This window comes from Balaenoptera acutorostrata, chromosome X (assembly GCF_949987535.1).
Source record: "Balaenoptera acutorostrata chromosome X, mBalAcu1.1, whole genome shotgun sequence".
In the NCBI taxonomy this organism is placed as follows: domain Eukaryota; kingdom Metazoa; phylum Chordata; class Mammalia; order Artiodactyla; family Balaenopteridae; genus Balaenoptera; species Balaenoptera acutorostrata.
In genome coordinates this window covers 131,483,342-131,620,941 of record NC_080085.1, presented here as the reverse complement: position 1 = coordinate 131,620,941, position 137,600 = coordinate 131,483,342, and the positions used below count along the sequence as shown (strand labels likewise).

The 137,600-nt window shown below is 56.0% G+C and overlaps 4 protein-coding genes across 22 annotated transcripts; 2 read left to right on the top strand and 2 right to left on the bottom strand.

The window, feature by feature from the left end:
- Window positions 1–4,025: 4,025 nt before the first annotated feature.
- On the top strand, window positions 4,026–7,766 carry PNCK (pregnancy up-regulated nonubiquitous CaM kinase). Of its 5 annotated transcripts, XM_057538207.1 has the most exons (12): window positions 4,200–4,327; window positions 4,827–4,896; window positions 5,109–5,240; window positions 5,436–5,510; window positions 5,586–5,724; window positions 5,864–5,987; window positions 6,173–6,248; window positions 6,344–6,456; window positions 6,547–6,625; window positions 6,717–6,804; window positions 6,959–7,103; window positions 7,456–7,553. In XM_057538207.1, exons 2-11 carry the CDS (start codon window positions 4,829–4,831, stop codon window positions 7,094–7,096), a joined length of 1,032 nt encoding a protein of 343 aa, XP_057394190.1. In that variant the 5' UTR covers window positions 4,200–4,327; window positions 4,827–4,828; the 3' UTR covers window positions 7,097–7,103; window positions 7,456–7,553. The 5 variants fall into 5 exon arrangements, with proteins under 5 accessions (XP_057394187.1, XP_057394190.1, XP_057394186.1 ...); XM_057538204.1 differs by lacking the exons at window positions 4,200–4,327; window positions 6,959–7,103 and adding an exon at window positions 4,026–4,079 and having other exon boundaries at window positions 7,456–7,766; XM_057538203.1 differs by lacking the exon at window positions 6,959–7,103 and having other exon boundaries at window positions 7,456–7,766.
- Window positions 7,767–26,558: 18,792 nt separating this feature from the next.
- DUSP9 (dual specificity phosphatase 9) lies at window positions 26,559–35,812 on the bottom strand. 2 transcript variants are annotated; one of them, XM_057538415.1, is made up of 4 exons: window positions 35,771–35,812; window positions 29,978–30,385; window positions 28,258–28,707; window positions 26,559–28,013 (listed from the first exon to the last, which is right to left on the bottom strand). In XM_057538415.1, exons 2-4 carry the CDS (start codon window positions 30,348–30,350, stop codon window positions 27,688–27,690), a joined length of 1,149 nt encoding a protein of 382 aa, XP_057394398.1. In that variant the 5' UTR covers window positions 30,351–30,385; window positions 35,771–35,812; the 3' UTR covers window positions 26,559–27,687. The 2 variants fall into 2 exon arrangements, with proteins under 2 accessions (XP_057394398.1, XP_057394397.1); XM_057538414.1 differs by lacking the exon at window positions 35,771–35,812 and adding an exon at window positions 30,987–31,200.
- Window positions 35,813–75,876: 40,064 nt separating this feature from the next.
- On the top strand, window positions 75,877–86,776 carry CCNQ (cyclin Q). Of its 5 annotated transcripts, XM_057538853.1 has the most exons (6): window positions 76,796–77,293; window positions 77,394–78,868; window positions 79,834–80,017; window positions 81,139–81,271; window positions 82,478–82,705; window positions 86,282–86,776. In XM_057538853.1, exons 3-6 carry the CDS (start codon window positions 79,848–79,850, stop codon window positions 86,369–86,371), a joined length of 621 nt encoding a protein of 206 aa, XP_057394836.1. In that variant the 5' UTR covers window positions 76,796–77,293; window positions 77,394–78,868; window positions 79,834–79,847; the 3' UTR covers window positions 86,372–86,776. The 5 variants fall into 5 exon arrangements, with proteins under 5 accessions (XP_057394838.1, XP_057394835.1, XP_057394834.1 ...); XM_057538855.1 differs by lacking the exons at window positions 76,796–77,293; window positions 77,394–78,868 and adding an exon at window positions 75,877–75,986; XM_057538852.1 differs by lacking the exons at window positions 76,796–77,293; window positions 77,394–78,868 and adding an exon at window positions 76,513–76,788 and having other exon boundaries at window positions 86,342–86,776.
- Window positions 86,777–90,968: 4,192 nt separating this feature from the next.
- On the bottom strand, window positions 90,969–135,202 carry ATP2B3 (ATPase plasma membrane Ca2+ transporting 3). 10 transcript variants are annotated; one of them, XM_057538779.1, is made up of 21 exons: window positions 134,898–135,202; window positions 130,865–131,062; window positions 130,425–130,682; window positions 129,864–129,989; window positions 129,614–129,739; window positions 126,462–126,503; window positions 124,791–124,955; window positions 124,212–124,426; window positions 123,311–123,553; window positions 122,697–122,938; window positions 120,197–120,431; window positions 115,433–115,612; window positions 115,211–115,298; window positions 114,483–114,589; window positions 113,994–114,185; window positions 112,258–112,471; window positions 111,335–111,546; window positions 110,345–110,452; window positions 109,049–109,231; window positions 104,076–104,189; window positions 90,969–93,910 (listed from the first exon to the last, which is right to left on the bottom strand). In XM_057538779.1, the coding sequence occupies exons 1-21, from the start codon at window positions 135,103–135,105 to the stop codon at window positions 93,590–93,592; spliced, it is 3,777 nt and encodes a 1,258-aa protein (XP_057394762.1). In that variant the 5' UTR covers window positions 135,106–135,202; the 3' UTR covers window positions 90,969–93,589. The 10 variants fall into 10 exon arrangements, with proteins under 10 accessions (XP_057394762.1, XP_057394763.1, XP_057394766.1 ...); XM_057538780.1 differs by having other exon boundaries at window positions 104,103–104,189; XM_057538787.1 differs by having other exon boundaries at window positions 93,776–93,910; window positions 104,036–104,189.
- Between the last annotated feature and the right edge of the window lie 2,398 nt (window positions 135,203–137,600).

The following is a 137,600-nucleotide window of genomic DNA, read 5'->3' as shown; positions in this document are numbered from 1 at the left end:
GAACATTGGGGTGCGTGTGTCTTTTTGAATTATGGTTTTCTCTGGGTATATGCCCAGTAGTGGGATTGCTGGGTCATATGGTAATCCTACTTTTTAGTTTTTTAAGGAACCTTCATACTGTTCTCCATAGTGGCTGTATCAATTTACATATCCACCAACAGTGCAAGAGGGTTCCCTTTTCTCCACACCCTCTCCAGCATTTGTTGTTTGTAGATTTTCTGATGATGCCCATTCTAACTGGTGTGAGGCGATACCTCATTGTAGGTTTTTTTTTTTTTTAACATCTTTATTGGATCATTGTAGTTTTGATTTGCATTTCCCTAATAATTAGTGATGTTGGGCAGCTTTTCATGTGCTTCTTTGCCATCTGTAAGTCTTCTTTGGAGAAATGTCTATTTAGGTCTTCTGCCCATTTTTGGATTGGGTTGTTTGTTTTTTTAATATTGAGCTGCATGAGCTGTTTTTATAATTTGGAGATTAATCCTTTGTCAGTTGATTCATTTGCAAATATTTTCTCCCATTCTGAGGGTTGTCTTTTCGTCTTGCTTGGAGTTTCCTTTGCTTTGCAAAAGCTTTTAAGTTTCATTAGGTCCCATTTGTTTATTTTTGTTTTTATTTCCATTACTCTAGGACGTGGATCAAAAAAGATCTTGCTGTGATTTATGTCATAGAGTGTTCTGCCCGTGTTTTCCTCTAAGAGTTTTATAGTGTCGTGTCTTACATTTAGGTCTTTAATCCATTTTGAGTTTATTTTTGTTCATGGTGTTTAGGGAGTGTTCTAATTTCATTCTTTTACATGTAGCTGTCCAGTTTTCCCAGCACCACTTATTGAAGAGGCTGTCTTTTCTCCATTGTATATTCTTGCCTCCTTTATCAAAGGTAAGGTGACCATATGTGCATGGGTTTATCTCTGGGCTTTCTATCCTGTTCCATTGATCTATATTTCTGTGTTTGTGCCAGTACCATATTGTCCTGATGACTGTAGCTTTGCAGTATAGTCTGAAGTCAGGGAGTCTGATTCCTCCAGCTCCGTTTTTTTCCCTCAAGACTGCTTTGGCTATTCGGGGTCTTTTGTGTCTCCATACAAATTTTAAGATTTTTTGTTCTAGTTCCGTAAAAAATGCCATTGGTAATTTGATAGGGATTGCATTAAATCTGTAGATTGCTTTGGGTAGTATAGTCATTTTCACAATATTGATTCTTCCAATCCAAGAACATGGAATATCTCTCCAGCTGTTTGCATCATCTTTGATTTCTTTCATCAGTGTCTTATAGTTTTCTGAGTACAGGTCTTTTACCTCCTTAGGTAAGTTTATTCCTAGGTATTTTATTCTTTTTGTTGCAATGGTGAATGGGATTGTTTCCTTAATTTCTCTTTCTGATCTTTTGTTGTTAGTGTATAGGAATGCAAGAGATTTCTGTGCATTAATTTTGTATCCTGCAACTTTACCAAATTCATTGATTAGCTCTAGTAGTTTTCTGGTGGCATCTTTAGGATTCTCTATGTATAGTATCATGTCATCTGCAAACAGTGACAGTTTTACTTCTTCTTTTCCAATTTGTTTTCCTTTTATTTCTTTTTCTTCTCTGATTGCTTTGGCCCATTTTTAAATTGGGTTGTTTGTGTTCTTATTGAGTTTTAGGAATTCCTTATATATTTTAGATGCCAGTCCTATATCAGATATGTGTTTTGCAAAGGTTTTCCCCCAAGCTGTGGCTTGTCTTCTCATTCTCTCTTTTTTTTTCTCATTCTCTTAACAGTGTTGTTTACAGAGCAAACATGTCACATTGTGATACAGTCCAATTTATCATTTCTTCTTTCATGAACCATGCTTTTCATATTGCATCCCCAAACTCATCACCAAGCCCAAGGTAAGACAGATTTTCTCCTATGTTTTCTTCTAGAAGTTTGGCATTTTACATTTAGGTCTGTGATCCACTTTGCGTTCATTTTTCTGTAAGGCATCCCCTGAAAGGATTTTCAAAAGCTCTGTATCCACCACCATCTAACACACACACATGTGTTTTTTGAAGTTGACATCTACAGTCTTTCAACGGATGTTTCAACAGTCGTGAAGGGTGTCATTTCCAGTGTATTGTAAATACTGATTTAAAACAAAAACTGTGAGATCACTTTTTACACTTCCACTTCCTGATTTTGATGCCACAGGCTCACTTTGGAAGTGGGTCCTTTTCTTCCTGCCTCCACTTTCCATCTGCTGCCCCCCAGAGCAGTCTCCTTTGCTGTCCTTCTCCACGTGGGAAGCCTTTTATTACTCATGCATCATCGTACTTCTCCAAAACACCAATTACATTTCTTGTTAGGACCTGTGACCACAGGGCAGTGGATTAGACATGTGGATGCATAATTATGAAACAAGCAAGTAAGATGGGGCTTTGGTTTGTGTCAATTTGTCCAAGTGTCCATAACAAATAGGACTTACCGCCAGTATGAGATGGGGTTCACTGTCGGTTCCATTCCTATTTTTTTTCTCTTTTAGATGTAAAATCTAGGAAATCCTGTTCACAGATTTGAGCAGTTGGGAGTGGGGCCCATGCTTCCGAGTGCTGAGGCCGCTGGAGCCTTCTCGAGGGAACTGGGAGGGGCGGTTGGGAAAGGGAAACTGAGGGGGCTTTCTCAGACCCGCAATTTTGAACAGAGGACATGTAGGAGCTGAGGTCTGTTTAAAAACCTTTGCCTGCCCCGTGGACCCTCTTGAAGACTTTGTGTCAGGCCGGGGGCCTATAGACCCCTGCAAAGAGAGATTCAGCAGGTTACTCCCGGGCCCTGAGATTCCATGGAGCCCCTGCAACAATGGCCTGTGTGGATGTGCTCTTGGCAACAGCCAGGACACCTGTTACCCCCATCCTTGGTGGGACCTGGACCCCCTGGGAGGGGCGCCAGAACCGAGATGAGACTGGATGGGACAAATCCACTAATTGTTGGATGAAGGATTGCATTCATTCACCAAGCACTTATTTCCTGAGTGATTCTCCTGGGCCAAGTCGACAGAGACACCCTCTGGGAGTGGATGCTTTGCTGAGGAAGACAAGCCAAAGGAGGTGATTTTGCAGAGATGCATGCTCTTCAGACAGGGCAGGCGGGGTGATTACTATATAGAATGTGTTGGAGGGGGACAGCTGAGGCCTCTTTGAGGAGGTGACATTTGAGCTGAGTCCTGATGGAATGAGGGAGCAAGCCAAACAGATACCTGAGTGAAGAGTGTTCCAGGCAGAGAGGCAGCGAGTGCAAAGGCCCTGGGGCGGGTGCATGTGTGGCATGCTTGAGGACCAGTTAAGAAGCCAGTGTGGCTGGAGCTGCTTGAGCAAGGCGGGGGGTGGGGAGTGGGTGGAGAGGGGCCAAAGCAGTGATGGGGAAGAGGGGCCAATCATGCAGAGCTCTTAGGCCCCTGTAAGGACTCATGCTTTGGTTTGGAGTGACATGAAGAGCCGTGGGAGGGTTTGGAGCTCAGGGGTGACATGATCTCAATAAAAGGAATGCTCTGGCTGCTCAGTGGGGAAGAAACTGCCGGTTGGAGAGGTTAAGGGTGCAGGCAGAGGGCAGGGGGAGCCCAGCGACGAGGCTGTTGCTGTCCTCCACCTGAGTGCTGATGCGGGCTCAGGCCAAGGTGGCAGAAGCAGCAGTGGCAGGGCTGGGGCTAGGGAAGGAGGCTGTTTTAGGTCAAGTGGCCTGGATGCCCTGTCTGCGGAGAGGACATTAGAGCAGAGACCCGAAGGCACCCAGAGAGCCAGGTCAACATGTGGGTGAAGAGACTTCTGTGTGGAGGACACCGGTGGTGCAAAGGCCCTGGGGCCGGCCCAGTCTGGCCGCCGGGGGGAGCTGGAGCCGGCGGGAACCCGCACGAATGACAAAGGAGGGAGGCGGGGGCGGCCGGCGCCGGCCGATTGCCTTACAAGGCGCCCTGCAGTGCCGCGGCCGCGCTCGGCCACCGCGTGCTCGGCCGCCAGCGGGCGGCGGGGGCGCGCGCGGAGGGGGGCGGGGCCGCCTGGGCGCGGGCGGGGGGCTCGGCGCGGTGGCTACTGCGCTAGGCGACGCTGCGGCTTCGCTTCGGCTCCAGGTCCGCACCCGGCGCTCCGGGGCGCGGGCGCGCGCTGGCGGGGGCGTGCAGTGTCCCGGGCCATGGCAGGCCCCGCGCACACCTGTCACGCCCGGCGCGCCCCCGGCCGGCACGCGCGCGGCCCACGCAGCTCGGGACGCGGGAGGCCCGGGCTGCCGAGTCCCTCCCGCCGCGAGGCGCCGAGGGCTGGGCCGAGCCGGGCGGCCGCGTGGGTGGCCGTGGCGGGCGGCTGTGTGCTGGGGTCGCAGGTGCATCTCGGGCGGGTCGGTGGCCTGGGGCGCGCGTGCCTGTGGGCACTGGGCCGTGGGTGGCAGGTCTAGGCCTGGGGGCGGCCGGGGGCGCCTCTGGGCGCTGCGGATGGGGGTGAGCCTGGAGGGGCCCGGGGTGGGGGCACGGAGCCTTCTGGAAGGCGGCCAGTCGCGGCTGACTAGGTTGCGTGGGGGCGGAGAGGGGGTCTCTGGGCGCTGATCGCCGTCGGGGTGCCAGGTCTCGGGGCGTCGGATCGTGGCTGTATCTGGGAGGGGGAGGAGTGTATGCGGGGGCCTCGCTGGAGGCGTCCACCTTGGAGTGCGGACCTGGACGGTGGGGGAGGGGCGAGGTGTATCGGGCTGGGGGTGGTGTGTGGGACCTGTGTTCCTGAGTGGGGCTGTGGCTGAGGGTGGCTGAGGCACTGCCGGATCTGGGGCTTGGGGGACGGGGCTGCCCCTCGCCCAGGGAGCTTCCCTCCACCTCTCCCTGCACCCCCAGACATGCTGCTGCTCAAGAAACAGACGGAGGACATCAGCAGCGTCTATGAGATCCGGGAGAAGCTCGGCTCGTGAGTGTGTGTGTGTGGTGTGTGTGTGTGTGTGCGCGCGTGTGAGTGACAGTGAGTGAGTGTGTATCTGTGTGGGGGGATGGGTGGCATGGGACGGGGAGGGCTTCCCCATCTCCTTCGGCTAAGGGGGCCCTTCTCCCTCCCCGCCTCTGCTCTCGCCCCGCCCTCCTCCTCGCCTTTCCCCTCCCTTCCTGCCTCCCCCTCTGCCGCAGGGGCGCTTTCTCTGAGGTGGTGCTGGCCCAGGAGCGGGGCTCCTCACACCTTGTCGCCCTCAAGTGCATCCCCAAGAAGGCCCTTCGAGGCAAGGAGGCCCTGGTGGAGAACGAGATCGCGGTGCTCCGCAGGTGTGCGCCCCGCGGTGGCTGGGAGCCTCCTGGGGTGGAGCGCCCTGCCTCCTCCGTGTCCCCAGAAAGGCCTGGCCGGGGGCTCTGCCTTGCTGGACCGGCAGGGGCGGGAGGAAGCGAAGAGGGCGATGGGCTTCGCTGGGGGTCCAGAGGGGGCCGTGGCGGCCCGTAAGGGGCCTTTTCTTGCCGTTGCAGGGTCAGCCACCCCAACATCGTGGCTCTGGAGGACGTCCACGAGAGCCCTTCCCACCTCTATCTGGCCATGGAGCTGTGAGGAGGGCGGGGTCAGGCGGGGGTGGGCTGGGGCCGGGGGGCCCAGGTCAGCTGAGCCCCTGCTCCCCCCAGGGTGACGGGGGGCGAGCTGTTCGATCGCATCATGGAGCGCGGCTCCTACACGGAGAAGGACGCCAGCCACCTGGTGGGCCAGGTCCTTGGTGCCGTCTCCTACCTGCACAGCCTGGGCATCGTGCACCGAGACCTCAAGGTGCCTGCCCTCCTGCCCGCCCATCCAGGCCTCGCCCCGAGTCCCTGTGCACCACGGGTCTGGGGGACTTGAGCGCGCCCAGCCCCGGGGACCACGCCGGGGCTGACCCGGTGTCCTCTCTGGCATCTGTGTGTCGCAGCCTGAAAACCTCCTCTATGCCACGCCCTTCGAGGACTCCAAGATCATGGTCTCTGACTTTGGCCTCTCCAAAATCCAGGCTGGCAACATGCTAGGCACCGCCTGTGGGACCCCGGGCTATGTGGGTAAGTGAGGGGGGCGCCCCGAGGCTCGCCGGGGGCCTGGGGGCCGGGGGACCCTGTGGGAGCCATGGTGCCAGGGGCAGGGCAGGCGGTGGGCCACTCCTGGGGTGAACTAGGCTGAGCCGGGCAGCACTGAAGGCGTGGTGTGCGTGTGCGCGGGTGTGCGTCTGTCTGTCTCTGGCCCCCAGCCCCGGAGCTCTTGGAGCAGAAACCCTACGGGAAGGCCGTAGATGTGTGGGCCCTGGGTGTCATCTCCTACATCCTGTGAGTGACCACTGGGAAGGCTCTTCTTCTGCCTGCCTGCCCCCTGCTGGGTTGGGGAGGTTTGGACATCCGGGTGATTCATCTGTGGGTGCCAGGCTGTGTGGGTACCCCCCCTTCTACGATGAGAGCGACCCCGAACTCTTCAGCCAGATCCTGAGGGCCAGCTACGAGTTTGACTCTCCCTTTTGGGATGACATCTCAGAATCAGGTGAACTTGAGGCTGACCCCAAGCCCAGGGAGTGGGGAGGGACGAGGGGCCGTGGGGACGGGGTGGGCTGATCTGGTTTCCCTGTTCCAGCCAAAGACTTCATCCGGCACCTTCTGGAGCGAGATCCCCAGAAAAGGTTCACCTGCCAGCAGGCCTTACAGCATCTTTGGTGAGCGGGGCCCCTGCTGAGCTGTCCTGGGACCAGAGGGTCCACACCCTCAGAGACCCCCACCCCTCATTGACCTTTGACCTCACCCTAGGATCTCCGGGGATACAGCCTTTGACAAGGACATCCTGGGCTCAGTCAGTGAGCAGATCCAGAAGAATTTTGCCCGGACCCACTGGAAGGTCAGTGTGGGGAGGGGCCTTGGGACCCGGCTCAAGGCTGCCCGCCCCGTCCGTCAGCCTCAGGAGGATGGTCTGGGCCGCCGGTGGTCTCTACGGTCCTCGAAGTCTTGGGACCAGGACCGGGACATGGCCTGACACCCCTCTCTCCCTGCAGCGAGCGTTCAATGCCACCTCCTTCCTGCGCCACATTCGCAAGCTAGGGCAGAGCCCAGAGGGTGAGGAGGCCTCGGGACGGAGGGTGATGAGCCACAGCCACCCGGGCCTCCACACTGGCCAGCCCCCCAAGTGGTGACCCCCAGGTGCGTGGGGGTGAGCCCTGCACCCGCTGGGAGCTGGCTCCTCGCTGAGCTTACGGGGTGGCAGGCCCCACGTGGCCAAGAGCTCTGCAGGGTGGACCTCACAGAGTAGCAGGCTGAGGGCAGAGAGCACAGACAGGGGAGGAGCCGGGGTCCCCAAGAAGTGGATGGAGAGAGAGGTGGGGGGCAGGCCATGCCGCTGGCGGGGACCGTGAGGGTTCTCGAGGGGCCCAGTGCCAAGACCCAGTGAGTGCCTCTGCTGAGAGCCTGGGCTGGGAGCAGGGGGCACAGGGCAGGCCAGGGGTGCCTCCTGACTGTCCCCTTCCCTGTGCTTCTCTCTTCTTCTCCACCCCAGGCTGAGCGCACGGACCCCCAGATTCCCTTCCAATGGACCCTTTCAGTCCCCCCCACCTCCCCCTCCCACCCCGGGGCACCTCTGCGGGAGAGCTTGAGCCCTGTGGGTGTGGTGTGGGGCGCTGGGGTGGGCGCTGGTGGGGCGCGTCCACAGACTTCCCTCCCCTGTCGCTGCCACACCCCCTCTAGAAACCAAGAGGCCCGGGGGCTGTCCTTCCAATGCCGTTCTGTGCTTTGCTGACTGTGGGTGGTCCTGCTTGTGTCGTGGCCCTCCAGCCTCCCTCCGGTCTTCCCCAAATCAATAAAGACAGACAGAGCTACGGGCAGTGGTGAGCCGCGGGGAGGGATGAGGGCTGGGAAGGAAACCAAGGAGGCAGGCCACCTTGCCCGTCACCACCCGAACTTCTGCTGCCTCCCATCACGGCAGACAAGCTCCGGGTCGTCCAAGAACTTCCTCTCCCCATTCCCGGCGTGCCGGCCAGCTCTGCCACTCTCGAGGTTGGCCTGCGTGTGGCTCTGGGGCCCTGGGCCGGGCTCAGGGGCGAGTGAAGGCACGGGTGCTGTAGCTGGGAGGGCAACCAGAGTCCCGGACTGTCTCCTACCCACCCCGCCGCCCCCGCGCCCCCCGCCCCCTCCCCCCCATCTCCCTTTCTTCCCCTGCTTCCCATGGCCGTGGCCAGACAGAGCATTCCCAGGGCACGCCTTGCACCGAAACGCTCTGCAGCCCCTGTCTCTGAGGCTGGAGGAGGGGCCCCTTGGCCAGGAGAGGGCGCTGCTGGGGCCTCAACCCCTGTGCTGGGTCGTGGCTTTGGCACCGCTGGGCTCCAGGCCCTGGGGAACCGGGCTGGGTGGGTCGTGGCTTCCGGTGTGAAGAACGGTGGCAGGTCTTCTGGTCTGTGCAGCCCCTGCCCCTCACACCCCCATTCTGGATCGGGTCGGGCTCCAGAGCCCGGCCTTGCTGGGCCCCAGGCCTTTACTGGCTCCGCTCGGCCTTTGTCCCGCGCCCGTGAGGGGAAGGCTCCTAGGGCCTCTCCTCGGCCCCGGTCAGGGCAGAAGGAGCACCCTCGGGGTTCTGGCTGAGCTGGCCACCCCTTTGTCCCACCGTCACCCCTGCCCACTGGCCCCTGCCAGCCTGCATCACAGAGCCTGCTGGAGAAGACACTTCTCCATGTCGACCTTTGGGACCTGAAGGGAGACAGTGAGGCCCAGAGCAGGGCTGGCCTGGGTCTCGGGGGTGGGGCTGGGGCAGGGGCCGGGCTTCCACCGAGGAGGGTAGCCATGCACACCGGCACAGGCCCCTGAGCCCGGGGCAAGTCCCGAGGGGGTAAGCAGCTTCCCCCTCTGTCCCCACGGCCAGTTCTAGGCCATCCTTTGCTCTAGGCTTTGGTGTCACACAATGCGGTCCCACCACGCCAGCTCCCCTTTCTCTGTCCATAGCCCGGGGGACCTCAGGCTGCCATAACCTTGGCCGGGTCTCTACAGCTTGGCCTCTTCACCTCCAACGACCTGTCCTGCCTCCCCTTAGCCCCCCACTTGGGGCCTTGTCATGTCCTGTCCTGCCACCTCAGACGTCCCCTTCGCTGGCTCTCCTCCCCTCTTTTGGTTGTTCACGTTGGCCTCCCAGCACACTCACGTTTTCTCGCTTTGCCATCAAGATTGATTGGGCCTCTACTTTGTGCCAGGCACCGAGCCCACCGGCCAAGGTGCCCACCGTCATGCAGGAGGTCCTGCAGTGGAGGGGGTGGGCTTACTCGGGCGGTGGGAATGATCCGCCCAGGGAAGGTAGCAGCTGGTGCTCAGGGAGGCCTCAGCAGGAGCACCAGAACCAGCCTTCCAGAAGGAATCACACTCCTTCGGAGACAGCCAGCTCTTCCAGCCCAGGCTGCAGCCCCCTCCTCGCTGCGGAGTCAGGGTCGGGGCCCAGCTCCGGCCGCAGTGACACAGGGTGCAATTTGACCTTCTGCCAGCAGGAGGCGCCACAGTCACAGTTTTCCACGTTCATCAGCCACCTGTTGCTCCTTCAGCACCTGGGGCAGCTGCTCAAAACCATTTCTCCTCCATCCCACCCCCAACCCCCAAATGCTGCCCCAGGGACGTCCTCGCCTGGGGAAGAGGCCTACCCTGCCCATCTGGGAGCAGGGAGACGGGGGACCCCCAGGTCGGGCAGTGGCGTCACCATTCATCCCTCTGAGCCCTTCCCATGGGGGGGGCAGTTTGCGAGAAGAAAGCTTTGGGGGACCCAGGCCGTGGGAGCATTTCGGGCTCAGGGAAGAGCAGGTGTTCAGGTACTGAGGCTGTGCCGGAGGGACGGGTCAGACTGGAGCCCGGTGAGGTGAGAGCCGGGCCTTAGTCTCTGAGCTGCGATGAGCCGCTGGCGGGGTGGGAGCCCGAGAGCGCCCTTGTCCGGGCTGGGGAGGCGCTGAGCTGCTGTGAGTCTGGAGCCGGGGCCAGAGGACTGGCCTTCCCAGGAGTCAGGGAACAGCTGGATTTGAGGGGGGAGCCCCTGTGGGTGTCACGAGACGAAGCTGTCTCCCTCATTCTGGGCCACACAGGGTGGGTCACACGCTCTGTCCTGGAGCGAATCTGTGGGTGTCAGAAGGGTTAGCTCAGTGGTGAGTCTTTTTTTTTTTTTTGTACAAAAACCACATATTATTCCCCCCCTCACAAAATCGGGTGGCTGTATTACAGGAATGAAACCAGATCAGACATAAAGAGAAAATGTCACCACTTATACTGAAACATAGCAGTGTTAAGAATTCAGGTATTCTGTAGATTATCAGCATAGTAAAAATACTTCCAGTGGTGAGTCTTTTTAAAAATGTTTTGGCTGCGCCGCCTGGCATGCAGAATCTCAGTTCCCAGACCAGGGATTGAAACCCTGCCCCCTGCAGTGGAAGCGGGGAGTCTTAACCACTGCACCACCAGGGAAGGCCCAGTGGTGAGTCTTTATTGAGCACTTACTGTGTGCCAGGCACCCGTATTAACTCCAACCTCGACTATGAGGTAGCGGCTCTCATGATCATCACCCCCACTTTGGATACTGGGAGACGGGGGCATAGAGGCCGCATAACTGAGCCAAGGCCACGCAGCCTTGGGCTCTACCTCCTGCCGGTCTCTGTGTAAGTGAGGAGGGCTCGCTGGGAACGTGAAGGTCGTGTGGGGGCTTGGGGAGAAGGCAGGGGAGCTCTTCTCCACCCTTCTCTTGGTGAGTGCAAACTGGGCTGGGTGGGGGGCACCCTGGATTTGAGTTTCAGCCTTGCAGGTGGTTTTGTCGCCTTTAACACTCCCTGTGCCTCTAGCTCGTTGAGTCAATTCCCTGTGAAATGGGAGTCTGGGTGATGGGGCGAACCCCTCTGGGGTTCAGTGTGAGGGACTGGGCTGACGGCAGGGACACGTCTGGGGGCCATGTCAGAGGGCAAGGTGAGAGAGATGTGCTGACGGAGGGAGATGAAGAGGGACTGGGAAGATGGACGTTGGTCGTGGCGGACTGAACAGGGGGGCTGCGAGGGGGTCTAGGAGAGAAGCAGGCCTATTCAGGGCCCATGGCAGCCATGTTCTCCGCCCAACCCCACCTCTGCCCAGGCACCCCTGTCTCCATCCCTGTCTCTTCAGGTGGGCAAGACACGAAGTACGGAGTGTTTGGGAAAAAACCGAATAACCCGATTTGGTTGATTGAAGGGTGTTGGGACAAGTGGTTAGAGATTGCCCAGAAAAGTGAACTTTCTCAAGAGGGCACTGGGGAGCCACTGGAGGGCTGTAGGGAGGATGGTGACAAGATGAGATTTTTGCTTTAAGACAGTTTTCAGGTATTTTTCAACCCTATCTGGCCCCTCTTGATGAATATAAAAATCTCATCTCTAGATGCTGCCCCACCCAAGCCCCATGGAGATTTCAATAGTTCCCCTCATGCCAGAGAGCCCAGCCTGCCTCAAGTGATGTCCCGAGTAGAGGCCCAGTTGTTTTTTCTCAGTTTATCCTTCTAGTTCTTTCAATTATTGCCTTATGTATTTCTTTTTTTTTTTTTTTTTTTTCCACACACACACACTGTATTTTATTTTTACAAGAGATAAATAGACTGACACCAAGCATTGTACATGGATGACCACAACAAAAGCAACAATGATTGCAATTACCAAACATGAAACACAGTTATACTATGTCATAATATTGACATTCAGTCCAGTAATCCTCCACTGTAACAGCTCCTTTACTTTGCAGTGAAAATTGATTTGTATATTCTTTTCCTCTGAGTCCTTGTGGGATTTTTTTTTTTTTAATTCAGACAGAAAGTCACAAAAATTATACTCATCCTCATCAGTTCACTCAGTCCCATGTAATTAATTTCTTTTTTTTTTCATCTTGATCTTTTGTTAGCACTTTTATGAGTTCATCAGTTTTTCATTAGAGTTCTGAAAATGCTTATTCATTCAGTTCAGCAGTACAGTCAGTTACCAGAAACCTGTACTTGTCAGAGTCTTTTCCATGAATTTCTTGAAGATGAAACCCTTTTATAGGAACATATTTGCAAAATCATCAGAGTACACCCAGAACTGTCTGTAAATGACAAAAGACTTAAAAATGACCATGGTTAAAGATTTGATGAAAGTTCATAATAATGCAGTTGACAAGAAAATTAGTTATTTCTGAGATATACATTTTAAAGTAATAACTAGGATTATTACTTATAACATTATACCAGAACATATAAGATTTTTAGACGTTTCCTGTAATGTCTGAAACATTTATATTAACATATTTCCATACATATTTCCATACAAATACAAATATAAGATTTTTAGAAATTTCATGTAATGTCTGAAACATTTATATTAACATATTTCCATACATATTTCCATACAACTACAAATATAAGATTTTTAGAAATTTCATGTAATGTCTGAAACATTTATATTAACATATTTCCATACATATTTCCATACAACTACAAATATAAGATTTTTAGAAATTTCATGTAATGTCTGAAACATTTATATTAACATATTTCCATACATATTTCCATACAAATACAAATATAAGATTTTTAGAAATTTCATGTAATGTCTGAAACATTTATATTAACATATTTCCATACACATTTCCATACAAATACAAATATAAGATTTTTAGAAATTTCATGTAATGTCTGAAACATTTATATTAACATATTTCCATACAAATAACCCAATGAAAGTTTAGTATTAGTTGTTTTGTTTGTTTTTTTATACTGCAGGTTCTTATTAGGCATCAGTTTTATACACATCAGTGTATACATGTCAATCCCAATCGCCCAATTCAGCACACCACCATCCCCACCTCATCGCAGTTTTCCCCCCTTGGTGTCCATATGTCCATTCTCTACATCTGTGTCTCAACTTCTGCCCTGCAATCTGGCTCATCTGTACCATTTTTCTAGGTTCCACATACATGCATTAATATACGATATTTGTTTTTCTCTTTCTGACTTACTTCACTCTGTATGACAGTCTCTAGATCCATCCACTTCTCAACAAATGGCTCAATTTCGTTCCTTTTTATGGCTGAGTAATATTCCATTGTATATATGTACCACAACTTCTTTATCCATTCGTCTGTTGATGGGCATTTAGGTTGCTTCCATGACCTGGCTATTGTAAATAGTGCTGCAATGAACATTCGGGTGCACGTGTCTTTTTGAATTACGGTTTTCTCTGGGTATATGCCCAGTAGTGGGATTGCTGGGTCATATGGTAATTCTATTTTTAGTTTTTTAAGGAACCTCCATATTGTTCTCCATAGTGGCTGTATCAATTTACATTCCCACCAACAGTGCAAGAGGGTTCCCTTTTCTCCACACCCTCTCCAGCATTTGTTGTTTGTAGATTTTCTGATGATGCCCATTCTAACAGGAGTGAGGTGATACCTCATTGTAGTTTTGATTTGCATTTCTCTAATAATTAGTGATGTTGAGCATCTTTTCATGTGCTTCGTGGCCGTCTGTATGTCTTCTTTGGAGAAATGTCTATTTAGGTCTTCTGCCCATTTTTGGATTGGGGTGTTTGTTTCTTTGATATTGAGCTGAATGAGCTGTTTATATATTTTGGAGATTAATCCTTTGTCCGTTGATTCATTTGCAAATATTTTCTCCCATTCTGAGGGTTGTCTTTTCGTCTTGTTTATGGTTTCCTTTGCTGTGCAAAAGCTTTGAAGTTTCATTAGGTCCCACTTGTTTATTTCTGTTTTTATTTCCATTACTCTAGGAGGTGGATCGAAAAAGATCTTGCTGTGATTTATGTCAAAGAGTGTTCTTCCTATGTTTTCCTCTAAGAGTTTTATAGTGTCCAGTCTTACATTTAGGTCTCTAATCCATTTTGAGTTTATTTTTGTGTATGGTGTTAGGGAGTATTCTAATTTCATTCTTTTACATGTGGCTGTCCAGTTTTCCCAGCACCACTTATTGAAGAGACTGTCTTTTCTCCATTGTATATCTTTGCCTCCTTTGTCATAGATTAGTTGACCATAGGTGCGTGGGTTAATCTCTGGGCTTTCTATCTTGTTCCATTGATCTATGTTTCTGTTTTTGTGCCAGTACCATATTGTCTTGATTACTGTAGCTTTGTAGTATAGTCTGAAGTCAGGGAGTCTGATTCCTCCAGCTCCATTTTTTTGCCTCAAGACTGCTTTGGCTATTCGGGGTCTTTTGTGTCTCCATACAAATTTTAAGATGATTTGTTCTAGCTCCGTAAAAAATGCCATTGGTAATTTGATAGGGATTGCATTGAATCTGTAGATTGCTTTGGGTAGTATACTCATTTTCACAATGTTGATTCTTCCAATCCAAGAACATGGTATATCTCTCCATCTGTTGGTATCATCTTTAATTTCTTTCATCAGTGTCTTATAGTTTTCTGCATACAGGTCTTTTGTCTCCCTAGGTAGGTTTATTCCTAGATATTTTATTCTTTTTGTTGCAATGGTAAATGGGAGTGTTTCCATAATTTCTCTTTCAGATTTTTCATCATTAGTGTATAGGAATGCAAGAGATTTCTGTGCATTAATTTTGTAACCTGCAACTTTACCATATTCATTAATTAGCTCTAGCAGTTTTCTGGTGGCAGTTTTAGGATTCTCTATGTATAGTATCATGTCATCCGCAAACAGTGACAGTTTTACTTCTTCTTTTCCAATTTGTATTCCTTTTATTTCTTTTTCTTCTCTGATTGCCGTGGCTAGGACTTCCAGAACTATGTTGAATAATAGTGGTGAGAGTGGACATCCTTGTCTCGTTCCTGATCTTAGAGGAAATGCTTTCAGTTTTTCACCATTGAGAATGATGTTTGCTGTGGGTTTGTCATATATGGCCTTTATTATGTTGAGGTAGGTTCCCTCTATGCCCACTTTCTGGAGAGTTTTTATCAGAAATGGGTGTTGAATTTTGTCAAAAGCTTTTTCTGCATCTATTGAGATGATCATATGGTTTTTCTTCTTCAATTTGTTAATATGGTGTATCACATTGATTGATTTGCGTATATTGAAGAATCCTTGCATCCCTGGGATAAATCCCACTTGATCGTGGTGTATGATCCTTTTAATGTGTTGTTGGATTCTGTTTGCTAGTATTTTGTTGAGGATTTTTGCATCTATATTCATCAGTGATATTGGTCTGTAATTTTCTTTTTTTGTAGTGTCTTTGTCTGGTTTTGGTATCAGGGTGATGGTGGCCTCATAGAATGAGTTTGGGAGTGTTCCTTCTTCTGCAATTTTTTGGAAGAGTTTGAGAAGGATGGGTGTTAGCTCTTCTCTAAATGTTTGATAGAATTCACCTGTGAAGCCATCTGGTCCTGGACTTTTGTTTGTTGGAAGATTTTTAATCACAGTTTCAATTTCATTACTTGTGATTGGTCTGTTGATATTTTCTGTTTCTTCCTTATTCAGTCTTGGAAGTTTATACCTTTCTAAGAATTTGTCCATTTCTTCCAGGTTGTCCATTTTATTGGCATAAAGTTGCTTGTAGTAGTCTCTTAGGATGTTTTGTATTTCTGCGGTGTCTGTTGTAACTTCTCCTTTTTCGTTTCTGATTTTATTGATTTGAGTCCTCTCCCTCTTTTTCTTGATGAGTCTGGCTAATGGCTTATCAATTTTGTTTATCTTCTCAAAGAACCAACTTTTAGTTTTATTGATCTTTGCTATTGTTTTCTTTGTTTCTATTTCATTTATTTCTGCTCTGATCTTTATGATTTCTTTCCTTCTGCTAACTTTGGGTTTTGTTTGTTCTTCTTTCTCTAGTTTCTTTAGGTGTAAGGTTAGATTGTTTACTTGAGATTTTTCTTGTTTCTTTAGGTAGGCTTGTATAGCTATAAACTTCCCTCTTAGAACCGCTTTTGCTGCATCCCATAGGTTTTGGGTCGTCGTGTTTTCATTGTCATTTGTCTCTAGGTATTTTTTTATTTCCTGTTTGATTTCTTCAGTGATCTCTTGGTTATTTAGTAACGTATTGTTTAGCCTCCATGTGTTTGTCTTTTTTACGTTTTTTTCCCTGTAATTCATTTCTAATCTCATAGCGTTGTGGTCAGAAAAGATGCTTGATATGATTTCAATTTTCTTAAATTTACTGAGGCTTGATTTGTGACCCAAGATGTGATCTATCCTGGAGAATGTTCCGTGTGCACTTGAGAAGAACGTGTAATCTGCCGTTTTTGGATGGAATGTCCTATATATATCAATTAAATCTATCTGGTCTATTGTGTCATTTAAAGCTTCCGTTTCCTTATTTATTTTCATTTTGGATGATCTGTCCATTGGCGTAAGTGAGGTGTTAAAGTCCCCCACTATTATTGTGTTACTGTCGATTTCCTCTTTTATAGCTGTTAGCAGTTGCCTTATGTATTGAGGTGCTCCTATGTTGGGTGCATATATATTTATAATTGTTATATCTTCTTCTTGGATTGATCCCTGGATCATTATGTAGTGTCCTTCCTTGTCTCTTGTAACATTCTTTATTTTAAAGTCTATTTTATCTGATATGAGTATAGCTACTCCAGCTTTCTTTTGATTTCCATTTGCATGGAATATCTTTTTCCATCCCCTCACTTTCAGTCTGTATGTGTCCCTAGGTCTGAAGTGGGTCTCTTGTAGACAGCATATATATGGGTCTTGTTTTTGTATCCATTCAGCCAGTCTATGTCTTTTGGTTGGGGCATTTAATCCATTCACATTTAAGGTAATTATCGATATGTATGTTCCTATGACCATTTTCTTAATTGTTTTGGGTTTGTTTTTGTAGGTCCTTTTCTTCTCTTGTGTTTCCCACTTAGAGAAGTTCCTTTAGCATTTGTTGTAGAGCTGGTTTGGTGGTGCTGAATTCTCTTAGCTTTTGCTTGTCTGTAAAGCTTTTGATTTCTCCATCGAATCTGAATGAGATCCTTGCCGGGTAGAGTAATCTTGGTTGTAGGTTCTTCCCTTTCATCACTTTAAGTATATCATGCCACTCCCTTCTGGCTTGCAGAGTTTCTGCTGAGAAATCAGCTGTTAACCTTATGGGAGTTCCCTTGTATGTTATTTGTCGTTTTTCCCTTGCTGCTTTCAGTAATTTTTCTTTGTCTTTAATTTTTGCCACTTTGATTACTATGTGTCTCGGCGTGTTTCTCCTTGGGTTTATTCTGTATGGGACTCTCTGCGCTTCCTGGACTTGGGTGGCTATTTCCTTTCCCATGTTAGGGAAGTTTTCGACTATAATCTCTTCAAATATTTTCTCTGGTCCTTTCTCTCTCTCTTCTCCTTCTGGGACCCCTATAATGCGAATGTTGTTGCGTTTAATGTTGTCCCAGAGGTCTCTTAGGCTGTCTTCATTTCTTTTCATTCTTTTTTCTTTAGTCTGTTCTGCAGCAGTGAATTCCACCATTCTGTCTTCCAGGTCACTTATCCGTTCTTCTGCCTCAGTTATTCTGCTATTGATTCCTTCTAGTGTAGTTTTCATTTCAGTTATTGTATTGGTCATCTCTGTTTGTTTGTTCTTTAATTCTTCTAGGTCTTTGTTAATCATTTCTTGCATCTTCTCAATCTTTGCCTCCATTCTTATTCCGAGGTCCTGGATCATCTTCACTATCATTATTCTGAATTCTTTTTCTGGAAGGTTGCCTATCTCCACTTCATTTAGTTGTTTTTCTGGGGTTTTTTCTTGTTCCTTCATCTGGTACATAGCCCTCTGCCTTTTCATCTTCTCTGTCTTTCTGTAACTGTGGTTTTTGGACCACAGGCTGCAGGATTGTAGTTTTTCTTGCTTCTGTTGTCTGCCCTCTGGTGGTTGAGGCTATCTAAGAGGCTTGATGGGAGGCTCTGGTGGTGGGTAGAGCTGACTGTTGCTGTGGCGGTCAGAGCTCATTAAAACCTTAATCCACTTGACTGTTGATGGGTGGGGCTGGGTTCCCTCCCTGTTGCTGTGGCGGTCAGAGCTCAGTAAAACCTTAATCCACTTGACTGTTGATGGGTGGGGCTGGGTTCCCTCCCTGTTGGTTGTTTTGCCTGAGGCAACCCAACACTGGAGCCTACCCGTGCTCCTTGGTGGGGTTAATGGCAGACTCTGGGAGGGCTCACGCCAAGGAGAACTTCCCAGGACCTCTGCTGCCAGTGTCCTTATCCCCACGGTGAAACAGAGCCACCACTTGCCTCGGCAGGAGACCCCCCAACACCAGCAGGTACGTCTGGTTCAGTCTCCCCCAGGGTCACTGCTCCTTCCCCTGGGTCCCGATGCACACATTACTTTGTGTGTGCCCTCCAAGAGTGGGGTCTCTGTTTCCCCCAGTCCTGCCACAGTCCTGCAATCAATTCCCACTAGACTTCAAAGTCTGATTCTCTAGGAATTCCTCCTCCTGTTGCCGGACCCCCAGGTTGGGAAGCCTGACGTGGGGCTCAGAACCTTCACTCCAGTGGGTGGACTTCTGTGGTATAAGTGTTCGCCAGTCTGTGAGTCACCCACCCAGCAGTTATGGGATTTGATTTTACTCTGATTGCGCCCCTCCTACCGTCTCACTGTGGCTTCTCCTCTGTCCTTGGACATGGGGTATCCTCCTTGGTGAAGTCCAGGGTCTTCCTGTCAATGATTGTCCAGCAGCCAGTTGTGATTCTGGAGCTCTCGCAAGAGGGAGTGAGTGCACGTCCTTCTACTCTGCCATCTTGGTTAATCTCTGCCTTATGTATTTCTAAGTTAGGTTATTAAGTGCAGATGACTTTAGGATTGCTACGTATTTCGTAAGTTACACATTTGGTCAAAATGGAGCAACATGCATTAATACTAGTAATGCTTTTGCCTTATAGTCGACTTATACAGTGATAGTAGCATAGCAACTATATCTTTCTTTTGGTGAATACTTGCCTGGCATATCTTGTTCAATTCTTTTTCTCTCAAACTTAATTTTTTTTTTACTGAGATATAATTCACACGCCATAAACCTCACCCTTTAAAATGTACAATTTATTGTTGTTTTGGTACACAGATGTCCCTGACTTACAATGGTTTGACTTACGATTTTTTGACTTTTATGATGGTGCGAAAGCAATACGCATTCAGTAGAAACTGTGCTTCAGATTTTGGATTTTGATCTTTTTCCGGGTCAGCGATATGTGGTGCAGTCCTCTCTCGTGATGCTGGGCAGAGGCAACCATCCGAAGCTCCCACTCAGCCACTTGATCACGCGGGTAAACAATGGATACACTTATGACCATTCTATACCCAGACAGCCATTCTGTTTTTCACTTTCAGTACAGTATTCAAGTACATGACATATTCAACACTTTATTATAAAATAGGCTTTGTGTTAGATGATTTTGTCAAACTGTAGGCTAATATGACTGTTCTGAGCATGCTGAAGGTAGGCTAGGCTAAGCTACGATGTTTGGTAAGTTAAGTGTATTACATGCATTTTCGACTTAGGATATTTTCAACTTATGATGGGTTTAATGGCATGTAACCCCATCAGAAGTTGAGGAAGATCTGTGTTTACAGTTTACGTCATCACGATCTAATTACAGAATATTTTCATCACCCCAAAGGAAAACCCTGTACCCGTTAGTGGTAACTCCCCATCCGGCCCCCACCCCCCAGCCCCTGGCAACCACTAATCTACCTTCTGTCTCTGTGGACTTCCTTATTCTGCTATTTTACATAAATGGAATCACAATATGTGACTCTTTGTGTCTGGCTTATTTCATTAAGCATAATGAACGTTCATCCATGTTGTAGCATGTATCAGTACTTCATTTTATAGCTGAACAATGTTCCATTGTATGGATAGACCATGTTCTATCTATCCATGCATCCCTTGATGGACATTTGGGTTGTTACCACCTTTTGGCTATTGTGAATAATGCTGCTATGATCATTTCTGTGCAAGTGTTTGTGTGGACATACCTTTTCAGTTGCATTATTTGATAGAATTCACCAGTGAAGACTTCTGGGTTTGGATTTTCTTTGTGGGAAGATTTTCAATTACTAATTCAACTTATTTGCTTGTTATAAGTCTATTCAGATTTTCTATTTCTTTTAAAGTCAATTGTGGTCATTTTTGTCTTTCCAGGAGTTTGTCCATTTCATCTGAATTGTCTAATTTGTTGGCATAAACTTGTTCAAAACATTGCCTTATAACCCTTAACATTTTTATAGGTCAGTAGTAATGTCCCTCTTTTCATTCTTTTTTTAAAAAAATAAATTTATTTATTTATGGCTGTGTTGGGTCTTTGTTGCTGTGCGCGGGCTTCCTCTAGTTGTGGCAAGAGGAGGCTACTCTTCGTTGCGGTGCGCGGGCTTCTCTTGTTGTGGAGCATGTGCTCTAGGCTCACGGGCTTCAGTAGTTGTGGCACAGGGGCTCAGTAGTTGTGGCTTGCGGGCTCTAGAGTGCAGGTTCAGTAGTTGTGGTGCACGGGCTTAGTTGCTCTGCAGCATGTGGGATCTTCCCGGCCCAGGGCTCCAACCCGTGTCCCCTGCATTGGCAGGCGGATTCTTAACCATTGCACCACCAGGAAAGTCCCCTCATTTCATTCTTGATCTTGGTAATCTTTTGGTTTTTTTTTTTTTTGACTGTGCTGTGCAGCTTGCGGGGTCTTAGTTCCCTGACCAGGGATTGAACCCGGGCCCACGGCAGTGAAAGCACTGAGTCCTAACCACTGGACCGCCAGAGAATTAACAGGTAATCTTTTTTTCTTTCTTTCTTTTTTTTTTTTTTACAGTATTATTATTTTTAAATTTATTTATTTTATTTATTTCTATTTGGCTGCATTGGGTCTTCGTTGCTGCGCGCGGGCTTTCTCTAGGTGCGGCGAGTGGGGGCTACTCTTCGTTGTGGTGCGTGGGCTTCCCATTGCGGTGGCTTCTCTTGTTGCGGAGCATGGGCTCTAGGCGTGCAGGCTTCAGTAGTTGTGACATGCGGGCTCAGTAGTTGTGGCTTGTGGGCTCTAGAGCACAGGCTCAGTAGTTATAGCGCACGGGCTTAGTTGCTCCACGGCATGTGGGATCTTCCTGGACCAGGGCTCGAACCCGTGTCCCTTACATTGGCAGGCGGATTCTTTTTTTTTTTAAACTTTGGGTTTTTATTTGTTTACTTATTTATTTATTTATGGCTGTGTTGGGTCTTCGTTCCTGTGCGAGGGCTTTCTCTAGTTGCGGCAAGTGGGGGCCACTCTTCATCGCGGTGCGCGGGCCTCTCACTATCGCGGCCTCTCCTATTGTGGAGCACAGGCTCCAGACGCGCAGGCTCAGTAATTGTGGCGCACGGGCTTAGTTGCTCTGCAGCATGTGGGATCTTCCCAGACCAGGGCTCGAACCCGTGTCCCCTGCATTGGCAGGCAGACTCTCAACCACTGTGCCACCAGGGAAGCCCAAGGCAGGCGGATTCTTAATCACTGCAGAGCCACCAGGAAAGTCCCCTCTTTTCATTCTTGATCTTGGTAATTTTTTTTTTTTTTGGCCGTGTTGTGCAGCTTGTGGGGTCTTAATTCCCCTACAAGGGATTGAGCCCTGGCCCATGGCAGTGAAAGCACTGAGTCCTAACCACTGGACCGCTAGAGAAAAGAACAGGTAATCTTTTTTTCTTGATCAGTCTAAGTAAGATCAAATTTGCTGGTCTTTTCAAAGAACCAACTTTTCACTGATCTGTATTGTTTTCCTGTTTTCTATTTCATTCATTTCTGCACTAATCTTCCATCTGCTTGCTTTGCATTTAGTTTGCTTTTCTTTTTCTAGTTTATTAAGGTATATCATTTGGCCATTGATTTGAGACCTTTTCTTGTTGTTGTTGATATAGGCATTTAAAGATAAATTTCTCTTGTAAACAATATATAGTTAGCTGAATCTCGCTTTTTTGAATCTCTGATTTTTGATTGGGGTGTTTAGACCCTGCATATTTAATGTAGTGATTGATATGGTTGGATTTACATTTGCCATTTTGCTATTGGTTTCTCTATATTGCCTGTCTTTTCGTTCCTCTCTTCCTCCTTGACTGTCTTCTCTTGTGTTAAATATTTTTTAGTGTACCATTTTATTTCTGCTGCTGATTTTTTAACTATATATTTTTGAATTACAGTTGCATTACAGGGACCCCCCTGGTGGCCTAGTGGTAAAGAATCCTCCTTCCAATGCAGGGGACGTGGGTTCAATCTCTGGTTGGGGAGCTAAGATCCCACATGCCGTGGGGCAACTAAGCCCACACACCACAACTACTGAGCTCACACGCCTCAACAAGAGAGCCCACGTGCTGCAAACTACAGGGCCCATGTGCTCTGGAGCCCACGTGCCACAACTACAGAGCCCATGCGCCCTGGAGCCCATGCACCACAACTAGAGAGAGAAAACCCACAGGCCACAACTAGAGAGAAGCCCGAGCAGACTGTATGCTGTAATGAAAAGATCTCGCATGCCTCAACAAAGATCCTGTGTGCAGCAACTAAGACCTGATGCAGCCAAAAAAAAAAAATAAGGAAAATAAATAAATAAAATAAATATTTAAAAAACCCACAAGGAACAATTGCATTACAATATGGATCTTAACTAATCACAATCTACTTCATATTAATACTCATTTAATTTTTGGTAAAATGTAGAGACTTTGCTCCAGTATAGCTCCATTCCTTCCTTCCTCTTTTGTGCTATTAATGTCATGTATATTACATCTATATCTGTTATAATATAAACTCAACCGTACAGTGTTATAACTATTGCTTTATACAATCTTATGTCTTCTAAAGAAGTTAAGAGAAGAAATAAAGAAAAATATATTAAGAGAGACATTTTTATTAACCCAGATATTAATCATTTTTGCTGCTCTTCATTTCTTCTTGTGAATTCAAGTTACTAACTGGTGTCAGCCTGAAGGACTTCTTTTAGTATTTCTTGTAAAGAAGTATACTAGCAATGAATTCTCCTAGTCTTTGTTTATCTGGAAATATCTTTTTTAAACCTTCAGTTTTTTTAAAGGATAGTTTTGCTAGATATAGAATTTTTGATGGACAGTGTTTTTTTCTTTCAGCTCTTTGATTATGTCATTTCACTGTCTTTTGGCCTTCATTGTTTCTGATGTTAATTTTATTGTGGTTTTCTTCTACATGGGTCAATTTTCTCCTATTGCTTTCAAAATTTTCTATCTTTGGCTTTCAACAATTTGACTGTGAAGTGTCTATGACTAACTCTCTTTGTTTTTATCTTATTTGGGGTTCAGTGAACTTCTTGGACCTGATTAATGTTTCTCATAAAATTTTGGACATTTCTGTCATTGTTTCTTCTAATATTTATTCTGAGCCTTTCTGTCCTCTTCTTCAAAACCTCCCATTACACGTATTTTAGAATGTTTGATGTTGTGCCACAGGTCTCTGAAGCTCGATCACTTTTCTCTCTTTTCTCCAATTGGATAATTTATATTATTGATCTATCTTCAAGTTCAGTAATAATTTCTCATGACATCTTGAACCTACTCTTTAATACTTCTAGAGGAGTTTTCATTTCAGTTATTGTACTCTTTAAATCCATTGTTTCCCTTTAGTTATCGTTTCATAATTTCTGTATCCCTCTTGAGAATCTCTATTTGTTGATTCTTTGTTGTCCTACTTTCCTTTAACTCTTTAAAAAATATTTATTTATTTTCTTTATTTTTTTGGCTGCATCGGGTCTTAGTTGCGGCATGTGGGATCTTTGTTGAGGCATGCGGGATCTTTCACTGTGGCACGGGCTCTGCATTGTGGTGTGCGGGCTTCTCTCTAGTTGTGGCGTGCGGGTTTTCTCTCTCTAGTTGTGGCGCATGGGCTCCAGGGTGTGTGGGCTCTGTAGTTTGCGGCATGCGGGCTCTCTTGTTGAGGCGCACTAGCTCAGTAGTTGTGGCACGAGGGCTTAGTTCCCCTGTGGCATGTGGGATCTTAGTTCCCTGACCAGGGATCAAGCTCGTGTCCCCTGCATTGGAAGGCAGATTCTTTACCACTGGACCACCAGGGAAATCCCATTTTCCTTTAACTCTTTAAACATGGTTTCTGTTAGTACTTTGAACGTATTTATAATAAGCGCTTTGAAGTTTTCATCTGTTAATTCCAACATCTGGGAACACTCAGAGACAGTTTCTTTTCTTTCTTTCTTTTTTAAAAAAATATTTATTTATTTATATATTTGGCTGCGCCGGGTCTTAGTTGTGGCACGTGGGATCTTCGTTGCTACGTGCAGGATCTTCTTTGCAGCATGCAGGATCTTTAGTTGCAGCATGTGGGATCTAGTTCCCTGACCAGGGATTGAACCCGGGCCCCTTGTATTGGGAGCGTGGAGTCTTAGCCACTGGACCACCAAGGAAGTCCCCAGAGACAAACAGTTTCTATTGACTGTTTTCCCTACTGTGGGTCACACTTTGCTGTTTCTTTGCATGTCTTGTAATTTTTTTTGCTGAAACCTGAACATTTTATTTTATTTTATTTTTTATTTTTTTAAAAATCATTTCATAGTTTTTAAAAATTAATTAATGAATTAATTTAGTTTTGGCTGCGTTGGGTCTTTGTTGCTGTGCGCGGGCTTACTCTAGCTGTGGCGAGCGGGGGCTACTCTTCGTTGTGGTGTGCGGGCTTCTCATTGCGGTGGCTTCTCTTGTTGCAGAGGATGGGCTGTAGGTGCGGGGGCTTCAGTAGTTGTGGCTCGTGGACTCTAGAGCGCAAGCTCAGTAGCTGTGGCGCACGGGCTTAGTAGCTCTGCGGCCTGTGGGATTTTCCCAAACCAGGGCTCGAACCCGTGTCCCCTGTGTTGGCAGGTGGATTCTTAACCACTGCGCCACCAGGGAAGTCTGAAAATTGAACATTTTAGATAATATTTTTCATCAACTCTGGATTCTGATATTCCCTTTTCCCCTAGAAGTAGTTGTTTTGGCGTGTGTGTATGTGTGTGTGTGTGTGTGTGTGTGTGTGTGTAACTTGTTTGTTTCTTTGTTGTGTGACTTTTCTGGACTAAGTCTGTGAAATCTGTCCCCTCCCTGCCCCACAGTGGGCAGTCAGTGGTGTCTCCGCTGAGTTAAAAAAAAATAGTCCAGTTTAAAATTTAAGCCTGGTTTTCTAGGGGCTGCCCCTGTATCTGCCTAGCTTAGTGGCCGGACAACGATTGGACGGAAACCGTGCTCAAACATCTCAAGCCACTAAGGCTTGTGCGCTCCACTGATGGATCTGTGTGTGGGAAAGGCAGTTCTTTCAATGTTCAGGCTATTTTCGGGCCTTCCCAGGGTTTTTTTTCCACTGACCCTTTTGAGTCTCCTACATACATGTGCACAGCCTCAAGGTGGTCAGGAGAGCGTGGATGGCTTGGGACCTCTCCTTTCTCCAGCTAGGCAGGAATATGCTTGCCCCAGCGAACCATTTTCACAACCTGTCTAGTAGAACTGAGCTGTTGGCCCTTCCCTGTTGTCTGCCCCTGAGAAGTTACTTCAATTGACAATGCCCCTTGGTGTGGATATTGCCCACCACTCCAAATTGACTTAGCCACCTGCAAACCTAGGCAGAGAAGCTGCTGGCCTTCATGAGCTGCCCTGTCCTGGCAGAACCTCCACGCAGTGTAGTATCTTCAAATCTCTCTGGCTCCGACCCCTGTGTCCATTACCACATCTCATCTCACTCTCCCGCCTCTCTCTTTCCCTTATAAAGATGCATATGATGGCATTTAGGGCCCACCTGGAGAATCCAGGACTATTTCCCCATCTCGAGTATCCTCATTGTCTCTGACATTGGAGACTTTCTCTTATTTTCCCATGAGCTCAGCCATTCATTCAAACATGTTTTTAGACTTCATCCTACGTTTTAGAGGTTCTGGACCAGGAGGGTTGCTCTGGACACGTGGTCCACATTGCTCACAAAGCCTTCACTGCCTTCTCACACTGCGCTTGTTTCCACCCACCCTCCAGCTTCCTGTCACTTCCTGCCGTGTCTCCATCACCGGGAATCATGGCTTTAGAACGACCGCTCCGGCTACGGTGTGCAGAAGGCACTGGAGGCGGCCAGAGCTGAGGCTGGGAGGCCAGGAAGGAGCAAGTCCCTGCTGTCACTTCAGGTGGCCCAGTGGCCTCCGCAGGCTCTCCCTGCCCCCAAGCCAGGCCTTCGGAGGCCAAATTCCACGCTGTGTCAGCCAGAGGGACACATGCTTGGATGTGCAGTTTTCCTGTGTCCCTCGCCAGCTCGGGTCCTTCTGCAGCTCCATCTCCTCATACTGGGGCTTGGGTTGGACTCTGCGCTGAGTCTCAGGGCTCAGCTACCAACCCCCCATGGTCACTTCTGGGTCCCTGCTCCCCTCTCTGCCACACCGGATACCCGGCGTCATTTTCCGCTTCACAGGGTCCTAGTCCTGAGCCATGGGGCACAGAGTAGGAGCTCAATGGGTGCTGAGTGAATGGGCGGCTCAGCCAGAGGTTGGGCCGACAGGCAGTGTGGATGCCAGATGGGAAGTGACATGGGGGCGGGGTGGTGCGCGAGTCCCCGAGCAGCCCAGCACACCCCCTCCCCAGGTCTCCCTCCCTGCCTTCTCCCCCAAACTCTCCAAGGTGCTCAGGAAGCTGCTTCCCTCTGTTTAGGATCTTACAGAAACCATTTATTCGGGAACAGTTAAAGAAAGAACCGTGGTGTGGATTCCCAAGGGTGAGATGGCCCTGCTGCGGGGACTGCCGGCCCTGGGCCGGGTCCGTAAGCGGGCTGGTGTGTGTGTGAGTGTTGACACATAGACACACACACACGCACACACGCCGCCCATGAGGGGTATGTACTGCAATGAATGACCGTGTGTGTGTGCGGCTCGGCCCCTTCCCCGCCCCCCAAACCAACCACGGCTGTGTGGGACCCACAGCAGCAAAATCCAGGCCTTCTTCTTCCCCTCCCCCACCCCCAGCTCTTGCTTTGAGACCCCATCTCCTCCGGCGGCAGTTTGACCACCCTCAGTCACAAAGAGCCCCAGTGATCCTGTCAAGACATCTGGGGGAAGAGGAAAAAAAGCATCTTTTCAAATGTCAAGTGGATAAACAGTCAGGGCGCCAGATGTGTGGCCGGGAACCGCCCAGCGGCTCCCAGGCCGGCGCCCTCCCCTCTAGCGCTGCCCAGCAAGGAGCCAGCCAGAAAGGGGCTGTCCCTGCAGACGCTGGGTGGCGGCTGCGCCTCCAAGGCCATGTCCCCGGGGAGGCCCCCAGTCCCAGGAGGCCAAGCCCTCTGCGGAGGAGCAGGGGGTGACTACGCTGGTGGCGGCGGTGCACCCCTCCCCATAAGTAGCCATTTGGGAAGAGGGGTGGGACTGGGAGTCGGTCCCTGGGGCAAACGAGGTGGCCGGAACAGGCCCACGGCCCCCCTGAAAGGGGAAACCACAGGGGGCTCGGGGCCTGGCCGAGCGCACACGGCCTGGGTCCTGGGAACCGGCAGCCACCTGGAAGGGTCCCCGGGGATGGGAATCCCCACCCCCGCCCCCCGAAGGAAAAAGTAACAGTCGCAGAAGAGGCAGGTTCTGGAGCGGGGTTCCGCCCACAAGCAGCGCGGGTCAGGCCGGCGGCCCCAGGCCCGGCCCATAGGCACGTTTAATAGGATTCCCATGGATGTTTCAAGTGGGTAGGACAGGTCTGTCCCCACCGCCACCCCGGAGGGGCTCCCGGCTCCTGCCTCGTCCCACAGCTCCACATGAGGTATTGTGCTCTCCCTCGCCCCCCCAGGCCGAGCCCCCTCCCGCCTCTTCCCCAGCACGCGGGTGGCTGGGCTGGGCGCACCCGCTGGGGGGTGGCCCGGGGCCCTATGTGGCGTCCAGCTCAAAGACGCCATCGCTGGTCGGCGTGGTGAAGAAGGAGGGCGGGTCAGAGGCGGCCGACTCCTGCCCGCCGCTGCCCCCATCCCGGGCGCGCCGCTCCTCCAGCCGCAGGCTGCGCTCAAAGTCCAGCAGCTGCCCCATGAAGTTGAAATTGGGCGAGATGTTGGACTTCTTCCGCTTGACCAGGTCGTAGGCGTCGTTGAGCGAGAGGTGGAGCTTCTGCATGAGGTAGGCCACGGTGACGGTGACGGAGCGGCTGACGCCCGCCAGGCAGTGAACGAGCACCCCGCAGTTCTGGGACAAGGCCTCATCTAGGTAGGGGCAGAGGGGGCCCGCGTGAGGTGCGGGTGGTGGCCTTCCGGGGGGTCCTCCGAGCTGGGGAGCTGCCCCAGCGCTGCCCGGCCCCCGCAGGGCCGTCCCGGCTCGGCTCGGGGGCTCTGGGGAGGCAGCTGAGCCTGGAGGAGGAGCCCAGGTGAGGGAGAGGGAAGACGTGGGAGAGGCCAGCAGCCAGGCCCGGGGGTGGGGAGGGAGGGGGGGAGTGCAGAGTGGACTCACCGATGAACGCGATGGCCTCCGGAAAGAACTGGGACAAGTTCTGGCTCCAGTGGTCCGAGATGGGGATCTGCTTGTAGTGAAAGTCGCCGTTCTTCTCGAAGAGGTTAGGCAGGTTTGGGGTGACATTGAGGATGTAGCGGATGCCCAGCTTGGCCAAGCTCTCCACGTTGGCCGAATCCCGGGCACTGCCCAGGTAGAGGTTGGGCAGGATCTGGACGGGGAAGGACGGCAGCAGCCCCGCTGGGGGGGGCGTGGCACCGTCCGAATCCAGGCCACAGCTCATGGAGTCACGGTCGGGCTCGGATTCCGCGTCGGAGCAGTCGGAGCCCAGGCACAGGCCGCCCAGCCCCACCACTGGGCTGGGCACCGGGGCTGTGCTTGGGCCCCCACGGCTGTCAAGGCTGGTCTCACATAGGTGAGGGCACTCGGCCTGGAATCTGCTGAAGCCACCTGGGAGGGGACAAGGGGAGGATCCCATTGATCTGGCCTCCTGGGTAGCCGAGTGCCCTGGCTGGGGATAGGGACCCCGACCCTGGACAATCCCGATGCTTGAGGGGGCCGGCAGATGTCTCCAAAGGGAACTCGAAAGCCAGCAGTCTGACCTATACTGGCCTCCCGTGTGGCGTGCTCAGCACTGGTGGCTGCTCCTCCGGACGGCACGTGCCCGCTGCAGCTGCAAGACGCCAGGCTGGGGCAGAGCCACCCAAAGAGGATCTTACATCCCCCAGGGCCAAGCCAAGGCAGGCATGAGGGCTCAACAGAGTTTAGACGTATTGCCAGCCTTGGGGAGGACAGCGGCCATCAGTTAAAGGAGAGGAAAGGTTCAGATGTGAGTTCTCTGCCTGGGTGTCTCCCGATCCAGGTCGACCAGGAGCACCCCGAGGTCAGGGGCCAGGTCACAGCCATGTCTGTGCTCTCTTCAGGGATGAGGTGGACCCCAAGAGGCAGAGAGCCTGGGAGAGAGTGCAGCATTCCACCTGGATGGTCCCAAAGTCCCAAGAAGTGAACATCTCCATCTACAAACAGCTACTATTTCCCTGGGGATGGGGGTGGGGGCCTGGAAATTTGACATTTTATGTATTTCTATGTCCCTGTACATTCAGAATGGAGCAAGGGACGACAGGCCAATGACCCTCCTGGATGGGGAGGTGGGGACAGCTGGCTCTGTAGGTTCATGGGAATCTCGTCCCTACCCTGGATCTCTGGGGGTGTTTGGCTTGGCAAGGAGCCAACATGCCTGTATCAGCCCATCTCCCCTCCACCCCCAAGCCCTGCCATGACCATGGCAGGCGGGGGAGGGGGGGAGGTCTCTGCCTCCTCCTGCCTTCACTGCTTCTCTCCCTCTCTCTTCCCCTCCCCCTTCCAGACCCTTTGCTGAGCGGGATTTGTCCTCTTGTGGCTGAGCAGCTGGGGGAGGGGGTGATATGATGGGATGGGGGCTGGGAGCCCGAACTGGGTGTTCCATTCTTGAGCATCCAGGGAGCCAGGTCAGGGCAGATTCTCCCCATTTTCCAGACTCAGAAACTGGGGCTCCCAAGAGTGAAGGACTTCCCCAAGGTCATGCTCAGGGGAGGGGAATCTCACCTCCACTTTAGACAAAATGAGGCCGGGCTTGCCCAAGGTCAAATGAATCATGAGTGTCCTCAGAAGGTGGGGCCCGGCCCTCCCTGGGCTGGGGTCCTCCCCAGGCTGCTGCCCGCGGGCCACCACCCGCACCTACCCTGTAGGTAGTAGGCCAGGTAGCCTTCCTCCCGCAGCTTCTGGAGCAGGGTGCCCAGCACCGACTCGGCCTCCCACTCCTCGGCCTCGGCCTCGGCCTCCCCGCGCCGGTGCCGGCCCCCGCCCTGGTCGTACAGGAGCACCGGGGCGGGCGGGGGCGGCTGCAGCGGCGGCCCAGGCAGGAGCGCGCGCACCGACAGGCTCCCCCGCCGCAGGCGGCGCAGCAGCAGCGCGGGCAGGGCCACGCTCAGCGCCCCGCCGATGCGCGCCGACTCGTACAGCTCGCGGCTGCGGCAGTCCAGGAGCAGCAGCCGCGGCCGCGGGGGCGACAGCTCCCGGCGCAGCCACAGGCACGAGCGGCCCAGACCCTCCATGGGCTCGCGGCTCCTGGCACGTCGGGCCCCGAGAGCTGCAGAGAGAGGGAAGGCGCGCGACGTGAGCCCGCGTCCTTCGCGCCCGGCCGCCAACGGGCGCGGGTCCGGGGGCCAAGCGGGAAGCCAGGCCCGGGTCCTGAAGGCGGGCGCCGAGGGTCCCGCAGGGACGCCCCTCTACTGCCTGATTCTCTTCTCATACCCCTCCTACAGTAAGGATGTGCAGAAAGGCGCCCCCTGCGCCCCAAGAAAAACGCCCCTGGCAGCCACTCGGCGTTGCTTCCCGTCCCGGGAAGGGAAGTGTGAGAGGTCCCCCAGAACAGGAAGGCTGGGCGTCCAGCGGCCCCTTCGAGAGCCGCCGCGGGTCCCTTCCTGGCCCCTCCTGGGGGCCCAAGGCCGCGGCCATCTCCCCCCACACCCCGTTTCTGCGTCTCTCTCACTCTGCCTGCCCGCAGTCACTCCCCACGTTCGAGCTTCCGACTTGGGGGGCGTGTGCGCGTGAGAGGGGGTCCAGGCCGAGATCGCCCCCGTGGCCAGGCGGGCCCGGGTAATAGAGGTGGTGCCGAGGTGCTGGACCTCGGCCGGCCGGACCTCTCAGAGCTGCCCTCCTCCCCCCGTAGAAAACAAAAGGAGAGAAACCTGGAGCGTGATCCCGCGGCGAGCGGCCGCGCGCGGACGTCCCAGCCACGGCCACCGCGGGACGAGGGGCGCCGTCCGCGGGCAGGGAGTCCCCGAGCCCGGCCACCGGGAAGAGGGCGGGGCAGCGGGGCAGGCGCGCACGTGGAGGCCGAGTCCACTGCCGCCCGGGCACCGGCCGCTTCCTGGCAGTGGGACCCAGCTTCCACCTTGGAAGCTGCTGCCTTTGGACGTGGAGTTGCCGTTTGGAGGGGCGGGGCGGCGGGGGCGGGCTCAGGGGGGCCAGCGAGCCAACGGGTGCCCTCGAAAGCAGTTGAGTGGGCCCTGCAAGTGGCGCGCTGAGCCGGGGCTTCCACCGAAGCGGGACTGGGCCAGGGCAGAGGCCAAGGGCAGGTCAGGGGCCCAGCAGGGGACCAGCTGCAGCTCCCCTGGCCGGCGCCAGTCAGGCCCCTGGAGGCAGGGGGAGGGGTGGGGACAAGAGCCCAGTGGCCCTGCCCCAGAGGCTGCCTCCAGCCCTACTCATTTGGGGTGACCATCGCGTCCCCTGACTGGACTTCAGCGGCCCCATCTATATGACAGGCTCCTGATAGGCACCGCCTTGGGCTACCATGGGATGCTGGTGAAATCACAGAGGGGAGGGGGAAGCGGGACCAGAAACCCGCTGCTGCCTTCTGGCCAGAACTCTGCCCAAGGCTAGCTGGAGGGCTGGGCAGGCAGAGGGCAGCTTCTGGGCACCACAATGGCTTCCTTCGTACAGGGCAGGCCAAAGGCCCCAGGAGCCCTGTGCTCTCAGCCCTGAAGCGGGGTGCTCTGCTCTTACCACGTTATTGATCCTGGGAGTCACCCCTGGCTCCTTGTTTTGTCAAGAGCCAAGTCATTTCCACTTAAATGTCTCTCACATCTGGACATTCCCCTCCGCCCCCTGCACCGGCCTGGGTCACCATCATAGCTTCCAAAGGCCTCTCCCTACCTCCAGGCCTGTCTGCCTCAACCCCCCTCAGCCCTGCCCTGCAGCAAAGGCCCACAGTGGCCTCCATACCTTCCATGGACACAGGATGGTGAACAGGCAGGACACACCGGGCCCCTGCTTGCACGGCACTCCCAGGCCTGCAGGACAGGTCAGTAATAAACCGAGGGACCGAACAAGATAATACCAGGTGTGATAAGTGCTGAGACAATGAAATGATGTGGGGGAGGTTTCTGAAAAGTCTGGTCTGTGTCCCTTCTCTGCTTAAAGCCCATCTAAAGCAAATAGCAGAGTTGAAGGAAAATGTACAGCAGATAAGATAAAGCTCATACAGCTTCATCAAAAGGTTAAGACTCCTATAGATAAATGGGCAAGGAACCAGAAAAGACTGCATGAAGGAGGAAATGCAATCGGTCCAAGGCGTTTGGGGGAAGGTTCAACCTCAGGCATGGAAGGAAAGCAAATTAAAAAAACAAGGTATCAACGACAGAAAACAAGGTAACACTTCCCACCTGTCACATTAGTAAAATGTTCTCAAAATGAGAGCTCCCAGTGCTGGCAAGGGTGCTGTGAAACTGGCTTGCTGCTCTATTGCTGGTTGCTAGAGGGTTCTCTGTTGGTATGGCCCTTTTGGAAATTAACTTGGTAATATGCATCCAAAGCTGGGAAGAACACCACACCCTCTGGCCGCTTTTGGGAATCTACCCCAAGGAGCTAAGTAAAAGAAGGCAGAGCTGTAACTAAGGAGTGAAGGGTGCAAAGCCACCGGAGGGCCACTGTTTAGGACGGTTCAGTCCAGTGTGACTGCCAAAGACTCCTCTCACGGACCACAAAGTAAGATGAGAAAACTTGGGAGGTAATGCTGGGGAGAGGGCAGCTTACAGAGAGCCAGTTTGCCTCGAAGGGGCCTCCAGTTGCCCCCTTCCTCCCTCCCTCCTTCTCTCCCTCCCTTCCGGGCCCAGTGGGCCGCCAGCCTGGGGCATGTCTAGGTCTCTGGGCTGAGTCCCACCACATGCATCCAGGGGCCTCAGGCAGCTGGGCTGGGTCCCCTTGCCCCTAGTCCCGGCCTCCTCCTCTGCAGCCTGTCCTGATTCTGTTCCTTCTTCAGCCCCCCCCGCCCCCCCCCCCACCAAGGTTTCTGTCTCCCTCCTCTGTGCTCCAGGGCTCAGTTCCCCGACGTTGCCAGCTGGGCCGGAGTGGATCGGGGGGCATTTCCTTTCCCTCACTTCCTAGCTCCCAGAGACAGAGGTTGGCTGCCACCTGCCCATGGGCCCCAAGCCTGGGGGCTCCCTCCAGGCTTGCCGCAGCTGTGCGCAGGAGCCTGGGGTGGGCAGGGGTTGAAGGCACCAAGGGGTTCTGCAATGTGCCAGCCTGGGGTGTCTGGCTTGGCAGAGTTGTGGGCAGTGGGGATGGCAGCACCCGACAGGGAGGTGGAGAGATACGTGTCCCCACCCGCCCTGTCATGAGGGCTCAGTGTAGTTGGAGAGACGGTCGCCAACCCCGCTGGAGGTAGGAGCTCCTGAGGTGCCTAGGCCTGCTTTCTGGAGAGGGCTCCCTGGGGGAGGTGACCGGAGCCGGGCTGGGAAGCTGAGGATGAGAAGGGAGGCAACTTCTGCAAGGGTGAGGGGAGAGGAAGCTAGGCTCCAAGAAACCCTAACCCCAGCCCCCGGGCTGGGGTTCTGCGGGGCCTGCGCCTCGCAACGCCCGAGGAGGGGCTCCCCTGCGCCTCGCTCCGGACCCCTGCCGGCCAGCCCTCCCGCCGGGAGAGAGCGCTCAGGAGGGGGATTCAATCTCGAAAGTGAGCGCTCGCTGCCCGGCGCCAGCAGCGCCCGCTGCGCCAGCAGCAGGACAGACTGGAACCTGTTGCCACCTCCGCACTGCAGGGCTGAGCGCAGCCAAGCCCCCCTCCCCCGACCCTCGCCCGGCCCGCCCGCCCTCGGGCCCCCGCAGCGCCGGCCCCGCCCCGCACCCGCTCCCCGGGAGCGCCGGGGCCTCGGCAGGCCCCCTCCGGCGGGCGGAGCCAGGCCGCGCGCTTCCCGTAGGGTGGACGCTGCGCCCGCCGCCCCAGCTCCCGCCGGGCGCCCCCGGCCCCCGCCCGGCCCAGCCAGTGCCCCTCGGAGGCCGCGGAAACGCTGCTGCCCGTAGGCCTCGCGCGCGCCGCGTGCGCCTTCTGGTCCCTGGAGCCTCCCGAGAGCGGCGCCCCGCCTCCCCCTCCATCCACACCCCCCCACCCCGCCTCCCCGAAACACACGGTTCCCGCCGGGCCGAGTGGCAGAATTTCGGCTGTCGCGGCCGGGTCACATGGCCAGGAGCAGAACTCCCAGCGACAGCGTTCCTGCCAAATCCACTGTCTTTTCCACCAAATCCACTTTCCACTGGGGATGGCTTTCTGCTTTTCCCGGTCGGTCTCCTCGCGGGACTGGGAGTTCCTCCAAGGCAGGAGCGGGTGTGTGCCCGGCCCCAAGCTGGCCCCAGCCCCCAGTGAAGGGCCTGGCACGCGGCGCTCACGGAAGAAATGCTCGTTAACAAAAGAAGGCATGAATGAATGAAACCAATTGTTGCGTGAGGGAGCCCAGGAGGGGACCGCTCCTGCTTTTTTCCTCAGCGGGTCACACACTCGTCCCCACCAGACACGCACAAGCACACGTGCGCACACGGCCCTCCCCCCACCGCACAGGCAGACGGGCACACGCGGCACTCCGACTCCTGCCCCCAGGAAACCCACCTACTACGTGCGTGCCAGCAACTGGGGGCCCTTTGGTTCCAGCTGGGCCGCCTCCATTTCAGTGCCTGCCTCTCCCTTCCTCTTCCCCGCCCCCCTCCCCCCCATCTAAGTACGGTACCTTGCACCCCAAGTGCCTTCCTTATCTCTTAGGGAAGAGGCCAAGCCAGTCGCTGGGGAGCCTCAAGGTCTGTTTAGGGAGGCACCTGGGGGGGGGTCTCAGGATGGTGAGCCGCTGCTGCGAAGGCGAGCCAGAGGCGCCTGGCAGAGATGCCACCAAATGCTGCAGCCTCTAGAGCCCGCGTGCCAGGTGTTGGGGGGTGGTGGTGGGAGGGACTCGGGATGTGCTGGGGGATGTTGAGGGCTATTTGCGATGGGGGCGGGGCAGGGTGCTGGAGAGCATGAATCCAGCAGGTGTGCATACATGTCGGGGTGTATGGGAGTGCGTGCCGGGGATGCTAGAGGTGTGTGCCTGGGGAGCGGGCCTGCCTTCGGGGAGTGGGGAGGGTCGGCCTCTGAGGTGGGGGTGAGTGTTGGGGTTTGTTCAGGGCTGGGCGGATTGCAGTGTCTCTGGGCTGGAACGTGGGTGGGGTGTCTGTAATGAGCATATGGGGAGTTGGAGATGGTGGGGCACGGTGAGGAGAGCTATGTTAGTGCAGACATCGCAGGGATGTGTTTGGCGTGTGTGCGTGTGTGTGTGTGAACGCGCGCGCGCGCTCGCGCGCCTGGGTGTGTACTGAGGCGTGGCAGCGTCTGGGATGGGTGCTGGTCTGAGTTGGGGACAGTAGTGGATGGTGACTTAGCGGCTGCTGGTGTGTGCACTGCAGGGACCTGGGTCCGCGGTGCATGGTTTGTGCACGCGCGTGTGTCAGGGGGTGTGCGTGGCCATGGACACGGGAGGTGCACGGGCGGGATGCGGGGGGTGTGCGGTGGTAGCACTGAGTGGGTCTCCCAGGGGCGCGTGCGTTGGCTCTGTGGGGTGCGCTCTGGCAAGACTTTGGGGGTGCAGGGTGGAGGAGCGCACGTCGGGGGGCGGCCAGGCAGGGTGGGGGTGGGGTGGGTGCCCGGGCGCCGCGTGCTCCGCTCACCTCCGCTCACCTCCGTTCCGCTCGGCTTCCTGCGCCGGCTCCGCGCGTCGCGGCCGGGAAGTTTCCGAAGCCCGGGCGGCGGGAAGCGCCACAGCCTCTGCCGCCGAGCGCCACCGGAGCCTCGGGCGGCGGCCTCGCTTGGAGCCGAGGGGCCGCCGCCGCCGCCGCCGCCGCCGCTGCGGAGGGAAACTCCAAATCCCGCCTCCGCCGCCGCCTCCTCCTCTCCCGTTGCCGTCTTCTCCGCCCCCTGCCCAGGAGGGGCAATGTCGCCGGCGGCGCGCAGGGAGGGAGCAGGGAGGGGCCGCGGCCTGCCCGGCGTCTCCCTCCACCTCCCCCGTCCGCCTTCCTCCCACCTGCAAGCCTCTGCCCGCTCTGCCCAATGTGGCCCCTCTCCGGGATGTCCCCTGCAGCCCCCGGCCCCCAACGGCCCCGCTGCCTGGGATCTCTGAGCTTGGGGCAACGGAGTAGGGTGGGGGGCCCTGACCTAGGTAGGGCCTGGGCTGGGAGACGGTTGCACAGAAGAGTCTCTGCTGGCACCCCTGCTACCCTCAAGAGAAGCGAAGGGACCCATCGAGGACCAGGCACAGCTTGGCCCCCAGAGCCACCTCCTGCCGCCACAGGGGATAGGGCATAAGGTCCAGCTGACGGCACTGCAAGTGCCCCCAACCACCGGTCCCCCTGGCACTATCTTCTCCCTTTTTCATGTATCGGATTCTGGCTAATGGTCATAGCATTTGGGCTTCGGTGCCTGGAAGGGGTGGAGCCAGGACACTGGGGGTGGGGCTGGGAGGGGGTGCTGTCGCCAGGCCCGGTTTGCTTTCCTCTAGACCCAAGGCCACCAGGACCTCATTTGGTCCTTATAGCAGTCTGGGAGTCAGAGGAGACCGTTCCCATGCTATAAGTAGGGAAACCGAGGCCGTGGTTTCCTGGCGATCACACAGTAGTGCAGGGACAGGGCCCGAGCGGGCCCAAGGCCGGGAGAACATGGAGGAGAAGGCAGGCAGAGCCGGGATGCCAGCCGCCCCTCAGATGAGGGGCAGCCGAGGGAGGCCAGGCTGCCTGGCTAGTGTCTGCAGCAGCCGTGGATTCCCCTGAGTCAGCACCCCTGGAAAAGGGGGGAGAGGGGCCGCTTTGTTTCCTAACCCGTACATTTGGGGAAAGGGGCAGACCTCAGGAGCTCCAAGCGCCCTCCTAAGCTTTGCTGCAGTTTCTCTCCAGGTTGTGGGAGCTTGGCATGCCCACCCTGCCCTTTGCCCCCTTCCAGCCTCAGCAGATGCCCACCCTTACAACCCTCCCCCTGCTCGAGCCCCTGGGCCTTTCTGGGCTGCACCCGCTGGCAGGCGCATCTGACAGGCCGGCCTAAGGTGCTCTGGACTGGGCTGACCTTTCACCTCCTCTTCAGCATCAGGGCCCCAGGGTCCAGCGTGGAATTGGACTGCCAAAACGACACCACAAGGGCGACCAAACGAAACTGTGTGTGGGTCGTGCCGCTCGACGACGTGCTTCTGTGACACTCCACGGTGCCAGCTGTCCTGAAGTCAGGGGACCTTTGCTAAGAAATCAACATGTGCCAAAAGCCATGCCGTTCATCAATAGGACCATTTTATCTGTCAAAACGTGAAAATACATGGAAACCAAAAAAGATGGGGCTGGCTCCCCTGGCGATCCTCCCATTTGGGGAAGACATATGGCGGCCGTGTCGTGGCCTGGGCACTCCGTTGGCTCCCTGCAAAGGCTCGGTGAGCTGACTCACAGGGGAGTATCTGCCCCCCTCCCCCCGCAATCCTGCGCTTTAGTGACTCAGGGCTGAACGGCTGGAGGACGACCATTTGGATTGAATGATGCTGCCCCCCACCCCTGCAAAGCTCCTACCCCAGCCCTCCCACAGGGCCCCTGCTCTCCAGGCAACAAGACCCACCCAGCTCTGGAAGAGAAGAAACTAACGCAAACGGCCAGGCCAGTCCTGGGAGCTCCCAAGGCACAGGTCTGCTCCACCTCGGGAAACGGTGCCTCCCTCCTCGTCCCCAGGGACTTGTCTTAGGTAGCCAGGCCTGACCTGTTCCCTGTTGAGGAATAAAATGGAGAATCTTCTCGAAGAGCGCTCGACTGAGAGGCCAACCGTGCTGGAATCGAGGTTGTTCTGAAGACGCGGCTGGGCCTCCGTCTCCGAAGCAGCCAAGCCCACGTGCTCAGATCGTGCCTGCTCCTAACGGAAATCTCAGGGTGGGCTGACGGGCCACCTCCAGCCCTCACCCTCTCCTCTGTGGCCCTGCCCCCTCTCCCACCAGAACCTCCGCCGGCAGCCAGGCACTCAGCAGGAGCCGCCTGCGCAAGGCGGAGGGGCAGAGAGCTGGGCCGTGCTCCGAATGTGCCAGGGGTGTGCCGCTGTGGGCCTTGGGCTGAAGGCGGCCATAGCTGCGCAGCTACAGCTTTTTCCGGTCCGATTCTGGGTCCCTTTCCAGGCAATTGGAGCTTTGAGGAGAGGCGCATCCCACCTGGTCCTTGCATGGAGACCCTGGTGCCCCTGGGCACCGGCATTTGGGTGCACACACGTGAGGCGTTATTCCTGGGCAACCACTGGGCCCCACTGAGAGCAGTATCCGCCGCTGAGGCCGTGTGCTCACGTGGCAACACCCCCCAGGCCGCCGTCGTCCCTCAGCCACTGGGTAACGGGCCTCGCTCTGCCCCTCCCCCATCAGAGGCACTCTAGCCAGCATCTTTTAGACGCATCTCGCTACCAGTTGCCATGCCTTCAGGAACACATTCTAGGCCCTGTTCCACGGCACCCCACCTGCCTGCAGCAGCCCCGGACAGAACCGCATCCGGACATTTGAAACCAAATGGCCCAGTGGCTGCTCTCAGATCGGCACTTGCAGCCCAGGTGAAAGGGTGAGGGTGAGAGCCAGGCGGGGGCAGGAGGGAGCTGAGGGGAGGGGACGGGGGGGGGGCAGGGCCAAGAGGCAGCTTGTGTAGCGCAGCAGCGATTGATTTCCCAGGGTCCGGGACCTCGGGAGCCATTAACAGCCCCATTCCGGGAGGGCTCAGGTTCAGGTTCAATAACCTGGTTATAAACCCCCTCCGGCCAGCTGCGCGGGCTCCCTCTCCTTGTCTTGTCCTCCCAAGAAGCAGCGCGCGTGTGTCTGGATATACATTACAGATGATATAATCCTTTTACCGGGAGAGAGCCAGACACCCACGCCCATTGCTGGACAGGCAAAGGGAGGCGAGAGGGAAGAGGGGGGAGAGCGGTGGAAGGGGAGGAGAGAGAGGGCTGAACGGGGCCAGGGGAGGGGAGCCGCCACGGGTGGAAGGATAGGCCAGGAGGTTGGAAGCCGATCGCGCCAGTGAAGGCCTCTGTGAGTGGCCCACCCAGCTCCCTGGCCACATCTCTCCGTTTCCCCACCAGGAATGTGCCTCTTGAGTTAGGCCATCTCATCACAGGAAGGAATGCGTGAAACAGGCAGTGCGACCAGACCAAGGCGGGGGCTCATTCCTGGCCCTGGCTCGGTTGTCTCTGGGGGGCGGGGAGGGGGTCCCGGGGATGCTGAGGGCTCTTCTCGTCTCCATCCTCAGGGGTCGCCTCCCTGTGTGACAGACTGAGCACCTTGCTTCCCGCTCCTCCTCCAACACTGCAAGGCCCAGCCTGGGCCCCACTGGCCCCTGGCGCGCAGACCGAGGCCTAACTCCAGGCCGGCTGGGTCACTGCCACTCGGGGGTCAGGGCCACTGAGCACTTCTCTGCACCTCTCCTCCCACCGCAGGAGCTTCCCACCCTCTGCTCTGGTCTGGGAGCGCTTCTGCAGGCCCAGCTCCGGGCCCGGAAGCCCTAGTCGGCCCCTGACGGTGACTGGGCTAGGTGAAGACAGGAGGGACCGAGGCCCAGGCCGGGGACCCGCCCATGGCCCTATGGCGGCGGCGGCGGCGGCGGCGGCGGCGGCGGCGAAGCTGCAGGACGCAGGAACCGCCGTCCAGGGCAGGCGGCGGCGGCAGAGCAGGCGCTGTGGGTGGGCCCCCAGGGCCCAGGCCTCAGGACGGTGCTGCTCAGGCCAGCTCACAGAGCCACTTGGCCACTGGCAGAGAGACTCGGGTGGCGCCCCGCCACGTGAACTCACACAGCCAACTTGCCGCCCTTTGAAGCCCTGCTGTCGCCGAAGTCTCCAGCTCACAGATCACAGAGTCTGGAGCCGTCCCTCCTTGCTCGCCAGGAAGGCCCCCTCGAGGGACCCTTAAATAATGAAAACAGTAGCTCCTGGTCACCGTGCCAGGAACGAGGGCCACGAGCCTTCCGTATGAGGAAACCGAGGCACAGAGAGACGAGGCGGAGGACCCCAGCCGGGCCCCAGCCTCCAGAGCGGGCACTGCCTCTGCTGTCGGGGCTCGGGTCCAGGTCGCTCTTTCTCATAGGTTTGGGGGTGGCAGGAGCGGGGCCAGCGACCCAGCCAGAGCAAGGAAGGACAAAGCTCCCCGTTGCAGAGGGGCCCTGGGGAGCCGTCCACACAGTCAAAGGTGGAGCCCCAGGCTGTGGCCCCAGGTGCACCCCAGCCCAGGTGAGGACTTCTCTTCCGTCACTGTCCCTTAGCCTCACCGCTGTCCCCATGCAACCCCCCCCTCGCTGCCCCCTCCCAACTTCATGCTTGAGAGGCTTTCCACAAGGAAGGCGCAGGATACTTCTGCCAAGTCTGCGGGGATTTTCCCCCTCTAAATTTAGAGGGTAGCTATTACCCCTCAGTACCTGCTTCCCACAGAGAGGAGAGCACCCCCAGGCAGAGAGACGGGGAGAAGCGGGAGGGGAAGGCCAGGGCCCGGTGGCAGCAGAGCCAGAGGGATTGGTCTCCGCCCCGAGACGCCGCAGGCAGGAAGGGGAAAGCCACAGACCTGCACTTGCAGCTGGCCCTCTTGGCCGGAGGCTGTGAGGAGTCGGGAGCTCCTTGCAGGGGCCCTCAGAGCTGCCTCCCTCCGCCACCATGTGCCTGGGCATTGTGGGGGGTCCCTTCTCCTGTGGGGCCTCGCCCGGTACCTAGCAGGTGGTTAGCGCTCAGTACCTTCCAGCTGGGTGCCCCCTCCCCCTGCCAGCGCCATTTCATTATCACGGAGAGAAAAGGCAGGGCCTAGGTGGGGCACAGAGGGTCACGGCTCAGTGTGAGTCACTCCAGGGTCCCATTTGTCTCTGCTGTTACAAACCTGGAGCAGTGGCCTGAGGCTGGTTTTCTAGCAGTGGCGGCCTCTCTTCACTACACCTCCACTTTGGGGACATCTGTTGGGGCTGGCATGGGCGGGGACCATGAGGGTAACACAGAGCCCAATGTGTCAACCTGCAAGGCTTGGCTCTTGGGACCTGGCCAGAGCCACAGGGGCTGTGACCGTGACTTCGGCCTCCCCGTGGCACCCCTGACCTGAGCTGCCTGTTCTCTGCAGCCCCAGAGGAGAAAGGGGGGATCAGAGATGGAGTCCCCAAGTCTATAAGCCTTCCCAGTCATCAGAACGAAGTCACCAAGGCCCAGATGCAAACGTCCTGTGCTCCGGCTCTCAGTGACGGCCCCATTCACCACGGCAACAAGGGAGACAAGTGCCCAGGAGCTGTCTTCATCTTCAGGAGGGGGGACATGGGGTGCTCGGAACGCTGTCTCCTTAGCCTCATGGCTCCCATCACCGTGTCCTCTCCACCACCACTGGCCCCTGTCCTTTCAGCACCAGCCTTGCCTCTGCCCAAGTCCCTGAACAGCTCTCAAAAGTCCTTCCATGGGGGATCCCCTGGAGGCGCAGTGGTTAAGAATCTGCCTGCCAATGCAGGGGACAAGGGTTCGAGCCCTGGTCCGGGAAGATCCCACATGCCGCGGAGCAACTAAGCCCGTGCGCCACAACTACTGAGCCTGCGCTCTAGAGCCCGTGAGCCATAACTACTGAAGCCCGTGCGCCTAGAGCCCGTGCTCCGCAACAAGAGAAGCCACCGCAATGAGAAGCCCGTGCACCGCAAGGAAGAGTAGCCCCCGCTTGCCCCAACTAGAGAAACCCCGCGCGCAGCAACGAAGACCCAACGTAGCCAAAAAAAAAACAAAAAAAGTCCTTCCATGATATTTTGTAATAATCTATAAGGGAAAAGAATCTGAAAAAGAATATATATATAACTGAATCACTGTGCTGTACACGTGAAACTAACACAACTAGTAAATCAACTATACTTCAATAAAATGAATGAATGAATGAATAAATGCTTTTTAAAAAAATTTATTTATTTTATTTTATTTATTTATTTTTGGCCGTGTTGGGTCTTCGTTGTGGTGCACGGGCTTCTCATTGCGGTGGCTTCTCTTGTTGCGGAGCACGGGCTCTAGGCGCGTGGGCTTCAGTAGTTGTGGCTCCCGGGCTTAGCTACTCCTCGGCATGTGGGATCTTCCCGGACCAGGGCTCGAACCCGTGTCCCCTGCATTGGCAGGCGATTCTTAACCCCTGGGCCACCAGGGAAGTCCCTAAATGCTTTGTTAAATTAAAAAAAAAAATCTGTGGCAAATAACACAAAACGTCAAAAAAAAAAAAATAAATCCTTGCACGACGCTTTGTGTCTTCAGAGCGGAGACACCCCCGCGCGCTCTGCCACACCCACTCCCGGAGCCCAAGGCCACTTGGCATCACCTTGCCTCACAAGGTGGTGGCTTCTAGATGTGACTTGTCCACCGTCCTGTCAAACTCCAGGGCCTTCAAGGCTCTTCCTCTCAGCCACCCCACCTCTCACTCCCTGGTTTTGGATCCACTCCTGGGGCCTTGGGTCTGGGCGGCCCATTCGAACCCCTGCTTCTCAGTGCTTCTCTGGTGACCCCGGCCCCTTCTCCACTTGGTACCCTGCTTTCCACCTGTCGAATCCCTTACTTGCACCTGGCTACCTTCCTTCCCACGATCCTCAGCGGGCAGTCCCAAGCTCCATCAGCCTCCTGGAGCCCAGCTGAGGCCTCACCCTCCCAGCGGGTGCCTTTGCCACCCAAGCGACCAGACACGTTCAGGCCAGTCAGTGAGAGCTCCCTGGACTTCCTGCCCTTCCTGAGTCAAAGCCACCAACAGCTGTGGCCCCAGCCCCCTGGCGTCAGGCTCAGAACAGGTGGGGTCCTCTTCCCTGCCAAGTCGGCCCGCTGTCCCATCCCCTCAGCCACCGCCCCAGGTGCCGCCAGCCGAGGTGCCCTCTTGCCTTGCTCTCCCTCAGGCCCTGGAAACCCGCGCCCCTCTGCCCTCCCGGTTTGCTTCCCAGCACTCTGGCCATTTCTCTCAAGTATGTCTCAGGTTCTGAGGTCCTCTTCTCCCTCTGTGTGTTCCCCCGGATGACCTCAGCTGCTCTCCTGGGTGGTGACTGTGACGCCAGTGTCTCCACTGCCACCTGGGTGACCCATGGCCCCTCAGATGCATTGTGTGCCACAGGGAAACTCACTGTCTCCCCTCAGCTGTCCAAATCCTGGCCTCGGGCGTGGCACTCAGTTCCCCTTTCTCTCCACCACCCCTTTGCATTGCTGGTTTCTGCTGAGTTTCCCTCCTATCCCTGGCCAGGCCCTGCCCCCTCTTCACTGTCCGCAGCCTCCGGGCTCAGTCCTCCCCTCGTTCCCCACATGGTGGACGTGGTGATGGTCCTAAAGTGGAGGCTATTGGCGTGCCTCCCCTCAGCACCCTTCGATGGCCCCGAGTGACCCTGAGGACAAAGTCCAAGCACTTCAGCCAGCTCGCACGGTCCTGTGTGACCAGCTCCTGCCGCCTCCCAGCCCCTCTCTCCCAGGAGACGCCTCCAGCCCCATCGCACTACTGGCAGTCGCCAGAATGTACCAGCTGTCTCGTGTCCATTTGCCTTATTCAAGATAAGCTCACACCCTGAGGCTCCTGCACACACATTTTTCGGGGCCACTCTTCAGTCCGCTATGGCCGGCCCCCACTCCCAATTCACGTCAGTTCATGTGCAAAATACATTCCCGCCACCCCGCCATCCCCTAAAGTCTTCACCTGCCATGCCACCGCCACTTACTGTCACAGCCCACCATCTGCCTGGTGAGGTCACACCCTCTTTCTTCCCTTCGCTGGGACCACCTGGCACGGGTGGGCTGTGTACTCCCAGGCCTGGACCACTGCAGCTCTTGGACGGGAAGCCATCTCTTTGGGTTGACAGAACGTTTGGAGGACAGGGTCCACGTTGCGTTGGTGTCTCTGTCAAATGCTTACCACCCAGCCTGGCTCTGGGATGGGGCTCCAGTAATGTGTCTAGACCCCAGGAGCAAACAGATCCAAGAGCCTTGCTAGAATTGCTAGACAACTGAACAGGATTGCCGGACCCTCCTGATTAAGAAGCAGGAAAACAAAGCCGGCAAGCATGGGAGGGGCAGGGAGATGCAGGCGTCACTGCCGGCCATCTCCATCCCGGCCGCGGTGGACCTCAGAGCGCGGGGCTTTGGTCCTCGTGCTGTGCTTTGGGGTCACCTCTCTGGCCGGCCCTGAACGAAGGCGGATGCCACTGGGCCGCTGCGAGCACTTCTTCCCGACCGGCCTGGGAACGCCCTCAGCCCCCCGGACCACGGGACGCTGGGAATCCCGGCACGCCCGCGTCCTGACACAAACCCCAGACCGGGGAGCGGTGGTGGCCTCCCTGCCGGACGTCCGTGCGCACGATCACTGCGCACGATGGTGGCCACCGCGCAGGGAGGGCCCTTCTCCGCGAAAGGACCAGCCCCCGACCGCAAGCGCTGGGCGCCCTCGGCGGCGGCGGTGCACAGCGTGGGGAGGGCCAGGCGCCCGCTTCCCCGCCGTGTGCGGGCCTCCACCTGCCACGCCAGGCCCGGGGGAACCTTCCCTGGCACCCCCTCCCCACTTCCGGGCCTCAGCTCTGTTCCTCCTGGAAGAAGCTGGGCAAAGCGTCCCATCTTGGTTTGGAGCCAGGGGCCTGGGAGGGAGGCACGTGGCCCGGGGCCGGGCGGTCCGGGCCCCTCGGTGCTGGGTTCCCGAGCGCTGCCCTGCGAGTGGGCGGCCCTGCCGCCGAGGGAGGCTCCCGCCTGATGTGGCCCAGTGCCCGCAGCAGGCCCGGAGGGAGGGGCTGGGACGCAGGCGCCGGCCATCCTGGGCGCCCCCCTGCCCACCTGATCCCTCCCTCCTGGGCCCCTGGCTGCACGGCCCACAGCGCCACAGCCGGTGGCCGGGCTCTTTCTCACGGACACCTCTGTACCGGGGAGCGGAGCGGAGCGAGAGTCCCTCCGACCCTGCCATCCATCCGGGCGGCCAGAGGGCAAGGGGCTGGCCTGGGGACTGCTGCCCGGGACCCCTGCCCTGGCAGCCCCCAGAGGGGCCCACGTGGCTGCGCCTGCGGGTGGCACGGGGGCAGCACTTTCATCACGTTGCACGTGGCGGCAGGCCGGCCCCCCCATCTTATCCCCCATCGTCCCCCACCCCCTTCCTGGCTCTCGGCCTCACTGGGCATCTGGTCGTGAGCAGGCCAGGGAGGGGGTGTGGGGCACCATGAAGGAGAGGGTTTGGGACCCAGCGGAGGGGCCGGCCTGGGTCCCTGATGGGCTGTGGCGTGGGGCACACTGAGGGGCCCATTCAGGCCCTGCGTTTTGTCGCTGAGGCGTTGCCTCCGCATGACCTGCACCCGCCCCAAGCTGCTTCTTGGCTCGGGCATACAACTCGGAGCACATCCCTCAGGTGTCAGCCGCCTGCCCTCATGTGTTGCAGGGCTTCCCTGTTTGTCGTCTCCTTCTGTGCCCGGCAGCTGGCGAGCCCAGCAACACTGCGGATGCCTCTGGGCTCCAACTCGCCTGGCATCGGGCCTGGACACCGCAGGCACTCCACCGACGTCTCTGAGTGAACGATGTCGAGTCAGGGCAGCTGTGTAACCCCGCATGGACCTTCCAGGCACCGCACTCTGTTAGGGCACAGAGAGGACAGGGCCCTGGCCAGCCTCTGGGAGACCCCTGCCCACGTGTGGGACTCCAGGCGCATCCTGGCGCCCCCGCACTGGCCCGCAGCCGTCTGAGCACGCGGCGGGCTCCTGCGGCTGCTGTCCCTCCCCAGGGCCCTTCCCTGCCCGGGGTTGCCCTTCACTTTTGGCATATGCGTCGCGCAGCCTCCAAACGAGGACCGTGAATTCCTGGGGCTGAGCTTGGATGACTGCCTCGATTCCTTCTGTGTGCTCAGGTGTACCCCACAGCCTGCAGGCACCGTCAGAGAGCCCCCCAGCCTTCTCTCCCACTGCCCCTCACCTGCCCACCCATCCCTCAGAGGGCCGAGTGGGTGCTTTCCGAGGACGGGGCTGGCCATCCCTGCCCTGCTCCGAGGTGCTGGCTGGGCATACACTGAAGAAGAATGGTGGGCAGGGCGGGAAGGGGACGAGCTGCCATGTCATCCCGTTGGCATCCCTGGGGCACCTCTGCTGCAGGTTCCGTGACCAGTCAGCCACAGGCCTTGGTTACTGCGGAAACCAGAGCCTCGTGTGAGTGCTCGCCATCAAGGGATGAGGGACAGGGCGCCCACGAGGCTGCACAGTATCCCACTGGACGGCCCCAAAGATGTGCACCGAGAGCCTGGCTGAGAAGGCTGGGTGCGCCTGCTAGCTCCCTGCGTCGGTGCTAAAACTCGCTCCATCAGCGGTGCTATGGCAGCGCAGATCCAGACCTGGGGTAGCCACGTGGTGTCCACACGTGAATGTGCACGAGCCTTCACGTGGCATAAATTCACCTCTCCAGCCATCCAGGCACATTGGCAGGGAGTCTGCCAAGGTTGAAACACACGCACACATGCACACACTCATACATATCCAACTAAGATTTAATTGGACCACATAAGCTGTAGCCAACAAAAGGGACAATAATCAAAAAGACCAAACTATTCTAATACAAGATTAGTGTAGACCTGGTTATGGGTTGGATTGTCTTCCCCACCTGCCACCCCACTCACATGTTGAAGTGCTAACCTCCCTGTACTTGTGAATGTGACCTTATCTGGAAATAGGGCCATTGTAGATGTAATTAAAATGAGGTCATACCGGAGTGAGGTGAGCCTCTGATTCACTATGACTGGTGTCCTTATGAAAAGGGGACATTTATTTAGTTATTGGCCACACCGCGCAGCATGCGGGATCTCAGTTCCCTGACCAGGGATCGAACCCGCACCCCCTGCAGTGGAAGCGCAGGGTCTTAAGCCCTGGACCGCCAGCGGAGTCCCAAAAGGGGACAGACACACACAGAATGCCACGTGAAGATGGAGGCAGACCTGTAAAACCAAGGACATCAAAGGTCACCCGGCAGAAGTCAGGGACGGCCCCTGGAGCAGATCTTTCCCTAGCGCCTTCAGAAGGAGCGGGACCCTGCAGACAACTTGATCCAGGACTTCTGGCCTTCAGAGCTGTGACACAATAAAGGTCTGTTATTTTAAGCCACCTAGTTTGTGCTACTTTGTTATGGCAGCTCTCTCATCTGTTGTATCATTGAAAGCTAAAATATCCCTATGAGGTAGATAGTCTTAGCATTTCACAGATGAAGAGACTAAGATTCGGAACATTTGAATGACTTTCTCAGAGTAATTCAGTCAGTTTGAAGCAGACCCGGGGCTCAATGCAACTCATCTGGTTTAAAATCTATATCCAGTGAAACATAAGGCACTAAAATCTCCCAGCTTCTTGATATAGTCAGGTTTTAAATTTTATTTTAAAGGGTATATTTCTGGAGCTTTGGGCCTGACAGATATTGTTGATTGAATGAGTCGAGGCAAATTGTCCATCCATACTCCTTTTTTTTTGGCTGCACTGCACGGCTTGTGGGATCTTAGTTCCCCGACCAGGGATCGAACCCGCGCTCCCTGCAGTGGAAGTGCGGAGTGTTAACCACTGGAGCGCCAGGGAAGTCCCCTTAGTTTATTCTTGATTAATGGCATTCCTTTAAACCCTGCTCTAAATTATAGCTTTTCCTAAATATGCATCCCAACCTAGTAATTGATAATTAGTTATGTTAGCTAAGAGCTTATCTTTAGGGAGGAAGCATAATTTAGTTGGCATCTAACAAATCTCTGTGGAATGAATGAATGAACCAATTTGATTGGTTTCCGGGAGTAATCTAGGTCTGGTAGTAGTTACTGAGATGGCAGCTGAGAACCCAGGAGGAAGTGGACTGCCTTCAACTAGTGGCCAACAAAATCCACAGATTGCGGAGGACCAGGGAAAGCTCTGTAGAGGGTGGGCGCTGGAGCTGAGTCTTTTTTTTGTTCTTTAATAAATTTATTTATTTATGGCTGCATTGGGTCTTCGTTGCTGCATGGGGGCTTTCTCTAGTTACAGCGAGTGGGGGCTACTCTTTGTTACGGTGTGTGGGCTTCTCATCGCGGTGGCTTCTCTTGTTGCGGAGAATGGGCTCTAGAGCACGGGCTCTAGAGCACAGGCTCAGTAGTTGTGGCACTTGGGCTCAGTAGTTGTGGCTCATGGGCTCTAGAGCGCAGGCTCAGTAGTTGTGGCACTCGGGCTCAGTAGTTGTGGCTCACGGGCTCTAGAGCGCAGGCTCAGTAGTTGTGGCGCACAGGCTTAGTTGCTCCGAGGCATGTGGGATCTTCCCGGACCAGGGTTCGAACCCGTGTTCCCTGCACTGGCAGGCGGATTCTTAACCACTGCACCACCAGGGAAGTCCCTGGAGCTGAGTCTTGAAGTAGGACTTCACCAGGTGGAGCAGGGAAGAAAGTGGTACCATGTGGGCACAGCATGGGTGAGAGCGTGGAGTCATGAAAATGCTTCACCTCTTCAGGGACCCAGAAAGACTCCCTGTGGCACGTATGCATGTCTGTCTATTTGGGATAAAAATGAAGCTGGAGGCGTAGAAGAACCGGATGTGCACAGCCACACGGCTGCCTCATCAGGGGAGGGGGCTATGGGGAGGCCAATGGCCAAGGCTGCCCCCTTTGTTCAAGAGCCCAGAGGTGCTTCCTGGATGCCAGCTTGTCTTCCAGAGCCCCTGGGACACACACACACACAGCTCTTGGCCTCCGCTGAGTGGAAAGCAGCCATGGTTGTCCTTGGAGGTGCCCCTTTTAGCTAGCTGCCTCCGGCCGAGCCTTCCCCTTCCCCCTCTTATGCCAGCTCCTGGTTCTCTGTACCCTCCCAGTGGTGGGAGAGGGGAGGCTGGGCGGGGCAGGGCAGACCCAGCAGGCCTGGTCTTGATGGAGTGGGAGGGGTGGGCCTACTGGGGGATGGAGGCAGGGAGGGAGACTTCCACCAACCCACAGCAGTGCCTGCTGCGGCCCTGCCAGCTGAGTCCTCACCTGGGAAGCTCACCTCTGGGACCAGCCACCTTCCCGGGCCAACAGGAAGGTGACCACTGGACAGACCCCTTGATGTGCTGCTCTTCCAAGATCTGGCTGTGCAGAGCCTCGGGGCTGCAGGGCCCAGCCTCCTGGCTGGCCTGCCCGGGGGATCCAATGATTTTCACCCGTATGCGCAAGGCAAAGGCAGGTGTGCGTGCGTGCGTGTGTGTGTGAACCTTCACTCAGCCCCTCAGAGGACTGCTGGAGGGGAAAGGGCCAGAGCCTTTCAGAACCCCCAAGCAGCCTGTATTTGTACTAAAGGGAGCAAGCCTTTGGGGCACCATGGCCATCGCCCAGCCTCCAGGCAGGAGGCCTGCGTGTATGCTCGTGGGCGGGTCTGGAAGGAAGAGAGGTGGACAGGCCAGGAAGATATCCAGGAGGAAGAAGCGATTGCACCTGGAGCTGCATCAGACATGGTGGCTGGGCGGTTGGGCCCGCAGATCTGGGGCTTGGTGGCAAGCCTGGGCCAGGCACAGCAGGTCGCGGACAGTGGGGGGAGCACCCCAGGCTCGGTGCACCTGGCCCCCTTCCTGCCCGCCCCTCGAGGCTCCGGCTCCGGTCACACCTGACCTTTGCACTGAGTTGACGCACATTCTCTCTCTTCTGGTTATGACCTGTTTCCCCTTGACTCTCCCTCCTAGTGAGGGCAAACGCCTGGGGCGATTGCTGTCTGGGCCACTCCCATCCTGGGACCCTGCTTTCCACATGCAGCCCTGGCAGACACCTCCCACCCTCACTGGCTTTGATCTGGTCCCACCCATGGGGCACCGGGGGCTGATTTGTGAACTCAGAGTTCCTGGGCACCCCCCACTCGGCAGCCGGAGCCCAACTTGGGGCACCCTTGCGGGCCAGCCCCCTGCCCTGGCTGGCAAAAGCATGGGCCGAAGTTCCCAGGGGGTGCCGTCCCTGCCTGCAGCGGGTGAGGCCACCTCCCTCAGAGGCCACAATAAGGGGAGGCGGATGGAGCAGAGATGGAGCAGAACAGCCCTGCATGGAGCTGGCTGGTGCATCCACGCACTCTCGGCAGTACCCCCACTCTCTTTATACCGCCCAGCCCACGTGGCACCGACGTCCACTTCCTGCCCTCTGCAAAGTCAGCCCATGGCCTCCTTGGGCCTGGCCTCCCACTGCTGGCTCGGACTCTCCCTCCTTCCCAAGGGGCTGGCTCACTTCCCACTGATGGCTTGGCTTCACCCTGAACCCTTTCTCTAGGTTGCTTCCCCACTGGGGTCCCGGGGACCTGCCCCCAGGAGGAAGCTGCCTCCGGTCTAGCCAGTGCCCCAAGCGCCCGCACCCCCGTGCCTCAACTGCCTTGACTGCCTGTCCTGGGCCAGCCTCAGACACGGGGAGACAGGATGGGGACAGCGCCAGCCAGGGGGGCCAGGGGCAACCTCCCCCTGCCCCTCTCCCTGCCCCAGCTCCTTCCCCTCCTTCGGGACTGCCGGCCTGTCGGGCCATGGCCCCTTGGCACATGGCCTCCGTGCCTGGTGAGCATTAGCTCAGAGGCCAGGGGCCTGGCAGGTGGCCAGAGACCCTCCTGTGGGGAAGAGACCTGGATCCAGGGGCAGTGAGGACCTGGCACAGGGCTTTGGTGATGTGTCCCCAGGGGCCAGGCTGTGTGGATTTGAGCAGGAGGCCCCTTGCCCCTGGGGGTGCTGTCAGCCGCGGCTGCGATCCCCAGGCCACCCCTCAAGGAGGGAGAGCGCGCAGGAGCCCTTCCCGATGACAGTGGCCCAGGGCAAGGCCTGTCCAGACCACCCTCTGCTCCCTGCTCTTGTACGGGGTGATGGGCCTCTTCATTCATTGAAAAAATAGTGAAGCACCTCTGAGGTGTCACGTGCTGTGCTAGGTGCTGGTAGAAAAGGGAACAAAGCCAAGTGACTGTTGTTAAGGCGCTGACATTCAAGCAGGGCAGCCGGATGGTTACCCGGATGAAAGGCACGTTTCCCAAAGCTCAGGGTGTACCTGTGGCAGGTCCCCTCTGGTGACTGGTGGGCCCCGGGTGGCAGTGGCCCAGCAGCTGTGAAAGGAGGGGGCTGGGCTCAGGCTGGCACGCTGCCCCCTGAAGCCCCCGCCCCCGCGGGGGAACCTCTGGGGCTCTCCCCTCCTTTTGCCTCTGGTTGAATGAACATTCTGCCTCACTTGGGTACGACGTTCACTCCTGCCTGCGGTGCCGTCCCCGGGTCTCCCCAGTCTCCCCGTCTTGACACGTAAACCCAAGGATGCCTCAGAGAACTGGCCTGGGTCTCTACTGCTCCCCCCGCCCCCCGTCAAGGCCAGAGACCATGGAGCTAAAGCTGCAGACAGACAGATAGATGGGCCATCAGGCCTGCAGGGAGGATGGTCATTGCTGAAAGAAAGGAAAGGGCCGAGGCCAGTGGGTTTGGTGACATGGAGGGCCTTGGCCAGAGCACTGTCAGAAGAGGGGTGGGCGGCCATTGGATGGGCAGAAGCCTTGGAGCAAGGGGGTGGTGGCTGCAGGGGTTCCCGGGTGCTGACTCCCAGTCACCCAGCCTCGTGGTCGTGCGAGCGTACTGGGTGCTGCGCTGGGTCCAGGACCCCCGCTGCTCGAAGGCCACCGGCCTTGCCCCGTGGCTGGGAGCAGCACCCCGAGTGAAGCCCTGCTGGGCTTGCCGGGGCCAGCAGCCCTCACCCCCCAGTGCTTCGAGGGGCTCTTTCTCACACCTCTGTCTCCCCCGGAGGAGTGTCCTGGGGCTGCCCTCACAGGCACCACGATGGGGTAACGACCTTCCTTCTATTTCTCTTCTGTCACTTCTAAGGACTCTTGCCATTGGATGTGGGCCCACCCTCATAATCCAGAATGATCTCATCTCCAGAGCTTTAACTTCATTACATCTGCAAAGACCCTTTGTCCTAATAAGGGCACATTCACAGGGGCCAGGATGTGGACCTATCTTCTGGGGGCTACTATTCACCCCGCCACACCCATGGTGTGTCGCACTCTCGGGCACCCGACTTCTGAGGACAACGGCTTGTGGGGTTCCTGGGTGGCCCCAGCCAGGCTGGAGGGCAGCGCTCTGTGGGGGGCTGTCACATAGCCACTGTCCAGCACGGAGCCAGATGGGGGTTCAGCCCCCAGAGGGGCCTGGTGTGTCTGCAGCTGGGCACGTGCACAGTTTGCTGTCTGAGCGGTCTCAGCGTGTGACTGAGAGGCCAGTGGGGAGGGCCCGGTGCCCCGCGGAGGGGCTGGCCTCACATGGGAGCAAGGACAGGCCATCTGGAGGGACGGGAGGGAGTGAAGGGCAATATGGGTCACGGAGATGGCCAGGGTGGGGGAAGAGCAAGCCTTTTGGAAGAGGGGCCAGCTACATCTTGAGAACCTTCTCGTAGGCTTCCCGCCGTCCTGCCCCCAAACCTTTGCTCACGAGGTCGCCCGATCCCGAGGCCCTGCGCCCTTGCACCCCCTGCCTGCTTCAGGGCTTCTCTGCAGGACAAGGGTTCTGCTCTCCACCCCCCCCCCCCCGCTCCAATCCCACCAGCCTTGAAAATTATGCGGCCACGTAAATGCCATTCACAGTTAAGCCAAGCAAGCCATGGTTACTTTTCTTCTCTGCACAGCATTTTGTTTTCCCAGGAGTTAATAATTGTCCTCTGGCTGACTGTTTGCTTAGCTTCCCATGCACTTATCACTAATTCAACCCTAGACTCGTCCTGGTGTGTAAATGTTCTCTCAAGACGTTCAAACACACCACGCATTCAAGTGATTTCATCTTAAAGAAAATCTCTTGCGGCACAGCACCCAGGGTTTCCCTTTGCTGTCTCCTGGGAACCCCCCATGTTGCAGCCCTCAGTTTATGGTCAATTCCCCCCACCTTCCTTTTTTTTTTTTTTAATAACAAGCGCGTGTTTATGTACTGCTTGTGTAAAGTTTAAAAAATATATTTTAAAAGAGTGAGACTGGAGATCAGAAGCCCTGGCTTTGAGGCCTGCCCTCTGCGATCCCATGTGGCCTTGAGTAGGCCTCCCTGAGTCTTGCTTCCATGATCTATAGAACCGCAGGTTTTGACTGTGGTTATTCATTAATCCTTCATGTATTCATTCAACAGACATTGGTTTAGCAGTGACTCTTAAGAAAACTGTTTATTGCGGAAAATATCAGCCGTTAAGCAAAGGTGGAGAGAATCGTTAATGAGGCCCTGGGGACTGACCAGCCAGTGTCAACAGTTATCAACTGGCTTGTATTTTTCCTTTAGACCCTTCTTTTTTTCATGGAGTATTTTGGGGACTTTATTATTTTGAAATAATTAGATTCACAGGAAGTTGCAAAGAAACGGACAGGAGGCCGGTGTCCCACTCCCCAGTTCTGTGTTGATTTCTGCTGTACAGCAAAGTGACTCAGTTATATGTGTGTGTATATATATATATATATATATATATATATATATTCTTTTTTATATTCTTTTCCATTATGCTTTACCACAGGATATTGAATATAGCTCCCTGTGCTATACAGTAGGACCTTGTTGTTTATCCATTCTGTATATACTAGTTTGCATCTGCTAATCCCAAATTCCCACCCCATCCTTCCCCCACCCCTCTCCCCTTTGGCAACCACAGGTGTATTCTTTATGTCTGTTTGTTTCTTAGATAAGGTCCTTTGTGCCATATTTTAGATTCCACACAGAAGTGATATCATATGGTATTTGTCTTTCTCTCTATGACTTACTTCACTTAGTATGATAATCTCTGGTTGCATCCACGTTGCTGCAAATGGCGTTATTTCCTTCTTTTTATGGCTGAGTAATATTCCAGTGTATATATGTACCACATCTTCTTTATCCATTCATCTGTCGATGGACATTTAGGTCGCTTCCATGTCTTGGTCATTGTGAATAGTGCTGCTGTGAACATAGGGGTGCGTGTATCTTTTTGAATTAGAGTTTTCTCCAAGTATGTACCCAGGAGTGGGATTGCTGCATCATATGGTAGCTCTAGTTTTAGTTTTTCAAGGAACCTCCATACTGTTCTCCATAGTGGCTGCACCAACTTACATTCCCACCAAAGGTGTAGGAGGGTTCCCCCAAAGTGAACTTTTGACTGTGGAATAATTTTACTTTTACGCAGAAGTTGCAAAGATAGTACAGAAGCTCCTGGGTGCCCTTCACTCAGCTTCCCCTAATGTGAACACCTGGCCTCCCCAAGGTACGTTTGTCAAAACTGAGAAATGAACATTGGTACAATACCAGTAACTAAACTCCAGACTTCATTTAGATTTCGCCAGTTTTTCTACTCATTTCCTTTTCTGTTCCAGGATCCCATCCAGGATCCCACATTGTTTTTAGTCTGGAGCATTTGAAAATAAATTGTAGGGCTTCCCTGGTGGCACAGTGGTTAAGAATCCGCCTGCCAATGCAGGGGACAAGGGTTCGAGCCCTGGTCCGGGAAGATCCCACATGCCGCGAAGCAACTAAGCCTGTGTGCCACAACTACTGAGCCTGTGCTCTAGAGCCCGTGAGCCACAACTACTGAGCCCGCGTGCTACAACTACTGAAGCCTGCACACCTAGAATCTGTGCTCCACAGCAAGAGAAGCCACCGCAATGAGAAGCCTGCGCACCACGAAGAAGAGTAGCCCCCGCTCGCTGCAACTAGAGAAAGCCCGTGTGCAGCAATGAAGACCCAATGAAACCAAAAATAAATAAATAAAATAAATAAATTTATAAAAAAGAAAAAAGAAAATAAATTGTAGACATCATGTCATTTCACACATAAAGACATACCTATGGATTTCTAACAGATAAGGGCTTCTAAAAACAACCCCACAAATCGTGATCACACCTAATGACTGATATTAGAAATAGTCCTTAATGTCACTTAATACACACTTTCCTTGATTGTCTCAAGGATGCCTTCTTATAGCTGGTTTGTTCAGGTATGAACGCTAGCAAGGTGCTCACTTAGCTTGGGGTTGATTCGCCCCTCATGTCTTTTAAAATCTTGAAGAAGCCAACTCCTTCCTGAAGCATTCCTCACAGCCTAGATGTGGCTGATGGCATCCTTGTGGTGTCTACTGTGTTCCTTTGTCCCCTGCATTTCCTATAAACTGGTAGTTAGAGAGAGAGGCGTGAGCAGATTCAGGTTAAATTTTGTTGGTAAGACGACTCCTCAGGTGGGGCTGAGGGCTTCCCATCCTATGCCAAGAGACACACCTCATCCAGTTGCCCACTTTCAAAGTCAAGATGGATTGGTAGGTGCACGTGGGGTCAGCCTGATCCAGCAAATGTACACCTAGCAGTTTTAGTAGGCATTGATGATCTCCATCTAGGGCCATTATTTTGGGTTATGAATGGTGATTTTCTGATTCTATAATTCTTCCTGCATTTTCTAGTTGGCTCTCTGGATGCAGTGATTATGGTGGAGACTACTGGTTGCTTCTCTGTTGACAGACCCTTAGCTGGGCCCATGACCGCCTGAGTAAAGACTACACTTCTGAGCCTCCTTTACAACTGGGTGTGGCCACGTGGCCAGTTCTGGCCAGTGAGATTAACTGGGAGTCTTGTATAGCTCCTTCTGGGAGACACTTTTCAGAGATGCTGGTATTCTCCTTGTTCACCCCTTCCCCTATTTTCTTCCTCATCTCCATTCTGGTGCTATGGCTGGATCTCTGACTGCCACCTTGGATCAAGGCAATGAAGGCCACACTCTAGGAATTATGGAGCAGTGAGTTGGAATGATCTTTTTTATTTAAAATTTATTTTATTTTTATTTATTTATTATTTTTGGCTGTGTTGGGTCTTCATTGCTGCGTGCGGGCTTTCTCTAGTTGCAACGAGCGGGGGCTACTCTTTGTTGCGGTGTGCGGGCTTCTCATTGTGGTGGCTTCTCTTGTTGCGGCGCATGGGCTCTAGAGCACGTGGACTTCAGTAGATGCGGCACACGGGCTCAGTAGTTGTGGCTTGCAGGCTCTAGAGCGCAGGCTCAGTAGTTGTGGCACACGGGCTTAGTTGCTCTGCGGCATGTGGGATCTTCCCGGACCAGGGCTCGAACCCTTGTCCCCTGCATTGGCAGGCGGATTCTTAACCACTGCGCCACCAGGGAAGCCCCTCTGGAAGGACTCTTGATCCCTAGTGATTTTGTGGAATATCCATACTGAGCGTCCTGAGCGTTTTACCTCTGGAGTTCATTAACACACGAGACAAATAAATGTCTCTTGGCTAAGCCACTATTATTATGAGTTTTTTCTCATACGTGTAACTGAACCTAATCCTAACTGACAGAGGTGAAAACAAAACAGATGTGGTCCCTGTTATTATCTATTGTGGGGCCAGCCATTTGATGGCACATTATTATTATTATTATTGCAAAACTATCTATTAAAGAAAAACACAAGGCCACCTTTCAACAAAAAACCAATGAGAGAAAGAGAAATTCATCTTAGATGAATGTATCCAGATTTTTGCAATCAGAAAACCAAGAAGGAAGCCGTTTTTATGTCAGTGTGGATGCAAGATTTGTGACCTTTCAAAACGTACACGTTTATTTCTGTTTCTTTCAGCGTTATAAACTAGATGCTCTGCGTGACCTTTCTGATGAAAATAACTAAAATTGCTGAATAAAAGATTTAAAAATCATCCTTTTAAATGAGCCAATTAGATGGTGAAAAAGTAAGGAATCGCAGACTCCAAAAATTCAATCAAGACAGAAACCCAGAGAGGTAAACAGAACACTGAGGCCAATCTTGAGAGCATTTGTGGACCCTGGTGACCTTGAGCTTCAGTTTTCATGGCCTCATAGATTGTGACTCCAGATATTGGAATGATCAAATATAAACTTTAAAATAACTAAGCATATGCTGTTCAAAGATATAAATGACAGCATTGATAATTATGGCAGAGAACTGGAGCTATAAAAAGAAGCTACTTAAAAATTCTAGAACTAAAAATGACACTAACCAAAATTAATAAACAAATGGATGGGCATAATAGCAGAATACAGCTAAAGAGAGTATCAATGGACTGGAAGATAAGTCAGAAGGAACTATGCAGAATAAAGCAGGCAGAGACAAATGGACGGAAACTAAAAAGAGGGAGAAAGAGACAGGATATGTGAGAACTCAACATATGTGTAATTAGAAGAGGAGAGACGAAGGGGGCATAACCAGTATTCAAAGGCATAATAGCTGAGAACTTTCCAAAAATGGGGGGGAGAACCTCAAACCACAAATTAAAGAGGGCTTAGAAGCTACATGCAGAATATATGAAGAGAAATGCACACTTAGGGATATCAGGGTAAAATAGCTAAAAACCAAAATACCGAATTGTGAAATGTTGAAAGCATTACGTTTGAGATCAGGTACAAGATAAGATTACCAGCTAATTCTTTTTGACATTGTACTTGAGTTCCTGGCTAGTGCAGTAGGGCAAGCCAAATTAAAAAAAAAGAAGATTTAGAAATTATTTGCAGATGGTGTGATAGTTTATGTAAAAACCCGAAGATTCTACAGATAAATTATTCAAATTAATAAGAAAATTTAGCACAGTTTCTGGATACAAAAAGTAATATCTAAACATAAACAGGGACAGAATTTATAAACAAAAGAAACATAACATTTACAATAGCATAAAATATCTATCTAGGAATAAATATAAAAAAAGGCATGCAATAATTTCTAAATTATGTAGAAATTTACAATCATTTGAAAGACATTGAAGGAAAGATTAAAAAAACCAATAGAAATATATGCTATGTTCATGGATTAGAACACATAATTTTTTCCCTTTAACTTTTTTTAAAATGTAATTTCAAATTTATGAAAGATTACAAGAATAGTAGAAATAAATGGAGGGGGAACATCTTCAACCTGATGAAGGGCATGTAGGAAAAACCCAGAGCTAACATTATACTTTATGGTGAAATACTGAAAACTTTCCCCCTAAGATCAGGAACAATACAAAGTTGTCTGCTCTTGTCACTTCCAGTCAACATTGTGCTGGAGGTTCTAGCCAAGGAAATTATGCAAGAAAAAGAAATACAAGTCGTCCAGATTGGAAAGGAAGAAGTAAAACTATCTCTAGTCACAGATGACATGATTTCGTATCCTAAAGACTCCTAAGGAATCCACTAAAAAACTGTTAGAATGAATAAATGAGTTGAGCAAGGTTGTAGGATACAAGGTCAAGGTACAAAAGTCAACTGTGTTTCTATATACAGCAATAAACAATGGAAATGAAATTAAGAAAACGTTTTATTTATAAATCACAAAAAAGAATAAAATACTTAGGAATAAATTTAACAAAAGAAGGGCAAAGCTTGTACAACAGTATTTTGTTGAAGTACATTAAAGAATATTTAAATAAGTAGAAAGACATCCTATGTTCATGGATCAAAGGACTGATATTAAAGTGGCAGTACTCTTCGAATTGATCTACAGATTCAATACAATGCTTATCAAAATTCCAGCTGGGATTTTCGCAGAAATTGAAAAGCCAACCCTAAAACTCACATGGAAATGCAAGGGATCCAGAACAGCCAAAACAAGCATCTTGAAAAAGAAGAACAAAGTTAGAACACTCACACTTCCTTATTTCAAAACTTCTAACAAAGCTTCAGGAATCAAGACTGTATGGTACTGGCATAGGGATAGACATAAATTAATGTAATAGAATCAAGAGTCCAGAAATAAACCCTTACATTTATGGTGAATTAATTTTTCGACAAGGAAGCCAAGACAATTCAATGGGAGAAAAAAATGCGCTTACAACAAATGGTGCTAGGACAACTGGATATCCACCTGCCAAAAAATAAAGTTGGATTCCTACCTCACACCATACACAAAAAGTAACTCAAAATGGATCAGAGACCTGAATATGAGAGCCAAGACTATAAAACTCAGAAGAAAACATAGGTGTAAATCTTCATGACTTTGGGTCAGGCAATGGTTCCTTAGACATGACACCAAAAGCAGGAGTGACAAAAGATAAAATACGTAAACTGAACTTCTTTTAAATAGTTGTGTGCTGCAAATGATACTACCGTGAAAGTGAAAAGACAATCCACAGAATGAGGGAAAATGTTTGCAAATCATATATTGGATAAAAGGGGGTATAGCTCAGGGGCAGAGCATTTGACTGCATATATTGGATAAAGGACTTGTGTCTAGAATACAAAAAGAAATCTTACAACTCCACAATAAAAAGACAAATTACTCAAATCTAAAAATGGCAAAGAATTTGAATAGATATTTCTCCAGAGAAGATGTACAAGTGGCCAATGAGCACATGAAAGATGCTCAACATCATTAATCATCAGGGAAATGCAAATCAAAATCATCATGAGATACCACTCCATACCCACTAGAATGCCTGGAATCAAAAAGATGAACAGGGATTTCCCTGGCGGTCCAGTGGTTAAGATTCCTTGCTTCCAATGCAGGGGGCACGGGTTCGATCCCTGGTCAGAGAACTAAGATCCCACATGCCGCGCAGTGCAGCCAAAAGAAAAAAAAAAAGACAAACAAAACATGTTAGTGAGAAAGTGGAGAAATTGAAACCCTCATACATTGCACTGCTGATGGAAAAGTAAAAGTTGTGCAGCTGCTTTGGAAGTTTGGCAGCTTCTCAAAATGTTGAACATAGAGTTACCATATGACCCAGCAATTCTACCCCAAAGTATAGTCCCAATAGGTAACTTGTATGGCATGTGAATTATATCTCACTATAGCTGTTAAAAAAAGAATAGTAGGGCTTCCCTGGTGGCACAGTAGTTAAGAATCCACCTGCCAATGCAGGGGACACGGGTTCGAGCCCTGGTCTGGGAAGATCCCACATGCCGTGGAGCAACTAAGCCCGTGTGCCACAACTACTGAGCCTGCGCTCTAGAGCCCGTGAGCCACAACTACTGAGCCGGCGTGTCACAACTACCAAAGCCCACGTGCCTAGAGCCCGTGCTCCGCAACAAGAGAAGCCACTGCAATGAGAAGCCCGTGCACGCACCGCAACGAAGAGTAGCCCTAGCTCACCGCAACGAGAGAAGGCCCTGCGGGCAGCAACGAAGACCCAACGCAGCCAAACAAAAAAAGAATAGTAGAGAGATTTCTTCTATACCTTTTGTGTAGATTCCCCAAATGCTGACATTTTACTCTCTTTGCTTTATTCTTGTCTCTTACATCTACACACACACACACATTTTCTGAATCTTTCAAATCAATTAAGACACGATGGTCCTTTATCTCTAAATACTTCAGTGTGTATTTCCTAAAAACAAGGAACATTTTCCCAGCACAGTACAATTATAAAAATCAGGAAATTAACATTGATACAACACTATAATCTTTTCCTTGTCCAGAGTTTGCCAATTGTCCCAATAATGCCTTTTCTAGAAAAGGAGCATCTCTGATCACGAATTGCATTCAGTTGCCATATCCCTGGAGCAGTTCTTTGGTATTTGTGTTTTATGGCATTGACATTTTTCAAGGGCGTAGGTCAATTATTTGGTAGAATATCCTCTGTATTGGTTGGTCTGATGTTTCCTCGTCGTTAGATTTAGGTTTTGCACTTTTGCTAAATCTGGAGGCACACAGTGGTGGTTTGTCCCATTACTGGTGAAGGTAACTCTGATGACTTTGTTAAGGTGGTGTCTGCCAGGTTTCTCCCCTGGTGAGTTGCTATTATTTTCCATTTGTGTGTGTGTGTGGAGGGGACATTTTGAGACTACTTAAACATCTTGGTCCTTGTCAAGCTTTCACCCACTAGTTTTTTCAGTCATTGATCATTCTTGCTTGAATCAATCATTACTACAATGGTTGCCAAATGGTGCCTTTCCAGTTCTTTCATTCCTTCTACATTTATTCTTTGGCTTCTACTGCGAGGAAGAGCTTCCCTTCTCCCCACTTACTTATTTATTTATATCAACGTGGACTCATGGATTCCTTACCTTCTGGAGGGACAAGATGTCCTAAGCTCTTCCAGACCTTCCCTGGCGCCCATTCTTACAATCAGCCATTTATCCTATGATCCTTACTTCATTTTGAGTGGATAATTATTGCAATTAGAAACCTATTAGGAAATTACACACACACATACCCCACGTGCATATAAGTGTATATGCACACATTCATGCATATATGTAGATGTATATCTATGGATATGTGTACACTTCCACACATCTGTATTTATTATCTATCATCTATCATCATTTAATGTCTATCTATCTGTCTATCTCTCTATCAATTACCTATCTGTCTCTCTCTCTCTCTCTCTCCACGAGTTCATAATGACATCTCTAATTCCAGATTCATTCTAGCCTTCTTCCCACATGCTTACTTGTAACTTCTTTCTATCATTGAGAAAGCTGGCTCCCATCATCCACAATTCGTTTATGTATTTGCTCAACCCTCGAATACTCAGAAAGCAGTTTCAGAATTGTCAACTCATGTCTCTGCAAACAAGAAAACTACTCTCTGGAGTTCAATATTTGTTTCTAGTTCTTTGTCTTTAGCTTAAGGGCAGATAGGCCAAGGACTCTGTTCAAAGGTTACCTGGCTTAGTTCGTTTCTTTCCCTCCGGGGTGGTTATACATTGTTTGATGTATGGTTTGGTTCATTGGATTTTGTTTGTATTTCATTTTTAGGATATTTCCCCCCCCCCCCCCCCCCCCCCCCGTCCTTGTGATTTTATTTATTTTAGGTAATTTGAAGTTTGGATGCTGTCTGTCTTCTAGTTATGCTGAGGGCATGGGTTTTGTGTGGTTTTATTTGTTCTTGTTTTTTTAATTGATTTTTGTTTGGAAGCTATGCTGAGAGTTCCAGATATATGGACCCCTCTGCCATTATCTTGGCTACCCAGAATGCTCCAAAAAAATCAATGTTTTGAATATGCCAGCCCTTTCCCATTTGATTTATAGATCGAATACAGTAGTAATCTAAATGCCATTAAAAAAAAAAAAACTAAATGCTATTTTTAAAATGGAGCTTGACAAGGTAGTTCTTAAGCGCAAATGGCCAGGCAGAGCTGAGACGCTCCCGAGGAAGGAGGTGGAGGGAGTTGCCTTAGCAGATTCTGAGACGGATTCTAAAGGTACAGCGTTTAAGCCGCTGCGGTGTTAGCAAAAGGAGGGACAAACAGACCAAGGGGGCAGAATAGAGAAAGTGAAAGCAGACGAGCCACGTGGAGAAATTCAATGTATGACAAAGCTGGCATTGCAGGTCAGTGAAGAGAGGAGATGTTTTTCAATGAATAATCCTGGGACAATTGGCTATCCACATGGAGAATAAAGTCTGACCACATCAGGCGTTGGCAAGCCTGGGGAGCCACGAGCAAAGTCAGATACCGCAGGTCGGCCTGGCAATCGGTGCAAGCCTTGGGGATGCGATTCGTCCTTCCTTAGCGGAGTGGAGGACGCGTGTGGCCTGTGGCCCAGGGGCCTCCACCTGCATGTGATCACCAGAGAAACTTGTGCTGAGCAGCCCTGTTTGTAACAGCACGAAAGGTGGAATCAACCCCACCGTCCATTAAGCTGACAACGGGACGCAACGGGTGGAGGTTAGTCCCGCAAGAGAGTGAGTACGCAGGGGCTGGTGGCATCGTTCTTCCCACTCACACACGTTTTGTCAATATTCTTTTGTGTCTTCTCTACGTCTAATAGAAACAATTTTAAAGACTAAGAGTTCTGCTGAATTACCTCTGGCGAGGCACCGGGATCCTGTCCTGGCTGGAAACCTCAGAAGCCGCCCTCAGGCCCTGGCGTCTTCCCAGGGAGGAGGGCCCGGTGCTCTGACCCTGCAGTCCTGGTCACAGCAGCTGGAACCCCGGGTAAGGCGGTACCCGCGGTTAAAGTGCTGAAGGACTGCTGCACCCATCAGTAAACTGTAGCTCAGATGCTCCCTGCCTGCTGCTTCCCTGCCCCCATCTCGATCCTGTAACTAGAGCTTGTGCCAGGCCCAGCAGAGGCCCCCTGAGACCCTGCTCTCGCCCAGCCCGCATGCCTGGGCACCCCCACCCCAGGTCGAGTGCGAGGAACATTGGCACCGCCTCTGCTGTGCAAGGGCCCAGCACCCCTGCTCTGGGAGGAGAGAAGGGTCAAGGTTACTTCCGCCCACCGGATCCATTTGCCACCCTGCCCACAGCCAGTTTACCTAACGACCAGTTCACCACTTCGCCTAATTACCAGGTCACCTCCAAGCCTGAATTTGGAATTCAAATGAAGGAACTTATTTCCACCTTTTATTCTAACAGTGGCTCCAGCTTAATCAGTTCTCTAACGATCAATTTGCCTAATTAAAAACAAATTAAGCATTTTGAAACCAGTTCACCGACGGCCCTTCTGTCTCTGTGGTGTGTTTCCAAGGGTTGCTTTGCGCTGGGTTAGGGGTGACTGGCTCTCCTGGGGGCTCTCTTGCTTCTTCTTTCAAAAGTAGACGTGTCTGGCTGTGAAGCGTTTCCTAGAGCTGCCCGGCCCGGGTCTGTCCAGTGAAGGGGCAAGTGGGGTAGCAAGGTACTGCCCTCGGCTGCCTGTTACGTCTCACTATATCCAATCCACAAAGGGAAACAGGGTCAGGAGACACGAAGTGATGTACAAAATACCTTAATAAAATATACTTATTCCTAGAACAAAACAACTTTAGGGAAAGATCTTTATATCAAAAGGCAAAAAAGTCTTTAAAGTACTCCAGAGATAAGAAAAGAGAAAAGGACCGGTCTGGACCCAGCGGCTCCACTGTCCCTGGCCCTTGACCCTGGGCAGGTCACACCAGCCTCCTCCATAACATGGGGCAAGAATGGTGTGTCCTTCACACAGGTGAGGAGTTAATCGGGTTAATCCATTCACTGTTTACCGTGGAGCTGGCCTGGAGATCCACTTTAACTGCTGTAGAAACACAGATTAACGCGAGCTACTCTTAGAGGAATGCTTTGCTTTCTTTCCTTTTTTAAAATTCTTAAAATGCTAAAAATCTGGGAGAAAATCAGGCCCGATAGCCGCAGACGCAGCCTCACGGTAGCTTCCAGATGCACCCTCGCTGCCTCCCCATGACTTGTTTCTGCTCTTCCCTCAGCCTGCAGAGCTCCACCCAGGCCTCTAGAGCCTTCTCTGCACCAGCACGCTCCCCTGGGAGCCTTCCTTGCGCCCCCTGCTCCGCGCCCCACCAGGAGCCTCTGGCATCTTTGGAGGGCAGGGCCTGTGCCCCTCTTGCAGTCTCCCCCTCCCTCCCTCAGAAGCTGTTAATGGTCTAATGGTGGGAGGGATAATCCCCAGTCCAGTGAGGGGTGGCTCACAGAGTGTCACTTGGGGAGAAGGACCCCCCTGCTCTTCCCAGCTGCCTTCCAAGCAGGAAGTGAGGTGTGGGGAGAGCTGGGTACGGGGCCCCGGGAATGGGGGTGCACACTGGACTCACAGCGGGATTTCTGGAGGCAGGAGGCTGGCTGGAGGGGCCCCCAGCTGGACCAGGAGGGACTGAGGGTGTGTGCTGAGAAGGAAAGGCTTGGTCACCTGTACCCCGCTCTCCTCTGCCTTGAGAGCAGGAAGCTTGGGGGCCAGAGGGCCGAGGTTGGGAGAGGAGGCTGGGCTGTGGACACGGGTGGGACCCCAAGAGGACAGGGCTGGCCGGCCCCAGAGAGTCCTTAGCAAGGAGGGGCTGAGCCCACCCTGGGAAAGGGGTGACCCCCTCGGCAGGAACCACAGTCAGGGATGGAGCACCCTTCCCCCCTCGACCTTGGGCTGGTGGCACAAGACAAGGCTGGTTGGCCCCAGCCGCAGGACGGGAGGTTAGGACGGGAAGGGAGGTCAGAGCACCCTTGTCTCCATTCCGGTCCGTTCCAGTCCTGGGGATGGGGATGGGGAGCTTCAAATGGGATGTGAGCCTGGGCTGAATTTTAATTGCCCAAAAGGACCAGAAAAGTTAATGGTCGGGGTGAGGGGCTGGGGGTGGGGGAAGGTGCCAGAACACACCGTGAGTGGCATAAAGAAACCCTTATAGTGAGTTACACCAGCGGGGAAAGGTCTGGAGTTGCCGGTGGAGCCCCAGGAAGTGCCAGAGGGGCTGCAGGCCCAGGTGTGATTCCTGTTCCGGGCTCTGGGTGCCCAGCCCCAGGCCAGGCCTTGAGGTGGCCTCCTCACCCTTCCCCTTAGATGGGGCCAGCGGGTGGGCCTGGGCTGGCGTTGGCACAGGGCAGAGTGGGGGCCTGGGGGCAGGATGGCAGCACCCCAACGGGCCCTCTAATTTCTGAAAGCCAAGCCTGGTTGACCGCGATCCCTTCCTACCCCAAGAGACCTTTCCCAGAACTGAGGCTATGGGGGCAGGGTGGGACCCCTGAGTAGTCTCAGAAACTGAGTAGAGAGAGGGTCCCTGAGTCGGCACAGTGGCCGCCTGCAGGTTTGGGGACTAGAGGGGCTCAAGTTCTTACCTACTTTCCGGAGAGGGTGGCGGGCTACCAGGGCTGGGCAGGCCTACAGGGCATCCTTGGGCCCGTGGAGAACAGACCGGGCCCACGGGGCTCCCAACTCAGAGGTACTAGCAATTTCCTAGGTTCCAAACTGCAGGGTGCGGGGGAGCGGGACCCCAGAGTCTGTTGTGCTGTGCAGGCTGGGGACCCCCAAGATGTCCCTCCGTGGGGAGGACAACCGAGGAGCTCTCCCCCTCACTGTGTTCTTCTGGCCAAAAGAGAAATGGGCTCCTCCGTCCCAAGAACCCATGCCCAGGGCCCAAACCAGCGGCGCCTCCTGCCCAAGCACGTGTTGGCTTTAGCATTTCGATTTTTTCCTGTGTACTCTTTTCGCAAGGCCCCTCCATCTGGGCACTCAAGGAGTATATAATGCCCTGACGCTTACTCTCTGCCGCAGGGGGAGATCTCTGGGACTGGGTTTTCTCGCCGTGTCGCTGGCTTTTGGCTGCCACGGCTGCACACCAAAGCAGCACCAGCATCCCGTTGCGGGAAATGGCTTCCACCGCGCCCGCTGCCTGGTAGCCGAGTGGAAACCATGGCAACAGGAAGCAGGGAGGCTCTTCCCGTCACCCCGTAGAAAGGGCAGCCTATTTCTGGGACCTGAGCCCAGTTATTCACTAGTTCTGCATTTTGATGTGCATTTCAATTCTCGAGAGCTGGCTTTGAGGGTGCTGGGCCTGAGTTTGGGGCGGCTGGGTAAGTGACCTGCTCCCCTTCTTTCTCTGAAGGAGACTGAACTCCTGGCCCCCAACAGGACCGTTTGTGCTGCCACAAGACTCAATCTGTAGCGTCCAATCGGATCCCTTCTTCTGCCTGAACAGGGGGAGATGGGTGCTTTGGGCGTGACTGGGGTGGAACCAGGACCCACTGAGGGGTCCCCGCACTGCATGACCTCTTCCTGTTCTGAGAGCCTGCTTCCCTGTTTCCATCAGAGAGGAACCTTTGAGTCGCCCTGGCAGCGGGCAGGAGGCTCCGACATGGTTGCGGAAGAGAGTCGAGTTTCTTCAACCCAGCAGTGAGCATGTCTCCAATACTCCTGCACACACACACACACACACACACGCACACGCACACACACATGCACAAACGCACATGCACACTCCAGCGGTGTGGTCTTTGGTGTAGTCGACTCTGCCCCCTAGCGGCAGGCTGTGGCCAGCACACTGGGCTCGGGGGCGGGGCAGGCTGCCACCCGACTCACTGGGATTCCTTCCAGCCTTGACTTAGGAGGCGGGTCTTTGGAGATGAAGGAGACAGAGAGGAGACTGGTCCTTTGATGCTAGGTTCAAGGAGAAAACTGCAGGCTACGGTTGGGGTGAGAGAACTTTCGAGAGCATCCCAGGAGGGGATCGCAGCTGGCTTCCACCAGGCCATTCTTTCCACCTGCCACCTGCCACCCTCTCCTTGGGTGATCACAGCCCCTCTCATGGCTGTCCAGGCCTTTCCCCTTGGGCTGTCCCAAACTGGGGACAGCTTCTTGATGGCTCCCCTCCTCCTCCCCAATACCCAACTCCTCACCCATCCTGGGGGGTTACATCCCAAATAGATTTTAAATAATCCACTGCGATAGGCAGAATTTGGGCTTTTGTGACCTTGGCCCTCTGATGTCACGCCCATGAATATGTTACACTGCATGGCTGAGGGGACTTTGCAGATGTAATTAATGCTACTAACCAATTGACCTGAACATAGGGAGATTAGCCTGGATTATTGGCTGGGCCCAGTGTCATCACAGGAGCCCTTAACAAGTAGAGCTTCGCCGGCTAAGGCCAGAGGGGAGTCAGAAAGATTCAAAGATAATGAGAAGGACTCCACTCGCCACTGCCAGCTTGAAGATGAAGGGGCCACAAGTCAAGGAAGCAGTGAACTCTGTCCTTCAGCCTCAAGGAGATGGATTCTGCCAACAGCCTGAATGAACTTGGAAACAGAGCCTCCAGATCAGAGCCCAGCCCCATCGGACATCTTTTGTTTTTATTTTGAAATTATTATAGATTCACAGGAAGTTCCAAAGACAGTACAGGGAGGTCCTCCATACCTTTCCCCCAGCTTCCTCCATGCTGACATCTTACATAACTACAGTGCAGTAGCCAACTGGCTCCGAGGTCAGGGTCGGGGGTCTTCACTCAGGACAACCTCCTTTACCTTCCAGGCAGAGTTGCCCTAGGGCAGTAACAATTTCAGGGTTCTCTTCTGGCTTTCATTTTTAAAAAATACAGCTTTATTGAGATATAATTTACATACCAACTCACCCATTTAAAGTGTACAATTCAATGGTTTTAGAATCTTCACCACCATCACCATGTGGTTGTGCAAACATTACCACTCTCTTAGCCCAGAACATTTTCATCACTCACAGAAGGAAGCCCACACTCACTGAGTAGTCACTTCCTAGTTCCTCTCCCCCAAGTCCCTGGCAGCCATGACTCTCCTTTCTGTCTATGGATTTGCCTATTCTGACCCTTCATATAAATGGAATCATATAGTATGTGACCTTTTGTGTTTGGCTTCTTTCATTTACAATGCTTTCAAAGTTCATCCATGTTGTAGCCTGTATCAGTATTTCATTCCTTTTCATGGCCCAGTAATACTCCATTGTATGGATAGACCACATTTTATTTATCCAGTCATCTGTTAATGGACATTTGGGTTGTTTCCACTTTTTGACCATCAAGAATAAATCTGCTGTGAGTATTCATGTACAAGATTTTGTGTGGCCATGTGCTTTCATTTCTCTGGGGTAGATACCTAGGAGTGGAATTGCTGTGTCGTACAGTAGCTATGTTTAATCTTTTGAGGAATTACCAAACTTTTCCGTATTGGCTGCACCGTTTTCCATTCCCACCAGCAATGTATGAGGGTTCCAATTTCTCCACATCCTTGACAATTCTTGTTATTATCTCTTTTTATTTATAGCTACCCTAGTTGGTGTGAAGTCGTATCTGGTGGTTTTGAGTTGCTTTTCCTTAATGTCAAGTGATGAGCATCTTTCATAAACTCATGGCACATTGGATATAGTCTTCAGAGAAATGTCTATTCAGACCCTCTGCCCCTTTTTAATTGGGCTATTTGCCTTTTTATTATTGAGTTGTAATCATTCTTTATATATTCTAGACACAAGCCACTTACTGCTGTCTGACTTGCAGATAGGTTCTCTCATTCAGTGCACTGTCTCTTCACTTTCTTAGTGGTGTCCTTTGAAGCACAGAACTGTTTAATTTTTTTTATATAATTTTAAAAATAATTTTAAAAAATTTTTTATTTATTTATATTTATTTTTTGCTGTGTTGGGCCTTCGTTTCTGTGCGAGGGCTTTCTCTAGTTGTGGCAAGCGGGGGCCACACTTCATTGCGGTGCGCGGGCCTCTCACTGTCGTGGCCTCTCTTGTGGCGGAGCACAAGCTCCAGATGCGCAGGCTCAGTAGTTGTGGCTCACGGGCCCAGTTGCTCCGCGGCATGTGGGATCCTCCCATATCAGAGCTCGAACCTGTGTCCCCTGCATTGGCAGGCAGACTCTCAACCGCTGCACCACCAGGGAAGCCCAGAACTGTTTAATTTTGATGAAGTACAATTTATCTACTTTTTCTTTTGTTGCTTTAGTTTTTATGAACAATGTATCTACTTTTTCTTTTGTTGCTTTAGTTTTTATGAACAATGTATCTACTTTTTCTTTTGTTACTTATGTTATTTATTTGTATCATATCTAGGAAACCACTGCCTCATCCAAGTTCACAAAGATTTATGTCTCTGTTTTTTAAAAGAGTTTTACAGTTTCAGCTCTTACATTTGGGTTTATGATCCATTTTGAGTTAATTTTTCTATATGGTATGAGTCTGGACTCCAGCTTCATTCTTTTGCATGTGGCTACTATCCAGTTGTCCCAGCACCATTTGTTGAAGAGACTATTCTTTACCCATTGAATGTCTTATCACCCTTGTTGGCAATCGCTGAACCAAAGCAGTATGGGTTTCTTTCTATTCCATGGATCTATACCTCCATCTTTGTGCTTGTACTACATAGTCTTGATTCCTGTAGCTTTGTGGTAAGTTTTAAAATCAGGAAGTGCGAGTCCTCCAACTTTGTTCTTTTTCGAGATTGTGTTGGCTAGTTTGGGTCCTTTGCATTTCCATATGAATTTTAAGATGGGCTTGTCAATTTCTGCAAAAAAGCCAGCTGGAATTTTGATAGGGGTTGCATTGAATTTGTAGATCAATTTGAAGAATATTACCATTTTAACAATTTAAATCTTTTGATATATGAACATAAGATGTCTTTCTAGTTAGATCTTTTTTTTTTTTTTTTTTTTTGGCTGCGTTTGGTCTTCGTTGCTGCGTGCGGGCTTTCCCTAGTCGTGGCGAGCAGGGGCTACTCTTCGTTGCGGTGAGTGGGCTTCTCATTGCGGGTGGCTTCTCTTGTTGTGGAGCACAGGCTGTAGGCACGTGGGCTTCAGTAGCTGTGGCATGCAGGCTCAGTAGTTGTGGTGCACGGGCTTAGCTGCTCCGCAGCATGTGGGATCTTCCTGGACCAGGGCTCGAACCTGTGTCCCCTGCATTGGCAGGTGGATTCTTAACCACTGCGCCACCAGGGAAGTCCCTAGATCTTTAATGTCTTTCAATAGTATGTTGTAGTACAAGTCTTGCCCTCCTTTTGTTAAATTTATTCCTAGGTATGTTATTCACTTGATGCTTTTATAAATAGAACTGTTGTCTTAATTTCATTTTGGTTTGTTCATAGGTAGTGTATAGAAATACAGTTGATTCTTATATACTGATCTTGTATACTACAACTTTGCTGGACTCATTTATTAGCTCTAATAGTTGTGTGTGTGTGTGTGTGTGTGTGTGTGTGTGTGTCTTTCTTAGGATTTTCTCTATATAAGATTGTGTCATCTGTGCGCAGAGGTAGTTTTATTTCTCCCTTTCCAGTCTGGATGCACTTTGTCATTATTCCATTTGCTTGCCTTCAGCCTAATACTGTAACTCTTCTGATAGTTGTCTCCACATCACCAGATAACTGGCTTTCCCGGCTGTTTCTTCATCTAGCAATTTAGACCATCTCTACTGACTGCCTGCCAAAAGAGTTGAGGGCTTGATTTCCTTGCCCAGTGAACAAATAGCAAAGACAAGATCTCTGGCTGACCTCACCCGTCCTTTTCCCTGAGTCCCTTTCTGGGTGTATGGGGGTGGCGTACAAAGTGTGACACCTGAGGCCGTGGGCTCAGGTGCCCTTAGAGTGACCTTGCCAAATGGGTGTCCCACACTCCTTCCAACGTGAACAGACATTGGACACCTCCCTCCACCCCCGCAGCTGATTTGACCAAAGGTGGCTTCCTGTTTCGGAAGGGTGTGTTCATAAATGAGGCTCATCCAGTCAGATTCTCCCTCTGGACTTAGACCCTTAGAGACAGAGTTGGTCAAATGATGGTGGGCATGTGAGTAAAATCTGGGCTGCGCTGTCCCTATGGCCAAAAATATGGCAGTGAGGAAGCCAGCTGGAGGGTGGGGATGGCAGTGGGTCTGGCCCTGAGTCTTGGCGATCCCAAACACAGGAAGGGCTCTGCTGGCAGTGACCTCGAGAGGGTCTGGTAGAAACACCTAGAGGGCTGGAGCTAGAGAGGCATACAGGAGAGAGGGGCCTGGCAAGGACAAGAAAAGTGGTGAGAATTTCACTTTCTAACCTCAGTGGGGGCCACTCAGGATGGCAAGGAAAGAACTGCTCCAGGAGCTAAAAGCCCGCCATTTGGAGTGGCATCCACGTGCTGCGTGGCCTTGAGAAGCCACCTGACCTTCTTGGATCTGATTCCTTCATCTGCAGTCTTTTCATCTCTTTTATTTCCCAACTCCCTGGGGTAGAGATTATGCCTCCTCAGGCCTTCCTCCCTCCACCAGCAGAGCCTGTGAGGGGCCCACAGATGCCCACAAACTCGGTGACTTCAACAACAGAAATGGATTCTCCCCCTTCTGGAGGCCAGACATCTGAAATCAAGGGGTTGGCACGGCTGTGCTCCTTCCGGAGGCTCTAGGGAAGGACCCTTCTGCGTCTCTTCCAGCATCTGGTGGTTCCAGGCATCACTCGGCTTGTGGCCACGTCACTCTAAGCCCTGCCTCCGTCTTCATATGGCCTGTGGGTTAAGGAGGTCACCTGTGAGATGGACTCGGGTCAAGATGCCCCCATAAGCCCCCACTCTGGCCGGCGGATCCTGGGTGCGTGGAAGCGCGAGCATCCCCAGGCCTGGGTGTTCCCCTGTCTCCAACAATCCACCAAGCTCCCCTCCCCAAGGGGGAGCAGAGTGCCATGGTTCAGAGCGGACATCATTCACCCCATTTCAGGACTTTGAGGGTCTGTGAGTTCACTTGTCTTTGAAGAGCTCCCTGGCTCCAGCTCTGCTCTGCCCTCTGACTTTCTTTGCTGGCCCGTCTTCCGGCTCTTCTTTGAAACCCCTTCTCCCCACCAGAGGGTTTTGTCCTTGCTGGCACAGTCGTGCATGGTAATTTTTTAAATAACAGCTTTATGGGGCTATAAATCACATACTGTAACATTCACTCATTTAAGCTGTGCAATTCAACAGTTTTTAATACATTCACAGAGTTGTGCATCCATCACCACAATCTAATTGCAGGACATTTTCATTACCCCCTCCGAAGAACCCTTGTGCTCGTTACCAGTCACCCCCATGGCTCCCCAGTCCCTGGCCCCCACTAATCCACTTTCTGTCTCTTGATTTGTAGCATCTGTTTGTGCACGTCTGTAGCTGGGATGCGTTTTCTGACCCTCACGCCGACTCTCAGCCCTTCTCCTGAGGCCCAACGTGGCCACACATGAGATCTCATGGGTGCTCAGAGCTCCCTCCATTTTTCTCTCTGTTGAGTCTGTCTTTACTCAAAACTCGTTTAGTCAAAAGGAAATAATCCCAGGCAGTAGGTTAACCAAGAACCGTAATCCCACCAGCATCCACACTTGTGAGGAAAGTTCCACCTTCTTTAATAAAACCAAGCCCTGACTTGCCAGGTAAACAGAGCTGCGGTGTTCTGGCAGCCAATATGGCTCTTGCAGGCTCGGAGAGGGAAGGGCACTGATCAGACTTCGCTTTTACAAAAGTCGCTCTGTCTGGAGAGGGAGGGGTGGGGGGAGGGCAAGGCTACAGGCTCACCAGGCGCTCCGCTGACCGCGGGGGGGAGGAGAGAAGAGGAGCCAGGAGAACAGGGATCCACAAGCAGAAAGCGTTTGGGGCAGGAAGCAGTGTGCTGCGGTCACTCTGCGGAGACAGGAGGGACCCCCACCCAAATTTGGTTTGCATGTGGAGACTGATGGCCCACACTCATCAGGAGGTTATGAAAGGGTCCTTACTCAGATACTGAGGCCCCCGAGGTGGCGGGAAAATGGCTTGCGAGCACGGAAAGGAGACGGGTGGGGTTCTTTGTCATGGTTGGGGCTGGGGTGAGGGTTCCTGGGTGGGGCTTGAACTCCCCTCTGGTGCCAAAGGAGGGAGCCCCCCGGGTTTTCTGATCAGCTGGCCCAGTCGTGGGGCACGAGGGCACGGAGAGGATGAGGCTTCAGAGCTGTCGGCAGTGAGACATCCAAGCGCGGAGCCAGACCCTGCACCAAGCGGTCAACTGCAACAAGTGCTGCGGGGGGCAGGCAGCTCAGAGGTGACGCTTGACCTTGGCGAGCGCTATGGTCCGAATGGGCCCTCCCCCAAACTGATATGGGAAAGTTCGAAGGCCCAAGGTGATGGTACCGGGAGGTGGGGCCTTTGGGAAGTGATGAGGCAGAGCCCTGTGGAATTAGTGCCCTTATAAAAGAGGCTCTGGGGACTTCCCTGGTGGTCCAGTGGTTAAGGATCCGCCTTCCAATGCAGGGGACGTGGGGTCGATCCCGGTCAGGGAACTAAGATCCCACATGCCGCGGGGCAACTAAGCCTGCCCACCGCAACTAGAGAGCCCGCATGTCGTAACTAAGACCCGATACAGCCAAATAAATAAATATTTTAAAAAAAAGAGGCTTCAGAGAGCTCCCTTGCCCCTTCCGCCATGTGAGGACACAGCGAGAAGCTGGTTGTCTGCAGCCCAGAAGAAGGTCCCCCCCAGAACCCGACCACGCTGGCACCCTGACCTTGGAATTCCAGTCTCCAGAACGGTGAGAAATCAATGGCTGTGGTTTATAAGCCCCCCAGTCTGTGGTGTTTTGTTATGGTAGCCTGAATGGACTAAGAGGAGGACGGGGTGCAGGTGGGGTGGGAGGACAGTCTCCTGCAGCAGGGGCCATATGCGGGGCGGGGGCCAAGGGCAGAGTGTGGGATCCAGGGACACGAGTGGCTTCAGGGATGTGGAGTTGAGAAGGGTGGGTGGGCAGAGGGCAGTGGGGGCGGGGAGAGGGGCCCAGAGGGAGGCTGCTGGGCTTGCCTATGCGGAGAGGGAGGCTTGAGCACCTGCCCTCACTGGCCCGGAAGGCGCCAGTGGAGAGGGGGGAGGGAGGGATGAAGTGGTGACAGTGGAAAGAGAAGTTTCCAAGGACAAGTGGCAGGGCTGGCCTTGGACCAGGCTGTGCTTCCGCTGACCGCCCCTCGGGTGGAGGCCCCTGGGGATGAGGCGGGCAGGGCGGGCACTTTGGAGATCACTGCTGCCTTTGAAGACCACGTGGGCTTTCCCGAGGTCCCACCTGGGCACAGGCTTTCCTCTGCACCCTGAACACCTCTACCCCTTCTCTGCCTCATCCTGTGAGCTTCAGCGTGACCTACTCATTCACTCTCTCATTACGTGACAGCACCATTGGGAGAAGGAGGCTGCGGTTTACTTAGTGTCAAGGCGCACAGTCAGGGGGTAGATAAGGAGGCATTGGCAAATATCAGAATCCTCTCCTGAGATCAGGTCCGCCCCACCTTTATTGATCATCCTCTCTGGGCAGGGACTGGAGATGATCCCCAGGTGAGGTCAGGGGAGGGGGGATGAGAGTGGAGATGCCACCTTTGGGAGTGGTGACAGGTGGCAGGGAAGGGAGGGCCCCCGTGGTGGGTGTGGCTTGCCCGTGGGAGAGGAGACAGTGCCTCGAGGTTTGCTGGCTCCAGTTGGTGGCCAGTGAATGATTCATTTATCAACCGCTGTGCCCAGGCTGCCTGCCAGGAGGGTGCCCTGTGACCCAGTGCTTTCAAAATTAATGTGTTCTTTGAGTCATTCCCTCGAGTCACATTCACAGGCACCTACTGCTCGCTGAGCCCAGACTCCTCACACTACAGAAGGCCCAGGGGAGAAGGAGGAGTCCCAGCAGGGCTGTTTAACCAGCAAACAGCAGGCCAGAAGGTGACAGGCAGGCCGCTGGGCCAGGGGCCACAGGGAAGAGTGATACGATCTGGGTGTGTGCGTGCGTGTGCACATGTGCACCTGAGTGTACGTGGGGGGAGTGTCTGACTCATGTGCGTGCATCTGTGTGTGCGTGCGTTGGGGGGGGGCGTGTGCATTATGCACAGATGTGGGGAGCTCGGAGGCAGTGGCCCCATCTCCCAAGACCCATAGCCCCTTTAGGAGGGGAGAGGGTGGCGCCGCTCCCGGCCCAGGGACAGACAGCAGCCAGCGACAGAGTGCTCAAGGCATGACAGGGGTCAGCAGCCCAGGAGGCTGGGGGCGCCAAGCCCCTTCACACGCGTGCACACGCATGCCCACACAGAGGTACTCAGCCCAGAGGGCCTGCCCCTTGCCCTAGACAGAGACAGAAAAGGAGAGACACAGACACAAGGGAGGAGGCCACGTGAGGAGGGAGGCAGAGACTGGGGTGATGCGGCCACAAGCCAAGGGACGTCTGGGGCCACCAGAAGCTGGAGGACAAGGAAGGATGCTGCTATAGAGCCTCTGGAGGTAGTATGGCCCTGGTGACACCCTGATTTCAGACATCTGGCCTCTAGAATCGTGTGAGGATAAAGTTCTACTGTTTTAAGCCACCTAGGTTGCTGGTCATTTGTTACAGCCGTGCCAGGAAACCAACCCAGCTGGTGTGGAGAGAGGGCTGGGGGAGGGGGAGCTGAGTAGGGGGGTGAGGGCTGAGGAAGGAGATTAAGGTTGGCCTGAGTGGGTGGGTGGGAAAAGGTGGCTTTTTTCCTCTCAACGTTCCCAGCTCTCTCAAATCATAGCAATTGTCTGACTGTATCAGAATACCCAGAGTAACTCTCTGTCACTAGCTTGGGGGTCCCTTTGGTGTTCTACATCCCTGACTCCTGACGCAGTTTCCTACTTGTGGAAGCCACAAACGAAACGTGGGAAGTCACTGTGAGCTGGACATTCAACAACATTCATTCAGCAAACATTTATTAAGCTCCTAATGTGCTGCCAGGCTGACAAGTCGAGCAGCAACCAGATCCCCAAGGGATGCTGGGCCCCTGGAAAACCCTGACACAAACAGCCCTCATGCCCTCATTTCGTGCACAGCATTTCCTTCGGGGCTCATCTGTAGGTCTGGGAAACTCTGACAAACCTGGATTCGGGTTGTACGAACACTGACATTGAACCCCACGTCTTCTCCAGTTGGGAGACACCGATGTGAGTTCCGGTAAGCGACCCTCCGCCCCCGCCCCCCGCCGCGGCTTGGCAGACAGCCAGCCCTCCCCGTCCTGAACCACGCTGGGCCACCAGCCCGGAGGGACACCTTAGTCGGACCGCAGGGACTTGTAGCTCAGGTGCCGGGGAGGGTGGTATTTTCGCGCCCTGACCCTAGGACTGTAACGTCACTTCGCCCTGGAGGAGTAGCCCCGCCGGTTCCGGTTGCCGCCATTCGGCTCCCGAGGGCGGAGCGTGAGTCTCCGGGAGGCGGGGCGTCAGCCCCTCGGGGGGCGGGGCGTCAGCCTCCCGGGGGCGGGGCGTCAGCCTCCAGGGGGCGGGGCGTCGGCTCCAAGGGCGTCGGCTCCGAAGGCGACGTATGCGGCATCCAGGGGACAGGGCGGGCGCGCTCAAGCTGCCAGGCAGCTTCGGCCTCTGCGCTTGCGCTTGAGCTTGAGCCTGCGTATTCGGCCGGACCCGCCTTCGGCGGACAGCTGCGCTACCCACCCGGGGGCGGGCGGGCGGGCGGGCCGGCCTGGGCTGGGCTGGCTGGCGGGCTGGCGGGCTGGCGGGCTGGCGGGCCGGCCGGGGCGGGGCGGGATCTCCGCTCCCGCCGTGAGCACCCCGGGAGCCGGCCGCCTCGCGTCCGGGCCCTTCTCCATCCCGTGGGGGGTCTGGGCCCGTGGGGCGGGACCTCATGGAGGCAGTTGGCCCGGGGACCTGCGGTGGAGGGGGCGCGGCACTGGGCGCGGAGGGGCGGCCAGCACCCGAGGCGAGGGTGCACTTCCGAGTGACGAGGTTCATCATGGAGGCAGGTAACCGCGGCCGGGAGGAGGGCGGGCCCCGCGCGGACGGGACGTGGAGGCCGGAGCCGCAGTGCTGCACTTTCACCCAGCTGTCCCCAGCCCGCCGCGGGAGCATCGAGCGGGCAGGCGGGGGCTGGCGTAGCGGGGATCCGCTTCCCGAAAGATGGGACCCGCCAAATTCGGTGCTGGCGTGGCTGAGCGGCGGGAAGAGACCGGGCCTGCCCTGCCCTAGCGGAGGCTGGGAGGCTCGGCTTAGGGGAACCGGCCTCTGCCTTTCCGCCACGCCCTGCATACTAGGCTTTGAGCTGCGAGGCATACGCGGTCATGGCCATTTCATGGGCGGGCGCGTAGGTCCAAAGACAGGATGTGGAAACTGGAAGGCCCCAACTAGAAGGTGGCGGAATCGGGGCGCCCGCATCTCGATTGAGTGTACCGCGCCTTCTGACACACCTGCCTCGCAGCATACGGGGACGCTGGCACTTGGTCACACGGAGCCTTTTGGAGCATGCCCTTGGTGAGGCTCCTGACAAACCTTGTTGACGAGGTCCCATCACATCTAGGACCCAGGGGCTTCCCTGGTGGCGCAGTGGTTGAGAATCCGCCTGCTAATGCAGGGGACACGGGTTCGATCTCTCTGGTCCGGGAAGATCCCACATGCTGCGGAGCAACACAGCCCGTGCGCCACAGCTACTGAGCCTGCAGTGCTGTAACTAGTGCAGCCGGCGCGCCTAGAGCCCGTGCTCCGCAACAAGAGGAGCCACCTCAGTGAGAAGCCCGCGCACCTCAACGAACAGTAGCCCCCGCTCGCCACAACTAGAGACAGCCCACGTGCAGCAACGAAGAACCCAACGCAGCAAATAAATAAATAAATAAATAAATAAATAATAAAACATACAGGGAACTCTGGCAAATTTAAGTTTAAAAAACAAACAAACAAACAAACAACTCCCCCCCCCCAAAAAAAACACAACAACTAGGAGCCAGGGCGCAGCTTGCGTTTTGAACCCTGCCAGGGCATCCACACCGTGGTGCTGGGCGCTCCTGCGCCGGAGGCGAGGCGATGTAGCTAATTGGATTCCGATAGAAACACTTTCACTGTCAGTAGTGGTTTGCTCAGCTGACAGAAGTTGTTGCCGATCTTTGTTACTTTGTATTCATTCTGCCGAAGACGGCGTTGGGTGAGTCTGCTTTCAAGTCAAGGTGGGCAGAGTCTGGGGAAGTAGTGCAGTTGTTGCCGATCTTTATTACTTTGTATTCATTCTGTGGAAGAGGGCGTTGGGTGAGTCTGCTTTCAAGTCAAGGTGGGCAGAGTCTGGGGAAATAGTGCAGGACCATTAATCCCAGTGATTTGTACATTTAATTTCCAGGAAGTCTTGCAAAGTGTATAAGGAAGGATGGCAGTGCCCCCTCATATACCCCATACATCTGCTTGGAGGATCCATGTAAACCAGGGAAGCATGCTACCCTTTGAGGGTTTGCTATATAAAAAACAAGACTTGGAGGGTCACGTACAGTAATACCACCTAATCTGACATCTCTGAGAATGAGGGGTCCCATGTAGGAACTGTCTATGAAACTGAAGTTTAAACCTGGAAATGCTAAAACCTAAATGCTAAAAGCTAATGCTAAAATGTTTTGCATATGCCCTTGCCCTCTGTGTGAGGCTAAATACCGGTCCTCCAAAGATTTCCCCATCCTAATCCCCAGAACCTGTGACTGTTACCTCATGTAGCAAAAGAGATTTTGCAGATGGGATTAAGCATCTTGATGTTGGGGAGCTATCCTAGGTTATCTGGTGGGCCCAATATAATCACACCCATCCTGAGAGAGAGAGGCAGGAGGAGGAGACAGGCAGAGGAGAAGGCCATGTGATGATGGAAGCAGAGTTAGAAGATGCTGCACCGCTGGCTTTGAAGATGGAGGAAGGGGCCGTGAGCCAAAGATTGCAGGCGCTTCTAGAAGCTGGAAAGGGCAAGGGAGTGGATTCTCCTCTGGAACCTCCAGAAGGAACCAGCCCTGCCGACACCTTGAACTTAGCCCCCTAAGACTCATTTCGGACTTCTGACCACCGGGATTGTAAGAGAAAAAAGTATGTGTTGTTTTAAGCCACTTAGTTTGTGGTAACTTGTTACAGCAGCTCTGGGGAACTAATACACCTTTTTAGGTAGAGGATGTTGACCACGATTTTAATGACTGTTGGTTGTTCTCCACCTTCTTTCAGTCTATGGGATGTCACTTAACCTTCCCTTATTAACCCTGGTCATTGTGAATTTGTTTTGGTTCTGTGACCCAGTGCAGTGATTTCCCTAGGAGCTGTCCGGGAGATTTAGGGCTTTAACCCCTAAATCAAACCATCATGCTCTGGTTTTTGAGTTCTGGTCCCTTTTCAGTATGTTGCTCTTTTTCCCTCGAGCCTGGCTATGGCCATCGATGTTGCTTTTCTCCTGCTCTGCCTGCGGTTGCCTTTGGCAGTCACCCTGCTTGCTTTTCTTGCCTTTTCTAACCTGTGGACTAGTAAACCAGTGCTGAGTATAATCTTAAACTATGACCTCGGGACTTGTGGCATCTGTTTGATGCTCAGAGGCCTTTTTTCCTCCTGTCACCTTGGCAGGATTTTGGTTAGGTGAGCTGCAGAGGTGGGGACAACCTCTAGTTAAATGCCTCCTAAGGTGGAAACAGACACACAACTTGGTCCTTTTCAAGATGTGCAGAAAGGGATATGCCAGGTGCAGTAGTTTGAAGCCTTGCTTCTCCTGGCGTGGCCTTGAGGCTTGGGAGAAGTGTGGAGCCCACAGAGCTACTGAAGGGAATGCTGCACTTCAGCGTGACCCCCAGGGGCTTGTTAGCACGTTAGAGTCTGAGAAGCTCGCATCTAAATCCCTCAGGTCGAGGACCCAGTGGGAGGCACGGCAGCCCCTGCCAGCTGGGCCCTGAGCTCTCGGTCTTGTCTGAACAGGGATGTGCACCCTTAGGGCCCAACCTGGAGGCTCCCCTCACACTTCGCAGGGGGTGAGCCCTGGATGAAGCACTCCCCTGCCTGCTTTCTCTCGGTAGGTGTCAAGCTAGGGATGCGGTCCATCCCCATCGCCACCGCCTGTGCCATATACCATAAGTTCTTCTGCGAGATCGACCTGGACGCCTATGACCCCTACTTGGTGGCCATGTCTTCCCTTTACTTGGCCGGCAAAGTGGAGGAGCAGCACCTGCGCACTCGTGACATCATCAACGTTTCCAACAGGTAGTAGCCGCTTCCGGTGCCCCTGGATGGGCGGCTGGAGGAGGCTCTCACGAGGCCCTGCCCCCCAGGCGGCAGCAGTGCAACTCAGGAGGAGGCACCTGGGTGGCCTCGACCTGGGGCCGGGAGCGCTGACAGCAAAGGCAGGAGGGAGCCAGAAGCCTAGGGGCACCTGTGCGAGAGAAGCTGCGGCCAGATTTTGGGAAACCTCAGAGGCCAGACTGGGGTGCAGAGGTGGGTGGGAAAGAGTGTGTCCCTAGCGTCGCAGGCGAGCACAGCTGGAGCAGAGGGGGCTCGCAGAGTGTATACGTGTAGCTGATTCACTTTGTTATAAAGCAGAAATTAACACACCATTGTAAAGCAATTATACTCCAATAAAGGTGTTAAAAAAATAAAGATCAAATTCTATTCTAAAAAAAAAAGCAAAGATTCTCGTGGAGTCTTGGACAGGATGGATGGAACCAGTTGGGTTCTGGGGCCGCCGTCCTATTTAGATGGTGTGGAAACTGGGTCAGAGTTGCTCAGGAGTGTCTCTCGCGGTCCTGGGCCCGAGCAGCTGTGTTCCTGTTGGGGAAGGACACGGGGGTCCAGCCGGCTGGGCGGGCTGTGCCGAGGCCCCGGAGCCTGGGAGAAAGCAATTTATGGAAAGTTAGTGCGTCATAGCCTTTCCAGGAACCCTAATCGTTAGGGAAGAAAACTATTTTGTGCTGCTTCTCCTTTAAGAAACAGCTAACGGAAAAGCACTCCCCACCCCGTAAACATGACAGGTTCACGGTGTACCTCGAAAGAGTAGGAGAAAAACAGGAGAGGGAACTGCTGAAGGGCAGCTGGAGTCCACCTGTAACTGCCAGGGCCCCAGCAGGGAGGGTGGGCGGGCACGAGGGGAAACTGGGGGGCTCCCTAATAGGGCGTGGGACAGCCATGGGGCTAACGCTACAAGTGGCTTCTTTCCTCTCTGGTTACCGTTTTTATCCCGTACTGGACCCGCAGGTGGAGAGTTGTTCATGGTGACCCTGTGCTGATCAACAGCACAGGGGCCCTGGCGTTTGCATCTGGCTGTCCCATGACTGGGGGCTCCTGGGGCCACCCACTTCCGCCGTCAGCCGTGCTATTTCTCTGCACAGGTACTTCCACCCGGACAGCGAGCCCTTGGAGCTGGACTCACGCTTCTGGGAGCTCCGTGACAGCATCGTGCAGTGTGAACTGCTCGTACTGCGGGTTCTGCGTTTCCAGGTCTCCTTCCAGCACCCTCACAAGGTATGTGCTGGGGGGTCGCGACGGTTCCCAGAGGCACGAAGCTCTTCGCTTTTTATCTGGAAAGTGCAGCCCCCCGAGCCTGGAGCCACGCGGGGCCCCGAGGAGAAGCGGTGACCGGCTCGGGCAGCCTCGCTCGTCCCCACTCTCGGGTCCCTCAGGCAGCTCTCATTTCAGCTGCTGCCTTTCCGCCCGCTCGGCTGTGGCGGCAGGCCGGGATCCGCGTGCCCTCTGAAGCCCGTGCCCGTCCCCAGACCCGAATAAGTTGTTTGTTCGCTGAGCCACGGGGAGGCAGGGCCCGTTTCCTGACCTGCCGCGTCCCTGTGCCAGGAGTTGCTGCCCCGCCTCGGAGCTCGCGCCCAGCTCAGCTGTGCATACGAACCCACGAGAAAAGCCTGGTCACTCACTGTTCACAGCTAGGAACGCGTTTGTCCCAGCAGAAGAATTGCTTCAGAAAGCAGCAGAAGGGGCACGTGAACCCTTAGAGCACTCGGAAGGCCCCTGTGGGCAGCTGGAAGGGCGGCCTGCAGAGAGACAGGGGAGGGCCTGTGACGTGGGCCTTCCCGACCGCCTGCCTAGTCCCAGAGCCACTGGTGGAGGTTCCCAGCCGTAGTGTTTTCTGTCGGCGTGCAGTGCAGGGCACTCCCCGTGGGCTCAAGAGAGCGTGGTGTTCGGGCAGAGGGGGAGCTGACAGATGGCCGAGCTGAGGGGCATTCAGAGGCCCTAGTGCCCCCGAGAGCCAGTGTCCGGTGTCTGGCGGGCCCGTAGCCTCAGGCTGGACCGTGGGGGCCGTGCCCTGTCGTGCAGATCGGGACGCTGTTTCTGGAGGTTTAATGTTTGAGCTGGGCCAGGGGATGAGTAGAATGATCGCTGATGATGGCCGGCACAGGGCCGCGGTGACGGAGAGGGACTGTGGCGGGGTGGCCATTGAGAGCGGCCGAGCGGGTTTTGGGAGCCGGGCCTGGAGGCTGAGAGCAGGCGGGCCCGTGGGGACCGGGGCGGGGGTGGAGGTGAACCTGGCAGGAGGGTGGGGCAAGGCCCGTGGAAGGCACTGGGGCTTTTTTCCAATGACACTGGGAGGCGACATCCGATCTGTGGCGTACACACATCATGACAGCTTAGGGGCGAGCGGCTGGCGGGCAGACGGGCCGCAGGCTCACGGTAAGGAGGCAGGTGAGTGGGGGCCAGCTGACTGGCGTGTCTTTGCAGTACCTGCTCCACTACCTGGTGTCCCTCAAGAACTGGCTGAACCGTTACAGCTGGCAGCGGAGCCCCGTCTCCATCACCGCCTGGGCCCTGCTGCGGGACAGCTACCACGGGGGGCTGTGCCTCCGGTTCCAGGCTCAGCACATAGCCGTGGCGGTGCTCCACCTGGCCCTGCAGGCCTATGGGGTCGAGGTGCCCGCTGAGGCCGAGGCCGAGAAGCCGTGGTGGCAGGTGAGGTGACTGCGTTGGCAGTCCCGCTTGGCGTGTGTCCCCCTCTTCTCTGCCTGAGGTCCCTGTACCTGGTGTCACACTTCTTTGTAGTAGTTATCCACAAAGAAAGATACGGGCTACTTGGGAACCTTGAAGCTTGAGAATACTCTGTCCTAATCGTCTAAGGCAGGCTCTCCCCCTCGACATCGTGGACGTTCAGGGCCGGATGTAGGATGTCGAGCAGGACAACGAAAACCGTGTCCAGACATTGCCAAGTGCCTCGGGGTAGGGATCACCCCTGGTTGAGAACTGCTGAGGTCAACCAAGCACTTTTTTTGAATTGAGTGGGAGCTTGTCCTAGAGCCGAGGTTAATAAGTCTGGCTTCACGTCAGAAGACGTATAGGGGGTGCTCTACAAAGGCAGTGGTTGGTTGGTAGGTAGATAGATAGATGATGTGTGGATGGATAGGTAGTGGTGGATGGTGGGATGGATAGATGATAGAAAAGGAGGTAGTTGGATAATAGATGGGTGGGTGGATGCACAGATAGATAAGACAGGTGACACCCCGCCTCCCCCAGACGTACTGAACCTCGAGAGCAGTCTGTCGAGCGCTGGGTGAACCGTGTCTGTCAGAAAGGCTGCAGTCCTAGCGGGTCTCCCTGGGTAGTCCCACTGTTTCTTCAAATGGGATTTTGACATCACTCTCTGTTTTTCCTGTCCTATACTTGAAATTTGCTGTTCCTCTCTTCATGACACCTCATTGTCCCTCCTTGTCCTACAATGAGATTCCATGTAAGCAGACTTTGAGGTGACGGAAGGCTCCCCCTTTCTGTGCACCACCCCTCCCATGCGAACCCACAGTGGCTGCCTCCCCCTTCCTGAGGCTCCCTCCCCCCGGCCTGCTCGCCCTTCCCGGGAGATCACAGCTTCTTTCTGTGCTTTGTTGTCCTTTATTGCCTGTCTACCCCACCCCCCACCACCCCAAGGCCAGGGGCCTTGTCTGCTTCATCAGCTGCCCCGCGCCCAGTGCCTGGCAGGTGGGGGGCAAAGGGCGGCTGCGTGGACAAAAGCATTGCTCGGTGCCGGGCTTCTTGGGGACTTCCAGATCATGTGAGCCCCATGTCCCCACTCTGTTGAATCAGGTGGCGGCGCAAGGGGCCGCTGCTTCCTGGCCCATCCCGGGCTGCTTGGATCTGCCGGGTCATCACTGGTTTCCTCTGCTTGTCTTCCGTGCCGCTCTCCTTTCTCTTCGCTCGCTCCTGACCGTGACCGGGGCTGGAGTGGCCGCAGCAACCTCTGCCTCCCCCTCTCGGCCGTCACCCCTCACCCCTCGTGAGAGGAGAGCACGGGGAACGGCTCCGCCACGGGCCTCTTTTCTGGGCGACACACACTTACCCAGCAATCGTCCTCCCGGGCGAGGCCGCCCCCCTGGGCGGTACACCCGCGCTACCCTCGCTCTTCAGTCTTTCCGGGGGGGCTCTGAGTTCCGGGCACGGGAGCCATCGGGCATCCTTTGGGCACGTGAGGGCCACTTGCTTGGTGATGAGTGGCCGCCTGCCCGGCCCCGGGGCGCTTCCTCTAAATCGTGAGGCACTCTTCCTGCTCATCTGCCCTCAGCCACCGCTTCTCTGAAGTCACTTGTCTGCCCTTGAGCGCGGCGGTGGTGGCAGCGGGGTGCCCGTCCGTGCCCAGGTGCTTCGGGCCTCTGGGTGGCTGAGGCTCTGGCTCTAAAGCAGTAGCGAGTTGCAGCAGGTGTCAGAATTCCCATCTTTTTAAGTCCGAGTCCTGTTCCGTGGTACGGCTGGACCATGTCATGTTGGTTCATTCCTCCATGGAGGGACGCTTGGGTTGTTTCCAGCTTTTGGCCCTGGACTACTTTTTTTTTTTTAATATTTATTTATTTATGTGGCTGCGCCGGGTCTTAGCTACGGCATGCGGGCTCCTTAGTTGCAGCTCGCATGTGGGATCTAGTTCCCTGACTAGGGATAGAACCCGGGCCGCCGGCATTGGGAGTGCACAGCCTTAACCACTGTGCCACCGGGGAAGTCCCGGCCCTGGACTACTTTTTAACGGTCATTTCTTGGCTTGGGGTCTCCAGGAGCATACAGGTAGAGGACCCTGACAAGCAAGCCTGTATTTCTTTTTTTTTTTTAACGTCTTTATTGGAGTATAATTGTTTTCCAATTGTGTGTTAGTTTCTGCTTTATAACAAAGTGAATCAGTTATGCATATACATATGTTCCCATATCTCTTCCCTCTTGCATCTCCCTCCCTCCCACCCTCCCTATCCCACCCCTCTAGGTGGTCACAAAGCACAGAGCTGATCTCCCTGTGCTATGCAAGCCTGTATTTCTGAAGTATTTATTTTCCAACCAGAGTCCAGGGGGTGATGGCTGATCTTCCTGAGCCAGTGGTCGAGGGAGCGGGTGTTTCCAGGCCACTATCTCCCACCTGAAGCGACAGCCTGTGGAGAGTTCAGGCTTCCTTTGGTGGCCATGCAGGAGGGTGGACTCAGGTCCAGCTTTTACCCTAGCTCAGCCCTGGGCCTTGACCTTCGTGGTACCTTGATTCCCCAGGCAGCAACCCCCTGGCCCGGGGGCCACGGCATCCAACCAAGTGCTCCTTGTTTTGCTTTTTACTTGCCGTGTCATCAGGGGTCCCCAAGGGCACCCTCAGGCTCGATGTATTGCTGGGAGGACTCACAGAGTTCAGAAAAGCCGTTATGCTCGTGCTTATGGGAGCTCGGGTTAGTTACCGGGGAAGGATACAGGTTGAAATCAGCAAAGATAAAAGGAACGGAGGACAGGTCCAGGAGAGACCAGGTATGAGCTCCCAGGTCCCTCGGCCCTGGGCAAACCGAGACCCTCTCATCAGGCAGGGGCCTAGAGTTCCCCTCCCAGGAGCCAGGCCAGGACCAGACCTTCCTTGGGAACGTGCAGAGTTAGGCCCTCTTCATTTGGGCCCCTGGGGACTCATGTTGCAATTTTATAAGCTCCGTGGCACAGTCAAGTGGCGGTCTGGGGACTTCCCTGGCAGACCAGTGGTTAGGACTCAGTGCTCTCACTGCCGGGGCCCGGGTTCAATCCCCGGTCGGGGAACTAAGATCCAGCAAGCTGTGCAGCGTGGCCAAAAAAAAAAAAAAAAAAAAAAAAAGGACGCGCTCTGGTCCAGGCTAGAGAGCAGGTCCACGTGTTCCCTAGGGGTTGGCCTAGGGTAGAGTGGGGTCCAGGAGACCTAGCCTATTTCTGGAGATGAACTCCCCACCCCTGCTCCCATCCCCAGAGACTGTGGACCTGAGAGCTCCAGGGGGAGGCAGGAGCCTGTCACTGGCTTCCCATGTAACCCAGGACAAGTCCCCTCTCCTGTATGAGCTGGACGATCACCACAGCCTCTTCCATCTGGAATGTTCTCTGCTTTGTGATCAGCCCCGGCAGGCTGGACCTGAACCGGCTGCGCAGAGAGCCACCCTCGTTTCCAATAGCCGAGTCCGCGTGCCATCCCCCACCCCTGTGCACTGTGGTTCTGTGCTTAGTGGCGGGCGCCTTGTTTAACTGAGAGGGTGTCTAACCGGAGCCTGTTTTCCTTCTCCTTTCTAGGTGTTTAGTGAAGACCTTACCAAGCCAATCATTGATAACATTGTGTCTGATCTCATTCAGATTTATACCATGGACACAGAGATCCCCTAAGGCCCTGGTCCAGGCCTGCCCAAAGAGAAGCCCGTGCCGCTCGGCAGCCTGGGGATGGCTCCGCCACAGGGCCGTGAACGCCAGCCCCCAGAGGACCAGCTGGAAGGGCTGGTGAAGGCGATGACTGTCCCCGGCAGCCGCGGTCTGGACAGTGGCAGGAGCCACGCCTCCAGCGGGCGGGCTGGGAGTGCACCGCGAGGGGCTGCCGAGGCCAGGCGCTGCGTCTGCTTTTATCCTTTGAGAGGACCTGACTGCCGTCGAGGGTGACGTCATCGGAAGGAAGATCAAAGAAAGGATGGGACTGAGCCCCTGGGGATTTTTTAAAAGCCTGATTTATAGAATGAATGAATGTGCAACATAGATGGAACTTTATTTTGTGTAATAAAAGATACAAATGAACTGGGACACCCTGTGTTTGCTCTGTAGCCCGTGCTGCGCTGGGGGTTTGTGGGTGCCATCCAGACTCGACTTCCCCTCAAATGCTCTCCAGGTGGAGTGCTCGGGGTAAGCCCGCCACCACCTCCGGAAGGCAGGGTGGCACAGCGTGTGCCCGTGTCACAATGACGTCCCCTAGAAGGGCCCACGTGTCCTCCCTCCTCTGCTGGGACACTTGCAGGGCTTGGCAATCATTCTGCTTGGCGAGTGAGGTTACATCTTGGAAAGAGAGGTTAAGGAGTATCATTTGAGTTCAAGAAGACCAAAATGTATCTAGAAAGTTACAAATTTTTATTAATGCCAAGACAGTGAGTCAAGATGCCGAGTCTAGGGAATCTCAGAGCCGTGCCCCGCCCCCCGACTCCCACTCAAATGGCACTGCTTCGGAAAGGACTGCTCTTCGGTGTGCCCTGGGGGAAAGAGGCCAGCCTGGGCGGTTCTCCCTGGGAACCCCCGTTGGGCTCGATGCATGCTGGTAGGACCATCCTTCAACACATGATGGCATGGGCGCTGGGGGACTGTCCCAGGCACTTCACCACATTTGCGAGGTTGTCACCAGGGCAGCGCAGGCTCTGGCCACTGGCCACCATGCCTCTGTCACCCACAGGTATGGGGGCTGGTTGGCACGCCCAGGGTCCACTGGGTGAGGGGCACAGGGAGGGGTCACTCATGGGTGACAAGTCAGGCAGTAGGGCTTGCTTGAGTTTGCGAAGTGATTGTGTTATTTGTCTTCGGGGTGAAGGATATGAGTAAATGTCCCCTTTTCCACTGTGTCCTTTCCAGCTCAACTGGGCACCCTTTGATGACAGAGTCTGTGCCAAAGCTCAGGGCTGGGGCTCTGAGCGTGGACAGTGGAGGGTGAGGGGCCTGGCAGGCCTCTGAGGGCGGCTTCGGCTCTCTTGCCAGTCCTTTCTGCCTCGTGCTTTTGAAAAAGCACCTTGCCTCCATCACCCCCTTCCTCCCCACAGGCTGGGCCCAGCTCCACGCCCCACCCCCGGCCTTGCCTGCCCCATGTGGCCTAGCACTGCCCTTGGTGTCCCCACCCCAGCCGAGAGCCACTGTGCTGAACCGGGCGAGCTCTGGGTTGTGGGGCTAACAGCAGCCTCTCTGGAGGTTCTGTGGCCCTAAGTTTCCTCTCACGATTACCAGGTATCAGGCAAGTTCCTTTCTCTCAATGGGACTCAGTTTCCCACTATGTAAATCGAGCAGGTTGGACCAAACAATTTCAGACCGTGATTGCAGACTGCTATTTTAAATCCCTCAACCCATGTGTGTGCCTGTCACACTACCCTGGGGACTTGCTGGCTTTGTGTGCTGGCCTCTGGGCCTGTCAACTCAGTGCTTGTCACTAAGGGGTCGTCTGTGTGTCTTCCTGATGCCGCTAAGGCTGTGAGCCCCACCTTCAGTGTGTGCTGTCATTGGAACAGAGATAAGGATAGGTATTGGGACGTATGTGACACTTTCGAGGAATACGTGACACGGCCAGCTGTGCTTTGTAAGGACAGTTCAGCCATAGAATATGAATTAAAACCTGGTGCAGGGTGGTTTTCTTTTGTTTGCTTTGGCTTCCTATTACTGAGGCTTTTGTAAAAGATAGTATGGATTAAAGATATACAACCTTCCATCTCCTTTATTTTAGGTTCAAAAAGGAGACATTGAGATAAGATTTTCTAGAACCTGAAGCTTCCAGGACCTTTTTATTCCAGGACCTGTCAAGCCAGAGGAAGGAGGGGGCAAAGCAGGTTCTATGTGGGACTCGGCCCATCTCTTCTTTTCCAGCTGGGATGGGGAGTGGTGTCCCCCAAAGACATGTTCACGTCCTAAGCCCCGGAACCTGTGGATGGGACCTTATTTGGAAATAGTCTTTGCGGTGTTGTTAAGGTAAGATGCGATTCTACAGGAGTAGGGTGACCCTAGTCCAATATGCCTGGTGTCTATAAGAAGAGGAGAGAGACACAGAGATAGGCCTGTGCAGAGGGAGAATACCAGGTGAAGACACAGACCCACAGGGACAAGGCCCTGTGACGACGGAGGCAGAGACTAGAGTGATGTGTCTACAAGCCAAGGGCTGCCAGTGATGCCAGAAGCTGGAAAAAGCTAGAATCTTCCCCCAGAGGCTGCAGAGGGTACGTGGCCCTGCCACACCTTGATTTCAGACTTCTGATCTCCAGAACTGGGAGAGAAGAAATGCCTGTGCTTTAGCGCCCCCCATCTCCCGGTTTGTGGTACTTTGTTATAGCAGCCTAGGAAACTCACACATGGGCCTTCCCCGCCCCCCCCACCCCCGACTCACGGCACCCACCCTCATTCCCAGGCTGCCAGCTGGTAAAGATGGCGTCCGGCTTCGTGAAGGGATGGGTGTTATAGTACCTTCCTTGCCCCAAGGCATTTGGCTAAGTACCAGTTTCTTCCCATGGGAACCTGGGTCATATTTGATAGTGGAAGTCCATGAAAAAGAGAATTCAGACATAAATGAATGAGATCTCTCCAGAAGGTGCAGCTGTCTTGATATGGCATTTGGCCCAACCTAGACTTACTTAGCTTTATGATTCGAGATGGCCTTGTGCATCAGTGAAGTAAGAGCTCCCTGCTATTTGTTTGCCTGCTGTTTTCTGCCATTTGTCTCTGGCCTTTTTTGGAAGTATGGACTCTGGTGGTTGGGAGGGAACTTAGAAGCCATTTTGCTCGTTTCTTGGCAGCTTCCCTGGAAAATGCTTTCTCTGGCACTGCCAAGTCTACAAGGGTGACATGCAGAGTGGGGGAATAGAAATATGAGAAAACAGGACGCAGGAAATTTTGGCACCACTGCCGCGGGAGTCATTTGCAAATCTTGGGCCAGAGCTGCCTTTGTGGCTCTACTGGTGCGGCACGGCTGTCCCCAGCACAGGTGTTCGAAGACGCCTAGTGAGCGAAGGAATGAATGGGGCAGTGACGCTCGGAGCAAGTGAAGGAGTGCAATAATGGGCTTTCTTTCCATGGCTTTGGTTTAAAGAGGAAATCTGTGATTGGAACCCTTGTGCACTGCTGGGGGGGAATAGAAAACGCTGCTGGTGCCGTGGAAAACAGTCTGGCCGTCCCTCCAAAAATTAAACAGAAGATTACCATAGGGTCCAGCAATTCCACTTCCAGGTATCTACCCAAAAGAAGTGAACGCAGGGGCTCAAATAGGTATTTGTACACCCGTGTTCACAACTGCGTGATTCACAATAGCCAAAATGTGGAAACCACCCAAGTGTTCATTGAAGGATGAATGGACAAACAAGATGTGGTCCATCCAATCAGTGGAATGTTATTCAGCCTTAAAAAGGAAGGTCGTTCTCACACCTGCTACAACATGGCTGGACCTACAAGGCATCACGGTCAGGGAAATCAGCCAGGCACAAAGGACGGATACTGTATGACTCCACTTGTATGAGCCGCTTAGAGTCGTCAGATTCCTAGAGACGGAAAGTAGGATGGGGGGGCACGGGCTGGGGGAGGACGGGCTGGGGGAGGGGTAGGGGAGCCATGGGCTGGGGGAGGGGTAGGGAGGGCACGGGCTGGGGGAGGGGTAGGGGGCACGGGCTGGGGGAGGGTTAGGGGTCACGGGCTGGGGGAGGGGGAGGGAGGACGGGCTGGGGGAGGGGGAGGGAGGACGGGCTGGGGGAGGGGGAGGGGGGCTAGTGTCTAACGGGGACAGAGTTTCCCTTGGGGAAGATGGACAGTTCTAGAGATGGATGGTGGGGATGGCTGCACACCAACCTGAATGTACTTAATGCCGCCCAACTGGGCGCTGAAAAATGGTTAACGTGGTAAACGATGTTATCTGTACTTTTCCACAATAAAAAACGAAGCTGTCTGCATGCGTGCCAGGGTTCCGGCATTTGGGTGGTGTTCCCCGCTCCCACCCTCCTCTGAGGATGCCACTCTGGAGATTCAGGTCAGGCCCTTCCAGGTCAAGACAGTTTGAGGACCACCATGCGAACCTGACCCCACAGGGTGGTCGAGCCCTCTCCTCCTTCCATTAGGACTGGCAAGGTGGCCACAACCCCAGGGGAACCCCGCTGCTCCCGGGACTCCCCCCAGCTAGGTGAAGGGAGGAAGGCGCTTCTCTTTAGGTCCGGAGGAGAATTCACCAAATAATAAATCACACACGTTACCCAAACTGAGATTGTGGGAGCCTTTCATTTTTTTTTTTCAATACACAGAAATTTTGGTCTATTCTTTAAATTAGGAAATTCAACTACAGACTTTAAATTATTATGCATCTGTGGTCTTCCTCATTAAGATATTTTTGTTCATCTTTATAACAGGCAGATAAAAATGTAAAACAGATTTAATAACTGAACACAGTTGACCAAGCCATTCCATATAAGATAATGCTTTAGAGAGAGGGGCTTCCCAACGAGATAGGGCCCCCAGCCTGAAGACGCACAGAAATGAGAGCAGTGATCTGCACCCCACACCCCATGGAAAGGCAACCTAGGGACTAAACAATCGCCGTGTACAGGAGGCAACTTTGGACAGCAGCAGCAAGGCTTTGCGTCTACAACAGAGGATGAAAAGAAGCCCGTGAGCATAGCATTACTCAGTGTATATTCTTCAATTTAAACATTTCCAATTTTAGTTCTTGTTTAAGAACACACAGACCCTCAACAAATTGAGTTGCCCTGTTTGTTGTTGTTTAAACAAGGACATTAGGGAACAATTTACAAATGGGTAACATTCTCAATGTGCCCTTTGGAAGAAAGGGATGGCTTTAAGTTATCGGTAGCTGGCATTTTAAGTGGGATTTGCTTTTCTAACCGAAATTCCTTTGCCCGAGATTTGACTACTCCTGCACGGGGGTGACATGGCATTAATGTTAACAGTGGGGACCGAGCACGCTTGGGACGCCGCCTGCCCGGATGCACACAGACACAAGTGGAGGCAAGGCAAGCCCTGGCCAGGGGCTGCGGGATGGGCATGGGATGGGCGAACCAGCCTTGCCACTGGTCCAGCTGCTGCTCAACTGCTGAGCGTGTCTCTCCACCCCTCAGCTCCCAGCTGTCCCCCCGCGGCTCAGCCCCAGGCCTGAGCGACAGGCACCTGTACTAGCTGCGGTCGGACCCCAGCCTCCTCCCTGCAAAATGTGAGACAGAAGAATTCTGAAGGTAAAAGAACCCCTGCTTCTTCTGCATTTCCCACCCTGGTTATCACGCATTTGAGGAAAACTGAGGCTTGGCATGCTGCGTGCCCACACTGCCAGGAGAGGCTCCCGAGGGAACCGTCTGGGGAGCCCAGGCCCAGCTCTCCCCACCTGCAGACCAGGTGCTCAGCCGATGACGTGGCAGAGCTGACCTCCTCAGCATTCCGCACTCGCCATTACAGCAACAGAGGCGAGGTACCATGGCTCCCAGGGGCTTGGCATCCCCGAGGTCGCCATAGGTGGCTGCAGGCCCAGACCCATGCCCTCGTGGGTCACAGTTATCCTTGAACAAGAACACCAGGATCCGAAGAGTGCTTTGTGCTTTGGCGGATGGTGACTGAGAACCTTTCCCAGTCGCTTTATGGGCGTCTCAGTGACAACTTCTTGGCATTTGCCAAAGCAAAGTGGGAGTCCAGGTGGAAGCGTCAAGGGGGCTGGGGTCTGCGTTGTGGCCGAGTCGGCTCCTCCTGGGTTTGGATGGAGCCTCTGTCTCTGCTTTCTTTCTGACTCTCTGCATTCTTCCCCACCTCCACCCGTGGACCTGGCTCTCCTGGGGCTGCTCTGGGGATTCTGGATCATCCCAGGAGGTCAGGCATGGCAGGCGGCCTGGCTTCACGCTCTTGAAGTTGGGGCTCTGACAAAGAAAGTCCACCCACTGGCCAGAATTCAGGGCTTGGAATTGGAGTTGGAACCAAAGGAAACCGAAAGCAAAACTCCCCCTTCGGCCTACTGGAGGGAATCATTCTCATCAATACTTTGGTATTTTCCTTTTAAATAAAAATTCCATCGCATGGTGTTTTTTTCTCTATAGGCAGGGGTCTCAAAGTGCAAATGTTCCAACTGTTCCAACTGTAATTGCTCCGGCCTCGCGCCTGCCTTCCCAGGAACTGTGCTGGGAGGACGGAGGATGGAGCGGACTGGGGGAGGGGAGCAGTGCGGGGGAAGGGGGTCCCAAGCAACCAAAAGGATATTCTTGCAGTCTAGTTCCCTGAAAAAAACCCTGCCGCCATAAATAATGAAATTTCAAAATGAAAACACCCGATAAGAGAAATGGAAATATCATGCCGTTAAGTAGTTCCTTATTCTTTAGATATGCATCTGGTCCTGTGTGCACGTACACGTCTATACGCGCACACACGTGGCTACGCACACATGCACACACAGACTGACTGCACGCGTCCTGGGGAGGGGGTGCTGGGCCGGTGGACCATCTGGGCGGGAGCATCCTTCCTGCAGAGCGGCGCTCGCCTGTTTTACCTGTTGATCCAATTGCTCTGCAGCAGGTGCCACGAAGCTCGCAATAAACCGAAACCAGCCCTCTGCCCCGCTGCACAGCCCAAACAGGGAACATCTGGTGGAATTACAGTGTTCGTTTAAAAAAGCTTCCATAGAAAAAGGGGGGAACACAACGGTTCTTGCTCTCCGGTCTCTCCTTCCTCCTCCTCCCCCTCCTGGTCCTCCTGAGTAAGAAGCCTAGAATGGATTGGCTTCTGGCAGGTGCCTTAGAGCATCTTCAGCCGCCTGGCGGGCCCTCCTCGTGGCCGGTGCCCTCCACCGGCCCGCCCGGGTGCGTGTGTGTGCGGGGAGTGCGCGCGCCGTGCCAAGAGCAGTTCTGCTTAGAGGGACGTCTCCACGCTGTGGAGCGGGCTCCCGGGTCCGGAGGAAAGCACTGACGAGGTAGCTGGCGTGGTGCCGCGCGTGGTCAGGTAGACGCCGCTGTCGATGGCGTTGTTGTTCTGGTTGGGGGAGGGCGGGGGCGGGGCCCGCAGGCGCTCCTCGTTCTCGTCCACGTCCGTGTCGTCGATGAGTGGGATGTTGTGGGTGTAGTCATTGATCAGGAACTCGGGCGTCGCCATGAAATTATGGATGGAGGTCTTGGATTCCGGTTTCTCCAGGCCTTCGTAGAGGGAGCTACGGAATGCTTTCACCACCCGGATCTGGAGGGGGAGGGGGAGGGACGGGGAGGAGGAGGAGGGGGAGGAGGGAAGAAGGAAGGAGACCATCAGTGGCTGGCTGGTGCTGGTGAGTTCCGCCCACATCCATGGCAGGGGTCAGTGCATGACAAACTTTTGTCTTTTGGAGCGGAACAGTCGGAGCCCTCTGCCCTGCTGCGGTCTCCCTCCCGTCACCTGATGCACATGCAGGACAAATGGCAGTGGCTTTCTCTAGGCTGACCTGGGCAGATATTCTGGAACTCAAGAGCGATGGATTCACGGGACTCCTGGCTGCTCCCTCCCACCCCTTCCCCTGCACTGGGGGGGATTCCAATGTGGGAGCCCAGAAAGATGACTGGGCAAAGGGGTAGTGCTGGACAGCGGGCTCTCCACTTTCTCTTCCCAGAGAGTCCGAGGAACTTTCTGGCAAGAGAAAGTCCCCAGCCTATGGGCACACTGCAGGCCTTTCTCGAGTTGGTCCCCCTCCCTGGCTTCTCAGCGTCCTCTCCTCTGTCCCCCAGCTCCTGTGGCAGCAGCCCGTGCTGGCCATGCCCAGACACATCTGCCCATCACTCTCCGTGCTGCTAAGCCCAACGGCCCTTCTGTGTCTCCATCTTATTTGATCCCCCAGGGGCCGGCTGCCCCTCTTTCTGGGAACTTCTCCTGGCTCCCCTGACACTGCCCCTGTCTGGCCCTCCTCCTACCTCACCGGTTTCTCTGTCTCCATCTCCTCCACTGCTCGTTACTCTGTCCCAGAGTGCCCAAAGCCCTGGACTGTCCCTGTCCCTCCTCCTCCCTGACCATACCCCCAGGCTCACCTCCTCGCCTGGCCACGGCTCTGGGCTCATCTGGCTATAACCAGGGACTGCGGCCCAGGCCCCTCATCAGAGCTCCAGGCCCAAGAGTCTGACAGTCCCCCATCTGGAGGCATCCAAGATGGAAAATGGCCCCATTTTTAATTTACACCGACCAAGCCTGTCCTGCTCGGATGCCCTGATCCACCAGCTGGATGCGTTTGACCAGGTCGTCATTTCCCTTCTCAGACCCTTCCATCCTGCATCTCCTGCCATCAGAGGCCCTTTGTAGTCTGCTGATACCCGCCCCTCCAGCCTTTCTCACCCTCCTCCTTTTCACTCTCCAAGCCACACAACTTCTTTCAGTCCCTGGAATTTGGTTGGGGGCCATATTCTTCCCCCACTCACATTTTCTACATCTTGTTCCCTGGCTGCCCCACTGGCATCTGCAGACCTCAGATCAGCACAAGTGCCCCCTGGGGAAGAGCTTCCCACAATGCCCTGCTCCCCAGCTACCGAGGCCCCAGCTGAGCTCAGGCATCCCTGACCTCCGCACCTCCTGCAGGACCCTGCTCTCAGAACTAGCCCCTTGGCCTCCGCTGGCTGCCCTGCCTTCACCTCCACATGTGCTCAAGTCTCATTGGGTTTGCTGCCTCTCTCTGCTCCTTCCTTGGGCCCCCAGCCTGGGCTCCCTCATGTTTCTAGAAGGCAGAATCGATGGGAGGCCTTCAGCTGGGCCCCGCACTAGCCAGCTGGCCCTGTGCTGAGATGGGGAGGCCAGAGCCTCCCTATGTGAGTGGGTGGACACAAAGTGAGTTCTAAAGCCATTTCCAGGTCCAAGGTTCTAGGGTTGGGTTTTCTTGGTTTAGACAAGGTGTTGGCAAACTGTGGCCCAAGAGCTAACTCTGGCCCACAACCTGGTTTTGTAGGTAAAGTCTTATTGGGTACATGACCATGCCGTGTCCTCTGAAGGACATGTCCAATGTTCATTGCTGCCCCCTGGTTTAGACCATGGATCCCTTTCAACCCTCCAGTGTCTGGATCCCGGGGTCAGCCTTGCTCAGCCAAGCTCAGTGCTCCTAGGTCAGTTTAAACCAGGAGAACCTCACAATCAAGTGCAAAAACAAATGAGCCAAAGGGCTCCATAAAATTGGAATTTTCTGATTCCATATCTTAAATCCAGTTAGGATTTTCTCTGAATTTGGTGAAGCCACATCTTCCAGATCGTAGATGGCCATCATTTGCTGTCGGCCCCTTCATTCCCCAGACTGGCTTCTGAGATCGGGGTGACACAGAAATTGACAATCATTTGACATTTTTAATGGAAAGAAACAATTCACTTTTTGTAGCCATGGCAGATGTGGCCTCATGATTTGGGCCTTTTCTGGTGCCAGGACTGTGGGAGAGCCACTGGGACACTGGCTATGGCTGTGTGGTGGTGGAGGGTCTACCCCGGCTGCCAGCCGCCCCCGCAAGCCACGGAAATGGGAGCAAGCGGCGTGCTGCCGCCCTTGACCCTGGAGGCCTTTGTGGTAAGTTTGCCAGCAGTGATCCGGTGCCCCTGGCTGCATCCTTTCCCCTCACTTGGACCTGGGTCATGTGATCAGGCCAGGCCCCTGCTCAAACTCATCCTCAGCTCCCCCAGAGGGTGGCCGGCTCTTCCCTCCCCAGCTTCTGCTGCTCTGGCCTGGAAGGCTCCTTCAGGGCCCTCCTCCCGGGTGTAATCAAAGACTCACTTTGATACCCCTCACTAGCCTTGCTTGCTGCCTGTCGCCAGAGCCTGGTACAGAGCAGCCGCTCAATCACCAACAGAAGGTGCCAGGGCTGCCCACTCAAACGTGCGCCGTTGGCTTGAGTCATCCTGAGTGTCTCACAGCTGACGGTGAGTCAGCTTCCCTCCAGCTTCCATTTCCCTGCATGCAAATCTTGGGCTCTTAACACATGGCTTGGGATTGGTCTTATGATGGGGCGTTTTCAGGCCACTCCACGCTGAAGGGCACAGTCAATGCCCGGGACACGGGTTTGGTGGGAACTGGGAAACGTTTCTAAGAGAGGGCTGCCCTGGAGGCCTGAGCTCGCACCTGGGAGTCTGAGGACATCCCCACGATGGAGTTCAGTGCGTCCCTGCGAAAGCCTGGTCACAGCTGGGTGGGTCCAGCACCCTCCCTAGTGCGTGACCCTTACTGCCTCCTGAAGCTCCTCTCCTGGCCTGGGACTGTCCCAGGGGCCAGGGCAGGGTCCTCAGGCCACCTGTCCATCTCTAGGACGACCAAAGGGATGTCACTGCCCTCAAGGCTGTGAGTGCCGCCCACAGCCCACAGCCCACCTCGACGCCATCAATGCCCCCTGCACCGCCTCCACCTGCATCTGCAGCCGGGGCCGCCCTTCCCGGCATGCGCTGCTCCTGCACCTCCCGTCGATGGCTAACGGGCCTCTCGAACTGAAGGAGGTCCAGGAGGACCCTCAGCCTTGGCCCCCGCCGACCCTGCCCCTCGCCTAGTCTTCGCATCCTGGTGCCGGGCTCTGGCTGAAACTTGGAGGCATCAGACCCAGTGCCGTACATCAGCGTGTCTTGTGGCCCCTCTTTCCCGAACCTCTCCAGGGTGGAGCCCTCCCCGCCTCCAGTGCTGCGGCTGTGTCTGCCAGGGACCTGCAAGCCCTGAGCGCAGAGACGCCCCCTGCCTGGTCCCTGGATCTTTTCTGGGCTTCAGCCTGTGTGGCTGCCGTCCCTGGGGTCTCTGGTCCCACCCATCTCTCTGGCCGCTGAGTCAGGCCCTGCCCTCGCTGTGTAGCAGGCACAGACTCCAAACATCCCAGCAGCTGCTGAAGCTGCTCTGGGTCCTGACTGGTGGCGCTCACACTGGTCTGCGCAGTGTGGGACACCCCCAAGTCCAGGTTACTGCAAGAGAATGTAAAGGTAAAGAAAAACGTGAAAAGCACTGGCCAGTAAAGAGGACTTCTCGATTACAGCCAAAGAGGAGCAGGTCTGGCTGGGGCTGGGGGCTGTCCCACGGCTTCCCACCCCTTTCCGGGTGAGGCCTGTCGCGCCCCACCGCCTGGTCTCTGACACCGCGCCCTGCTTCCCCTGCCATCTCCCTCCCCCTCGTCTAGGTTACTCTTTGCCCCTCTCTCGGGGCTGCGGCCCCTCCAGCTGTTGGTACGCAGGGGCCCAGCTTCGTTTGGCCCTGTTCTCTTCCGCCCCCACTCCCCAGGGACCTCGCCGGTTGGGTGCCCCGTGCTGCCCGCACCGCAGCCCTGCTTCCAGGCTGGACACTGGCCTCCAGCTCTTCCTCCTGCTGCTGTCTATCCCCTATCGTGGCCGAGGGCCCCAGGGTCGTCTGGGCCTTTTCTCCATCCACATCCGTGCATTTCCTGGGCGCTTCTAGCCATCTGTCTGCTAAGGAGCTCCCACCTCAATGTCCAGACTCGGGGCTCTGCCTGCTTCTTCAACTTTACCTCCCACCCCCCACGTCTCCTCCCTTGTCTCCCTGTTGCCACCCTTGACGTCCACAGTCTCTTCTCAGCATGGCAGCCTGAGCAATCTTTTCAAACGGAAGTCAGAGCGTGTCGCGCCTTCCACTGGTCTGAACACTTCAGTGGCTGTGTCTCCCTCAAAGGAAAAGTCCTACCAGGGCCTGCCTCGGGCCATTCTCTTCCTCTTTCTCCTTTACCCTCTCCAGCCTCCCTGCTCTTCCTCAAGCACGACACTCCTGCCTCAGGACCTTTGCACTGGCTGTTCCCTCTGTCAGGAAGGCTCTCCCCCAGTGAGCCTCATGGCTCCCCCTCAGCTCTTTCCATTTACAGCCGCAATCCACTCATCTCCCTCAGCAACCCGGCACCTCTTCTGCCTCCTTCTCTCCCCAGCACGGTTCACCTTCAAACACCCCACACATCCCATTATTCTCTCCTCTGTCTCCTGTCACTGGAACATGAGGCCCCTGACGTCCCCAGCACCCAGCACAGCATCCGCATGCAGCAGGGGCTCAGTGGACAGGTGCTGGGAGTAGGGGGCCCACACAGCCTGGCACGTGTCTCCCACCATAGCTCCCCCGACCAGCGCTCTCCGCCCACGTTGCTCGGAGCAGCAAGCTTGAGTGTCCCCCAGGGCCATCACCCCTGCCCTGTCCTGTGCCTACACTCTTCTTCCGCCAGATCATCCCATGTCGGCCTTGTCTCCTTATTCGGAACTCAGCTTGCGGATCATCCTCTGAGAGGCTGTCCCGGACAACCTTTATCCAAAATCGTGCCGCTAATGTTTCTCTCGGTCTGCTTCCTTTCCCTCTGAGGCTGGCGACCACCTGCACTCAGCGCAAGCTTACTTCTCTGTTGTTTGCTGCCCGGCCCTCGCCCCCGCACGTGAGCCCTGGCCTGTCTTCCCCTCACCGTGAGCTGCATTAGCGGGGATGCGCCACCTGCTGCTCCAGACCCGCAGGCCACACGGAGAAGGGATGCTTGTGTCAGACTCTGCCATGGGGCCATGCTACTGATGAAGAGTCGGGGTGCAAGCAGAAGGGGTGAAGGTCACGGCTGAAAGTGGATGTACCCCGCTTTTGTTTTGAACTTTAATCGCTTGCGTTTGCATTGTAGGTGGTGGTGGAGGCGGAGAAGGGACGTGAAAGCAGGGAGGAAAGCGAAGGATGAAGGAACACCCACCCCATTAAAGGAAAAGAAAAGGAGAGAAAAATAAAAGCAAAGGCTCCCGAACAACAATGACAATGGCCACAACAGAAACTGGGTCTGACACCTTCGTACTGTGGGAGAAGCAGGCCCTGGGGGGTCGTCACCCTCCACATCCTCCCTTCTGTCTCACTGTGAAGCTCACAGAACTCAGAATTCTTCCATCCAACTCCTGCCCTATCCTTCCGTACCAACCACTATCCAGAACCTTCTGTGGGAGGAAGGAACCTGGCAGCTTCCCTGGCATCAGGGCTTTGGATTTAGAGCAAATTCCAAACACAGCAGCCAGGGAGAGATGGTGCCTCCATGAACTTTAGGCTCCCAAACCCTCCCTGTAGGCGTGAGGGTGAATCATGACTTGAGAGCAACACAGAGAGGTGTGCGGTGATGGACCCACAATCAAAGGGGTAGCAAGGGGGAAGGCTCCGTTTCCTCACCACGGAGTTAGGAGACGTGAAAATCCAGACTCCAGAGTTGGCCTTCACTGAGGGATCGAATCCCAAACCAAAGACACGGCTTTATGTGTGTTGGCAAGCCGAAAATGCTGGTGGCTTGTGAGTTTTGTGAAGATTACCTCCCATTCTGTGGGCATGCATGTGTGCCCAGGACAGGGACAGGCCAGACTCAGTGGCCGGCGTCAACGAGATGTCACACGGAACTGACCCAGGCATGGAGAGTCCTGGGTTTTGCAGGGGCTCGGCCTTGCCTCTCATCCTGGCTGTCTCCAGCTGCAGGGCCTCAAATAAGTCTCCTGAGCTTCCTGGGCCCTGGCTCCCAGCCCCAGGGGTCGGCCTGGAAGTGTGTACAGGGGAGGGCTCTGGAGCAGGGCTTCCAGGGTCTGCCTTAGGCTGCGAGCTGGCATGTGCTTTAGGAATTGCCTGGAAGGTTCTTCCCTGTGGTAGGGTCCCTGCCTGCAGGAAGGCTCGGGCAGGGCTGATACTGTTCCTAGTGTGGAGACAGCGTGCACACTGTCGAAGAGCTGACCAAAAATGCCAATATACTATTCCCAGAAACCCACGTGGGCAGACTGGCCTCAAAATCGATGGATTTCCTGAGAAGGAAGCATACTCCAGCAAACAAGACAGCTTTCACTTTGCAGGGCTCCTTCCTCAGTGGGGCTGGCTTAACTACTGCTCTGGGAGTGCGTGAGGGGCATGTCTCCCCAGGCTCCAGAAGGGTGTGTCCACGGAAGCCCCGGGGTCTCATCGGGCTGGGCTTTGCCAAGTTGGCAAAAGCCAATTAAAATAAAGCAACTGCCATGATCTGTTTCTGGTATGGCCACATCTGACTAAACTCGCCACCTGCCCCTGTGACAGTAATCGTGTGAGTACAGAGGCCCAGTGTTGCCGCAGGAGAGCTAGGGAACAGGCTGTGGATATGTGGCTGGGGAGGGCCTCGGGGTGTCTGTGTGGCCGCCCTCGCACCTGGGGGCAGCCATCTGGCGGCCTGGGCTTGCTGCTCATTAGTAAACCTGAGTGAATAGACACCTCCTGTCTGCCTACCTTGGGGATCCTGACAGCCAGCTGGGGAATGAGGCTGAGCTTCCTGAAGAATTACTGTGTGAGAGTGTGATTGGGGCAGGAATGAGGGTGACTGACACACTAACAGGGGATAGGATTCCACACCCCCTTCGTTTCCAAAAGACTGATGGTGGTTAGTAAAGAATGTTCTTTCCTAAGCCACTCAGGTGGGTGGCCTCAAGGCCATGCATGGCTGAGGTCCCATGAAATGGCTGTGGTGGGGCGGCCACTAAGTCAGGCAGGAGAGACGGCTGAGTGAGCAGGGGGGAGGCAGCCAAGGCCATTCTGGAGCCGGGAGGTCATCACGTGTGGCCAGGGGAGTGGAGACCGCGTTGAGACTCCCGAATCCAGAAGCAGCAAAGACCCGTGTGCACATGTGGGCATGGGAAGCCTGGGGGGGGGTGGTCAGAGGTCAACTAGGAAGTGTGCATGGCTGTGAAAGTGGGCACGCTGAGCCCCGAGGATCATTGCACCTCTAGCCTCCCCCCATCACTCCTCTGAGGGGCTCTCCTCCCCTCGGACTCTGGCCACTTCTTGCATTGGTGTTACCTGCCAGGGCCTGCAATGGATGAGCAATGTCACCTATCACTCTGGCCTTCAGCCTCCTTGTCCACACCCGCAACCAGGCCCTCCACCTACACAGCCTGAGGTTCTCATTGGAAGTGATGTTGGGCCGAGAGTGGCCGCGGCGCTCAGGATGAGGTGCGGCCTGGCCAGGTGGTAGGCAAGGAGGACAGAAGCCTTCTTGAAAGAGCTGGGTTTTCCTGAGGAAACCTTGTGCCCCGTGACCACTGCACCCTGCCTTTCTTCTGGTGAGTTCCGAGAGAGAGACTGAAGGCCTAGGGCTGTCCTCCACTCTGCCAGGCCTTCCTCTGATTTGTACGATGTGGGTGCCAGGCTTGGTGACTTCTCGGGGTCTTCGAAGCTTGGACTGGGAACCGGTGATGGTGGCAGGAAGTGGTCTCGGTTGGCAGCTTCTGGAATCAGGAGCGTCCCCTGGTGTCACCTTGTCCTCCACAGCGGGGTCCTGTCTGAGGGGCAGTGGCTCAGCCCCTTGTGAGGCAGGACGTCGGGACCCTCCTCAAGCGGAAGGCGCTCATCTCCCAGTGGCACGTGGTGTGGAAGGGACAGTCACCCTTCTTCTGGCCATGGGCTACTTAGGCCCCCCTGGAGCGGCTCCTACCCCACACTGCTGGGCTCCCAGCAGTGGGAAGGGGGACAGGACAGGTGGCTGCAGAAAGAAGGAAGGTACTAGGGGCCGAGGAAGAGAGAGGAGAAAGAGGCTGCCCCCAGGGGGGACGCCTGAGGCACCCAGAGGAGCCAAGAGAGCGCGGCCTCAGCAGGAGTGTGGGGAAGGCCTAGGGGCGAGCAGAGGAGGGGCGGGCTGCCTTCCCCCAAGTCGACAGACAGGCGGATGGACAGACAGACAGAGAGGAGGCACAGAGAGAGATGGCAAAGGAACACGTGAAGGAAGCGGCAGGGGAGGGCAGCTGCGGCTCAGCGGGCCCTGGCCGAGCCTCCTGCCGGCTTCCCCAGGTGGAGTGGTGCCAAGTACCCCGTGGGACAAGCTTTCCAGCTCACCCGTGACGGCCGTCAGCCAGTGTCTGTGGCCCCGGGGCGGGTGGCTCAGTGAACATTCAAGGGAGCTGGACATGTGTGTGGCCTGTGGGATGGGGAACACGCTTGTGTGTGTGTGTGTGTGTGTGTGTGTGTGTGTGTTTGTGTGTTCACGTGCGTGCTGTTTCCAAAGGGGACAAGGTGGCCCCAGTGGGGACCAGTGCAGCCCACAGCCCTTCCGTAAAGGGCAGAGTGGCCTGAAACGACAGCTTAAGCAAGAGGAGGGACGCCCTCCACTGGGGACCTCTTACCAGTTCCTAAAAAAAAAAAAAAAAAAGAAGAAGAAAAGAAAAACAAAAAAGAGAACACAAGACAAAAGAAAAAAGGAAAAGAGAAGAAATCAAGCAAAAAGAAAATCCCAGAGTCTGGTGTGGGAAAAAAGCAGAGTTAACAACTCCCGTCCATGGGGAAGTGATGTGTTCACGGAGGTGAGAGTTGCCGGGTCCCACTGGAAGGAAAGGAAACAGGTAGCAGTGAACCGTCCTGGCAGGGGCTCTGGGCTCATACTTGAAGGTTTACTGTTTGGCTTTTGAAATCTCGAGTTTGCTGTGAGAAGCCGGTGGCCCTGGGGGGCAGTGGGGGGCCCACACTGTTCCTTGCGTTGTCTCTCCCTGGGGGGACCGTGGGGTGGTGGGCTCAATGGTCTAGTGGCTTTCCCTTTGTCTTTGTAAAGAAATGTGAGCAAATATGGAACTTTCTACCTCTTTAGGACAGCCCCTGGGTTCCTTCTAAAATGTGACAGACATGGCGGGAACTTTTCAGAGGGACGTATAAAAAGGAATCAATTTCTCCCAGCTTCTCGAAGGAAGGAGGAGACAGAGTATGGGCCAGATCAGGTTAAGACCTTCCAATCCTGAGGCCTGCTTGGAAAGAGCGAAGATGCTTTGGGAACCAAAGGAAACGTGGCCGAGGGCGGGCTTGAGGCATGAGGAGGGCTCCTGGGGACACCTCTAACGCCCAGTGGCTCAGGGGTACTGCCTTTGGAAACCACCTCAAGGAGAGTTCTGGAAGCTGCTGCTTTAGTCCCAAGTGGGCGGGCTGGGTTCTTCCACTGCGAATGATGCTGCAAAGGCGCTCGCCTCTCCTTTCAGTCCTGCAGGGCGGCCCTGAGCCTGCGCGCCTCCCTGGAGCTGCCCCGCGGGACCCTGACCGAGGCCCCAACCTGACTGACTCCAGACACCACCAGAAGCGGCCCAAGTTCATGAAGAACCATCAGCAAAGGCAGACAAGTTCAAGAAAAGAAAACCAGCGACAGAAGGAGCACTAAACAAAACCCAAAAACCAAAGAAAAGAACGGAAGGTCCAGCAGTGCCATGGATTCAGTACATTTCATAAGAGGATATGGCTTTGGAGAGACACACCGTCTGGGCGGGAAGGACTGAACAGGGCGATAAAGAAAGAACGGAAAAGCCTCGGTGAGCGGAGGATGCAAGACTGGAAAAAAAGAGAAGGAAGAGGCGGGAGGCTTTTTCCTCCCCCAGAGATGCCATTTATGAGAGAAAAGGGGACTCAAGACTCACTCCCAGCGGCGCTGGTGGGATTGGCAGCAGAGAGAATTACGTGAGTAGGGGTAGAAAGATTGGTTACGTCATGGAGCTGGCTGAGGACCGAGGACCGCCGGCGCACAGCACCCTGAAATGAACCGCTTCTCTTGAAGGTACTCACTACCTCCATCTGTGGGAGAGAAAATGAGATAAAGGTTGGCTTGCACTGTAGTCCCTGCGACCGCATGGGGGTGGGGCTGGGTGGGGACAGGGGCCACACTGGCTGCATATCGTGACAGCAAAGCCTCATCGAGGTCGCCTCGGTGCTTCTGCCGGGGCCGTGGCCGAGGCCGAGTCTGGCCTCTGCGTCATCCACCAAGAGAGGCTTTGCTGAGCAAATGCTTAGCGCTCAGAAGACCTGGCGCGTGGGGATTGATGATGGATCGGGCACACCGCAAACACTTTAGAAAGAGCCATTTGCATTCACGATGTGTTCACTGCAAGCCACTCATCAATAAATACCCTTCCCTGGCCCGTCCTTTGTTTATATTGCCATAAGCAGGGCCGTCACTCTCCTTCTGCGGCTCATCCAGGTGACTGAGGGGTACTCCGTGGGAAGTCTCAGTGTAAGAATGGATTTGGAAAGAGGGGGAGGGGTTTCCCCAAAGCCCCTGCTTTGTCTCATCAGAATGCCTTCCCGCAGAGCCACAGGCAGGGCAGGAGGGAGAGTGGAGAGCCTGGGTCCGGGGAGCAAAGATGGCTTTTGCTTTGTCCCCCACCCTTCAAGCTTCCTAGGAGCCTTCAGGAAATGAGAGCCATGGGGGTGAACTTGCCGGAGATGCAGTATCTTTGGATTTCCCGACCCCGCCTTTGGCTGGCAGGGGGGCCTGGGGGTGGAGCAAACCCAGGCGAGGGGTCCCAAGGAACGGTGGCTGGGTGGCCACTGTGAATGTGCCCCCATCAGAAGACCGTGTGTCTAGATTCTGGGAGGCCAGCCCGCTGTGGCGCACTTTGGGCCGCTTCTTAGAGAGTGCCCTCTTAGTGGGGAGTGTGTGTGGAATCTTTGGCCTTAGAAGGTGGATCTGACTTCTAGAAAGTGCCACATAGTTCACTGGATGACGTGAGCAGCAGAGCAAGTATGCATTTCCGGAGCCCAGAGCACCCTGGCCGCCTGCTCTGGGCCTAAGGACACGGCCCCCACCCCCCAGCCCCCAAGGGGCTACATGGTAGCCGCCAGGTCCCGTGGTGTGTCTGACATGGGGCCGGGCTCTTGGAAGAAGGCAGCTTGAGTGCTCAGACTCGCCCCATCCCAACCAAAGTGAAGACGGCTGTCATTTCAACCCTTGGACGTGCTGCCAGACAGACTAATTGTTGTGTATGCACCGCTGAGCCCCCTTCTGCCCAGCAGAAGTAAGGCATACTGAGTGTCCACGGGAACTGGCACAGTGCCGAGTGTCCCAACACATTGAAGGAAGATGACCCATGCCATGATGTCGCTGTCTCTTTGTGGGGGGCATCTCCTCCCTAGATTGAGATGTTTCTAAGGCTACGGAGACAGGGGACCGTCTCAAGAGGGGACTCTTACTGTGGCAAAGGCGACAAGGGAAGGGAAAAATGCCCTTCCTGCCTCTGATTGGGCCTCTCCGAATGGTGTCCCGATGTGATGATGGTATCAGTCAAAATACCACAGAATTATGCCTCCGCCCCACCCCTACCCCAAAGCCCCCCACACTGGGCCAGGAACAAGGCCCAGGCACTGCTGAAGCTTCTCTTTGGTTTAGAATGGAATGCGAAATAGACCAGTAGTGAGCACTTCAAAAAGCTCCACGTCCTGCATTTGGAGGACTCTTATTCTGGAATGACACCCTGCCTGGCTGGTGCGTTTCTATGCGCATGGAATGATGCAAGAGCAGGCAGCAGCTTAGGAAATGCCTTCACCTAGCAACATAAAAAGTTGTGCTGGTCTCCGAAATCTGGGGAGCAATTTTGTGTTTTGCAAAAGTTGGAAATCTAGGGCTGGCTGCCTAGAGAATGTTTCTCTTGGCATGGGGTGTATACAGCTTGAGGGGCTTTATTTCTCCTAGGCTTTACTTCTGCTTTTCAAGCAGTTATTTTGAATCAAAATGAACAAACGCTCTTAAAAAGTGAACTAAAGCAACTGGTTGGTTCGGCATTCTTGAGAAGTGTGGTGGATTTGATGTGACAAAGTCAAGGGGAGGAATGAGCGGCTCCATGGAGAGGACAGGGCTAAGGGATGGGGGAAGGAGACTTGGGTGATCTTGGGCAAGTCCCTTCTCTCTGGGCCCCATTTCCCCGTGTGGAAAGCAGGGGCCTGACCAGCCCGGAACTGCAAGGCTCTGACTGAGGGGACCCACTCTACCAACGGAGCGGCAGGGTCAGGTCCAAGAGCCCGCAGGCAGTGAGAAGACACAGATGCACAGGTGGCTGGGGCGCCAGGGACCTCTTCCCGGACACCTAGGATTGGGGCAGGGCCGTGGTCTTGGCTGCTAGAAAAGCTAACATTGACTTTGGCTCATGGATGGAGGCAAATAGGCTCTGCCGCAGAACCCGCCCAGCACGACACACCAGAGCCCGTCGGGGCCAGGATGGGTGGGAGGGGGCGCACAGTTGAGCAGCCAGGAGGCCACGGGGAAAACCTGGACAGCTGGCGACAAAGGCTCCTCCCGTTCTACTGGGAGCTCAGTGTTCTGGCCGGGCCCAAGACATCCTTCCCCCACCACGCTGGCCAAGGCGCTTGTGACGCCAGGAGGGGTGAGCCAGAGGCCCGGAGAAGCCCCTTGGGACCCCAGGGAGCTCCTTAACATGGAGCTCGTTGGTGCCACCTCACCCAGCCCTACAGGATCGCAGGCTCTGGTGGCCTGGGACTCTGCAGCTTTGGAAAGTTCCCCGGGGTACCCTGCTCCTCACTGATGCCAGCGCCTTGGGCTGGGAGCACAGCCGGCCGGCCGTGTGAGAAAGAGCTCCCCGAGTGCGTGTGCCACGGTGGCGGGAGGGCGTGCACTCTCAGAAGGCTTCACGGGGCCGCCGTGGGGTGAGGAGGGGCCCCAGGGGACACGGTGGGAGCTGGGGAGGCCTGGGGCCCAGACAGTGGCCAGCGTGGAGGCACGGCAACACGGGCGAGCAGAGTGGGAGTCTGGGAAGGCAGCAGGGGTTCCGGGGGCGCAGGGCACGTGGGGTGATGCCAAGAGGCAGACGGGAGGCTGAGAGCTTCTGGCCGGGGAGCCGAGGCTGGCGCCTGGGGAGGAGAGGGGCGTCCAGAGACTAGGCCCCCAGGGGCTGTGCGGGAGCAGCTGGTGAGCCGCATGCACTGGGAGGGCGCTTTGGGCACCTGGCATGGAAGATTCTTTGGGATGAGCCCATGGTGATCTGTGACAGGCTGGAGGTGGACACTGGGGAGAGCTGTGGTCTCAAGTCCTGGCCCAGGCCAACGGGCCCACACGGGAAGTTGCCTAAGCAGGTGCCTGGTGGTGTTCTTCCTTCCGGTGGGTCTCTGGGGCAAGAGCAATTGGAGCTGGGTCGGGGCAGTGGGGCTGGGGGTCCAGGACAGAGCATGGAGAAAGGCCCGGGAGGAGCAGGGAGTGATGGGTGTCACACGCTGGCTATGTTGCAAATAGGCTGCAGGGGTCCAGGGTGGGCACAGGGAGCCTCGGTCCAGGCGGAGACGCGGGCGGCTGGGCCAGGAAGGTGTTGGGGGTGGGGCCGGAGGTGGCTGGACCGGGCATGCGCGTTCGAAGGGCCATGCCAATGTACCAGGTGTGTGGGGAGACGGGAAGAGGGTCTGGGACAGCTCCGGGGCTCTGGCTTGGGCAGTAGACGTGACGGAGCCATGCATCAGGAGCTGGGGGGTGGGAGGAGGTGGGCTTGGGGAGGTGGGGCCTGGGTCTGGGCTGACCTGAGCCCGGGGTGGGTGCTGTGAGGCAGAGGAGGAGGTGGTGCGTGAGGGGCGCCTGGTCGCCATCTGGAGGCTGTGCGGGGAGGGCCAGGCCGCGGGGAACTGGCAAGAAGAGACCAGTGCCCCGGGGCTGCGGGACTTCCAGCAGCAAGGGTCACAGCCAGGTGACAGGGCAGACCACGGTCTCAGTGGGAGGTGGGAGTGACAGGCAAGGAAGATGGAGAGGGGACAGCAAGCTGCCAGGAGAGCAGGGCGGACCGCACTTCCGGAAGGGCGCCGGGAAACAGTCTCCAAGCAGGAGGGATGGAGGGACGGCCCAGCTCGGGAGCCAGGAGGACGTCTCACAGACCTTGGTGAGAACTGCCTCTGGGGTGTTGAGGGCTGATGTTAGGCCATGATGAAGTCACAGTGAGCGCCAGGGAAGGACACAGAGAGACAGCAAGTATGGAACATTCTGGCAAGAAGGCTGACCGGGAAGAGTTGGGGGCAGGAAGCGAGGGGGGCTCTGGCAGACTCTCACGAAGCCTTTGCAAGTGCCCACAGCTGGGCAGTCGTCGTGGCTGTCTGACTTTATAGAGGACAGCCACTGACGGCCTTGACCTTGACCAGCACTGATATTTGGAGATTGGGATGAACAGAACGGACCAACTTGGTGACCAGAGTTCACTTCCCAAATGAAGTCTTTCCATAGAATTCACAATATAACCCAATGAATGGTGAGCTCACCAAAGGCTATTTGAAATGGGCATCTGCCTCATCCCGAGAAGGTCCCTTCCCCATGACCTGGGGCAGCTCCCAGCAAAGAAAACAAGTCCCAGCAGCTATTCAAACCGTGGGTGGCCCGTGCCCCCATCTCCCTGAGATACAGCTCTGGGTCACAGCACACACCGTTAGCTGACACCCGTGCCCACTAGCGGGCAGGGCCACCTGGGCTCTGAGCGAGGCGTCAGGGAGAGGCCATCTCGGTGACGTACTGTCAGCCGGCACATCCAGCAACTGCCCTTGTGATCATGGCGGCAAGACCCAAGGGCTTCCCTGTTGGTCTCAGGCTCATCTCGCCCATTCTCTGCCTCTGGCTTGCTTGCCCCCCTCGCGAGGCGGGAGAGCCAGAGTGGCCGAGCAGCCCGGCGGCTTACCTGCGTCTGGATCCGGTTGAGGCCCCGGAACCAGAGGATCTGGCCTCTGCGGAGCTCCCGCTCGGCGTGGTCGATCTCTTCCTCGCCCTCAGCCAGCTCCTCGTCAGTCACCTCGTCCTTCCCGGGCCCGTGTCCCGCTTCCTTCAGGCACTTGAGCTGGCTGGTGGGGATGGTGGCGATGACCTGGGTCACCAGAGGTGAGGGACAGCAGGTAGAAGCGGCCATCAGAGGTGGGAGCTCTGCTGGCGCCGGGAAGGGGCACAGGCCGCCCACCTCCCGCCGACCCAGGCCCAGGCCGGTGTGCGCGCCCGCCCCTGCACAGGCCCCGGCGCTGTGTGCAGCTCTTTCCTCAGTGCTTCCTCCCTGCGGGCGGCCCCCGGGCCGCCTCTGCCTGCTGCCAAATCCCGCTCTCCAAAGCAGTGTGCGCGCCGGTGGGTCCTCCTCCATCGACGCCCAGAGGAGCGGCTCATGCCACCTTCCTGCACAGCGTGGATGTAAGGGACTCGCTTCACCAGACCGAGGTCTGGCCCTGGTCTGGCTCACGGGAGGGGACCTTTAGGCCCCTGCCTGATGAGAGGGTCTTGGTTTCCCTGGGGCCAAGGGCAGGCAGGCTACACTGCCGGGGTGATTTGGGGCACGTCCCTGGGTCGCATGTACCAGCTTGACCTCCGGGGCGCGGAGACTGAGTAACTAAGTCACATGGGCCCCCCAGGCCTCCAGGACCGACTCCACTCAAGTCCCCGGACCGCACCACTCAGGGGAGCTGCCCTGATGGTGGTACCCGTGCGTGTCATCACACATTACCACTGGGAGAAACTGCACTGCCATGCGACTCCCCTGGCGGGGGACCTGGGAGCTCGTGCCCGGCCTCTCCTGGACCTGCCCTATGTAAGCATGATCTTGGACATCTAGCCTCCAGAGAATGACATCTGCCGTTGAAGCCACCCTGTCTGTGTTACTTTGATGTGGTGGCCTTGAGACATTCTCTTTGCCCTCTGGAAGGTTCAGAGAGGTATTGTGTAGCTTCAAATATGTGAGCATTTTCCAAGCCACCCAATTCTAAGGCACGATTTTCAGCTCCTAACATGGAAAGGGGAGTGGCGGGTGGTTTTGCTGGGGGCTGTGACATCCCAGCCAAGGCCCTTTGCATGCTCTCTGCTGAGGCTGTCACTTGTGGCCTTGCACCTAGGTCATGGCCTGTCCCAGAGGCAGGCTAGGGGACCCTGGGCTGCCCACAGTTCCCCAGACAAATGGGAAAGGGGCAGGGCTGGGAAAGCCACTGAGGCAGACACTTACCTGTCCCCAGACCAGCTCCCCAACACCAACAAACAGGCACCAGAGCCACTGTTCCGTAGACAGCGGGGAGCAGCTGAAGGGCTTTCCGCCGAACTGGACGATGACAATCTGTGGGGAGGGGTGGGCGGGAGGTGGGTCCAGCCAGCACCTCTAGCCCTCGGGGCACCCCCTGTCCTGTGAGCCCAGCTCAGGGACTCAGAAGGGTTGTTGGTTCACTGAGGTAGACAGGCAGTTCCTGGGAGCCTTCTTTTCTCTGGCCTCCTTCCCTTCATCCCCCCCTCAGCCAGTGCCTAAAGAAGCTTCCCAGACTGGCTGACCACAGGCCGTGGGTGCTGTGCCGGACGGGCACGGGGCCTCGCTTGGTGCAAGGTGCCCACTGACCCAGGCGCCCCGGACTGTCCCTTTTCCAGCCTTCGGGTGTGGCTCGGTCGTGTTAGCCACGCTCCCGGCTTCTGTGAACGTGATGCTTGAACGTGCATATGCCAGACACTCTGATCGGCCTCGTGCAGCCTCATGGCCCCTCCATGGGAGGAGTCCTCTTCCCGGGGTGAGCTTTTCAACTACAGACCAACTGGTCCCAAGCCCGCACTCCAACTCTCTCTGTTCCTGGGCTCTCACCCTCCAGGCCACTGTCCCCCTCTGCAGTCACCCAGGGCTGGGTCCCAGACCACAAGGTGGACAGCCCCACACCCCAGAGCCCGGAAATCATTCACCTGCTCCGGGCTCCCCACTCTCCTTCTGCCTGCCCACCAGCCCGGGCGCTTCCCCAGGTGGTCCCCGTGGCACGGCTGGCCCCCCTCTGAGAACTGCGAGAAACCAACTACCCTGGCCTCTCGGCCTCGCTCTACCTCACATTTTCTATCGATACACCCTAGTTCTGAACGCTCAGCGCCTCCTGGAGTTAAGGTGGCCTCCCGCCAAGGAATCGAGTTCTAGAAATGAGAGTGGCAGACCCGGAGGGACCTGCAAAAGTGGAGCCACCCCTCCTACCTGGATGGCGAAGGTGCCCAGCACGATGGTGCAGAAGATGGGGTTGCCGAAGATGCCGTGGAAGATGTTGCGCTCGCCGTGGATCTTGCGCGCGTTGATCTCGTTGAAGAGCTGCATCATGACGAAGGTGTTGAAGATGATGGTGTAGTGCTCGGAGGGCGGCGAGTGCAGGGGCGCATTCCTCCCGCTGTCAATGTCGAAGAAGAGCTCCCCTGCAAGCCCAGGGCCGCATGAGGGGAGCCGGGCCCAGGTGGGCGCGTCACCACCGGGCGACATGGGTGGAAGTCATGAGTCCCCCAGCCCCCAGGCTAAGCAACGGGAGCTCAGAGCCAAGGCCGGGTCCCGACCCGGGGGGTCTGGCACTGAAACCCCAGGACAGGGGTGAAGATATTAAGACCCATTTGCACACTGGCTCGAGCTGGGGAAGGAACGGGAGCTGCAAGGCTCAGGGCAGGCCCGGCCCTCCTCTGCGCTGCCCTGCCTCAAGAACGGCTCTCGGGTCAGCCATGACCAGCTTCTGCTCCCGAGATAGCAGAGGAAGGCCCCGTGAGAGGACCCCCAGGTGCTGCCGTTTGGGGGCCCTCACGTGGTGACTCCTGCCCCTTGGCCAGCGCCATCCCTGCACTGAACTCCCAGGAACGTGTGCTGAGAGCTGAGCCACCACGTGGTCAAGGGTCACCAGACGTCAGGAAGAGAGGCCACACATAGACAAAGTGACAAACCCGCCCCCACCTAATAAAGGAATCTCCTAAAAGGAGCCGATGCCACACAGAGAACAAAACTCCCAGGATGGCAGGGAGGTGAGGGCCGAGGGGTCCTCACCGGAAATCGGGTCCCCAGGTGTCCGTCTGTCCCTGCCACTGCTGGACAGGGCCAGGACCTGCGGGGCTGGCCGCAGCACAGGGTGCCCTGGGCCAACCTACCGACGAACAGCAGCGTGAAGATGATGGTGAGCTGGTAGACGGCGTGGCCCAGGATGTTCTTCATCATGGTCCGCGAGATCAGGGGCTTGTCCCGGCCGTACGGCTTCCGCAGCAGCAGTGACTCAGTGGGCGGCTCCGTTGCCAGGGCCAGAGAGGCGAACGTGTCCATGATCAAGTTCACCCACAACATCTGCACGGCTTTGAGAGGAGAGTCCTGTGGAGAGGAGCCAGTTACCCCAACATGGGCCTGGAAACCCCACCGGCCCCCCACTCCTGGGAAGAGACTCAGCTTGGGGTCAATGTCACTGGAATTGAATTCATGTGAAAATGCAACAAATCCAACCTTCCCATAAAAACGTGACATCTCCATCCCTATGTTTTCTTAAGGTTAGCAGAGAGTTTTCACTGGGCTTTCAGATTCCTGCTCTTAAAATGTTGTCAGTCTCCCTTCTTCTCTCACCTGCTGGCAGTGATCTAGAAGGTGTGGTTCAAATTGTTAGCAGGAGGCTGCCACCCCCCATCACTTGCCCCAGACCATAAAAGAGCCCGACGGATGCATTCCTGCACCCAAGGGCCAGGAAGAGGTAGAAACTGCACTGGACCTTCCTTCTCATCACCTCTGACTGTTGGTTAAAAATGAGCCTCACAGAAGACAGACACCAAGGACCATATCCTGTAGGATTCCATTCCTATGAAACTTCCAGAACAGACAGATGCATGGAAACAGAAAGCAAATGGGTGGATGCCAGGGCTGGGGGAGAGGAGAGTGGGGAGTGGCTGCTTAGTGGGTACAGGGGTGATGAAAATGTTCTGGACTGAGGTATAGGTGACGGTTGCACAAGATGGGCAATGCATCAAAAACCACTGGATGGTACACTTTGGTTCAAACGGCTATTATGGTACAGTCTATGTTATGTGGATTTTATCTCAATTAAAAAATACTTTTGAAAGGGAGACAAATTCTGGACACTCACTAATGGGGAGAATTGGAGAACTGCAAAAAGGGAAGAGGCTCCTGCAAAGGTTAACCACGGAGCTCCCAGCAGACCCAGGACAAGTGCAAATGCAGGTCTACCAAGACTTGCACACACACGTCCACAGCGGCCACAGGTGGAAACAACCCAAATGCCCATTGATGGAGGGATGCAGAAACACAAGGTGCTCACTCCATACAATGGAACATCAGTCCGCCATCAAGAGGAATAAAGTACCTGCTACAACATGGATGGACCTCGAGAACATTGTGCTAAGTGAAGGAGCCAGACACAAACAACCACCTATGATTTGGTTCCATGTAGCTGAAATGTCCAGAATAGGTAAGTCTGTAGAGACAGAAAGCAGATGAGCGGGTGCCAGGGGCTGGTGGAGGGGGAGTGGGGGGACTGCTCATGGCGCTGGCGCTTCCCTTGGGGGGATGAAAACGTGATGGAACCACATAGAGGTGATGATGGCACAACACCGTGAATGTACTTAAAAGTCACTGAATTGTACACTCTCGAATGGTGAACTTTTTGGTGGGTGAATTCTATCTCAACCAAAAGAGTCTGCAATTAAAAAAAACCTGGCTTCCACCACTGGGTCCTCAGGCAGGGGCTCTTCAGCCCTCACCCTGCTGGGGGCGGGGTCCGCTGGGCTTGCTCTGCACACTGGGGTCCAGGCGCACCAGGCGGGAGGAGCCCGGCCATGGGAGGGAGAGCCCGGGGTCTTCCTTGGGCCCAGTGGCCCCCAGTGCCCACCTGAGTGATGCAGGCACCCGTGAAGGCCACAATCACGGCCACCACATTGACCGTCAGCTGGAACTGCAGGAACTTGGAGATGCTGTCGTAGACGTTGCGGCCCCACATGACGGCCTTGACGATGCTGGTGAAGTTGTCGTCCGTCAGGATGATGTCCGAGGCTTCCTTTGCCACGTCAGTCCCCGCGATGCCCTGGGGGACACACACACCGTGTCCACGGGGCCCCTTCCCCAGCCCCGCTCACCCACTCCAAATGTGTCCTTGTACTAGAGAGGTTTTGCTCACAAACGAAGAGGGCGCCACCACTGCAGCAGCCACCAACAGGGCAGAGCTTGCGGAGGCCCAGGTGGCCAGGATGTGAGAGAAAGAAACTTCTGGCACTCTGCAACTTGCCTCAACGCTAGCTCCCACATTGCTGCACAAAGCTTACGTCGTCCATCACAAGGCCCCACCTGGCGTGGTGAGCGAGGCTGACGGCGGGTGGCTTACCATGGCGAAGCCCACGTCCGCCTTCTTGAGGGCGGGCCCATCGTTGGTGCCGTCCCCGGTCACGGCCACCACCTGCCGCTGCTCGCCGGTGTTGCTATCGATGATCCCTGGAACACAGATCAGGGCAGGGCAGGGCAGGTCTGGTGCCGTCTGTGGCCCTGGGTGACCAGCCCGGGGGCCGTGGGGGGCCAGTTGGCTCCAGTCCTCCGTGCTCTCCACCACCTTTGGGACCAAGTCCTGTGCCTTGACTGGCAGGCCCATCCCCCTTCTCCCACCCTGGCCCATCACCCAGTGAGATGATACAGGGTGGTGGGATTTGGTAGAAGGCAGGGGCTCGGCACTGGGCAAGTTGGGTAAACGTCTCCCTCTCCTGGGCCCCAGTTTCCCCATCGGCTATGAAGAGAGCTGGCCTCTACTGGCGTCTTCCATAGATACTGGGAGCGCAGAGAAGTGGAGGCTCGAGCTCCGGCAGGTCAGCCCTTTGAGAGAGTCTCCGTTACTACCCCCATTTTCCCAGTGAGGTTCAGGGAGGGCCAGTGACTTCCTCTGAGACACAAGGTCTCCAGCAGCAATGGGTCCAGAGCTGAGTACCCTGAGACCCAATTGGAAGCTCAGCTTTGGGCGTCTGGGAGCAGACGACGACCCGAGGGGTGATGGCCACACGCAGCCTGCGTCCCGCCACCTGGGGCAGGGGCAGGGCAGGGTGAGGAGTGAGCCCACTCCATTACCTTTAACCAGAGTGTGTTTGTCGGTGGGAGACGATCGGGCAAGGACCCTCAGCTTGGGCCACACCTTGTCCAGACGCTCCTGTTCTATCTGGGAGGGAAAAGCACACAGACGCTGTAGAGCCTCGGTGGCAGGGTGAGCAGGCAGGGCTGAACAGAGGGGGTGGCGGTGGAGAAAGTGCCAGAACCGTGGACTCGAGGGAGGGCTGATGGGCCGGGAACTACCTCGCCTTTCTCGTTTCGGATCCGCCGGTTGAACTCCTTCCCCTCCAGGCACAGGAAGTCCTCCCCGGGCTGGATGATGCCGCACTTGGCTGCAATGGCACGGGCCGTGTTGATGTTGTCCCCGGTCACCATGCGGACCGTAATGCCAGCGCGCTGGCATTTGCGGATAGCTTCAGGGACCTGGAAGGGACAAGATGGGTGGGTGGGGCCATCAAGGCCAGACACAGCTGTGTCTGGGCTCTACCCGTTCCTCCATCCAGATCTGCAGCACCCCTCCCTCCACCACGCGATCTGGAGGAGGCGGGAGAAACGGCCTGTCAGCTCTGCCCCGGCTGTCAGCCTGGCCCGCATGGAGCAGGGTGCCCCCTGCCCCAGGTGCCTCCTTCCCTGTGCCGGCCCCGGGACCACCGACGACTCAGACCCAGGCCCTGACACCACGAGCAAGGCTGGGAGAAGCCACTGGAACGCTGTCAAGGGGCACCATCAGAGCTGTGTCCAGCAAGGTGACCGGAGAAATCACCCAGCTCTTTCAACCTCAGTTTCCACTGGGGAAATGGAGACCCAGAGCAGCCGAGCCAGGACCAGTCCCATTAGCAGGCCAGCTGGCGGGGGCCGTGCCAGTGAGCTCCAAAGGACAAGAAAGGAACCTCTGGCCCCAGCTGCCCTGCCAGATGGCAGGACCCACCTGGGGTTGGATCCTCTCGGGCCCTGACTCAAGGCAGGCTTGTTGGCCGAGCTCTGCGAAGCTCTCACTTGTTTCCCTGCCACTTTTTTTTTAAATAATATAAAACCTAAGATATTTAGAGCCGTAGGCTTGACATGATAAGGCATTCGCACTGCTCATTAGGGGAAATGGGACATTGCTCTGGTTACTTAGTACATCTCCATTTTCCAAGCATAAGATTAGATTCCAGAAAAGGGAGAAGAACAAGACATTCCTCTAGTGCTGAGTGGAAAATGGGCTGAACGGAGTGGAGACCAGCTGGGAGGGGATGGCATTGTCCCAGAGAGTGGAGACACTCCCGTTCCAGTGAGGAGGGGACTTGTGAGCCCGAGACAGCAGTGCGGAGGAGAGTCATGCCGACTGCGCCTGAGGGGCCGGGAGGGGAGAGGAGGAGGAAGAGTGGCCTCAGACCTAGGCCTGTGAGGTGCCCAATGCGGCCGGGCCAGGGGTGCAGTCTGGGGACACCCGGATCCCTGCTGTGTCCGCTGGGCCCAGCGCACCCCACTGTGGGCTCCCAGTGGGCACCGCCGGGCTGAGCCGGAGCCCCGGGGACAGTGTGAGCGTGAGGGCACGCGGTGTCCCGGGTGTGGCCTGGCGGCCAGGCCGGGGGAGCTGCGGCCAGGCGCTGGGGGTCAGGGCAGCTGGGAGACCCCAGGGGAGGCGGGCAGCAGGCGGGGCCAGGTGGGCTGCAGGGGACCACTGGCCCGGGAGGTCCGGGCACGCTGGTGGCCCCTGAAGCCAGGGGGTGGAGGCTGTGATCTTAGCCAGGGAGAGAGTGGGAAGAGGAGGGGGACCCAGAGCCCAGCCAGAGGGGGTCCCACTTCAGGGCTGGGACAGAGTGACCTTACGATCCCTGCGGCAAATACGGCCAAGCGGCCGAGAAGGCCCAGCCCCGGGAAGGGGGCTTGCATCCCACACCCCCAATAATGCGTCTCCTTACTCTCAGCCTCAGGGACGCTTGCTGCTCTTTGGGGATCCTTGACAGCTAGAGGATGAGCTGCGGGGAGATACCTCCCCTTCCAGCAAGCTCCCCCGCCCCCCGCCCCCCGGCTCTGACGCGTCTGGGAACAGCCCCTCTGCTGCCACCAAGTGGCCGTGATGAGCCTGAGCCCGGGGAGCCCCGGATCCAGCCTCTGCTGGCCTCCCCCGTGTGGGCTCAGCCCAGGCCCGGCTCCATCTCTGGTCTGAAAGGCGCTTGGCCTCCCAGCCAGGTGGCAGGAAGCTCCCTCCATCTGCAGGCGCCCTCTCCCTCATCAGATGACTGTCCTTCCTCGCCTGCCTCCCTGCTGTCCCACTGGGCCCAGCCGTGGTCCCTGCCTGATGGCTGAGGCCCGACAGCACAGCAGGCAGCCAGGTGTCTGCAGGAGCCCCCAGGCCCCTCTGGCATAAGTACAGCCTGCCTACAGGGTCCATGCAGCACCCCAGGGCAGAGACACCCCCCTGCCAGGCCCTCCTCGGGCTGCAGCCGTCCCAGGCCCCCAGGCATCCTGGCAAGTTTAACAGCACCCTATCGGCCTTCCCGCCTGCCATCAGCACCTGGGGCTCCCCTGGGCCCTCGGGGCACCCTCCTTGGCCACCGCGTGGCTGGCTGGTCCCCGTGGGGTTCTGCCTCGCTTCCCCACCTGCTGCCCAGCCTCTCACTCAGTCATTCTCCAGCCAGAGAGGAGCTAGCCTGTCCCCTGGGCCCTTTTACCAAGGCCGTTTCTGGATCTTAAATGAGCTGCCCATTGCCTGGCCTTGACGGCTCTCTCACCCTGTGCTTCTACCCGCCGGGGCAGCCACTGAGGCTGAGCCTTCATGGTGACCTTCAGGGAACTTTTATCCATGTTTTTTCTAAGATGAAAACGTATAAAAACAATAATATCCCTCTCTGAGAAGAGCACTGAGCGGGGGAAGGGCTGGGCCTCACCCCGCCTACGTGCAGCCCTTCTGGACTGTTCCATCTAGCCCCCCCTCCAGCCCCTGGTATAGCCTCATTGGCGCTTCTGTAAATGAGCTGCCGTGGGCCAGAAGATGGCCTCTGCAGCTCTGTCTTGGGGATCTACAAATACATCTCAGGCCTCCAACCTTACATCGATGACTAGAGCTTCAGTTTGCAACAAATATTTATGCCGGAAATGAGGGGAAGCTTGCGGGGCTCCTTGGCCCAGGGGGTCAGGCAAGAAGGGCTCCCCGTGCCGTGCGGCTGCCAGCCGCTTCACACCTCACACCCCTCCATCCGGGCCGAGGGCGGAGCTGGAAGGGCTGGGCCGGTTGGTTATGATGCTGTTGAAATGGCCATGCCCAGGGCCCTGGGAGTCCGTGAATGTCGCCTTCCTGGGTCTGTGAGACATTCCAACAGGAGCTCTGGCTTTCCGGCGGCTTCACTCAGCCCCAGTTATCTGGATGGAACAGTCTAGAGCTGCTACTGTCGACACCTCCCAAGGAGTAAGGAGAGAACGGCCGTCACCCTGGAGCGGCCACCCGGGGGCCGGCGGCGGCGAATGGCTCTGTGCAGACGGGGAGGCCGTCGGGACTATGCAAGGGCCACATGGCTTTAGGATCGGCTCGCCGTATGGACACAGCCTTCCTCCGTGCCTCAGCTTCTCTGTGGTCCGGCGAAGGGAAAGGCCCAGTCCCTGCGTCCCTGGAGGTAGCCCCACCGCCCTCAGCGGCATCCTGTGCCCCTGCTGTCCCAGGCAGCTCCTCTCCCCACCTGCCTTCTCCGGGCCCACTCCTCGGCTCGAAGTCTCCCCCTTGCCTCTGCCACCACCCGCTGCCTCCTGGGGCCAACTCCGCGTGCCCCCTCTCTGCACACGATGGTCCCCAACTCCTTGGAATTCGGGAACGCGCTGTCGCTGATGACCCCTGACTTCTGAATGGAGGGTCTGTGGTGCCTGATCCGGTACGTGAACGCCTGTCTCCCGAGGGAGAGCTGAAGGCAGCCCGTGCGCACACGTGTTTTCAGGCTAATTGGCAGGATCAAGGTGCCCGTGCTTCTGACACGAGGTGGGCGCCACTGGAGAGGCCCTGGGAGAGAGAGGGTCCTTCCCTGCCTCACAACCTGCACCCTCCGTGCCTTGCGCACTCTCTCTGGGGCCTGGTGGCCTGCAGCTGCCGCCAGCACCCCGCTCCAGGACCAGCCTGGCAGGCTCCCTCCCTCGGGGGTCTCGCATCTTGAAGGACCAACACCGTCTCCATTGCTCTTCCTCTCTGCACCCTGACCAACTTCTGCCCCGTTGCTCTGTTCCCTGTTCAGCGAAGCTCTGGGTAAAGTTGTCTCCACACGCTGGCTCCCCTGCTCAGCTACATGGTCCTCACGGTCTCCCCTCCCTGCCTGGCCCCTTCCTTGGAGTCTCCTTCGCAGGGTCCCCCCACCTCTGCTCGGCTGCACCCACGACCATCACTCATGAAAAGACGCTTCTGGAGAATGTCTCTCTGGCCAGGACCTAACCACGTGACATCTCCATGGGGATGTCCCGAACCTCACTCGGCCCCAACCAAACCCTCGACTGAGAACTGCCCTCCCCTCGCCCAGCCCCCCAAACACCATCTACCCAGTCCTCGGAACCAGAGCCCTGGGAGCTGTCCCCGGCTCCTCCGTCTCCCTCACCAACCCCTCTGGTCCATCAGTCCTGCGGGCGTTGGCAGCCGTCGAGGCTCTAACTGCCGCCCTCTCTTACCTGGCGGAGGCCAAGCAGGAGGGGGCCTTCCAGACGGCAGGACCGAGCCTCCTGAAGGGTGCAAGGGCAAGAGGACAAGGGTGGGGGTCCAGTGTGCCGGGGAAGGTCTGATCTGGGGCATGATGGCCATGCCCCTGGAGGACCCCGAGGCTCTGCCATCGCCCACCCTCCCCGGTTGGTCCAGCTCTGGCGGGCTGCCGTTTGTTCTGCCTAGAAAGTCTGGCAGGGAGTGGCGCGACGGCCAGGAGGGCAGGAGAAAGGGGCGGTTCCCTCCTTGCATTTATGTCCAAAGGCCTCACCACCGAGGCCAGATGCGAAGAAGGGTGGCCCCTCCACCCGTCCCGACAAGCCGGCAGCTCACAGAGGGGCTCTGGCTACCTCGGGCCGCACAGGGTCCTCGATGCCCACAACGGCTATGCAGGTGAGGTCGCCCACGACCTCGTTCTCGTCATCCCAGTCGGGCTCCTGGGCAGCAGAGAAGTCCCGGTAGGCGATGCAGATGGTGCGGAGCCCATCGCAGGCCATTGGCTCGATGACCTTCTTCACCATGTCGTCCCGGTCCCGGGGGCGAAAGCTGCGCGGTTCCCCATTGCTGTTTAAGATGTTGGTGCACCTGGGGCGGATGGAACAAGAGGAGCCAGCGCCATGTGATGCAGTAGAGGGCTTCCCCAGAAGGGAGGCGCTGCACGGCCTAACAGCGTACCCCCTCCGTGTTCTTCCCAGAACCTCAGAATGTGACCTTATTTGGAAAGAGGGTTGTCGCAAAGTTAAGATGAGGTCCCAGTGGAGGAGCTTGGGCCTTCAATCCAATGCCTGCTGTCCTTATAAAAAGAGAAGCGGACACCTCGAGACACAGACACAGGGACAAGGCTGTGTGACGATGGCGGCAGAGATTGGAGAGATGCAGGTACAAACCGAGGGAGGCCAAGGTGGCCAGCCGCCCCCGGCAGCTGGGACAGACAAGGGAGGACCCTCCCTTGGAGGCCTTGGGGGGAGGGCGACCCCACCCACACCTTGATTGAGGACTTCTGGCCTCCAGCACTGGGAGAAAATAGATCTTTGTTGTTCTAAGCCACCAGGATGATGGTACTTTGTTTCCACAGCTCCGCACAGACTCGATGGGAGTTGGGGGGCTGTCACTCTTGCCCCGTTGCGCTTTAGGGAGAGAGGTGGGACATCAGCAAAAACCGAATGCCACAGAGCAGGGCCACAACAAGGCAGCGACCACAGAAGGGCTGGGATGGGGAGGGCTGGCAGGATTCAGGTGCAGAAAAGGAAGGAGCAAAGGAAACACGGGCCCCAGAGGCTGGCATGGCAGACGGACAAATGGGGGCCCCGAGCAGACTGGTGAGGAAGGAAAGAAGCCGGCTGTGGAGGCCAGGGGAGGGGCCCAGAGGTCCTGCTCGGGACTCTGTCCTGAAGGCCCCAGAAAGCCGGGGGTGAGCACTGAGGCACAGTCAGGCCAAGTCTTAGGAGGGTGCGTGGGCGCTGCAGAGGCCAAGGCCAAGGGGAGGTGTGAACGCCAAGCGGGTGCGGGGCATGGTGCACTTGGAGGCAGAGCTGTGTGCCGCCCACCTCAGTTTCCCTAACAGCTCTGTTGAGATACAATTCACACAACACACGACTCACCCGCTTAAAATGTCCCGTGCAATGGCTTTTAGTATATTCACAGTCGTGCTACCATCACCACAGTCAACCTGAGAACATTTTCACCACCTCTAAAAGGAACCCCGCACAAGCGACAAAAGAGAGAAAGAGATAAACTGGACTTCACAATTGAAAGACATTTGCGCATCCAAGGACAAATCAAGACAGTGAGCAAAAATCTCTCAAGGGAGTGAAAAGATGGCAGCCCACAGAATGGGAGAAAATACTTCAAAATCAGATATGTGTTAAGAATCTAATATCCAGAACATATAGAAATTCTTACAGCTCAACGATCAAATGACAAAGAATTCACATCCAAGATGGGCAAGGGCTGGAATAGATATTCCTCCAGAGAAGACAAACAAATGGCCAATAAGCACATGAAAAGGTGCCAATATCACCAGTCATCAGCAAAATGCAGATCAAAACCACCATGAGATCCCGATGGCTATAACAACAACAACAACAACAATAATAATAATCAGGTAATAACATGTTGGTGAGGATGAGAAGCTGGAACCCTCATGCACTGCTAATGGGGAAGTAAAGTGGGGCAGCCCCTGTGGAAAACAGTTTGGCGTTTTGTCAAAAAAGGAAACATGGAATTACCATATGACCTGGAGATTTCACTCCCAGGAATATACTCAAGAGAATTGAAAACACACGTTCAAGCAGAAACTTGTACATGACCATTCAAAGCAGCATGATTCACAGTAGCCAAAGGTGGAAACAACCCAAGTGTCTGTCGATGGATGACTGGATAAGCAGATGTGGTCTACCTCAGCAATGGAGTATTATTCAGCCGTAAAAAGGAATGAAGCACTGATATGGGCTACAACTTGGATGAACCTTAAAAACCTTAGGCTCAGTGAAAGAAGCCAGGTGCAAAAGGCCACATACTATATGATTCCATTTATATGAAATGTCCAGAATAGGTAAATCCGCAGGGACAGAAAGCAGATTAGTGGCTGCCAGGAGCTAGGGGGAGGGGGATGGGAGTGCCTGTGCAATGGGCACAGGGTTTCCTTTGGGGTGATGAGCTTGTTCTGGGATTGGGCGGTGGTGATGGCGCACAACCATGCGAATGCACTTAATGCCACTCAGCTGTCCACTTTAAAGCGATTAAAAGGGCCAGTTTTATGCTATGTCTACTTTACCGCAATAATACAACCAGAAACGCCGTACGCTTTAGCTAGCCCCAGCCCCAGGCTGGGTCCTGCTGCCCACTCACTTTTTCAGCAGGATCTCCGAGGCGCCCTTGCTGAAGAGGCGGAAGCCGCCGTCGGGCGTGCGTATGACTGTGCTCATGGACTTGCGGACCGAGTTGAAGGTGTACACTTTGTAAAGCTTATCTTCCGGAATCTGCTCCCGCACGGGCTGGAAGTCCCGCTTCAGGTCCAGGACGAAGCCCAACAGAGCACACTCCGTCTTGTTGCCCACTTGGCGCGGGAGGGCGCCTTCCTTCTCTGGAGGCTGCGAGGTGAGGAGAGCCAGCATGGCCCTGGAGGCCCAAGGCCACCCTCCTTACTGTCCCCGGGCCCCAGCCCAGCCTCGGCCGCCACATCTTTCAGGTGTGGCGCAGGGAGCCAAGGAGGGCCTCCAGTACGGACTAGATGGGCAGGTTTTCCACGATTCACTGGGCCGGGAAGGGCTTCCAGAACCTGCAGGCCCCGCCCAGTGTCCGGGGACGAGGAGGGAGACCAGCACCCTAGAAATGATTGTGGCTCGGCTCAAAAGTCCTTAAGAGAGCCTGGCAAGCCCCTGGTGACAGCCCATGCCACAGCCGGGCCGGGCTCCCTCCCCTCATCCTACCCCCGCCTTGGCCTGCCCTTGCTCCCAGCTCACTAGTATTTTGGTGGTGTAGGCACTGTTGATGGAGATGGCGTGGACCAGGAGGTCGAGGATCTTGGGGGTCAGGGCGCTGGGGGCCGGAACCTCTTTGTAGTGGGTGTCCCCGAGGTGGGACTGCACCACGGTCATGCGGTTGGTGGTGAGCGTGCCCGTCTTGTCCGAGCAGATGGCCGTGGCATTGCCCATGGTCTCACAGGCGTCCAGGTGGCGGACCAGGTTGTTGTCCCTCATCATTTTCTGTAAAGGGCACAGATGGAGGCTTGGGTAGCCAGATGTCCTCGCGGGGTGGGGGAGCAGGAGGTAATCAGCACAACGGCATGTATGATTCTGCTCCGCCCACCAGCTTTCCTCGTGGCACTAACAGCCCGGGGCCTGGGGCAGCAGGTGCACAGCTCAGATGGCGGTGGGGTGGTGGTCAAACCGAGGCAGCGGGCCTGTGAGACGTAAGGACTCTCATCAGACAGGCCGAGCAGTTGACTCTGGGTGGCCACTCTCCCTGGAGCTCAGCTGGAGTCTCCCTGCTGCCCAGAGCCCCCTCTCGGGTCACCGGCAGGCCCTATGGCTCCCCTGCCCACCCCGATCTCTGCCCTGCCCACTGTCTCCCAGTGGTCCCCCTTTCCCCCTGCCCCCACCTCAACTCCCTGGCCCCTCGGCGACCCTGCCCACATCCTGCAGATGCTAGCTTGTCACACCCCCCTGCCCAGGAAGCCAGGTGGGCAAGGATGTGCAAGTCCAGCTCTGCGCCCCTGCTCGGCCTCCCGTTCTTCACCTGAGCAATCCCAAACTTCATCCAGTCCTTGCTTCGTCCAAGTTGCTTAACGGCTTTGCACCCCAAGTTCTGGGTCTGCACCCTGGTATCACGGAATTCTTATTCCTGTTGTATTTATTTTATTACCTTGACAGAGTAAGCTAAGGAGATGGTGACAGCAAGAGGCAGGCCCTCTGGGACAGCCACAACCAGCACGGTGACACCGATGATGAAGAACTTGACGAAGTACTGCACGTAGACGGGTGTGCATTCTGCCAGCCACGCCCGGCCCTCCACCACGAAGGCCTCGATCACAAAGTACAGGACCAGGATGATGACGGTGATGGCGGACATCACCAGCCCTGCCCAGCCGCGTCAGAGGCCACAGAGGGTGGAGGCAGGAAGGGTGGCCGGCAGCGGTGAGGGAGGGAGAGAGCAAGAGGGAAGAGGTAAGGGACGCTGCAGCCATATTCCCTTGACCCCGAGTTGGGGGAGGTGCTCCTTGTCCCCGGCCTTACGGAGTTTTGCAGTCCACGCTAGCCAGAGGGGGCGGAACCAGGCCCTGAAGGCCATCACCTGCTCCTAGCCCGTGCCCTTGCTGCCTGGCCCACACCCCATGTCACATCCCTTTCCCACTTGTTCTCCTTGGTCCGGCCTCGAGTCCAGGAGCCCAGTGTCCCCCCTGCCCGTCGGTGGCCCCTGGGCCGCCCCCTCGGCTGCCCCCACCTGCTTTCCCGATCTGCACAGCCAGTTTGGTGAGCTTTCCCTGAAGGACCGACTTCTCCTTCTTGGGCACGTTGGCTTTCTTCTTTTCCCGCTCCTCCATCTCCCCGCCTTCTGCGCTCTTCAGGGGCTGCATTTCCATGGCAACCGCCCCATCCTGCTTCTTAGCTGCACAAAGAAGAAACCCGCAGCCAAGGTTAGGGGCTGGCGGCTGGGGTGACGGCTACAAGGGGCTTTCACGGAGAAAGATATGCCACACCATCCGAGAGGAAACAGGGGGCTCTGTCCTCTCCCTCCTCTCTCATCAGCCCAGGCCCTCCTGAGGTGGGCAGTGGCTCCAGCGCTGTCCTGGGCAGGACAGAGATGCTTCTCTCGGGGCCTCGCAGGGGAAGGGAGGACAGACACAAGCACTGGTAACTTGGGCACAGACAGCGTGGCCAGTCCTGCAACGCCCCAAATCTCAATACCTGAAAGCAGAGGCCTGGGGCCCACGGAATGTTCCAGAACCCAGAGCTGACTCTTGCCCACTGCTGTCTTAGCCATGTTCCCACTCCCCTCAGGGAGGCCCAGGAATCCCCACACCCTCCTCCCCCGCTCCCCGCTCAGGCTGTCTCTCCTGCCAGCCCTCAGGTGGACACCCCTCCGGGGGACGCCTCGACTTCCGTCGGGGCCCCAGCTCAGCACGTGCGCAGGCCTCAGCCCGCTCCCCGGCTGCCGGCGGGCAAGCCTTACGCCTTTCTCTCGCATGGGGCCTTCGCTCCTCTCCCCTAGATGCCTCTCCGCCTCCTCTCTGGAACCGGCAGCCCTCTCACAGCCCCCTTGGTGGACCCTAATGTGGTGGTGGTGCGTCCCCTGCCCCACGCCCGCCTCTAGCCCGTCCACCACCTCACACACTGCCCTGTGTAATCTTATCCATCTCCCACCGGAGGGGGCACCCAACCCTGCCACTCGTCCTTGTCCCCACCATGCAGTGTCAGCCGCTCCCTCTTTCTCTGTCTCCCCACCCATCCCTTCTCCCTTTGGCTGCCTGAGACCACTCACCGGTGGCCTCTTCTTTCCATGGCCTCGGGCCACAGCCTCAGCGACTCTCAAGGTCCCACCCCGCTGGGCCTCTACCCCACTGACTGCCACTCCCTGTCCCTGCCCGGGGCCCTGGCCATTGGACTGTCCTCCTGTCCCAAATGCCACCCCAACCCCAGCCGGCCTCTGAACTCCAGTCGTTTGCCTGCGTTCCTGGGTCCCACACTGCACTTGAGTATTGCCCCTGGGTTCACGTCTGTGGATTGTGACCTTCCCGAGGGCCAGGACCATACTTTATGCATCTTTGGATTCCCAGCACCTACAGCCCTTCACCCTGGCTACAGAGCATCGGCACCCACCAGGCATTCTGGCTGAAAGGGGAGCAGGCGTCCAAGGCTCAGCAGAAAGGCAGCTGAACCAGGAAACCCACAGGCCCGAGTAAGTCTCGGGTGAGTCACCCCTCTGGAGCCTCAGTTTCCTCACCAGGATGCTGGCTCACGGGCCATATTTGCGCACTTCCGGCGGGGTCTGCAGAGCAGCCGCCCCGCCCCACTCACCTGGCCTCCAGGTGCTGCTCCTGCAACCGAGGCGGGCGGCCCCCCCACCCTGCGCCGCACCCTCTGCCACCCATCCTGAGCGCAGGGCGCGCATTACCTTTGGTCTGGCTACTCTCCATCGCCCCATCCTGCTGCTTGCCTACAACGGGAGAGGAATGACAGACACGGAGACTTGAGAACGCCCACGTGGCCTTGGCACACACACGCGCACACGGGACAGCGGGGCACAGACAGTGCAGCCAGTGAGGGCGGTGAGAGGGGCCAGGCGGGGGAAGAGGGTCTGGTCTCCAGCCCTCCAGAGACCCCGCAGGCCAGCCCTGGACAGACCCTGGCTCACGCACGGTCGGCAGCGGGAGGTTTCTGGAAGGGCCGCCACCATGGGTAACGAGAGCTGCCAGGTGTCGGGTCCCAGCTCTGCTGCCTCAAGCAGGGCCCCCCAGTCGGGATGGGTGTTCCCCCCAGAACCAGTGCGAGGGGGTGCCTAGATGGTTCCTAAGCCCTGGCGGCCTAGAGATCAGCCTTCTGGGCAGCGCGGCCAGCAGTCAAGTCTGCGTGCGCTTTAGAGGATAAGGGAGCGAGCCGAGGAATCGGCTAGCCTCAGGGCACCCACAGCGCTGAAGGGAGCGACAGGGGCATCGGAGGGGCTGGGCCCCAGGCGGAGCTGTGCGGGGACTCCTTCACAGATGTGCTCTGCCCCTGCACAGCCCACAGCTGGGTGCTAGGGACGGGGGCAGGTAAGCGGCGCTGGCTGTGCCGCTGGTTTCTGAGGCCGGGAAGGACTGCAACTCTGGGAGCGCCCAGGAGAGGCGGCAGGTGAGGGGCTCTGAGCTGGGGGTCGGGCTCCGCACCCCAGCTCCTCCTGCCTCACCTGCCCCAGGGCAGCAGCCGGAAGAGCTCTCTGCAGGCCACACACACACGCTGCCCTGGATCCAGAGGTGGCCGGCCTGGGACAGGAGGGGCTACTGGGCTGGCTTGTCAGCCGCCACCCAACAGCTCATGTCACTGGGGACCCAAGGACACAGACCGGAGCCCAGGTGGCTCCCAGGCAGCGGGGTCTGCTCTGGGGGTCCCAGGGAGGAGGGAGAGGTCCCCTCCCAGCCCCAGTGGGGTGTCAGTTGGGCCTGTGGGGCATTCCGAGGTGAAGGAGACTTCTGGGGTGGGGCAGGGGAGGGAGACACCTGTAGACACACGGTGGGTGACAATACAGCTCAATGAGGGGGTGTCGCCCTGGGGCCGTGGGCACCTTCTGGAGGAGGGAGGGAAGTTTGAGATGAGCACGGTGGGAAGATGAGGGCTGGGCCTGGCCTGAAAAGGGGCAGGAGCCGAGGGAGGGGAAGACGAGGGGAAAGAGGTCAGCCCAAAGAAGAGAAGGGCGACAAGGAGTCAAGGCCAGAAGGAAAGGAACAGGTGGGCGACAGCAGTGCCCCTGATGGACGGATGGAGAGGTGGCGGGGGGGGGCGTTAAGGGGGGATGCTGAGGGCGAGGTGCCACCTTCCAGTCTCTGCAGTGGCCAGGGCCTTGGGCGGAGACGTGGGGGAGGTGAGGGGTCGTGGGTGCCGCTGCCCCCTCCCCGGAGCCTGGCCAGCTCTGCTTCCCCTGCAGGGCCCCCTCGGGTTCTCCTCCTCCAGGGAGCCAGCTGCTGCAGGTGTCTCCTCTGACTCTTAAGTGGCACAGCAAGCAGGGGAGAGGAACCGGGGCTGGGGGAGACCCAGGGGGGGTTCTGGAGGGGTCTTGTCAAGGTCGAAGAGAAGGGGCCTAGGACCGAGTCCTGAAGGACGGTGACATTTAAGGGACCTAGCGGGAGGGGAAGAGCCTGGGAAGGAATGTGGGAGAGGCGTCCTGCCAAGCAGCCACCAAGGACTCCAGTCCAGCCCAGACGAGGCCCGGGGCCTGCCTACCCACCCACTTGCCCTCCTGTGGGCCCCAGGGTGCTGACTGTGGCGAGACACTGGGCTGAGCCCTGCAGGGAGGGGCGCCTGGTGTGGCCAAGGTGGCCGAAGGTCCGCCGGTGCCCGCTGGCTGTGAGGGGGGGTCCTGGTGGCCCAGGAGCAGGGAGGAGCCCAGGAAGGGAAGCCAGGCCCCGGCTGCCAGGAGACGGCGCCCGTGGAGCTTCTAGGCAGCAGCGGCTCATCCACTTCCTCCCTCACGTGCCCAGGTCTGGGGACACTAGTGCGTCTTTCCTTACGCTGACCTGTCCCCACGTTACTGGGCTGGGCAGACCGATCCCGCCTGCACTCCAGGCCCAGCAGCCTTGACTGGCTGAGGTGGAGCTGGTGACCTGCACGCCCTGTCCCCAGGGCCCTGGCTGCAGGCTTCTGGCACACGGCCTCCCCGTACTCATGTGTGTCTTTGTACTTCTAGTGGGCCCAGGTGGCTTCACTCAGAGGTGGGGTGCACATCTAGAAAATGTCATTCCTTACCTGGTTTGATGGCAGGAGTGGCCTGAGGGGAGACCCAGGTCAGAGCAAGGTGAGTTGTGAGCAGAGGCAGGCCTGAGTCGTGGAAGGGACCGGGGTCCTGACTCGGATGGGGGCGGGGGGGGATGCTGGGGGAGCTCCAGAGCTTTGTAAGCCCTGTTCTGAGGAGCGGAGGGGGCACCAGCCATGCCTGGGGCTCGGGACGCTGGCAAGAGGAGGCAGCTGGGTAGCCATGTGCCAGGGAGGCCAGGGTGAATACAGAGTTGGGCTCTCAGAAGACATCTGTCCCTCGACACTGCTTTCCCTTAGGGTGAGGGCCCTGGCCCCATCTCAGCTTCCTCTGGCCCTGGGTGTCCTTTGGAGTGTCTAGTCCTTTCTGCTTGGGAGCCCTCCACCCTTGGCTGTGTGGCCTGTGTTTCGCTAGCTGCCACGTCGGCCTGGGGCCCTCAGTGCCCCACCACGTGGGCTGAACACCTGGGGACACCTGTCCCTCCAGCCCCATTCCTACCCAGGCAGGGCACTGCCCCAACCCTGGCACACACGCCGCCAAAGCCTTAGGGGAAGAGCCATCTGAGGGAAACGGCCTCACACAAAACTGGGGGGCCCCCAATCTGCTGGCTCTGGGGCAAAGACCCCGGAAGGGGGGTCTCCAAAAGGAACCAGGAGACAGGGTATGGCCTCCCACCCCCTGAGGGCCGGTTCTCCCCAGTGCCAGACCCAGGGACTGGGCCAGCAAGGGGCCGTCACCAGGCAGGCGCGGAAGAGAGCGCGGCTACACACGAGGGCCAGTGGCCTGGCGGCACTGGGAACTGCAGGGCGCTGTTGCCTTACCTTTCTTATCCTTCTTCTCTTCCTCCTCTCCACCAGCCCCAAGCAAGGTAAAGATGATGCCTGTCTGGGAGTTCACACCAACGGCTGTCACCACCATTCTTCCAGAACCTTCCATGACGTGAGTGCCTGGCACAGCAACACACGGAGACTGAGACAGAGATCTGCACCGCTGGGTGGGAGGCATGCCCAGCACCTACAGGTTTTGTCCTGGGCATTCCAGGAGCAGGGACTCCGGTCCTGCTGGGCTCACCTGACAGCAGCATGGGGTCTTTGTCTGCCGACTTGCGCACGTGGTCTGACTCGCCCGTCAGGGAGCTCTCGTCAATCTTGAGGTCATTGCCCTGGATGAGCACGCCATCGGCGGGCAGCAGGTCTCCTAAGGCCAGCCAGGTGGCCAGAACCACAGACCATGCGTCCAGGAGGCCTTCCTCCATGCCGCCTCCCATCTCCCCCAGAGGAGGTCCTGTCGGGTGTGCGGCCCTCTTCCTTTGGTCTCCTGCTTTCTGGGGGTACCCACCCACTCCTAGCCCTGTCATCCATCTTCCAGGAAAGGGGGCCCACAGGAGCGCCCTGCCGTGCTGGGGAGGCCCTCGACAGGCTGTGGGGACAGGCTGCTCCGGGGGCGCTGAAGCCGCTGACACTCCCGTCTTCGCCGGGCCTCCTGCCCGAGCTCCCCGCCTCCAGCCTCCCACCCCGCGTGCTCCCCGGGGAAGGCCTGCGCTGGGGGTGCAGGCGCGCCCCTCCGCTCCACCCTGCCCCTGAAACGGGAGCTGAGCTCCTTCACAGCATGGGTGGCGATGGGCGCGCTCACCATACTTGACCTGGGCGATGTCCCCTACCACCAGCGCAGCTACAGGGACCTGGAGGAGCTGCCCGTTCCGGATGACGGTGAACTTCTGCTCCTGTTCGATGCGGCTCTGCAGGCCCCGGAACTGCTTCTCCTTGCTCCAGTCGTTGAAGGCCGTGACCAAGACCACGCAGATGACAGACAGCAGGATGGCAGCCCCCTCAATCCAGCCCGCCTCGGCCTCCCCTTCGTCTTCTGCCCCAGACGACACATTCCCGCACGCTGTGCCCGAGGACAGAAGGGGAGGGCAGAGGTGGCAGAGAAGTCCCTCCACCAGCTCCTTCCTCCCTCCGTCATCTCAGCTTCTATCCCTCCCCTCCTGCCAGCACCTCTGCCCTGCCACCCGCATCCCGCCCCCGTCTACCAGGTCCTCCTTCACCGCCCTTCCCAGCCCTGCCCCTCACCTTCGCTCTCCTCTCCGGGTGGCGCATAGAATGAGAGGCCCAGGGATACGATGGCGGCCACCTCCAGGATGATGAGGGTCACATCCTGCAGGGCCTCCCATACCAGCTGTAGGAAGGTCTTGGGCTGCTTGGGAGGGATGAAGTTCTGCCCGTAGATCTGCCTGCGCTTCTCCAAGTCATTTGTGTTGTCGGCCAGGCCTGCGCGGTGCGGGGACGCGGAGCAGAGGCACAGAAGGGGAGGATGGGAAAGGCCAGCCTTGCATCCCCCTGCCCCTTTCCCCGTGCCTGTCTTTTCCTCTAGACTGAAAGCTCCCAGAAGGCGGGAACTGCACTGGCCTGGCACCTGGAGTCCTTCTGCCAACCCTGGGGGCACGTAGGCGGGAGCGCGTGCAGCCTCTCCAGCTGCCTGGAGGGCACAGGTGCGCCACCACGACCACGCGATAACTCGGAGCCTGAGCACAAGGAAGGGAGGGTGGCCGGTTTACGCAGCGGCTCAGAATCAACACCCACAAAGTGGCCCGCACCAGCTTTTGGAAGCTGGGCCCTGACATCTCATTCTTGGGACGACCCACTTCCCACCCAAGCCTGCACCAAGGCCGCTGGGTCTCTGCTTCTAGAGCATGAGTCTCCTCAGGCCCATTCCTGAAGGTACCGAAAGCTTCCATGTGGGACTGGTATCCAGGCCACTGCCTCCGAAGGCCAGGCGTCCACTTGGCCATCTTCCCCAGAGGCAGGCAGATGGGATGACACAGTCCCCTGGCCCCGACCTCAGCCCTTGGGATTCTGCTTCCTTCCAGGTCCATCCACGGCCCCCCCACCCCCACCCCCCAAGCCTTTCTGGCTTCTCTGCCCCCAAGTGCCCGGTCCCACACTGACACCTCGTGGACAGTGGCTTGCAGTTCCCAGACCTGAGTAGCTGCAACTCCCCAGGCCTCCAGTGTGGAGGGGCGGGGCAGGGGGTGGGCAACCAGAAGGGCCTGGGTGCCAGCCCTTGGGGTGCCCCCTGACGGCTTGGAAAGCCACACAAGACCCGGTCCCAGATGAGTTGAGAACAAGCAAGTGCTGAGTGTGGTGCAGAGGGGTTGGAAGGAAGGAGGGTGGGTGTGTGCTGGACAGGGAAAGGTGGCTTCTGGGGAGGGGGAGGGGGAGGGGGGAAGGGGGGGCCCCTCGGGGTGGAAGGACTGACAAGAGCAAAAGCCCCCAGACGCACCGCCTTGGCGCGCCTCCCGAGCTAGGCCATGACCGCGCACTGTCCGCCCCACCCAGCAGGAGTCACAGCTGTCTCTGCCCTTCTCCCCCGGCCTCACTGTGCCTGGGCCCGGCCACGGCTCAAGTTTCTGGAGGCTGTGGCCTCCCAGTTGGGCGTCTGGGAGAAGCTCAGGACCTCAGCTCCTAAGGGCTGGGGACCCAGCTGAGGGCCCATGTCCCACTCCCTTGACCTACAGGAGATGTGAAAAGTGGGGTTATTACTAGGAAGGTCCTCGAACCCTGAATCTCCCAGACACCCAGGGTCTCCACTACCCCCACCCTGGGAAAGGGCACTGATCTGGAGGCCCCGAGGACGACAGAGGCCCCCGCACCCTCTGGAGAGCCCATGGGTCCTCGTCACGCCTCAGGAATCTGCATCCTGCCTGCCCTGCCCCCTATGCCCAGCTGGTCCCCACAGGAAGCTGGGCCCTCAGGGCCCCTTCCCCAGGAGCTCCCTCCCTCCCTCCTTCCCTCAGCCTGTCCCTTGGCCTTGGTTTGCCCTTGGTGCAGCAGCAGTGCTTCTCTCTCCCTTGCTCTAGACCAGCCCGAGGCCTTGGCCTTCCTGTGGGTTCAGGGGTCCGGAGAGCTGCTGTTGCCGAAGCGCTTGCTGGGGTGACCGAAGGCAGCTGCAGCCCCTCTGGTTCTGAGCACGCACTGGTCCAGCAGGGCCCCTGAGGTGGCCCAGGTCCTGGGTGCGGGGGCAGTGGCCGGCAGTTGGCATGGACTCAGATGGGCAACCTGCCCAGAGCAGAGGCCAGATGCCATCAGAATTGGATTAGGACCACATGGGGCAGCTCTCGGCTAATCTGCCCTCTCCTTTCCATGAGTGCCAGTGGAGGCCAAACAGGAGAAGGGCCGGGGCCCAGGTCTCCCCAGCTCGGCCTAAGACCCAGGCTCCCTGGCTTCTGGAATCCTCTTGGATAGGTAAAAAGGCGGAGCCCATTGATGTGCTTGTTGCCAGGAGACCAAGTCCCCTCCTCCAGTAGAGCACGCACCGCCATGGCCTCCTCACCCTCCCCAAAGCACCAGTTTGCTGGCAGCCCAGAGTCTGCCCGCCTTGCCAGGGGGTGTGCGTGGGGCCTGGGGCTCAGCTAAGTCACCCCTCCTGCCAGCTCAGGTCACTGTGTCTGAGCAGGAGCGGGAACGTCCAGGTGAGAACTCTGGGGCCTTGAGGGCTCCCACGGTCAGAGATGGGAGGGTGGTCCTCGAACCGCTCATTCTTCGGGATGCAGACCAGGCCAGGCTGGGGTCCCTCTGTTGGGGCCACCCACCTGGGTACCCGCCCTTCTTTACGCCCGCCCCTCCACAGGCACCGGGCAAGCGCCAGAGCCTCTGTGGCAGAATCGGGCACGTTCCCAGGGGCCTTGACATTTTAAATATTTAACAAGGCCTGACAGGCAGAGGAAAGAGCTGCCAGCTGAAGCCCATCTGCTTCCTTTTATCTGGGAGAGGCCAGAGCCCTTGTGGCTAAATGGCCCTCTACCCCGGCCTCCCCCAACCCGGCCCCAAGTCCGGGGGCTGGGGGAGGGGATGGGCAAGGAGGAGAGCAGGAGAGAGCTCCTCTGGCCCTGAACCAAGCCATCTGCCCCGATCACACACCCACACTAGGCTGGGTCCCTTTAGAGCACAAAGCAGGAGAGACCCGGGCGGCCCCTCAGAGCTCCTGACCTGGCCGTGTGGGTGCCTCCTCACCCAGCCTCAGGCCCACCTCCTCTGCAGGAGGGGCGGGGGCAGGAGGCATCTCCACTCCCTGTTCCAGCCCAGGTGTCACCTGCACACAGATGGAGCCAGGGAGCAGGAGACAAGGGTGACGGCCAGGGCCCTGGGTGGACAAAGGTGTGATAGCCGAAACAGGAGCTGATGCGATCAACCGGCACTGGCCGGGAACAGGCCTGGCACCAGCAGCCCTGCCGGGGAAGCGGCAGCTGGGCCAGAAATGCTCCGGCCTCTGGAAACTGGGGCCAAGCCTGGCTCCTGGGGATCCTGGCCTCCCAGCAGACCCAGCGGGCAGGACTGGGGAAGGCTGGTGCAGGGCAGGGTAGGGCAGACGTCTGCTCTGGAGCAGGGGAAAAGGGCCACAGGGCAGAGGGGGGGACCAAGGTGGCAATCAGGCCTCCACCCCTAGAACCTTCTAGAGGACACACCCCAGGCTCCCTAGAGGCTCCCTGCAGCAGATCTCAGAGATATACCGTCTCAGATTTGGACCTCTTCAGGACAGCCTGCGCTGGTGTCTCCTCCACTCAGCACTCTACCCGGCCCCCACCCCAAGCCCCTCCCCAGAGGACCAAACCCTACGCCTTTCCTCCTCTTCCTGCCCCCCCCCGGACTGCACAGAGGGCCGAGCGTATGGGGAACCGGGGGCACTCGGTCAGGGGCTGCCCCGCTCGTCTCTCGGAAGAGCTGCTGGGGTTTCAGTTTGGGGCCCATCCCGCCAGCACGTGCGATTCCGTGCCCGCTTCTCCCTCTTCTCTGTCGTTCCATTTCTATTTAATCCAAAGAAGGGATGCAAGTGGGAACTGTTGATTACGGAGGCACAGGTGCAGGGGGTCAGGTTGCCCCACACGGAGCGTGTCCCACTCAGGGGGAAACGGGAGCGCACAGGCACGATCATGGTCACGGTCGTGGTCAGGAGTGCCTCTGGGAAGCTGCTGCAAGCGCACCCAGCCCTTGATGGGGCCTGCCCCCGGGGCTAGGGAACGTCTGCAGGGAGGAGTGAGGGGCGGTGCGGGGCCCTGCATCCCCGGCGCACACGCCGCCCGTGCCAGGGCTCTGCTGGCAGACTTACCCTCCGTGGGTGAGGTCTTCAGCCTCCTGCAGAGCCCGCCCACATCCCCGTAGGTTTCCTGGACTTTCTGCAGCGCCTCGGCCCCTCGGAGCTCCATGAGGGAGCGCAGCTCAGCCAGCGTGCACCCAAAGCCCCCTGCATGGGGGGCCTCCCGCTGCTGCTGGGGTTTGGGGTGGAACTCGATGGAACTGTTGGCCACGTCCCCCATCCTGCCTGGGGCGCGGGAGGGGAGGGTGTCCTCCAAGGTCCCAGCGCCTGGGTGAGGTGCGGCGAGGTGGCGGCAGAGGGAAGTGGCCGCGCACAGACACCTGGGGAGAAGAAGGTGAGAAGCCCGGGGGCACGGTTGAGACAAAACCAAGGTCCACTCTCCTGGAACGTTCTCTGCAAATCTGCACTCGGTCTGAGCCATGACTCACTGAGTGCAGAATTCCCCTCCCAGGCCGGGCCAGTGGCCCTCATGCCAGCTCACCCCCCCGTCCTGCCACCGTAAGCCTGCCGCGTGGGGAAGCAGGCAGCGTCAGAGGCTCCTGGTGGGGACCTGCCGCCGCCAGCACTAGCCAGCCTGGGACGCAGAGGCTCTCACTGCCCCCCAGTGCATCTGGGAACCCACACTGAAGCAGGGGCGACGTGTCAGGATCAAATAGTGGCTGGTCTTGCCCTGGCGCGGTGAGGTTATCTGTGCCTGTGCCCAACCTCGAGCTTTACTCGTCTGCTCCAGCACGCTCCCACGCTTGCCTGATTAAGACTCGCCCGGTGCAGCCGGCATGCTATAAATCCCTGGTGGCAGTGGTCTTCTGGCACGGCCTCCACGGCTCAAGGTTTCAGGCCCGGGGCTGTGCAGGGTTCCGGGGAGCAGGCCAAGCCATGGACAGAGCCAGCTGGGCACTAGGTCAAGGCTTAGCTTGCAGGGTGTTTCTGCTGCCTTGAGGGGACCTGGGGTCGGGGGCAAGGAAGGAAGCGGGGTGCGGTGGGGAGGGTAAAAGGAAGGGAGAGGGAGAGAGGGAAGGGGAAGGAGGGAGGGAGGAAGAGAGCGGAAGGGGAGGGTGGAGGAGAAAGTGGAAAGCAGCCGCAGGTCACTGGTGACTTCTCTGTCACCCTGGCCCACAGCACAGTGCCACCCACTCCCCTCCACACCCCTCTGCCCTCCAGCTGGCAAAGCAAGGAGCTGGGGTCTCCCCAAGTTAACAGCAGCCAGCCAGCTCCCGGCCCACACTGCCTTCCCCCCCGCAGAGCATCATGAAGTTGTCACCCCCTCACTGTCCCCGCACCCCACCGCCACCACCCCACCTGCCTGAGGAACCTCGGCACCCTGGCCGCCCTGCCTGCCGCCTTCGCAGGGTCTGGTGGCGTGGAGCACGGGGGCCTGCTGGGCCGCCCCTTCTCGGGCCCCTGGCTTCTCCTGCTGGTGTTTCCCCGCCTCTCTTCCCCAGCTCGTGGCCGTGCACTAAGCTCCCCGGACTGAATCAGTCTCAGCGCACGTGGCCTTGGCCTTCACACCCGGCGGTGAGGCTCAGTCGGGCCCGATCCCTCACCTTTGGGGAAGATCCTGGCTCAGAAGGATCCTCTTGGAAGCAGAACTTGGCCACCAATCCAGGGTTTTGATCTAGAACCGCCCATGGAAACACAGTAACCCAGAGCCTCGTGGCCTCTGCTCTCAGGAGAGCCCTTACCTCTCTGTGAGGCCAGCGGACGCCAGGAGCATGGACGTGCCACAGTCCTCAGGGGATGAGACCAAGGTCTCTGGGAAACGAGGTCCGCTCCCCCATGCCCACAGGCCTCAGGGGGTCTCGGAACATGGTGGAGGCCTCAGTTCCTCTGGACACTGGCCTCACGCTGTCAAGAAAAATCTCACGTACTTAAGGCAGTCCCGCCAGGGAGGTCTGGGAGACAGAGAGGCACCTCAGCAAATGGCCATCCAAAGTGAGCCAGGTTTTACAAGTTTGGGCACCTAAGTGTTAACTCTCTAGACACTTTCTGCACGGAGCAGCCTTCATTGCCGGAAGACGTGGGAACAAGATGGCAGACACACGAATGCACCGTCCTCTCCCGCTCCCACGCACCTCCCCACCTCCTGTCCCTGCTGTTCACCATCTGACCAATCTTTACTGAGCATCTACTGTATGCCCGTGCTGGCCATCCCTGCTGGGGACAGAGCGGTGGGCAGGACTGAACGGGTCCCCGCACTCTCTGGCCGGGAGATGGGTGCCTAGCAGTTCCCGCTGGTGAGAGAGATGGAGATAACAGCTTCAGAGCAATGGGGGCGCAGTTTCGGCGGGGAGGGAAGAGCTTTCTGATACCAGGAAGGAGGCGGATCCCACAGGGCCACAAGCGGCAGAGGCCACCACCGAGTAGAGGGCTGCTGGGTGACGATGGACTGTAGGGGCAGAAGCCGGGACATGACGGAGGGGGCTGCAGGAAGGGTGGGGGCAGGGACCCCGGGGGCACGACCGGAGCTCAGGGAACTTGAAGGAAGCCAGGCTTCCGGGAGGTCGGGGCAGGGCAGGCTCCTTCTGGGGTGCTCTGTGAACGCACGTGCCCACCCGGGTGGGCACAGCAGGAACCTGTCAGCTCGGGAAACCGAGGCTTGGCCAGGTGAAGTGGCAGAGCCACAGGGATGCCTGGGTGTCCTGCTTCCTACTGCAGGCTGTTTCAGGAGGCGCTGGAGGCCGCGATGGCAGCTTCCGACTCACCCGAGCTCCGCGG

Excerpts from the sequence above, each read along its gene's own strand:
- ATP2B3 (XM_057538779.1), bottom strand. The coding sequence starts at position 135,105 with ATGGGGGACGTGGCCAACAGTTCCATCGAGTTCCACCCCAAACCCCAG. Across the intron at positions 126,504-129,613 it reads AGAGAAGAAGGATAAGAAAG|GCAAGCAGCAGGATGGGGCG; the intron begins GTAAGGCAACAG and ends CTCCCGTTGTAG. Across the intron at positions 114,186-114,482 it reads CGGACGTGGGCTTCGCCATG|GGCATCGCGGGGACTGACGT; the intron begins GTAAGCCACCCG and ends TGTGTCCCCCAG.
- CCNQ (XM_057538851.1), top strand. The coding sequence starts at position 76,671 with ATGGAGGCAGTTGGCCCGGGGACCTGCGGTGGAGGGGGCGCGGCACTG. Across the intron at positions 80,018-81,138 it reads ATCATCAACGTTTCCAACAG|GTACTTCCACCCGGACAGCG; the intron begins GTAGTAGCCGCT and ends TTCTCTGCACAG. Across the intron at positions 82,706-86,281 it reads CCGAGAAGCCGTGGTGGCAG|GTGTTTAGTGAAGACCTTAC; the intron begins GTGAGGTGACTG and ends TCTCCTTTCTAG.
- PNCK (XM_057538204.1), top strand. The coding sequence starts at position 4,829 with ATGCTGCTGCTCAAGAAACAGACGGAGGACATCAGCAGCGTCTATGAG. Across the intron at positions 4,897-5,108 it reads ATCCGGGAGAAGCTCGGCTC|GGGCGCTTTCTCTGAGGTGG; the intron begins GTGAGTGTGTGT and ends CCTCTGCCGCAG. Across the intron at positions 6,805-7,455 it reads TTGCCCGGACCCACTGGAAG|GCTGAGCGCACGGACCCCCA; the intron begins GTCAGTGTGGGG and ends TCTCCACCCCAG.
- DUSP9 (XM_057538415.1), bottom strand. The coding sequence starts at position 30,350 with ATGGAGGGTCTGGGCCGCTCGTGCCTGTGGCTGCGCCGGGAGCTGTCG. Across the intron at positions 28,708-29,977 it reads CCTGGCCTACTACCTACAGG|GTGGCTTCAGCAGATTCCAG; the intron begins GTAGGTGCGGGT and ends GTCCCCTCCCAG. Across the intron at positions 28,014-28,257 it reads GGAGGCCATCGCGTTCATCG|ATGAGGCCTTGTCCCAGAAC; the intron begins GTGAGTCCACTC and ends GCCCCTACCTAG.